The sequence below is a fragment of the Oncorhynchus clarkii genome, chromosome 12 (assembly GCF_045791955.1).
Source record: "Oncorhynchus clarkii lewisi isolate Uvic-CL-2024 chromosome 12, UVic_Ocla_1.0, whole genome shotgun sequence".
Taxonomy (NCBI): domain Eukaryota; kingdom Metazoa; phylum Chordata; class Actinopteri; order Salmoniformes; family Salmonidae; genus Oncorhynchus; species Oncorhynchus clarkii.
Window position 1 is genome coordinate 62,600,888 of NC_092158.1, and position 142,469 is coordinate 62,743,356.

Sequence of the window (142,469 nt, forward strand, 5' to 3'; positions counted from 1 at the left end):
TCAACAACAGGTTATGGTCAATAATAAAGGCTGCACTGAAATCAAACAGGACAACTCCCACAATCTTCTTCTTCTTAATTTATTTAACCAATCATCAGTCATTTGTGTCAGTGCAGTACATGTTGAGTGCCCTTCTCTATAAGCATTCTCTATAAGCATGCTGAAAGTCTTGTTAATTTGTTTACAGAGAAATAGCCATTAAAATAATTAGCAACATCAAATGGTTTTGTGATGAATAAGCCATCTGATTCGATGAAATGTGGAGTTGAATTTGTCTTTCTACTCATAATTTAATTTCAAGTACTCCAAAGTTTTTTTCCATCATTCTTTATATCATTAATCTTGGCTTCATAATACAGTTTCTTCTTCTTTTTGTTAAGTTTAGTCACATAATTTCTCAATTTGCAATAAGTAAGCCAGTCAGATGTGCAGCCAGATGTATTAGCCACTCCTTTTGCCCCATCGCTTTCAACCATACAGTTTTTCAATTCCTCATCAATCCATGGATCCTTAACAGTTCTAACAGTCAATATCTTAACAGATGCATATTTATCAATAATTGGAAGAAGCAATTTCATAAATTCATCAAGTGCACCGTCTGGATGCTCCTCATTAATCACATCAGACCATCAAATATTTTTAACATCATCCACAAAGGAGTCACAGCAAAATCTTTTGTTGCTCCCGAGTGGCGCAGTGGTCTAAGGCACTGCATCTCAGTGCAAGAGGTATCACTATAATCCCTGGTTTGAATTCAGGCTATATCTCATCCGGCTGTGATTGGGAGTATCATAGGGTGGTGCACAATTGGCCCAGAGTTAGCCGGGGTAGGCCAAACCCGGACGGACACTATTTTAGGCCCAGCTGTTGGAACTTTGGCCCTCCTGGATATAGCCACTCTATTGTGATCACTGCATCTAATGTGAACGGATATAGCTTTAGAATTTAAGTTCTGCAGTATTAGTAAAAATGTGATCGATACATGTGGATGTTCTTGTTCCTGTAGTGTTTGTAAACATCATGGTAGGTTGATTAATAACCTGGACCAGATTACAGGCACTGGTTACAGTAAGAAGCTTCCTCTTGAGCGGACAGCTTGATAAAAACCAGTCAATCACATCACATCACATACACTATCAAACATACACTATCAAAATGTGGGTATGAGAAAAGTAACATTCACTGGACAGTTACTTTAAAGCTGCAAATGTTCTCTGAGCCTCATGGCAAAATGTGTAGAGTCGCAGGAAATTTGCTTTAAAACTATTATTTCACAAAGATTATTTTACAATCAGTTTACCCTTCACACTGTGCCTCTTTTTCCAAGAAGGACCGTAGTGATTGTCTCAGATGTTATCACAGAATAAAGAGTTGATAAACTGTTGCTATTACGGTGGCTTCACCTGCTCTCCTCTCTCTGGTGGTTTAGCTGTCGATCAAAGTTTTGTTTACAATATTTCATGGTTTTGTGTAAAAAAATATATATATAAAAATGTGAATACTGAATCTGTTTTGATGAGAAGGAATACAAAGAAACAACCAACAGACGGAGAAACTTCTCAATACATATTATTTGCAATGTTCAGCAATGCAATATGGTATGAAACAACACATTTACGTCACTGTTTATTTTATCTTTTGTTGTGACGTGACGTGACTATCATTATTGTGATGACTGCTATTTATCGAATAATTACCTACTGTCTAATTATTACTCAATTAAATTAATCGTGTAACAATTAACTCATTAGAAATTTGGGGCACCATGGGAAAAGTTTGTTTAATGAGTTACCATCTCCCGAATTAACTCAATAATATATAGAGATCATACCAGTCACTAATGAATAATTTCCTCCTATGAGTCTCATTCTGAACGTCGTAGACTCTGCACACAAATTGATTTGATTATTTATTTACTAACAAGCTAAATGATGACATAAGATACACACGGTATAGGTTATTGATTAGAAACTTTGATGACAGCAGGTCCCTAGCGGACTAACACAATATGACACTGGTTACACAAGATGGAGAGTTAAAGAGAGAGTGAGAAAACGAGAGGGAGAGAGAAGCAACACTTGGATACATTTGGGAACTACACTCGCAATAACCCTAATACCTTGCCCCAAACTGCCTCTCTTATGGGTAAGCGGTGATGCATGTATTTACGTGTTGAAGGTCTTCGTCGGGTATCTTTGTTGGGCCTGGGCCTTCGTGTGCCGGGTTCCGCTTGGTGAGGAGGGTTTGATTGGGACTTCTTATTTCGGATGGGCTTCTCCTTTGTTCTCTGGTGTAAGTCTCTTGTCCACAAGATGTCACACTGTCCTTCTTAGTTGTCTGTTTACTTGCACTCGTTCTGGAAGAGGGGTCTCCTGAGGACGGCTAGTCAGCCGTGTTGATGATCCCAGAGTGGTGATGAAAGCAGTGTAGGACACGAAGATTTAAAGAGAATAACCAAATGGTCCAACTTAAATTAACCTTCTTAGATACAGAACAGCTACTCAACCATAGCATTGATTTTTAAGAGGTTCCTTTGTCTTCTTCAACCTTGTGTTGCGTTTCAGGGGCATGACTAATCGTAGACCTCAGCTGCAGATGGTGGCCCTTCTAGTCTGATATGTTAATTCTTAACTCAACACTTTTATACCCTTGGTATGTGCCCAATAATGTTTGTACCATGTTTTGTGCTGCTACCATGTTGTGTTGCTACCATGTTGTTGTCATGTTGTGTTTCTACCATGCTGTGCTGTCATGTGCTCCCACCCTCATCAGACTGTGAGGCTGCCTGAGAGACCGGCCCATTTAACATCGCCACCTGTCATCCTAGGCAGCTCTATGGTGAGAAACATCTCGGCTCCCAAGTCAAAAACCCTGTGCTACCCAGGTGCACGAGTACAGGACATCACAAGGCTGCTTCCGACTGTTCTACGACAAATGCCGTGAGTTGACATTGTCGTAGTCCATGTGGGGTCAAACGACATAAGGAGGGCTAGCTCGGAACATCTTAAAATGTATTTTAAAGAACTGATTTTTGCATTAAAAGACTCCAAAAAAACAGCCTATCATTTCAGGTTCAGTACCATTGCTGGACCACGAGTGTGAAAGATTCAGCAGGCTACTGGCATTACACATCTGGCTAAAATATTATTGTAGCTCTGCTGGAGTCACTTTTATATATAACTTTGACACCTTCTGGAAACAGAAGATACTCACCAGGAATGACGGAGTCCATCCAAATCACCTTGGCTCCTGTCCATGCATTTCAAGGCTGTGTTGAAACAATTACTTATCAATGACCCAAGAACAGCTCAGCTAATCCCTACCATTGTGACAATGAGTCGTCATAATACTGCATTAAATGTACATTATCCTCGGGGCGTTGTCAGACACAATGTAAGTAACTTAATTTATGTCCCCCTAATTGCCCTGAATACCTTTGTTAATCCTTCAGCTATTGGATGTAGTAATCATGAGCCTATGAACCAGAGTTACACTGTTAGCACTGAGGCGGTGTGCCCTAGTAGGAAGACCACGTTGTGCAGCTCACCCTACTTCTGATAAGATTCCCAGGAAAGGGTTAAAAACAATCAAGCAACCCAGAAAAGTGCTAAAAATAGCCCATATGTAGCCTGAGAAACAAGGTCCATGAAGTCAATAACTTGCTTGTAACAGATGACATTCATATTCTGACAATACCTGAAGCTCACTTAGATAATACCTTTGATGATACAGTGGTAGCAATACATGGTTATAACATTTACCGAAAATACATAAATGCCAACAGGGGCGGTGGTGTTGCGGTCTATATAAAGAACCACATTCCTGTAAAGCTTAGAGAAGATCTAATGTTAAATACTGTTGAAGTAATATGGCTACAGGTTAATCTGCCTCATCTAAAACCCATTCTTGTGGGAAGCTGCTATAGACCACCAAGTGCTAACAGTCAGTATCTGGATAATATGTGTGAAATGCTTGATAATGTATGTGATATCAACAGAGAAGTATATTTTCTGTGGGATTTAAATATTGACTGTCTTTCATCAATAAAATCACTCAATAAAAAGCTTCAAACTGTAACCAGTGCCTGCAACCTGGTTCAGGTTGTCAGTCAGCCTACCAGGGTATCTACAAACAGCACAGGAATGAAATCATCAGCATGTATTGATCACGTCTTTACTAATGCTGCTGAAATTTGCTTTAAAGCCGTATCCAAATCCATAAGACGTAGTGATCACAAAATAATAGCCATATCTAGGCAAACCAAAGTTACAAAGGCTGGGCCTAATATAGTGTATAAGAGGTCATACAATACGTTTTGTAGTGATTCATATGTTGATGTAAAGAATATTTGCTGGTCTGTAGTGTGTAATGAGGCGCAACCAGATGCTGGACTTGACATATTTATTCCAGTTTATTCCAGTTACTAATAAGCACGCACCCATTAATAAAATGACTGTAAAAACTGTTAAATCCCATTGGATTGATGAGGAATTGAAAAAATGTATGGTTGAGAGGAATTGAAAAAATGTATGGTTGAGAAGAATGAGGCAAAAGGTATGGCAAATAAGTCTGGCAGCCAAACTGATTGGCAAACGTACTGCAAATTAAGAAATCATTTGACTAACCTAAATAAAAAAACTATACTATGAAACAAATATATATATATAAAGAATGATAGTTAAAAGCTTTGGAGCACCTTAAATTACATTTTTGTGGAAAAAGCCAGCTCGGCTCCATCATTCATTGAATCAGATGGCTCATTTATCACAAAACCCACTGATATTACCCACTGATAACTACTTTAATGACTTTTTTATTGGAAAGATAAACTTAGGGAGGACATGCCATCAACAAACACTGGCACTACACATCCAAGTGTATCTGACATAATTATGAATGACAAGAATTGTACTTTGGAATTCCGTAAAGTCAGTGAGGAAGAGGTGAAAAAAGTATTGCTGTCTATCAACAATGACAAGCCACCGGGGTCTGACAATCTGGATGCAAAATTACTGAGGATAATAGTGGACGATATTGCCACATCTTCAATTTAAGTCTTCTAGAAAGTGTGTGCTCTCAGGCCTGGAAGGAAGCTAAAGTCGTTCCGCTACCCAAGAAAAGTAAAGCCCCCTTTACGGACTCAAATAGCCAACCAATCAGCCTGTTACTAAACCTTAGTAAATTCTGGAAAAAATGGGAAGGACACTCAACAAGGACGACACTTAGCCAATCATTAGTCATTTGTGTAAGAGAAATTGATGATAAAATTATTGTGTGGGCTGTCAGACATCAGGGCAGCTTTTGACATTATCAATCATAGTCTGCTGCTGGAAAACCTTGTCTTATGGCTTTACACCCCCTGTATATAATGTGGATAAAGAGTTACTTGTCTAACAGAACACAGAGGGTGTTCTTTAATGGAAGCCTCTCAAACTTAATCCAGGTAGAAGCAGGAATTCCCCAGGGTAGCTGTTTAGGCCCCTTGCTTTTTTCAATCTTTACTAATGGCATGCCACTGGTTTGAGTAAAGCCAGTGTGTTTATGTATGCAGATGACTCAACACTATACATGCCAGCTACTACAGCGACTGAAATGACTGCAATGCTTAACAAAAAGCTGCAGTTAGTTTCGGAGGGGTAGCTACTGCCTTGGCAGCAGCTAATGGTGATCCATAATAAATACAAATATATTAAGCACTTCCTAAATAGCACTGAGTCATAAAAGGTCATTACAATTTCAACCAGTTGAAATCAATATAAGTACAAAGTATTCCTTGAATAGCAAAACGTATGCAGTGATACTAATGCATTTTGAATAGTCCATTATACAAGTCCCTCACTTTAGTCAACTACTTTGATGGTTGGGCCTTGGGAGCTGGCACCAGAGCTGGACCGTGCCTGATCTCCACAGCTACCTTTGGGCATGCCTCCTTGCTGGTATAGCTTGGTAATGATAGGTTGGCACACTTTCTCCAGCTGATGCTCATACTCCTTTGTCTGCAAGCTGGTTGTTTTCCAACCAGGAATTGGCCTGGTCGCACGTGTCCACCACTTTCTTGTCCTCCTCGCTGATATTGCCTTTCATGTTGTCATCCTCCATGCTGCTCTTCATATTGAAGGTGTACAACTCCAGGGAGTTCTTGGCTGCCATCTTCTCCCTCTGTGCGCCGTCTTCAGCTTTGTATTTGTCTGCATCATCCTCTATGCTGAGCCGCACCTTATCGTTGGTGATCTTGTTCACTTTTCCCGTGCTCTTGTCCACCACTGATACATTCAGAATGCCATTGGCATCGATATCAAAAATCACCTCGATCTGAGGGACTCCTCGTGAGGCAGGGGGGATTCCAGAGAGCTCAAACTTCCAAAGGAGGTTGTTGACCTTGGTCATGGCTCTCTCTTCCTCGTAGACCTGGATCAGGACCCCGGGCTGGTTGTCAGAGTAAGTGGTGAAGGTCTGGGTCTGTTTGGATGGATGGGATGGTGATGTTGCGTTTGATCAGAGCGGTCATGACCCCTCCGGCGGTTTCGATGCCCAAGGACAGGGGAGCCACGTCTAGCAGCAGCAGGTCCTGGACGTTTTCACACTTATCGCCAGACAAAAAGACCGCCTGGACGGCAGCGTTGTAGGCCACCGCCTCGGCTGGGTTGATGCTCTTGTTCAGTTCTCTGCCGTTGAAGAAGTTCTGCAGTAGCTTCTGGACCTTGGGGATCCAGGTGGATCTGGGCCTTGTCCATCTTGGCGTCCCTGGGAGCTTTTACCACAGGTGCCAGTGTTCCAATGAAACATCTCAAAACGAGCCCTGGTGATGGAGGTGTAGAAGTCGATTCCCTCAAAGAGGGATCTCAATGCTGGCCTGGGAGCTGGAGGACAGGGTTCTCTTGGCCCTCTCGCAGGCCATCCTCAGCCTCCTCAGAGCCCGCTTGAACTCCTCCACGAAGTGGCTGACGAGGCGGTTGTTAAAGTCCTCCCTACCCAGGTGAGTGTCCCCAGCAGTGGCCTTCACCTCAAAGATCCCATCCTCGATGGTCAGGATGGACACGTCGAAGGTGCCCCCGCCCAGATCAAAGATGAGGACGTTGCGTTCCCTGGATTTGCCTTTGTCCATTCCATAGGCGATTGCCCCTATTGTGGGCTCATTGATGATCCTCAGCATGTTCAGCCCAGCGGTCACTCCAGCGTCCTTAGTGGCCTGTCTTTGTGAGTCGTTGAAGTAGGCGAGGACTGTGATGACTGTTGTACACCTCTCCCAGGTAGGCCCCAGCGATCTCCTTCATCTTTACCAGCACCATGAAGGCGCTTGGCATCGATAACGGTGTTGTTTGGGTTCATGGTCACCTGGTTCTTTGCTGCGTCACGGGATGAGTCTCTCGGTGTCTGTGAAGGCCACATAGCTGGGCGTGGTCCTGTTGCCCTGGTTGTTGGCGATGATCTCCACTTTGCCATGCTGGAACATCCCCACACAGGAGTAGGTAGTATCCAGGTCAATGCCGATAGACAGGCTTTTAGCTGATGACATCTTGATGGTTTGGAGTTAGTAGCCTACAAAAGATTGAAAGAAGGTTTTAGAAATTGATGTTATTCTACGAAAACCTAAAACCTATGAAAACCTAGGAGCAAGTAGTGTCAATCTCCACCAACAGAGGTCTTAGCCTAAATATACTTGAATAACAACCAAACCTGAGTTCAGTAATACATGCTTATTGAAGTATTTGTATTTTAAAGGCTTATTTTCTGTTTATTTTTGTATTTTCAAATAATAGGGCCGAAACAACCAATTCTATTTGAAATATTTGAAAGTATTTTCTAATAATTTCCTACAAATACTATTTGAAACTAGTTTATAAATACATTTCAAATACCCCTTGGACCAAACAGCCCTGGGTTCAAATGCCTGGAGTCTTTGAATATTTTTTATTTGAAAATACTCGTGTATTTCAGTAATTTCACATACATGCTAATACTTTCCAAATGCATTCCAATATACAACTAATTGTATTTTCAAAGAAAGAATGCACCTGTAATTGAAACACAATAAATAGTATTTGAATGCGTCTCAGAACACTGTTGTCAATGCATTTAATTGTGCTATATAGCTAAAGTTTACAACAGTCATGCATATAAAAATAGGCTACTGGAAGTTAGTTACTTACCTGTGATTGTAGAGGTCTCGTTGAAAGGAATAGGGCAGTAGCCTATAAAGTCGCTCTGGTCTTTTCTTGCTTTCTTCACCCACACAAATAATGAAACCAGAAGTTCAGTAGTGTAGCTTGCCTGTTTCCTGTATTCTCGTGTTGATTAAAAGGATAAAAAAAGTTAATAATTCAAATTTCACCACAAATGAAACAGCATGCGGTTCAACCTTAGTTGAAAGTTCAGTCAACACCCTGTAGTTCCTCAACAGTGCACGAGATGTCAGTCTATGCATTTCTTCTCACTAATTAATTATATACAGTTTAAGTCGTAAGTTTACATACACCTTAGCCAAATACATTTAAACTCTGTTTTTCACAATTCCTGACATTTAATCCTAGTAAAAATGCCCTGTCTTAGGTCAATTAGTATCACCACTTTATTTTAAGAATGTGAAATGTCAGAATAATAGTAGAGAGAATGATTTATTTCAGCTTTTACTTCTTTCATCACATTCCCAGTGGGTCAGAAGTTTACAAACACTCAATTAGTATTTGGTAGCATTGCCTTTAAATTGTTTAACTTCGGTCAAACGTTTTGGGTAGCCTTCCACAAGCTTCCCGCAATAAGTTGGGTAAATTTTGGCCCATTCCTCCTGACAAGAGCTGGTGTAACTAAGTCAGGTTTGTAGGCTTCCTTGCACACACACGCTTTTTCAGTTCTGCCCACAAATTTTCTATAGGATTTAGGTCAGGGCTTTGTGATGGCCACTCCAATACCTTGACTTTGTTATCCTTAAGCCATTTTGCCACAACTTTGGAAGTATGCCTGGGGGTGTTACGAATCCCTTTTGTCCCGACAGTCTGAGTCTGGGGGGGGGGGATGGTAACGAGACACGTAACATAACTCATGCAAATTATAATAGGACGAAATATAACCACAGACAACTAAATTACCGTCAAACACTCATGGGTTATTTGAAAACACACGGTAAGGGGGGGGGGGGGGGGGGCATAAGTATCCAAACACACCCCTAAGCTAGACTAGCCTACTTCACCAACAGCTAACTAACCAAAAATACAGTGGGTGGTCCACCCAGTTCTAACAAGTATTCCTACAGGTAATGTATGCCCATGGGCGACTTATCTTGGTACCCTCTTTTCCCACCGTCAAACAAACACCATAACAAAACCAATACTCACAGGTAGTGAGTGACATGTAGTTGCAAAAACCAAACAAGAGATCTACAGACCAATGGCATTGACAGAGAGATTGAGCTCTAGAGCAAACAGACACACAAGGTTTTTAAACCAAGGGAAAGGGAATGTGATAGGGTAATGGAAACAGGAGGTGTGTCTTCTGATTAGCGACTGATTGAGGAATGATGATTGCCACCTGACTGGGGGAGAGAAAATAAATACACACACAGGATACCTGTATCCGTAACAGGGGGTCATTGTCCATTTGGAAGACCCATTTGTGACCAAGCTTTAAAATCCTGACTGATGTCTTGAGAGCACCAGTCCCTCCTGCAGCAAAGCACCCCCCCCCCCCCCCCCAGTAATCACGGATCTATTCAACTAGTTTGAAATAAATGATTTACTAATCTCCATAAGGATATATTTTAATTACAAAAACATTTTAAATTATATGCAATTATATAGGCTTGTTGTAAAACATTCATGCATTTTTAAACAGAAAGTCTAGTAGTTCAGTATGAGACAAATGTTAATTTACGCCTCATACAATTCACAGACGGTGGTGATTGTTTTTCAAAATGTTTTTAGTGCCCCTCCATTTTCCCACCACCCAAGTACCCTGAATGCAAACGTAGTCCCTGCAACTCCTCCTGCTGCCACCCTCCTCGCTAGTCGACTTTCCCTTCCCATCCGCTCTCTCCCACTATATCGCGAGAGATAGGGAGCACAGAAATATTCACGTTAGCAACAACTGTTATAAATTTATATTTATATCGCGGATATATGAACGAATTGTATAAAAAGCTGGCGCGTATAAATTACAATTCTAATGTAAGCCAACGCAAGATTACTAAATTAGTTGTTTTATTAATAGCTGGCTAGCTAATAATAATATCTAGGTAGCTAGCTAGCGATTCGCCTGTTGTCTGTAGCAAGTATGGGAGGCTAGCTAACTGTAAGTGGACACTATTTTGAAGACAAGCGTGTACAAGTGGGTAAACATAACATTACTTCAATTAGCTAGCACCCCTTATTCAACGATAATAGCCATAGTCTAGGTAGATACTATAACACACGATATCTCGCTACTATTAGCTGACTAAACCGCTGTTATTTAATTAAAAACAGCTAGCTAGGCTTACATTTTAGCTACATTGTTGAATATTGGCTAGTTAGCTACTTAGCTAACTGCTTCAAGCTGGTGCTTTTTATTTAGCTAGCTAACATGGTTCTGTTAAGATGGATGGCGTTGCTAGCTAACTGTGATGGGTCGCTAGTTAGCTCAGTAACTAGATTGTTTATCACGCGATGTGCTGGCTCTGGTTGCTAGTTAACGTTAGTTAAGCTAACATGACCTCACTGTGTGTCATTTTACCATGTCCATGCACTATCATTACTCCGTAATATCAGCTATCTAGTTAACTGTCTCTCCTCCTCTCCTTTAGGTTATTTTAGCCATCAAGCATTGGCCTCGAGTATCTGACTAGGCCGACAATGGTTTGTGAATTCCAGCTAACTTCGTTAGCCAGTAACGTCAGTACTATCCAGGCTCTCTGGATTGTTTACATCCAGCGCAAGTTTGCAAACTAGCTGGGTAATGTTATTAGCTAGCTAACGGGTTTCATACGCAGCCAGTTGTTTAGCTACAATAATCTAGCCAACAAGGTATTTTATTTATTTTGTTGGCAGTAAGGTAGTTAGTTAGCTATGCCACACTATATTTGGCTTTGCTACAGTGTGTGAAAGTGATTAAGCCACTAGTTATCTGAACACTGACAAATCAGTTGGTGTCTCACAAGCAACCATTTGGTTCTTCACCATATCTAGCTACCACATCTAGTACCGTTATGTGAAGATATCTAGCTAGCTAATTGAATGGGTTGTCAGTAAAACGGGTTGCTTAACCATTTGTTTTTATGGATGTAAAGCATTGACTCAATAAAAAAAAAAAAAACTTGACACAACTGTTGTGACCACTAGTCCAACAGACAACAACTACAGGTGGCAACCGGTGCTAGGGGTATTTGTATTAGTGTCAGTTGATTAGATATTGTAGATCATATTAGAGTTGGTTATGTCTCTGGAGAATATATGTAACAGGTAATGTGATGTATCACCATTGATTGTGCTTGTATTGTTTTCACAGGCTGCAGTTGGGTTCTTGTGGATGTGTGGTGGACCGTAAGCAGGGCGGCCACTTGTGAACCTCACCTATTTACCTCACCTCTGTCTTATACCTCCTCCCTGACACCGATTTTACCCTGTCTTTTATCATAGATATTTTTAAATGTATGAAAGCATGTTGCACAGAGACAGACCCCCTATATTTCTACCTCGTCTCAGTCTGTGCTCATCAGTGTGTTACAGTAGTCTTTTAGCTGAAGGTTTTAAATGGGGGTGAATCTACTCTATGCCTGGCATAGTACGGTACTTGAATTCCCACCCGTTTGTAAATTAGCCCTGAGGAGCTGTGCAGGTTTCATTAATTAACCTTAAGTGAGAAACCAAATAGCAGCCAGCTAGTTGGCTAATCAGCCCCCCCCCCACCCCACACGCCCTCCTGGTAGAATGAACGGCTCTCTTTTAACCCCACCTAGCCCGCGGGCAGCCAACTCCTCGCCGCTGCCCCTTTCACCCTCCCCTTCTCCGTCCCCTCCATCCCCCTCCCTGTTGCCCATGTTCCCTCGGCCACCCCCCCTGCCCCCTCCCTTGGCCCAGCCTCACCCCTCCTCGCTGTCGGACACCCCCACACCCTCTCCCTGCCTGAGCTGGACGGAGTTCTGTGAGCTGCATGCCCGCATGGCGGCCGGGGACTTTGCCCGCCACTTCCGGGCGTTCCTCCTGGAGAACCCTCACTACACCCCCGACTCTGCTGCCGCCTTCTGTCGCCGCTTCACTGACCGCTTTGTCCGACATTTCCAGAGCGAACTGGAGGGGGTGGCCGGGGCGCTGGGTACAGCCCCTGGGACGGAGGCGGAGAGCTGGGCCCCCCAATCAGACGCCACCTCCCTGGAAGAGGAGGCGGTCTCTCCCCCTCCTGTCACCGAGGGAGCCTCCTACCACCCCTGTGCCCCAGCCAACCCGGTAAGAGCCCTGCCCAAGCCTGCCTCCACACGACTGGTGTTGGAAACTAGAAGTGGGGACCAATTTCAAGACTCCTATGCTGTCACAACGGTCCTCCCCCCATCCTCCTCCTCCTCCTGCTCCTCCTCAGTGGGAGGAGGAAACAACGGCAGGCGGGAAGAGAGGGGTGCCCCAGTTACTGTTAAACACTTCACTGGCGTTGGCCCAGGAAATGGAGAAACAACAGCCGAGGAGGAGGACAGCTGGGCGGGCGTAACGGTCATGGAGGAGGAGGTGGAGCCAGATGAGGGGGAGGAGGAGCTGGAAGTTTGCTTGGACAATGAAGACCCCTCCCATATGCCCCAAACGCCTGCCTCCCCTTGCTCCGACACAACTTCTCCCCGCTCCAAGGGTAATGGCACCCCGGCCTCGGCAGGAAGCCAGTCCAAAACCAAACTGAAGAAGCGCTTCTCTCTGCGGAGTGTTGGGCGCAGCGTGCGGGGCAGTGTCCGGGGCATCCTGCACTGGCGCAGCTCGTCCAGCGACTCCCCCCAGAGCTCCTCCCAGCTGCCCTCCAGCTACAGCTACACAATGGGGGTCCAGGACGCTTGCACCGGCTCTTCCTCCAAGAGGAACTATGGCACTCAGCCCCCTACACCCACCTCCTCCATGCCTGTCTCCCTCTCCCTGCCCCTCTCCCTCCCCCACTCCTCCTCCTCTTCCCTGCCCCCGTCTTCCTCCAGCAGTGCCACCTCCCTCTCGCTATCGGAGGCACGGGACCGCCGGCGGAGCAATGGCGAGGGGGGAGAGAAGGAGAAGTGGAGCCACCGGCTGGAGAAGCTGCGTCTGTCTCGCTCCCCGCCCCCCGTTCTCTCTTCGGCACCCACTTCGGCCGTGGTGTCACCTTCTTCCGGCCTGCCCCCCAGCAGCAGCAGCAGCGCCACCCCGAGGAAGACAGGCCGGCTGGTGAGGGAGGGCGGAGTCAGCGTCAGCTCCTCCATGCCAGATGAGTTTGCCGGGAGCCACGGTGGTTTCCCTGGCTTTTCCTTCGGCCTGCTGCACCACGGCACACAAGAACACAACAACGCTGGTACTGGCTTAAACAACACCTCATCCACCGCTAACGCCGCTCAGACAGCTGCAGTGCAGCCTCTCGTCCCTGGGGGCACTGTGGGCTGGAGGGGTGGTCGGTGGCACAAGTGCCGACTGGTCCTGAGGGAGAGGGACAAGGAGGGGGAGCGCGGCGAGGAGTACTATCTGGAGTTCTTCATCCCGCCTAAAGTGAGTGAGACACCTGTTCAGTGCAACTCGATATTAGGAAGATATTCTTAATGTTTGGAGTATATAGCTGCCCCAAAAAAATCATATTTGATAATGATACATTAATAAGTTTGCAATTTTATTTTCATGTGAACATAATTAATGATGAAATTTAAACGCAATACTCCAGTTTGCATTTTCAAGTTTCACAGGTTTTGTTTAATTTCCCACCAGATAACACTGCCATATTGAGAAATACAATTATTGGAAGATAAAGTTCACATTTGTAATTGTACTACATTATACTGATAGCATTATTTGTGACAAAAAAAATCTAATTTAATGTGCAATTTAGCAATGCTTATTCTTTACAAGGTACAACATTTTAATTCAAATCTTTATTGGGTTAAACTATGTTGTTCCTCCCATTTTTGATTTAATTTCCTCATAGTCATTTGTTATCCTGGCCACGTTAACTTATATCTGTCTATAATAAAACTATTTTGTAGGGAAAACTAATTCTGATTGGCTGGGCCTGGCTCTCCAGAGGGTGGGGGCCATCGGAGTAGATTGTGTATCTTTGATGTAACACTGAGACATGACAACCTATCAACATGCTCCTTTGGAATGCTTGGAGATGAATGATGTCATTGGCAGGCATTGTGAAAATTGCACAATTTCTCTGAGTGCACAGATGTGTCTTATTCAATGTTCTTCTCTGTCCCCCTGTCTCAGTCCTCCAAGCCCAGGCTGACTATCCCATGCTGCTCTATTGTGGATGTGAGGAGCACCACAGCCCTGGAGGTGCCTGACAAGGAGAACACCTTCCTCCTGCAGGTGATGCTCTGCTCTGTCCATCCTTTCATTTCCCCTTTCTTGTTCTCTCAGTAAATTCTGTTCAGGTAGCCAGTTCCTGTTCATCTTGCATCTGTAGACTGACTTGTATTTCGCTCTCTTTCTCACACCCTCTCTCTCTCGCCCCCCTCTTTCACCTGCCCTTTCTCTTCACTCTCTCGCTAACCCTATTTCTCTATGTCAGTTGGAGGGACAGGTGCAGTATGTGATTGAGACGCGAGATGCTGTGCAGATGAGAGCTTGGTTGAGTGACATCAGGAACGGTATATGTATCAGGTAAGCAAATTGTGTGTTAAGTTGAAAGAAAACTCTTAAGTCAGTGATTAGGGGGGGGGGGGGGGGGGGGCAGTCAGTCAGTCAGTGAGAGTTAAGAGGGACCATATATATGCTTGTCAAATATTGATGAGGTCAGTAGAAGTGACACCCCAGCTACTGTAGAGCAAGCTTTGTGTATCTTGACTCTACAGTGAACAGGAGGACATAGAAGCTGTGTGTGGGGGACCCATGGACATCAGTGGAATGCCAGAATTCAGTGACCGCCTCTCTCAAGGTGAGTGGGGCATCCCAAATCGACCCCTAGACACCTCACCAAGCTACTACTCTTAGACCAGTATACACCAACCAGTCAATCGCGGTTCTAGTCAACTAGGCATTCCTAGTCGATCGCCGAACATTTCTTTGCGCTCCTCTTTTTTAAAATGTATTTTTTTTGCCTTCAGCCATTGGTGGTAGATGGACTTGATTCGGCAGCCCTGTGCGCCGGGTAGGCAAAGTCTTCCCATTTTGAACCATTTCATTTGTCTGAAGGAACAAACTCTGCCTACCCGGCAGACCTGTAGTGCTAAATCAAGTGCGCCTACTGCGCTGGCCAATCGGATAGCTCAAATCACCGTGCCAGTAGCTTCCACTACCCCACAGCAAAGTTTGATACTGGCCTAAATGGGATTTTAATGACTTTTAAAACCCTGACCAGAGAGACTGTCAAAGAATACAGCAAACACATTTCAAAACATAGAAAACGTGTATCGATTAGGACCGGGGTTTTTATTATTATTATTAACGGCTCGTCGTGTCTATTTTAATGTCGACTAATAATTCACTTTCTCTGGTCATAGGAGCAACGTGAATTTGTGCATGAGGCAGAAATAATGCGGTGTGACTCGAGTTTGGTCATCAGACTGTCTCCCCCTCTCTCTGGTCAGTCTCACCGGAGGAAAAGGAGAGATCGGGGGACCGTGAGAGGCGGACCCTCTGCTGTTCTCGCTCTCCCCTCCATCCGCTGAGACTGACCATCAGATGCAGATACAACCAGACATGGAAACGGTTTGTGGGTTTATGAAATGCACATTCCTTTATTGAATATAATATGTGTATGATGCCTTGTCCTTTGGCGCTGTCGATGTAGCCTGTAGAGCGAAACGCAGGTTGCGAGTTCCCCCGGCGATTCATTTGGTTTTGGCAGCAGCAATTTGTTTGTTGCACTGCATGTAATGTTTCTTATCATGCCTTTTCTTATCAGTGTTACAATTGAAGTGCAGAGTTCGGTAATCATTATGTGGTGTAAAATAATTATTTAAAAAAACGTAGCCTACCTGTGAAATGTTTGTTCTTCTGTCATGCTCCTGCTGAGACGGGAGGTGGGGTCAAACGGAGCTTCTTCTTCTTTGGGATTTGGTTGTCAGATCGCATCCAACTTTTAGGTGCATACACCGCCACCTACTGTACCGGTGTAAGGCCATCCACGGCCTACCTACATTCAATTATTTGATACGGTAATATATAAAATTGAGACAAAGGGAAATTGCCCAGCCAACTATTAGCCCTCTCTACAAAACCCACCACCCCATTCCACTATTTAACCCTATCAAGTCCTACTTCAGACCAACGGTCTGAGAGGACAGAACACTACCACTCAACACCCCTGCAACTGTTCTGCAATAAAAGTATTTCTCTTCTTCCTCTATTTTCTGCAGTACAATTAACAACCAAGGCAATAAATGCTAAAAAGTCCACTGTACTGAAGCACATATTCTTCCCATCTCTCAGGATCCCTCACCCGGGTCCCCATCTTCCTCTACCACTCTTTTCACTGCTTCGGGATATGACACTTTCTGTACTACTCTAACCCTGGCTACCTCAAATGTCCCTTTCTCTCACCGGACACCTCCAAACTCCAGTTTCATGGGAACCCCCACAACTAACGTATTACTTTCTCCTCCGATACCACACATTCCTTCGTCTCATGCCCTCCTTTCTCACATCAAGGCAGCTCCCTCCGACACACGTAACATGCCCATAAACTTGACACCTAAAACACTATTTTATTTTTGGAACAAAAGCTATCACGGGGTAATTGACACTTCCTACCCATGAACTTATCTGGCAAAGACTGCATCAAAACTCAGCTTGACAGACGTTGTCTTCTCCGTTTCCCCACGCTCTCCACCAAATCTACAACTCACCAAACGGCGGGAATCTTCAATTTCAACTGCTCCTCCTCAACACTTAATGCCATCCCCGTTATCACTCCTTTCAACGGCACCCTGCTCTGCAAAGCAAGTCATCATTGTTGTCCCTAATCGCGTAATGCGGAGCACTCACTCCCTCTGGGGTGAATGTAACACAATAAATCATCACGAGTCCACACCGAGTTAACTTCACCAGCTCAACAGTCCCCAACCTGACACCACATATGGATCAGCCAAAATACAAGGTCCCATTCGCTCTACAAATCTCACTCCCACTGGGCCAGAATCATCCTCAGGGCAAGGCCCGAATTCGGCGGTCCTCACTTTCGCCAAGGTTCCATCATGGATGGACTTCACGCCGACCTTCCTCACTACACCACTTCTCTCTATATTCAACTTCTTCTCAGCAGTCAGCAATGCACCTGCCACCACAGTTAATTCATCCTCACTCTAATCACCTTCAATTGCCATGGGGCACACAACGTTCAGCAAACTGCTCGGCCACACGATGCCATACACGTTGTTTGCCATCTGCCCAGTACAATTGAAACTGGGATTCATCCGTGAAGAGCACACTTCTCCAGTGGCCATCGAAGGTGAGCATTTGCCCACTGAAGTCTGTTACGACACTGAACTGCAGTCGGGTCAAGACCTTGGTGAGGACAATGAACACGCAGATGAGCTTCCCTTAGACGGGTTCTGACAGTTTGTGCAGAAGTTCTTTGGTTGTACTGACCCTCAGTGGCTGGTGGCTGGTTTCAGATGATCCCACAGGTGAAGAAGCTGGATGTTGGAGGCGGCTTATGGTAGAGAAATGAACATTAAATTATCTGGCAACCGCTCTGGTGGACATTCCTGCGGTCAGCAATCCAATTGCACGCTCCCTCAACTTGAGACATCTGTGGCATTGTGTTGTGACAAAACTGCACATTTTAGGGTGGCCTTTTATTGCCCCCAGCACAAGGTTCACCTGTGTAATGATCATGCTGTTTAATCAGCTTTTTGATATGCCACACCTGTCAAGTGGATGGATTATCTTGGCAAAGGAGAAATGCTCACTAACAGGGTACTAATTTTTATTAATTTTTTTTATTTTACCTTTATTTAACTAGGCAAGTCAGTTAAGAACAAATTCTTATTTTCAATGACGGCCTAGGAACAGTGGGTTAACTGCCTGTTCAGGGGCAGAACGACAGATTTGTACCTTGTCAGCTCGGGGATTTGAACTTGCAACCTTCCGGTTACTAGTCCAACGCTCTAACCACTAGGCTACCCTGCCGCCCCAGGGTAGCCTAATTGTGCACAACATTTCGAGAAATAAGCTTTTTGTGCATATGGAACATTTCTGGGATCTTTTATTTCAGCTCAAGAAATGGGACCAACACTTTACATGTTGTGTTTTATATTTTTGTTCAGTGCATGTTTATTGTGCTGTTCAGGCCTTTATGTAAGGTAATTTTTACCATTGATTTATGATTAGTCTAAAATTGCACAGTCCAAGGTGAGGCCTGATGGGAATTGTACTTGAAAGCCTGTCATTTCATTGGTTGCCGTGCTGGCTGAACGCTATAATTTCAGTTATTGATTGAAGCTTGGTTTCTTTGGAGCTCAACCTTTTATTTGATTAATTCTCCAGTGTATGTTCTTGTCCAGTTATTGTTATGTTTGTGATTTTTGATTTACATAGTGTACAGTTTTCCAGCTGCTCCACCTCAGCGCTGTAAATAAACACCCTCCATTCTGAGTTTGCCCCGTATTGAAGTGTCTGCCTCCTCACTGAAACCTCCACTGCTAGGGTGGCCTCCGTTACAGGCCTACTGCAATAAACCTTATTCCTACAGAACTGTTCTTATTTGGTAAATGTTGCATAGGCTTACATTTAAAACAAAATATATGTTTAGAAACAGTTCTGAGCTGTAGATCTCGGCTTGCATTTTTAAAGTGAACTTGGCTCAGAAAAGTTTGGTGACCACTGCCTTAGACACTTAATCTGTAAGAATCTACAAACAGCAGACATGTAGCATAAGGTAAGGGGGAGCTACTACCATATTCCTTACCTATCCCATCTTTTCAAATATGTCTGCACAGGATAGGATCGAAGAGCCCATTTGGGATTGTTGTGTGACGATTTCCCTGTTTCAATTTTTTTTTGCAGCTTTACAAATATACAGTTGGATCACTTAACACCTGATACAGAAAGCGAGATGAAAAAAGTTGTTTTAACTCTTGAGTCCAATGTTTCGTTGCTGTTTGAAAGTAAAATCTGGTTAAATAAATAATAGGACTGATGTTTTTGCTCCTGTCCTGTTGCAGTGTGTTATGGAGGTGTGGGCGGCTCCTCCCCGCTGATGGACCCTCTCCCTCCAGAATTACCGCCCCGCGCCCCTCTGGACGAATCAGACGGACGCGTGGGTGGAGCCGGCCTGGGCACACCATTTGCGGAGACGCCAGATGCCACAGGTGAAGCCTTAGCACACACGCAAAAGCACTCACATACAAACACGCATGCACACCAGAATGTACAGGGCAAGTCTGGTGACATTTTTTTTTTTTTGTCTAATATTTTCATCAATCCCTCATCCATCCATCCCCTCATCCCTCCTCACCTCCCCAGGTTCCTTCCTGTTCTCAGATGTGGCGGAGGCGGTGGAGCACCCTCTGAGCGAGTGCCAGTGGTTCCACGGGACGTTGTCGCGCCTGAAGGCGGCCCAGCTTGTGCTGGCAGGGGGTACGGCCAGCCACGGCGTCTTCCTTGTGCGCCAAAGCGAGACACGCCGCGGGGAGTACGTCCTCACCTTCAACTTCCAAGGCAAGGCCAAGGTACAAGAGACGGAAGAGTGTGTGTCAAATCACATTTTATTTGTCACCTGGTGTAGACTTTAATGTAAAATGCTTGCTGACGAGCCCTTCCCAACAATGCAGAGTTTTAAAATTGAAATAGTAACAAGAGGAATACAATATAATACATAAGAATGGAGCTTACATACAAGGAGTACCAGTACCAGATCAATGTGGGGCTACATACAGGGAGTAACAGTACCAGATCAATGTGGGGCTACATACAAGGAGTACCAGTACCAGATCAATGTGGGGCTACATACAGGGAGTAACAGTACCAGATCAACGTGGGGCTACATACAGGGAGTAACAGTACCAGATCAATGTGGGGCTACATACAGGGAGTAACAGTACCAGATCAATGTGGGGCTACATACAAGGAGTAACAGTACCAGATCAATGTGGGGCTACATACAAGGAGTAACAGTACCAGATCAATGTGGGGCTACATACAAGGAGTACCAGTACCAGATCAATGTGGGGCTACATACAGGGAGTAACAGTACCAGATCAATGTGGGGCTACATACAAGGAGTACCAGTACCAGATCAATGTGGGGCTACATACAGGGAGTAACAGTACCAGATCAATGTGGGGCTACATACAGGGAGTAACAGTACCAGATCAATGTGGGGCTACATACAAGGAGTAACAGTACCAGATCAAGGTGGGGCTACATACAAGGAGTAACAGTACCAGATCAATGTGGGGCTACATACAAGGAGTACCAGTACCAGATCAATGTGGGGCTACATACAGGGAGTACCAGTACCAGATCAATGTGGGGCTACATACAAGGAGTAACAGTACCAGATCAATGTGGGGCTACATACAAGGAGTAACAGTACCAGATCAATGTGGGGCTACATACAAGGAGTAACAGTACCAGATCAATGTGGGGCTACATACAAGGAGTAACAGTACCAGATCAATGTGGGGCTACATACAAGGAGTAACAGTACCAGATCAATGTGGGGCTACATACAAGGAGTAACAGTACCAGATCAATGTGGGGCTACATACAAGGAGTAACAGTACCAGATCAATGTGGGGCTACATACAAGGAGTAACAGTACCAGATCAATGTGGGGCTACATACAAGGAGTAACAGTACCAGATCAATGTGGGGCTACATACAAGGAGTACCAGTACCAGATCAATGTGCAGCTACATACAGGGAGTAACAGTACCAGATCAATGTGGGGCTACATACAAGGAGTAACAGTACCAGATCAATGTGGGGCTACATACAAGGAGTAACAGTACCAGATCAATGTGGGGCTACATACAAGGAGTAACAGTACCAGATCAATGTGGGGCTACATACAAGGAGTAACAGTACCAGATCAATGTGGGGCTACATACAAGGAGTAACAGTACCAGATCAATGTGGGGCTGCATACAGGGAGTAACAGTACCAGATCAATGTGGGGCTACATACAAGGAGTAACAGTACCAGATCAATGTGGGGCTACATACAAGGAGTAACAGTACCAGATCAATGTGGGGCTACATACAAGGAGTACCAGTACCAGATCAATGTGGGGCTACATACAAGGAGTACCAGTACCAGATCAATGTGGAGCTAAATACAGGGAGTACCAGTACCAGATCAATGTGCAGCTACATACAGGGAGTACCAGTACCAGATCAATGTGCAGCTACATACAGGGAGTACCAGTACCAGATCAATGTGGAGCTAAATACAGGGAGTACCAGTACCAGATCAATGTTGAGCTAAATACAGGGAGTACCAGTACCAGATCAATGTGGAACTAAATACAGGGAGTACCAGTACCAGATCAATGTGGAACTAAATACAGGGAGTACCAGTACCAGATCAATGTGGAGCTACATACAGGGAGTACCAGTACCAGATCAAAGTGCAGAGGTACGAGTTGCTTGAGGTAGATATATACATGAAGGCAGTGTAAAGTGACTAGGCATCAGGATAGATAATAAGAGTAAAATAAAGAACAGAGCAGCAGCAGCAAATTATGTTTGTGTTGTCAGTCTGCGTGTAGGTGTTCTGTGTGTGTAGGTTTTGGTTGTGTGTGTGTGTGTGTGTGTATACATGCAAAAAACAAACGGCTCTTTTTCAGGACCTTTCAAAGATAATTTGTAAAATCCAAATAACTTCACAGATCTTCATTGTAAAGTGTTTATACACTGTTTCCCATGCTTGTTCGTTGAACCATAAACAATTAATGAACATGCACCTGTGGAACGGTCGTTAAGACACTAACAGCTTACAGACGGTAGGCAATTAAGGTCACAGTTATGAAAACTTAGGACACTAAAGAGGCCTTTCTACTGACTCTGGAAAACTGCAAAAGAATGATGCCCAAGGGTCCCTGCTCATCTGCGTGAATGTGCCTTAGGCATGCTGCAACAAGGCATGAGGACTGCAGATCTGGCCAGGGCAATAAATTGCAATGTCCATACTGAGACGCCTAAGACAGCGCTACAGGGAGACCATACGGACAGCTGATCGTCCTCGCTGTGGCAGACCACTTGTAACAACGCCTGCACAGAATCGGTACATCTGAACATCACACCTGCGGGACAGGTACAGGATGGCAACAACAACAGCCCGAGTTACACCAGGAACCCACAATCCCTCCATCAGTGCTCAGACTGTTCGCAATAGGCTGAGAGAGGCTGGATTGAGGGCTTGTAGGCCTGTTGTAAGGCAGGTCCTCACCAGACATCACCGGCAACGACATCGCCTACGGGCACAAACCCACCGTCGCTGGACCAGACAGGACTGGCAAAAAGCACTCTTCACTGACGAGTTACGGTTTTGTCTCATCAAATCAAAGTTTATTTGTCACGTGCGCTGAATACAACAGGTAGACCTTAGAGTGAAATGCTTACTTACAGGCGCTAACCAATAGTGCAAAAAAGGTATTAGGTAAACAATAAAGTAAAGTAAAGAAATAAAACATCAGTAAAAAGACGGGCTATATACAGTAGCGAGGCTATGAAAGTAGTGAGGCTACATACAGGGGTGATGGTCGGATTCGTGTTTATCGTCGAAGGAATTTAGCGTTACACCGAGGCCTGTTCATTTGAAGCGGGGATCGATTTGGAGGTGGTGGGTCTGTTATGGTCTGGGGCGGTGTGTCACAGCATCGTCGGACAGAGCTTGTTGTCATTGCAGGCAATCTCAATGCTGTGCGTTACAGGGAATACATCCTTCTCCCTCATGTACCCTTCCTGCAGGCTCATCCTGACATGACCCTCCAGCATGACAATGTCACCAGCCATACTGCAAGACAGGAATGTCAGTGTTCTGCCATGGCCAGCGACGAGCCCGTAGCTCAATCCCATTGAGCACGTCTGGGACCTGTTGGAACGGCGGGTGAGGGCTAGAGCCACTCCCCCCAGAAATGTCTGAGAACTTGCAGGTGCCTTGGTGGAAGAGTGGGGTAACATATCTCACAGCAGGAACTGGCAAATCTGGTGCAGTCCATGAGGAGGAGATGCACTGCAGTACTTAGTATCTAGTGTGGCCACCCGCTGCATTGACTGTTACTTTTGATTTTGACCCCCCCCCTTTGTTCAGGGACACATTATTCAATTTCTGTTAGTCACATGTCTGTGGAACTTGTTCAGTTTATGTCTCAGTTGTTGAATCTTATGTTCATTTCTAATATTAATGTTAATTTAGCTGAAAATAAACACAGTTTACAGTGAGGACGTTTCTTTTTTTGCAGAGTTTACATACACATGTGGGTCAGTGCAAGATACAGGTATTGCAGTTAGTATGGGTACCATTATTTGACTATTTAGCAGTCTGGCTATTTAGCAGTCTTATGGCTTGGGGGAAGAAGCTGTTTCTGAGCCTGTTCCTCTGAGAGCCAATGCTCTGGTACTGTTTGCTGGGCGGTAGCAGAGTAAACAGTCCATGACTTGGGTGGCTGGAGTCTTTAGCAATTTCTCTGGCCTTTCTCGGGCACTGCCTGGTGTAGAGGTCCTGGATGGCAGGCAGCTTGGCTCCAGTGATGTACTGGGCTGTCCGCACCACCCTCTGTAGCGCATTGCGCATTTGCCATACCAAGTGGTGATGCATCCAGTCAAAGTACTCTCGATGTTACAAAGGAACTTGAAACTCTCGACCCACTCCACAACAGCCCTTTGAATGGGGGGGCGTGCTCACTCCTCTTTCTCCTATAGTCCACAATCAGCTCCAAGGTCTTACTGACGTCGAGGGAGAGTTGTTGTCCTGCAGGTGTCTTTCACGCAAGGCACAGTGTTATATTCCTCAAAGCGAGCATAAAAGGCATTTAGCTCGTTTAGCTCGAGTTCTGCATCGCTGGGCAACTCATGGCTGGGTTTCCCTTTGTAAATCCGCTATCGTCTGCAAGCCTTGCCACTTACGACGAGCGTCGGAGATGGTGGAATATTATTACACTTTCCTCCTATATTGTCCTTGTGTGAAAGAGAGAGTAAGACAGTATTGATGTTTACATGTGTGTTGGAAAGTACCAGTGTGTTTGTATGTGAAATGATAGGGGAAGCATCTGTACCATGTTAGGAGGTATACCTGCTAAGTAGCACCCAAAGCTAACCCATACCCCCCTCTCTTCTCCCTTCTTTTGTTTCTGCTCTCTCTCTCTCTCTCCCTCTCCCTCTCTCCCTCTCCGCTGCAGCACCTGCGTTTGTCTCTGAACGAGGACGGCCAGTGCCGGGTGCAGCACCTGTGGTTCCAGTCCATATTCGACATGCTGGAGCACTTCCGCGTGCACCCAATCCCCCTGGAGTCTGGGGGTGCCTCGGACGTCACTCTCATCAGCTTTGTGGGCGCCACCGCCGTCCGGCAGCCAGGTAACCGGTCAGGGGTGAAAGGTCACAGGATATTCCACTAGGATGAAACGACACTGGTTTTACACTGGCCTCTAAAGGCACGTCTTGGGTGTTGTATGTCCGGTGTATGTGTTTTATGCATTATGATTGGGTTACACTATGCTGTTACGTCAGTGAATCAATATAGTGTGCGTGTGTATCATCCCATTGAAGATATGTGTACAGGCCATAAGTAATGTTGTGTGTGCTAAAACATGGCCACTACATGATGTTTCTGTCAATGTCGTTATAACATAAGACTGGCCGCTTTGCATCCTCATCCTGTGTCCACTACAGCATGCATGCTTACGTACACACACTGGAGTGGCTCCGCATGGCTTGGTCCCATCAATTTGCACTGATGCTCCCACCCATACACCCCTGCCTCTTAAACCCCCCCCCCCCCCCCACACACACACACAATTCCAAATCAACCCCTAGACCATACTACCCTCTATGTCCCTAGGCCCTAGCACTCTACCTCCTTTCCTTCTACACCCTTCTTTCCAACCCCCCACCCCCGTGCCTTCCAGAGCTCTGATTGGCTGTCTCTTATTGTGTTTTCGTTGGGTCATTCTTCGCAGGCCGGGACAGGGCAGGCAGCCGGCCCACAGTCTGTGATGTCATCACCACGCGCCACCCTGACTCTCCATCAACCCCCATCTCTGACTGTGTGTAAGTGAGACCAGACTCCACAGAGAGAGAGACACCGAGAGAGGGAGGGAGACGTAGTGGGAGAGAGACGGCAAGAGGGAGAGAGAGGTGGCGAGAGGGGGAGAGACCTACAGAGAAAGACGGCGAGAGAGAGACAGACCGAGGGCGCGAGAGAGAGACAGACCGAGGGCGCGAGAGAGAGACAGACCGAGGGCGCGAGAGAGAGACAGACCGAGGGCGCGAGAGAGAGACAGACCGAGGGCGCGAGAGAGACAGACCGAGACCTCGAGCGACCTCAAGCGAGGGCAACGGCGAGAGAGAGATCCAGAGTGAGAGAGAGAGATCCAGAGTGAGAGAGAGAGACCTAGAGTGAGAGAGAGAGACCCAGAGCGAGAGAGAGAGACCCAGAGCGAGAGAGAGAGACCCAGAGCGAGAGAGAGAGACCCAGAGCGAGAGAGAGAGACCCAGAGCGAGAGAGAGACCCAGAGCGAGAGAGAGAAAGACGGCAAAAGAGACAGAGAGATATCTAGAGTGAGAGAGACAGCGATCTAGTGAGAGACCTAGAGAGAAAGACAGTGAGAAAGAGGCAGCATGAGAAAGAGACAGACCGAGACAGAGAGGGAGAGAAAGAGCTAGAGACCCAGAGCGAGAGAGGGACCCAGAGCGGGACCGAGAGACACCCCCAGAGCGAGGGACAGCAAGAAAGAGACGGCAAGAAAGAGACCTAGAGAGAGGAGAATGCTCGACTGGGAGAGACCTAGTGAGGGAAAGATGGCGAGAGCGAGAGAGATCTAGAGTGAGAGAGACAGTGACCTAGAGAGAATGATGGCGGAGAGAGGCAGCATGAGAGAGACAGAGAGAAGGAGAAACCGAGAGAAAGACCTAGAGCGAGAGAGACCTAGAGCTAGCCAGCGAGAGAGACCTAGAGCTAGCCAGCGAGAGAGACCTAGAGCTAGCCAGCGAGAAGGACCTAGAGAGAGAGACGCCGGCGAGAGAGAGAAACCGATGGAACGCACTATAGCGCGAGTGTAGAGCTAGCTAGTGGCCATTCACCTCAGTGTACTGCTCAGTCTTCCAGTGAAGTTAGTCTGTACTAACCTTATCTAGAACTGGACCTACCATAGAGTATTTTTGAGAACACAGATCACCCCTAGAGCAATGACTTGAGAGACCACCTCTGCTATAGAATGTTGTATCTGCTAAAAAGTTTAGGGCCATGTAGAATCTTCATAGAACATTTTCAGACGATGCGTTGTTTTGTGTTTTACATTAAATGCATTCAATAGACGGGAACAAGGTGTGTATGTGAGCGCACAGTGTGTTTGTGTGTGTCTCGACTGATTCCATGACATGGACCTGTCACACAGACGTCGCGGCCATGACACTCACTCTGTCTCTCCCCCTCTTCCTCCTCCTCTTCTCCCTTCTCACCACTCGCTCTCTGGAAATGTCACCTTTTTATCTTGTCCCCCGCCCGCCCCTCCTTTATTTACACCTTTTACCACTCTTTCTTTCTCTGCTTTTCTCTCTCGGCTGTTCTTTCCTCCCACCAGACTTGACCAGCAGACCCCGTAGCCCCCCCCAGCCTCCTCCTCCACCCCTGCCCCCCGGCCGGCCGCCACCCCCATCCCCACCCCAGGAACAAGGGAACGAGACCGAGCTGGGAGGAGGTGGGGGAGGCACTGCAGCAACTGCAGGAGGAGGTGAAGGAGCGGAGGACTGGGAGGAGAGGGAAGCTCCTCTTCGCCAACTGGAGGGGGTGGAGGGCGAAGAGCGGGAAGGAGGGAGGGCAAGAGCCATTGACAACCAGTACTCCTTCTTCTGAGGAGGGAGGGGGGTGTTTGTGCGAAAGGTAGAGTGGAGGAGGCGGGAGTCATAGCCATTCATAACCAGTATTTGTATTTTGTTACGAGACTGTGAGGGGAAGGGGTTAGAAGGATGTACTAACACTATTAAAACACAAGCATTCTGGGAGATTCAGCCAGATGGAGAGAAAGAGAAAACGGGTGAAAGAGAAGAGAGAGGGATGGGAGCACCTTACAACACTAAGTAAAGGTACACTAATGTTTAGCGAGATAAGCTTTTTGCCGGTACACCTCTTGGTACGCTTTTTGTAGACTTTTGAATCCATTTATGGATGTAGGTAGTGAGCGATATCCTCTGAACCCAGCAGTACCATACCTCAATATCCTGCAGACATTCTACTGGCCAGCAGTACACTTTCAGAGGTAGAGATGGAGGACAACCATATACTTACTAGGTGGCAAAGAGACTAGGCTAGAACCGGCAGGCAGGATACATATACCTCAATCACTCTTTCAACCTCACTCTTTCTCTCCGTCTCTCTTTTTCTCTCCACTCATTTTCTGGTTTTCTTTAATGGTAGAGAAGTGGCCAGAGGTAGAGAGAGCGATTATATCTATCCTTCACATAAAAAAAAAATGCTTTGTTATTGATGATAATAATAATAATGATATGATTAACAATAATGATAAAGGAAATAATGATGATGGTCGGAAATAATAGTATTAATTTTATTTTTAAAATGCCTTTTATTGTATGTTGTTTACTCTGTAATGCGTAACACTTGTTCCTGCCCCCATTCGGTTATTTCAGTTGAAGTTTGTTTGCCTTTTAAAAATATTCCTAAGCCTCATACTCAGTCTTTCCCTCGCACTCATACAGTCCTCTCCTCCTGGACCTCATCCAAATTGAATTTTAATGTGCAGAAATAGAAAATAAGAAAAATATAAAGGGGGGGGGGGAGAGAGACATTTTTCTACTTGTGCCTTTCTTTGTTATCACCTCTGTCGTACTCCTTCAACCTGTGCCTGGGTTGTGTGGCCATGTCCGTCTTTCTGCCATTCAGTTCAGTGCCTCTTTCTTTCTCTTTGTATCCCCCTCCTTCCTCTGTTTATACCTTCACTTCTTCTGTTTGTCCTCTACTCTGAGCTTTGTCATCTTTTACACATCTTACCCCCATCCCCCTGTTCATCCTTTTCAAATGTTGATCTCTATTTGTGCCTTTCTGTCTCTGTCGCTCTCTCTTTTGCTGGGACCTTGTGTTGACGGTGGGCAGGGTTTTGTCCAACCTGTGTGGTTAGTTTCAGGTACAACATTGAATTAAATGATATGATATAATATAATTATACTGAAACATTTTGGCCTCGTGTGTTGTTGCTTTGGTTCACTGTAATTGTTTCTTACTGAATAAAGGGGAAGGATGTAAAGGAATGTTACAGTAATTCTTGTAGTTTTGGGTTGCCACAAAGTCAAATAGCTATATCATGAAAACAAAAATTATTTTTTGGGTCATAATTTATGGTTAGGCATACGGTTAGCAATGGGGTTACGGTTCGGGTTATGTTTAAAATCCGATTTTAAGAAGATACATTTTAGATCTAGGCGGGGTTTGGTTGGAAACTAGTGATGACCGCAGTTTTGGGGTCTAAACTGTTTAGCGCGTGCACGTTCTTAATTTGTGAATGCGCACGTACACGCCCCCATCAACCCAGTCAGCCACGCGCAGACTACAGCATCTTTGTGGTGCCAAACCGGCGAATTTGTTTTCCCCGACTTTTAGAATTTGTTCAAGTTACAAATGACATGCAATCGGAGTAAGCCACACGCAAGAGTATATCTACGGAGAGGAAACGAAAACGACGTGCGCAGTTTTAGCTACAGAAGGGACATTACTGCTTGCTCTTCTAGCTAGCTATAGCGTGCAGGGCTGTACTACAGTAGTCAGATAAACTATCGATTGAGTTCCGAAGAGGCAATGTCTTTTCGTCGACAGAACGTGAGTTGTAGTTGTGTCAAGTTGCTAATGGTCACTTGCTTCTACTTGTATTGGTTTCTGTGTGTATGCATTCTAGCTAGCTGGTTCGATATTTGTTAGCAGCTAGCTAAAAGTTGGCTAGCAAACGTGATCTTTATCGATGGTGTCCTCATTGACTTAATTGTACACTAGCGAGGTAGCCAGTCTGGTAATGTCAAATACTATTTAGTAGACTAAAGACACATTTAATCCGTACAACTGTTACTTGAGGTGTAATTATTGGCACGTGTCACACCAGCAACAACCCGGTTCATGCGGACGAAAAACCTCCAATGGAACGGCAGGGCCAGCCGGTTTACCCCCTCATATCAGCGGGAGTAATACCAACAGAGCTGTGCCTGGAAGGTAAGCACATGTTCGGCCACTGTCGTCAAGCAAGTCCGGGGATCTGCCACATATCCGTAAAGGTTTACCGGTCAATACGAGGATTACAGTGGGCGTGCCCATGTCCAATGGAGGCTTTAAATCGTCGTTTTATGCCAATTGGAACCAAGTAAATATAATTGATGTGGGTTGCGGGCCAATGGGCACAGAGGTTATGCTAAATCGACATTGCTATGATTGACCGTTGTCCAAACCAATGAAATAGACGATACATTTTGATTGACGCCAATATGCCCATTCACTTTCTGTGGGGAGGGGATTATCCGTGTTTTTGTTGTGTTTTTAAGCATTTGCTTTAGATTTTGTTTGGCCTGTCAAGTCGTGTGATTTTTCACAGAATCAACAAGACTGCGGAGTAACAGGGATGCACATGACTAAAAAGTATTAATACGTTTTCATGATTTATTGTATTCAACGTCTCTCTCGATATCTATAAATTCGTACATTATTTACCAGTTTGCAGTTGGTTTCCTCCTTACTAGCTGTCTTGTATAGCTTGCTAGCTAACGTTAACTAGACAATCATCAGCTAGCTATTGTATTGCACCTAAACAAGCTAATGTTTAGATTTTTGATCTTTTGACCATCTTGCCAGTTACTCAATTGTTAGCCAGTTACCAGATTACTTTAAGCTAAAATAGTTGCACGTTAGCTGGCTACCGCTAGGTAACGTGAGCTACACTGTTAGCCACATCGCTTTAACGTTGCCTTCAGTTTTTAGCTAACCCTAGTTAGTCAGCTTCTGTCAACACAATTGTTTTGGTTAAGCCTCGCAAACAATGTCGTACGGCACTGTAATGGAGAACAGAACACGGTCCGCTTCGGGGCTAGCTTGTTTCCCCCTCCCCCCACCAAATGTCGGGGCTAGCTAACGTAGATCACCGGCGTCCGCACGGATTCGTGACCGTGATAAGTCTTGCCCTACGGCTGCATATACGGGTCTTCTAGATCACCTAGCTAGCTTCATGCAGTCCTATGACAGATCGAGGACCACCAGTCTAAAAAGTCCACATTTGATCAACGCAAAATTATTCCGTGTCCATAATGCCTCGCAAGTTTGCATGTTAGTTAGCTACATTGAAAGTGGTGCAGCTGCCGGCCCGTTTCTTGCGTTGCCGCATTTTGCCCCGGAGCCAGCTACACCCATTTGTCTTGTCTGTTGCTAATGTTCTCTCTTCACATTCAGGACAAGAAATACAATGAAGCCGCCATCTCAGTCCTCTCCCGTAAGTCATATACCATGAAATGTAGGCTATCCAGCATGTACTACAGAAGTGCATAGCCTAGTACCCTTTTGATGACATAATGTAGGTTGTCTTTCTCTTTGTTTGCTTCCATACTAGTGCACTATTGTAAACTCTAAAATGTTTAAAGGAAATTGGGTTTAGTGTAAAGTCACATTTTTTTGGAGCTTTGAAATAGAGGTCCATGCCATACTGAAGTCAGATATGCGTGTTTACAACAGGTATTTGAAGGTGTCTACAACAACACCAGGATGCTTCACTATCTCACAGCTGTAGTGGTGAGTGTTCATTTGGTCAATTAGGCCTGGTCCACCATGGTGCCTTACTTTGATGCAGCACATACACTATGCCCTAATGTGCACTATTTAAGTTGTCGACAACTGTCTACTAATGTATATCGTAATGAAATGACCAATAACCATTTTTTATTATTATTATCCATCAAGGGCTCCACCTGTGACGTCCGAGTGAAGAGTGGAAATGTGTATGAAGGCATCTTCAAGACCCTCAGCTCAAGGGTAATTGTCTACTACCTTGTATTAGACCATACAGGAGTGTAATGCATACCGACACGTTATAGACCGCTCCTAGAAACATGGTTGTGGTCAGATGTTCACCTTGATCTCTGGTGGATTCGTTAGTTGGATTCGTTACAAAACCTAGTCAGTTGCACATCTGAATGCATTCAACTGAAATGTCTGCCGCATTTAACCCAACTCCTCTGAATCAGCCGTGCGGGAATGACGCCATTCACGGGGCAAGAGGGGGACGGCCCGTAGGCGCACAGTCAGTTCGCCGAGGCAATAGATCATCTTTGTGAGAGAGACTGAAATAAGAGAATGGATAATGTTTTTTGTGGCAATCAACTTTCAAACCAGCATATTTTGCGTTATGGTTTGCGCTATAGTTCAAAGTACTAGGGTAGTGAATTGATGTTAGCTTTACCTGTCAGCTAGCAAGGAAAATTGGCCTATAATAGCTGGAAGCTACTGGTATCATCTTGCATTGTAAAATGTTCTAGCCTATATTGACATTGTTTAACGAACAGTAAGCAACAGTTTCAACATTTCTACATGCCGCCTTGTCGCATTATTAAAGTGTGTTAACTTGTGTGCAGCATGAGTGAGGAGCTAACATGATACAGCCCAGACTCCCAGTGCAGGCTAGCAATGAGTAAGTGGAGCAGGCACATTGCACACTATAATAAGAGGTTGGCTGTGCTGATAGACACGCTTGATCCGTGAGACACATTTGACAGAAGTATCGAAGGTAACAAAAAAATCTAGTACAGTTTTTCGTGTTCTAGTATTGAAAACTACTGAAGGTTCGGTATACCATGCAACACCAGGAGGGACCTACTTGAAATTGTCCGACAGAAACTTGTTTTCGTTGCAAAACGTCTTATGTTTTGCAACCGACAGCATTTTGCAGCGTAAGGAATACACCCACAGGTCACATTGACCACTGCCTGCAGCCGCTCTTCACTTAACCTCTGTGGTTCATCTGTGGTCCTAATGTGTTTTTCTCCAGTGTGAGCTGGTGGTCGACGCAGTCCACAAGAGGAGTGAGGGAGGAGAGGCGGATGGAGACGGAGGGGGAGGCTTGCCACCCTCTCTGCCCAGGATCGAGGAGATCACAGACACCATGATCTTCAGCCCCGGCGACCTGGTCACAATGACTTGCCGAGATGTGGACCTCAACTACGCCATCAGAGGTAAGTGTGTGTGAGAGAGTGTGTTGACAGTGTGACTGAAACAAGATAAGGATGTGTGTTTTAAGTAAGCAGTGGAACTGAATGAGACCGATTGGAGGGTGAACCAAGTGTGTGTGTATCATTATGTACCACTAGTAGATGCCCCATTATACCTTCAAGTTGGGGCTTTGTAGATGCTTTCACAGATACAGCAATCAGCTCATCGCGGGTGAACGGGGAACACCGGGAGAAGGTGCTGCAGCGGTGGGACGGAGGCGACAGCAATGGAGAAGGCTTCGACCTGGAGACTGACACGGTGAGGCGCGCTCACACACGCAGAGAAATGCATAGACACAGTAGCTAGGTTTCCATCCAATTTGTTAACAGATTCTAAAATCTGCAGAATAACAAAAAATCCAACCTCATTTGAGTTTCTATCAAACAGACTTGTTGCTGATAAAAAAAAATAATAATAAAACAACTGCGTGATGACCTAGTGCACATAAACACCTGCGCTTAATTTACCATGTAACAAATGATAAACAGAAGTTCAATGGGTTTCCATCACGTGTTTTACTCCACCGATGGTTTTGTCACACGATCTGTTGTGCAAACTTTCCCAATCTGGTTTTAGTGCATGCTCTCGACAAGTTTGCTGATATGGGAAAGAGCAAGATCATTTTTATTTGATAATGGCAGCCAATCATCATGTCACCAGCATTCAAATAACACCCTCAATATTTATTGGACATTTTCATGAATCTCACCGTGCACTTGCCCACAACAGGAAGTTCACAACTTATTTCATCTGCCTGTAAAGTCTTCATGGTTTCACACGCCGTGATGGTAGTAGGTTACAAGAACCTAACATCATTGCGTGACTCCCAAGTTTATTTCGACATGATGGTTATTATTTCAATAGTTGCACATCGCAGCGTTTCCATCGCAATTATGGAATCTATTTCACCGACCAAACAATGGTGTTGTCAACAATGGGACAAATTAGCTATCAGGCCTTTTGAATTTTTTTATTTACATTTTTTTTGTCAAGTAATGAATCTGCATGAAATGGTTGGATGGAAACTTGGTTACTGCTGCGCTCACACACACATACTTGGTTAGACATAGGCACACACTTACCGTACGGTTCTTCTGTCTCCGTCAGTCTAATGGCTGGGATGCCAGCGAAATGTTCAAGTTTAACGAGGAGACATATGGCGTCACGTCCACCTACGATTCCAGCCTCTCCATGTACACGTGAGTGTTCTCCCCTCAGCTCCTTATTCTGATTGTGGAATATGATCAGGTCACTGTCTATATAGCTCAGTATCATTCTGTGTTGTTTTTTTTCCCAGTGATTGGTCTTTATCACATCTTTTTCAGAGCTGATTGGTCAAAAGACCAATTAGTGAAAAAATTATCAGAATTGGGCTTCCTGTGTGAACACAGCCTCATTCACTCATCTCTTCCAGGGGAACACACTCATCTCCCTTTTTCATCTCCCTTTTTCATTTTTGAATGACCTTGGAAGTCTTATCTCTGTCTTTCTCCCCATTCAGTGTTCCCCTGGAACGGGGCAGCTCGGATGGCTTCCGGCAGCGAGAGGCACGTGCGGCCCGCCTAGCGAATGAGATCGAGGGAAGCCCCCAGTACCGTCACCGCACCAACCTGGAGAACGACGATAAGAGCGAGGAGGACAAGTACAGCGCCGTGGTCCGAGAGAGAGATGAGGGGAGGGAGAGGGGCAGCCCTGGATTCCAGAGTAGTGCCGGGAGCAGGTAAGGGAATCGCAGACATACACTACCGTTCAAAAGTTTGGGGTCACTTAGAAATGTCCTAGTTTTTGAAAGAAAATCACTTTTTTTGTCCATTTAAAATATCAGATTGATCAGAAATACATTGTAGACATTAATGTTGTAAAGGACTATTGTAGCTGGAAACGGCTGGTTTTTAATGGAATATCTACATAGGCCCATTTTTCAGCAACCATCACTCCTGTGTTCCAATGGCACGTGTCAGACACCTCCAGTCCTCAACTGGCAGCTTCATTAAATAGTACCTGCAAAACACCAGTCTCAACGTCAACAGTGACGAGGCGACTCCTGGATGCTGGCCTTCTAGGCCAAGTTGCTAAGAAGAGGCCGTATCTCAGACTGGCCAATAAAAATAAAAGATTAAGATGGGCAAAAGAACACAGACACTGGACAGAGGATCTCTGCCTAGAAGGCTAGCATCCCGGAGTCGCCTCGTCACTGTTGACATTGAGACTGGTATTTTGCGGGTACTATTTAATGAAGCTGCCAGTTGAGAACTTGTGAGGTGTCTATTTCTCAAACTAGACACTCTAATATACTTGTCCTCTTGCTCAGTTGTGCACCGGGGCCTCCCATTCCTCTTTCTATTCTGGTTAGAGCCAGATTGCCCTGTTCTGTGAAGGGAGTAGTACACAGCATTGTATGAGATCTAGAGTTTCTTGGCAATTTCTCACATGGAATGGCCTTCATTTCTCAGAACAAGAATAGGATGACGAGTTTCAGAAGAAAGTTATTTGTTTCTGTCCATTTTGAGCCTGTAATCGATCCCACAAATGCTGAGGCTCCAGATACTCAACTAGTCTAAAGAAGGCCAGTTTTATTGCTTCTTTAATAAGCACAACAGTTTTCAGCTGTGCTAACATAATTTCAAAGGGGTTTTCTAATGATCAATAGTCTTTTAAAATGATAAACTTGGATTAGCTAACACAACGTGCCATTGGAACACGAGTGATGGTTGCTGATAATGGGCCTCTGTACACCTATGTAGATATTCCATTCAAAATCAGCTGTTTCCAGCAACAATAGTAATTTACAACATTACTAATGTCTACACTGTATTTCTGATCAATTTGATGTTATTTTAATGGACAAAAAATTTGCTTTTTCCTTCAAAATCAAGGACATTTCTAAGTGACCCCAAACTTTTGGGTGCGTGCAGGGTGCATGCAATTGGCATGCTTGACTGCAGGGATGTCCACCAGAGTTGTTGGCCTGTAACACGCTGGAGAAGTGTGCTCTTCACGGATGAATCCAGGTTTCAACTAAACTGGGCAGAAAGCATGTATGGCTTTGTGTGGGCGAGCGGTCTGCTGATGTCAACATTGTGAACAGAGTGCCCTGTGGTGGTGGGGTTATGGTATTGGCAGGTATAAGCTACGGACAATGAACACACATGCATTTTATTGATTGCAATTTGAATGCACAGAGATTACTGTGATGAGATCCTGGGGCCCATTCTTACTCCACCATCACCTCATATTTCAGTATGATAATGCAAGGCTCCATGTCGCAAGTATCTGTACACAATTCTTGGAAGTTGAAATGTCCCAGTTCAGGAGGCCCCCCGAGTGACGCAAGGCACTGCATCACAGTGCTAGCTGTGCCACTAGAGATCCTGGTTCGAGTCCAGGCTCCATCGCAGCCGACCGCGACTGGGAGACCCATGTGGGCGGCACACAATTGGCCCAGCTTTGTCTGTGTTAGGGGAGGGTTTGGCTGGCCGGGATGTCCTTGTCCCATCGCGCTCTAGCGACTCCTGTGGCGGGCTGGGCGCATGCACGCTGACACGGTCGCATAGGTGTACACTGTTCCCTCCGACACATTGGTGCGTCTAGCTTCCGGGTTAAGCGGGCATTATGTCAAGAAGCAGTGCGGCTTGGCTGGGTCGTGTTTTGGAGGATGCATGGCACTCGACCATCGCCCCTCCCGAGTCCGTACGGGAGTTGCAGCGATGAGACAAGACTGTAACTACCAATTGAATACCATGCAATTGGGGAGAAAAGGGGGTAAAAAAATGTCCCGGGTTCTTTCTCGGCCTGCACACTCACCAGACATGTCACCCATTGAGCATGTTTGGGATGCTCTGGATCAACGTGTATGACAGTGTGTTCCAGTTGCTGCCAATATCCAGCAACTTCGCACAGTCATTGAAGAGGAGTAGGACACCATTCCACAGGCCACATTCAACAGCCTGATCAACTCTATGCGAAGGTGATGAGGCAAATGGTGGTCACACCAGATACTGTGTTTTTTGATCCACGCCTCTACCTTTTCTATTTTTTATTTTATTTGTGACCAACAGATGCATATCTCTATTCCCAGTCATGTGAAATCCATAGATTAGGGCCTAATTTTTCAATTGACTGTTACTCAGTAAAATCTTTGAAATTGTTGCGTTTTATACTTCTCTCTCTCTAGGGAGGGTAAATACATTCCTCTTCCCCAGAGGGCCAGGGAGATGGGTGTGTCCCCCAGCAGCCTGAGGGGCGGAGCCTCTGGTCCAATACCCAGTCGAACAGGAGTCCCCGGCTCTTCTAGGCCCTCCCAGGGTTCTGATAGGAGCAGCCCGTTGTCCGTCAGGAGCGCCTACTCTCCCCACCAGTCCCAAGCCAGCCCCCCGGCCCAGCCCAGTAGCCCTACCCCCTCTTCCTCCTCTCATCCGATCCCTCACTCCATCTCTCACCCACAAGCTCTAGCTGATGCCTCACGCTCTTCTGTCAACGGAGGTAAGGCCTCTGTCTGTTTGGGTATTTTGAGGGAGTGTGAGTTTTTGGGTATATTGAGTTTTAAGTGTGCTCTTCCTGTGCATCAGTGTCATCCAGAACTTCTCCCAAAGCCCAGAGATCCGTACAGACCAATAGAACTCTGCGCAACCCAAGTTCCCAGTCCTCACCTGCAGGTACACGCACACCTCCTCTGAAAGTGCACACAAACACATTTCCACCACTCATATTCTAGATTATTCACATCCCTCACTTTTCCCTTCTTTCTCTCTCCCCGCAGTCTCTCGCTCTCCAAAACTAGATGACCCCGTTCTGGCTGGCCCTGCCTACCTGGACACTTCCTCCTCGATCGCCTCGGCAACACCCAAGTCCTCTGGCCCCACCCCTCTGTTCACTGTGGATGGTGAGGAGGAGGATTTACTACAGTATTATTATTATATATTGTTCTATTGAAGTTACTTTTGTGAATAATCTTTTATGATTTCCGTTCCCTTTTCTACCTCTATTTCTCCATCTGTCTCTTGCTATCTTTTTCTCTCGCTCTCAGTGAATGAGATCTTGAGCTCAGCGGCTAAGGAGAGGACAGAAGGCCCAGCCAGCCCTCAGGACGGCAAGAGCGGCAAAGGTTAGCTCTCTCACTTCCTCTCCATTTGACTGGTCCCTGTCCTTCCCCTCATCTCAGGTCTTTTGAAAAGTAGATTTTTCTCTCTGTGATTTTCTCTCTCCCTCTCAGTTCCCTCAGTCCTGCAGAGAACACAGCTGGAGGAGCTCCGGAAATTTGGCAAAGAGTTCAGGGTAAGTGTGTGTGTCTCGTGTCCATGTGTGCCTATGTGTGACCCCATGTGTCTTATCTGATTCTGACACTCTCGCACTCTTCCACAGCTCCAGCCCAGCTCCTCCCCTTCTGCTGGCCCCACTTCCTCAGAGCCCGCCCAACCCTCCCCATCAGACTCCACCACCACAGCCGAGTCTATACCCGCCCCTGGCCACACCCTCTCCCAGGACCCCCAGACTGGAGAGGGGTCCTCCTTCACCCCGAACCCCACCACCCCTACCCCCTCTCCAGCCCCCAACACCACCTGTCAGTCATCAGGTCCAGACAGACAGGCTGCAGGGACACCCCAGCCAGCCAGGACCCCTGGCAGCGAGGAGGGCGGCGAGCGAGTGGAGGGCGTGGCTGAGTAAGTGTGACCGAAGAACAGTGCAATTACAGTACATTATTCCACAGTGTAGTACAATAGTCTACTTCTAAGTCAACCTAATACCTACAGTTACCTACAATACCTATGTAGTAGTGTTGATTAGGGGGTTTAACGGTTCACCAAATCCATGGTTCGGTACGTATTACGGTTGTCGAGTCACAGGAAAAAATGTAATGTCATTCACAATGTTCCTGGTATTGTCTGTTTTGACTGGATTGTTATGTTGGGCCTCAAGTTTTTACTCCGATGCTTCGTTTGTAACCAGGTGGGAAGTTACCAGCTATCGTGCTTGTAAACAAATGGTTTAAACACATTAATAGATAGCTTTTTACAAACAATGTTTTGTTGCATTTATCTGCCGAAAATGCTGTTAGAGACCATTTCCTTAATAAGTGATGTCAGAGGTCAACATGTGGGAGAAATGGGTGCTCAGGATGATAGACGAGTTTCCCCACTAGTAATTACCAGCTTGAGGACCGTTCAAGTGGGTTTTTCCCAGTCATATGTGGTAAATTCCCCTTTCCCTCTTGGTTACGAACGCACGAAGAAGGGTACAGGTTCACAATGCAGACCGAACAGAGGTCCCTGTACACCCCAATAGTACCCGTACAACCCTAGTGTTGATAAGATGTGTTGACACACCCATCTGTAGGTATTATGCAGGATCAGAGTGATATATCATGAATACCGGTATGGATTTTTACAATACCGTATATAACTGTTGATACAGTGCTAAGTTAAGTCAAAAGTGAGCCCCATGCTCAGGTGGGCAAGGTAGTCGCTGTGTTGAGGATGGATGTATGGAAAAGGGATTTGAAAAATGATTTGGAGTAGTCATCTCGCTCTCCTTGTGTGTTTTTTAGCCAGGTGAAGAAGTCTACGCTGAACCCCAATGCCAAAGAGTTCGTCTTCAAGGCACCCATGACCCTGGTCTGTCTCTCTCTCACACACACACACACACACACGGAAGTAGTTGAGAACAAATTCTCTCTCACAACAACCTGTTTGGCCAGGAGTTCAACTATGTTCACGCCAACTCACACACCAAATGTAATTGTGTGGGTGATTTGTTAAACTAAACACACACTCACATTATCTCACAAACCAACCTAAACCGTGCACCCTCTCTCCTCCACAGGTGAAGCCGTCCCCAGCCCCCACCCCCCCGCGGCCCACTCCTCTCAGCCCCTCCGTGGTGCTCCAGCCCCCCCCGGGACAACAGGCAATCTACAGCACCCCCTACCTGTCCTACCTCTCCCCTGTACAGATACAGGGACACTCTGTACAGGTAGGACTGAGCCTGTGTTTGACTTTGGTCTCTGTGAAAAATAAGCATTAGTGTGTCTGGGGTGTAAACAAAAACAAATGGTGTGTGTGTACACACTTGATGTTGGGGTCTAACCGTCCCTTTGTTTCCCAGCCTCCCCAGATGTATCAGTACACCATGTCCACAGTCCAGCAGGGGAAGTATCCCAGAGCTAAAGGTACACACTCACACCATTGTGTTGCCTAAACAATAGGTTGGTCGCAACACTGTCCTAACTTTTCACTTTTTAATTTAGCAACTGGGGAACATTTTTTAAATCAACAAGTAGAGAATTAAAGTTATGATGAGTATGTTAATTCCCCCCCCAGGCCAGGTGGTAGGCCCTCGTCCGGACCACCACGGCTCTTCTCAGCCCCAGATGCTCCAGGCTGCAGCGTCTGCAGCAGGCCCTCCCCTGGTGGCCTCCCCCTACCCCCAGGCCTACCTGCAGTACAGTCAGGTCATCCAGGGCATGCCCCACTACCCCGGACAGGTAACTATTGTGCTAGTGGTGCTGGCACTAATACTTATCCACGCTTATAACAGCATAGCTCCGGAGACCCAGAATGTGTTGTGGATGGAGGTTTTGTTTCAATAGAAGACTGACCTGCATAGGATTTTTTTTAAATAATGTTTTGTTCATATCATTATCTCACTCTTTTGTCCTTCTTTCATTCTTTATCCTCTGCCTCTCGCTTGCTCTCTAGCCGGTGTACTCCATGCTGCAGGGTGGGGCCAGGATGTTGACTCAGGCAGGCCACCCCCAGGCTCTGGGCCCCCCAGGCCCTCAGTACCCTGGACAGACAGAGGGGCCCCCGGGACCACAACAGACCATGTATGGTAAGATAACGCACTGTCTCTGTTTAAAAGTCCACTCAGCAAGACTTCATCATTTTAGTCGTGTACAGGACAACGTCCTGCTTACATGCAGTCGCATCAATACAATTAATTTATTCTAAGACTGTCATTGTTCAAGGCTCTTTGGTTTGTAAATTGTTTGATTCCAAAAACTTTAGGTTCAAGTTAGTCTTTCATCTGTCTTAGCTCCCCAGCAGTTCTCCCACCATTCTAGCTCCATGCACCCTCCGCAGCCCTCCAGCACACCTACTGGGAGCCAGCCCCCTCCCCAGCACACTGCCCCCAGCCCTGGGCACGGACAGGTAAACCAACAGGCCCAGCTGTGTGTTTGTTTTGTCACATACACCGGATAGGTGCAGTAAAATGTGTTATTTTACTGAGTCAGCCATGGTAGTACGGCGCCCCTGAAGCAGGGGCACATCGACAGATTTCACTTTGTCGGCTCGTGTATTCAAACCAGCTATCTTTCGCTTACTGGCCCAACGCTTTAACCGCTAGGCTGTGTGTGTGTGGGGGGGAGAGCGATTCACGTAATGGTGTAGGACAGATTCTGTCTTGTCGGTATCTTTGCATGTTTCCTGTGAGAAACCTGTAATTAAAGTGGCGCTCCAGCAGTGTTGGGCTTCATGTAAATTTACTTTTTACATAATCAGATTATTTTAATGATTAGTCTTTTTACACGTTACTTCCAGAATCGGAAACGTGTTTCCATGATCCGATCTAGACCTGTTCCCTCATTTTAGTTAGCAAGTGGAGAAAGGCTGTTTTTAGAGAAATATCATGACTGCTGCTGTCCACAGAAATGTATGCGCCCCTCTGATCTTTGCTATTGATCGCTTCTGTGATAGCAAAGCCCATAGAGGGTTTTTTCCATCTGCGGTCTATAACCAGAACTGGTGGCTTGAGAGAGATTTTGATTGAAGAGAGAATCTGTTCAGATGTTCGGCTTAGTCAGGGCTGGTGTTGTGGGCCTGGCCCATCCTACCCTGTACCACCTCGCCCATCCAAATTATATAGTGATATTTTATTTCACAGAGACGCACGCTGACAGAGACATCAATCACAGATATAGCATCCAAGCAAGCGAAACGGCACCCCTCTCTCAGTATGTTGTCAACTGCATAAAGCCCCACAGTGTCATAATACCCATAAAATCTAGCGGTCAAACAGGGAAATGGTTCCAATCGCTTTTGTTTTGCTTAACCTGCCATGACTTTTCTCTCATACAAGGTGACTTATCAATATATTCGGTTCTCTTTACTCTGATTGGAAAACGCTAATTAGCATTAAAGTAGACATCATGCAAGACTACAAATCCCCGCAATCTCCTGCACGTCACCTCTAGCTGACACCTGACACACAGGTATTGTGTCAATGTGAAACTTGCACAAGACGGTTCACAGAATTGTCAATTTAAAGAAATGTAGCCAATTTATTCATTACTACATTTAGCTAACATTAGATTGTCTCTTTTTAGATTCAGCAGTCTCGTCTCGTCCAGATCATGGCATTTGTAGTTCTTTATGATAGCCACATTAGCATTTCATTTTGGCGGGGGTAAATACAGGCGAATATATTGGTGGTAAGTCACCTTGTCCTAGAGAGATTTTCAGTTATCAAAACGTCAATGTTAAGTATTTCTAAATGGCATTATGGGAAAAATGAATGGTGGAAAAACAATTGGAACCATTTTGACTCATGCAGGGGCTCCCGAGTGGCGCAGCGTTCTAAGGCACTGCATCTCAGTGCTAGAGGCGTCACTACCGGCCGTGATTGGGAGTCCCATAGGGCGGCGGACAATTGGCCCAGCATCGTCTGGGTTAGGCCGTCATTGTAAATAACAATTTGTTCTTAACTGACATTTAAGGGTCAATAAAAATACAGTGCTTCTCTATTAGGGCGGAGACGTGCATCATTAAATACACATTTCTGGTTCCAGCCAATTGGAAAGGAAAGTTTGTGGGTGCACTGTACCCCTAAATTGATGTTGCCAAAATTATATAGTTACTCCATTCTAAATACTTCACCAGAGAGCATGACTTAGCCAGAGTATCGGTTAGCTTCTTTTTTTAAAAAGTGCTGTGTAGGGCTATGGCTATTTGGGCTGCAAGCTGGTAGAACTAGATGATTATTAAGTTGCGGCTGTCAGTGAATAGCTAAAATATGTGTAAAGATAATGTGTCTAGAGTATAATGTAAAATGTTGAGACAAGGAAAGGGCTGTGTGGTGACGATATGGGCGTCTCTCCGGAATGCATGCGCTCAGCTGTCTCCCGCCAATTCTTGCACATTGTGTGAATTGTTGGCCATTTGTTTATTTTGATCAATTCCCCGTTACATATGTAACCAGTGAGCCTAGTAAATGTACCGTTAATCCCCGTCATTTGGTTACATACATTTTTGTTAACGCATGTATGTCATTTATTTTTCACAACCTGCTACACTTGTGAAAGTTTAGTAAACATTTTGTCTTTTTGTTTGGAGTGCTCCATGTGAGCAATGAGCATGTCTGGTTTTTCTGTCCTGATGATGGGGGAGTACGCGCCTGAGCACATAGAAGTAGGCCTACCCGGCCTGCTACCCACAAATGTAGCCAAGTGCTCAATTGGGGATGTCTGATTGTCTTAACTCACCACTTACACCGCTAATAAGCTGCGCTTCTGTAAATCTGCTTATCATGATCTGATATATCCAGTGGAAACATTCAAAAAAGTCCGTCTGTCACGAGCTCTGGAAACTGAGGGCCCGGAATAGGCTAGTTGATACATTGTTAAACTTCACTAGTGATGGCTCAAATCAAGACCGATAGAAAGGCGGAGTAGAGAGATTAATGCGATTGAAAGAACCTGCATTTTCATCAGGATGTCTTACTGTTTTTGTCGGCTTTAGGACTATGTATTTTACTTAGTTGACGATGAAAGTTATAGCCTACAGGCCAATGCAGCAGTAGACCTATCTGAATTCCATGCACTAATTTATTTACCTGTCAATGGATCACGGTATATATGACAGGGGCTAATGCCCTTACATTAGCTAAATTGTAACTTTTAGATTATAATTTTAATTCCGATTTTGGATTAACCACGTGATTTATTTAGTAAGCAGCATCTTTTTGGTAGAGCGCGCATGGCTCGCCTTGTTCCCTCCAACAGTCAAACAAATGCTGAGATTTATATTTGTTTTCATGAACGTAAAGTAGTATCGGTGAACATTCCGGAATCGGACAATATTAGCTAAAAATGCCAACATCGGTATCTGCCGGTGTCGAGTTTAACGCGATGTGCAAAACCGATATAACGTAAGTGCATGTGACGCCACGTAACATTATGCACTACTTGCAACACAGCATTCCTAAACTAGCCCACCATGTCTGCTGTGTGGATCGATCAGTCGAGCAGTCATTTGAAAGAGTACCAACATTTCAGCGAGAATAGAGTAATGGTGTCACTGTTATTAGCTCCACGACATACATGCTATGGAACGCCGTTTGGGTCTTTACGTGTCCAAAAAGTTACAGTAGCACTGTCAAAGCTGTACAAAAGTCTGCAAACACCGGCCACGAACGATGTGTTTACAACACCGCGTTGGTAATAAAGCATAATTTGTTCAAACGCAACTTCTGGGGTAGCTAGCTTTAGCTTGGTAACGTTACCTAGCTAGCACCAATACAACTAGCCTGAAAACAATGACCAGTAGAAACTGCAGTCATTTTCATTATTCTTAGCAATGATTTAGGAATCCTTGTGAGTAAGTAGCTTGGTTGCCACTTGTTGTTCGCCTATTGAAATTGAACTTCAGTACATGAAATTAAAAGCTAGCCAACTACTTAACCCTGTTGCCCAAAGCTAATGTTATAAGCAGCCAGCTAGTGAGGCTCGACCTGACCCTGTTGTGTGTTGTGAAGCTAGCCATAATAAGGATTAGGCACAATAGTGGAATTTGCGTGTTGCCTTCAAAATAAAAGTATGCCATTGACAGTGGTGCAAATGAATAAAAATAATAGTATTGTCATACTTTTATTTTGAAGGCGAACTGCAAAATCCACTATTGTGCCTAATCTTTTCACCTCTCAACAGGAGCAGCAGGTAAATTGTAATTACTTTGCTACTATGGCCTATTTATTGCCTTACCACCTCACGCCATTTGCACACACTGTATATAGACTTTTCTGTGTTGACTGTACGTTTGTTCCATGTGTAACTCTGTTGTTTGTGTCGCTTTGCTTTATCTTGACCAGGTCACAGTTGTAAATGAGAACTTGTTCTCAACTGGCCTACCTGTTTAAATGAAGGTGAAATACATTTTTTACAAAGGTAGCTTAGTGGTTAGAACGTTGAGCCAGTAACCGAAAGGTTACTAGATCGAATCCCCGAGCTGACATGGTAAATATCTGTCGTTCTGCCCCATTTAACCCACTGTTCCTAGGCCGTCATTATAAATAAGAATGTGTTCTTAACTGACTTGCCTAGTTAAATAAAAAAACATCTGATTTACTTAACAAAAGGCACATCTCAATAGGTGGTCCAGCTTTCCTCATGACATGGCACAAGTGGCAGGGTGGGCTTTCGTCTTTTTGTTCTCTATTGCTCCACAAGCAAGGGGGAGGCCGATGACATTACAAATTCCTATCAGACCGACTCATTCAATGCCCTACTCAACATATATATCTACCCTTTAGTAGTGGGTACTTTACTGTATTTATACTTGGAATATTTATTTAACAGGAAAAGTTCAAAAATCACTGGAAGACATTTTACCAGCCTTTAAGGCCCCTGTTCAGTGTTTCCATTAGCACCGGCCGTTAGCTAATCAGCCGGTTAGACACATTTTCAACAGTCTACTTTTTCCTCTTCATTAACAAGGCTACTTGTCATTTAAAACTTTCAATTCACTAGTCCGTCAAGACCTGTCCCGCTAGAATGAACAATATGGATCTTCTAGCGATCTATTGATAGGATAGGCGCCTGTGAGTCAAAGCGAGCGATGAAGTTCTTGCCATTACAATTTGTGTGCGCTGTGGTTGGTTGCATTCAAATGTCTTTACACGGAGAAGGCATGATGTTCGTGGATTTACATGTCCCATGTAATGTAAGTGGTCATGATGAGTTGAATCCACTGTGTAATTGTTTTCTTGCATATTAATTTATTTTTGTTCACGTAGCCAGCCACGCAGCGTCATGGCGCATAGGCTATTTAGCCTAGTATGCTTTGGTTGACAGTTTATAATAGTTTATAAAAGATGTCAAACAGACTGACTGAATAAAGTCGATCTATATCCCTTTGCCATTCATAAATCATGCAAAGTGGTTATATGTACATGGTATTGCATCAGGACAAGTAAAGCTAAATATTTCCTAGGTTTCCTTTTGTAGGATGTCAGGGCTTGCCAGACTGAGGGACTGTTGTCAGTAGGTGTATACTATCAAATTGCATCAGTTCATTTGGCTCCCTAATTTGCATAGGCTACTGGTAGGCCAATGCTTTTTGTTGATTAATTGCAGAAACTGTAAATGATAACATCAGATGAAGATGGTGAATCATCACTGCAGCAATAGGTAGTGGGGAGGAGCCTCATTCTGGTCAAAATATGATAATTAAGACCCTCATGGAATCCAACAATATTCAGAAATGTATTGACTCAAATCATCAAAGATGATTGTCTACTGCTATGGCAAAAACAAAATGCTCACCCCTTTGGGTCCCCAGGACCAGGATTATAAAACACTGAGTTTACGTTCATGTGGGGTATTTACTTCATTTCTGTTTTTTTATAAAATTTCATTTAAATTAAGGTTGGTGTGGCAATTTATATCTTGCAGTAAAACCGTTAATAACTTTAATCTCAAGATGCTGAATGTTCTCCTAGAAAATAGTCCTGATCATTTAGATAAACTAACAAACTGAATTCATACATTTTCTGTCATTTTAAAGTCTTTCTACACAAACACATTTTTCCAATCTGGGAGGTAAACTTGATAGTTTAATTTGACATGGAATCAAGGCATTAGAATCCGTGTTTCCAGAGGCTACCAAACTGGAGCTCCTTAGAGGCACCTGGCTGGCTAAAACACTGCCTATCGGAGAAGGCATGATGCTCGTGGATTTACATGCCCCATGTAATGTAAGTGGTAATGATGAAGTCACGTTTTGACTTCGTAGCCTGACCAGCCTGTTTTTAGTCTATGTTTGTGTGTGTGAGAGAGAGCATATAGTGTTTGTCTCATTGTTGTGTATCACAAGTATGTGATTTCCTAACACATTTGTCTTCCCCTCTTCAGTCGGGCCAGGGAGGCCCCCAACCCCAGTCCATGTACCACTCTGGGCCCCTGCCAGCACCCACACCCCCTAACATGCCCCCTGGCCACAGCTCTCCCCAGGCCTCTTACCCCATGCAGGGCTACAGCCTGCCCACCCACCAGCCCATGGCCCAACACTACCCCGGCCTGGGACAGCTCACACAGGTAAAACACCAGACTACTCTGGACCCACAGCCCACATACATTCAACTCGCCAGAGGAGAGAGTAACAGATCTAAGCAAACAATGATACAACAACAGATGTAGCACAAGTCAAAGTATTTTTGTTTCAATTACGTAAGGCTGATACAAGCTTCACACCGTTTGTGGGTGGAGTCAGATTTTTGGGGGAGCAGTGGACAACAGTTAGTAATGGGATTTCCTCACCAGTCCGTGTTTCCTAGACTCCCATTCGCGGTGCAGTTACGTTAGTCTTCCCTTGATAGTATATTATAGTTGTTATACTTGCCAGTGTAACCTACATCTCAATTTGATATGCTGCTTTAAAGTTCAAGACTAGTGAGACTTGTTCCCATATCAGCAAAAAATTGTGGTATATCAGGAAAGGCACATGGCTACTAGCGGTTTTTAGTGTTTCAAAATAGTCTGGAATCAGTTATTACTTCAACAAAATACCTTTGTGTGGATTCTAATAAGGCAACGTTTTTTTTAAACAGTCACTGAGATTGTTGGTTATCAATGCAAAATGCTACTTTGCGTAGCCTATGTAGATCAGACCAAGCAACGGCTTCATTGCCTGCATAACTTTAAGCCAGAGCCCAATCCATGCCTGCGACGTTCAGGCCCTACCTAGGCCCGATTGCTTCTGCCAAATTTAAGGCCCCGGCCCTGCCCGAAATAACCTCCTCCATTAGTAAATCCATTAGCTGCTCCTGTCACTCGCTCCCTGCGCACAGCGGCTCTAAATCTGGGTATCAATAACTATGGCTCAGCTGGGGCTGCTCTGCTCAATGACGAGACAGGAGAGCACTGTTAGCTACTTTTGGTCACTCTAAACTGACAGTGAGGAACATTTTATATTCTGTGAAATAATCACTCCTGTCTTATATTTGATGTTGAAGCACTTCTGACACCACGTCATGATTAGTCAAGCCTGTCGGGTTCGGTTAGCAGAGCTTTTAACACTGCCCCCACATGGTCAGATTTGGCGCTCCAAAAAGTCGCCAGCAACGAAGGTAGGACGGCGTTCTACAAGGAACCACCCATTTTGGCGGAAAACATTCACGTACTGCGTTGCGCTCTGAATCTTTCAAGCGCCGTAGTCTGGAATGTAAATATGGTTTTTAAGAAAGGGATGACACCATCTCGCTCCCTCTTTCTCCAGGCCCATGTTGCCCAAGGTATGTCTGGCCCCCACCACCAAGGAGGCCACGGCCCGCCCCAGATGATGCTGCACTACGCCCCGCCCCCACAGCAAGGCCCAGGCTCCGCCCAGCAGCACGGCCCTCCCCCCCAGCAGGGGGCGCACCAACACTACTACATCCAACACCCACAGGGTAAGTAACTTCAAGTCATGGAGCTGGTCTCCAATAGAAATTAGCTTCACATTTACAGATTGCCAGTGACTGCTGTTCTGTGTTCTAGCTGTACAGGTGCAGGCTCACCCCACCCAGCAGCTCTCCTTCCACCCCCCTGGAAACTGACACCCCTACCTACACCTTGAGGACCACAGAAGAAGCAGGACACAAGAGGGGAGGGGAAGCTGAGGCCCCCGGTCTTTGACTGACCCAATCAAGTTGTTCTCTGATCGGCTAAACTGGTCTGAGAACTGAAGCCCCCTTCTGGAACCACCGCCGCCACTCTCCTCAAAATAAGCAACTTGTTTTTTACCCAGAGTCCTTTTAGTTAGAGAGCCCATCAAAGGCTCCCTTTCTGCTACTCTGTTTGGGACGGAGAAAAAAATGGACTTATTGTTTTTATGAAAGACAGTCGTCCTCGCTAGCTGGATCCATTTAAGTTGAGAGGATTGACATGGTGAAAGCATCGTCTCATAGTAGACTGAAGAGACTCTGCAGAGAATTATAGGAGTTATCACAATGAGACTTTCTCCCTTTTAACCTGACCTACTTCCTCCCCATCTCCTCCTTTTACAGGTAACCATTAATAAATAATGAAACTATTAAAATACAAAAAAATTGAAAAATCATACAAAAATAAAGTTTTAAACTCAACCTCATGCTGCCAGAACTCTTATTTTCTGTGCAAGAGCGAAGGTGAAATGATTGAAAAATAATCTTGTTCATTTAGATTTATTTAAAGGTATGACAAGCATGTGAATTTCACCATAAACTGAGGCGCATCACCCAATAACACACAAATGGTTTATAAGCCCTATTTGCACAGAATTAGTATAAAAAGTCTGCTATAACTTACAGCATGTCAGTTTTTCCAGAGGACGACTCTTACCTCATTCAAAATTGAGCATTATGACTGGAGGCTTTTCTAGGTATGAAGATATTTCACATCTTGGAACAGCCTAATATTGACCTAATGGCCTTCAGTTCTGAGAAAGTCAAAATAATGAACTAACCTATGCAAACTTTTAATTACCGGACGTGTATGGCACTAGGAAAGTTGTGACAAAACAGAATTTAACATTAGGCTACATGCATAGCACTGTTTTAAGCATCAATTTGTTCCCAAACCAGGTGCAGCACCTGAAACTAATATCACTCAACACAGGGATGACGATTCAGAGGACCCAACCTTAGGGATGGGATTGAAATGAGATGTGCATGAGCACAAATCACATTACACTGAGTTTATCCTGTCTGAATACGGCTATAGATTGGCAGAGCATTTCTTATATAGTGACAAAAAGAACTTCAACTATAAAAACATTTGAATGTAGTTAACATGACGCCACAGTAAAACAAAATATATAAATACATTTAAGAGAAAATGGGTAAACTAGAACGAACATTCTCAGGAGTCGTCAGCAAATCCATACATTGAAAAGGGTAATGCCGCAGCCGTCGGCATGTCAACATGGGTTCAAATCCGGCCTACTGCCCTTCAACACCACCTTTCTTTCCCCACTGTCATCCTCTCTTTAATAGTCAGGAAAGAGCTTGAAAATTTTTTTTTATGGTTATAGCTGGTAGCTCACACAAGCAGCTGGGGCACCAAGAGGTGTTTTTCGAAGGCATTTGTCCTACACCACACAAGCCATACAATACATTTTACAACATGTCCTCCCTTATTACCACAGTTTGGAGAGAGACGCCTGGTGGATGATATTAAGGTCTTTTGAAAAGTTTCAGCAGCCACAGCAGTGAGTTGCACAGTGCTCTTGTCCATATTGCAGAAGCCCTATGTAGATGTTAGTTACGCTGTGTAGTCTTCCCTTTGACTGATACTTGGTTGCACTCAAATCCAGCAGTCAAGCGACTTATCAATTCCCTCCCCTTCGGAATCAGCTACATGATGGGAAGGCTTCACATATCTAAGAGAAGAAAAAAAGTTAGTACCAACTTTATTTGTTATGTAAAGCTGAGTTTCAGAAATGGTATCACCCACCTGCTTGGTTATTAGATGGTATGTTTTGGCAACATGAAATCTTATTCAAATACACCACCAGGAATGAGACTTTGTTGTACATTTTCTGACAATAGAGCACGGTCTTTCATAGTAAGGCATTTGAAAATTGAATAGCAATATAGTGGGATAGCGGCCTTGCGTTTAACAATTAAGTCACTGCAGTAAATAAAACATCTGTCCTGTCCAGGACCAGTCTATGCGGACCGTGCACCACAGCCAATCAGAAGGCCTATATGCAAATCAGTTTTCCACACTGGCTTGCCATCATTCACTTTAAACTGGACTGTGATTACAGGCGGTAGCAAGTGTGCCTTTAGATCATTAGAACGCATTTCCCAAAAGCCACCTGACTGGATTTCTGCAAATGTGTAAATACCACGGGAGTCCTACATTTGCGAACTTCATAGCCCTATTGATGAAACCATGAAAAGGTAGGCTCGCTCGCATTGAAATGTCCACTTATAGGATGCATATAGCATTAACAGATGATAAATATGTGTCCAGCCTTTGCTGCTAAGCATAATACGCTGCGACCCTAATGAAAAGGTTTTTAACTCCAAATATGGTTTTGTTTGCCACTGCATGGATCACCGTTTGGATGCAGCATTGCTGTATGGTGCACTCAATGTATTGTCGTTGAGTATACTCGATTTTCTTACACATTTGTTAATTTGACTGATAATCAAACAAGACTGTCCACTTCCTCGTTTTCGCACAGCGGTCTCATGTTTGTGCTTTGTGCAGCGCCATTCAAATTTTAGTGGTCGCATACACATATTTAGCAGATGTTATTGCGGGTGTGGCGAAATGCTTGTATCATTGCAAATAGGGCATTATTTGGTCGAATTCTTATTAAACTAAATCTGAAAGGGTTTTATGGAGAATTTTTTTTTAATGTAATTTTATGAACCCAACCCATCTGTTGCTTTACCTCCACAGACGTCACGAAGCACTTCCCGGCTGCAACAAAGGGACAAGTGGGAACGGCTTAAAAACAGTAAAATGGCTGAATTGAGAAGCGATGAAAGAAAATGAATAGGATTAAATGTAGTTTTGTGTTTGTTCAATTTTATTACCATGACTACAAGTAGCACTGAAATTATGCTCCCGTAACATGTATTGTGACTAAAGGATGAAAATGCTGTGGGCCATGAAAATGTAATAAAATACAATAACATGTGAATACTGTGTGTCACACATGAGCATAAGGTAACATTACGTATGACATGTAGTAAACATGTGAATACTACATGTATCACATATAGGAGCATAAGTATTATACATACTGTATAAGATCAAATGTCACGTGAAAATTGTATTTTTCAACATACAAGTGACGTGTGGATGCATTTATTGCAGGTTTTGTTTTTGGTTAATCATTAAGCTTTCAATACCGAAGCCAGACTGCAGCATTTTATTAGCCTACACTTTCCATCCACTGCGCGCTGTAAACGGGACACACGAAAGCAGCGCAATTGAAGTTGAATTCACTAATGCGAGCACATCACGCTGTAATTTCATTAAGTAAATGACTCAATTGTTGATTCATTTATACATGCCTGTGAGACCTTTTCGGCCCGCGGGCCTTGTGTGCTAGCCGATTAGTCACATTATGGCTGACGTGATCATTGCCCTTGCTAGTTTGATTGTATTAACGTTACAGTCGTCCGTTTTCATTCCAAATATTTAGTAATTGAAGATGAAACAGTGCACCCCAAATGGGTGGAGGCAGCAAACAATGTATCAGGCCAGCTGTGATTTTACAACCTGACAGCAATATGTTTTGGACTACCAAGAAATGGATTGGTGAATTATATTAATCATGTATTTATTATAAATCCCCATTAGCTACTCTTCCTGGGGAACAGCAACATTAAGGCAGTATTACCTTTTTGTAAACATTAATACAGATTCCACAACATATTGTGTGCCCTCAGGCCCCTACTCTTAACACATATCTATACCACAAAATCCATGTGTATAGTGTGTATGTTATCGTGTGTTTGTATGCATGTGTCTGTGCCTATGTTTGTGTTGCTTCACAGTCCCCGCTGTTCCATAAGGTATATTTTTAAATCAAATTTTACTGCTTGCATGAGTTACTTGATGTGGAATAGAGTTCCATGTTGTCATGGCTCTATGCAGTACTGTACGCCTCCCATAGTCTGTTCTGGACTTGGGGACTGTGAAGGGACCTCTGGTGGCATGTCTTGTAGGGTATGCATGGGTGTCCGAGCTGTGTGGCAGTAGTTCAAACCGACAGCTCGGTGTGTTCAACATGTCAATACCTCTCACAAATAAAAGTAGTGATGAAGTCGATCTCTCCTCCACTTTGAGCCAGGAGAGATTGACATACATATAATTAATGTTAGCTCTCTGTACACATCCAAGGGCCAGCCGTGCTGCCCTGTTCTGAGCCAATTGTAATTTTCCTCAGGCCCTCTGTAGTACCTGACCACATGACTGAACAGTAGTCCAGGTGCGACAAAACTAGGGCCTGAAGGACCTGCCTCGTTTGATAGTTCTGTTAAGAATGCAGAGCAACGCTTTATTATGGACGGAGTTCTCCCCATCCTAGCTACTGTTGTATCAATATGTTTTGACCATGACAGTTTACAATCCAGGGCTACAAGATTACCACAGTCATTACAAGGTTTAGTGAATGATTTGTCCCAAATACAATACTTTTAGTTTTTGAAATATTTAGGACTAACTTCTCCTTGCCACCATTCTGAAACTAACTGCAGCTCTTTGTTAAGTGTTGCAGTCATTTCAGTCGCTGTGGTAGCTGACGTGTTGAGTCAACCGCATACATATACACACTGACTTTAATCAAAGTGGCATGCTGTTAGTAAAGATTGAAAAAGGGGCCTAGACAGCTGCCCTGGGGAATTCCTGATTCTACTTGGATTTTGTTGGAGAGGCTTCCATTAAATTAAAGAGCACCCTCTGTGTTCTGTTAGACAGGTAACTCTTTATCCACAATATAGCTGGGTGTGTAAAGCCATAACACATGTTTTTCCAGAAACAGACTGATCGATAAATGTCAAAAGCCACACTGAAGTCCAACAAAACAGCCCCCCAATCTTTTTATCATCAATTTCTCTCAGCTAATCAATGCTGTGCTTGTTGAATGTCCTTCCCGATAAGTGTGCTGAAAGTCTGGTGTCAATTTGTTTACTGTGAAAAAGCATTGTATCTGGTCAAACACCATTTTTCCCAAAAGTTTACAAAAGGGTTGGTAACAAGCTGATTGGTCGTCTATTTGAGCCAGTAAAGGGGGCTTTACTATCCTTAGGTAAGGGGAAAAACGTTTGCTTCCCTCCAGGCCTGAGGGCACACACTTTCTAGCAGGCTTAAATTGAAAATATGGCAAATAGGAGTGGCAATAACATCCGCTATTATCCTCAGCAATTTTCCATCCAAGTTGTCAGATCCCAGTGGCTTGTCATTGTTGATAGACAACAATAAGAATAGATGGATGCATTGAACTGCATCCATCTATTCTGCCAATAACACCTTACTGTATGTCATGGAATTTTGAGTTAAATATAACCTATTTTTAAAACCTCTTTTCAAAAGTTTGTTTTGAAGCGCACACTGGGAATCTGATATTTTTTACTGATATGATTGTCTGCTTTTTTCATATCTGCAAAGTAGTTAAAAACGTTGTCAGTTCCACTTTAATAATATCAGGGATGTGATCAGGACAACATACAGTAATGGCTATGGGAGGATAGGTCAGTTTCTATCAAATATAAGTAGAGAATAAGGTTGTGTCCCAAACGGCATCCTAATTCCTTTATAGTGAACTACTTTTAACCAGGGTCCATAGGGCTCTCATCAAAAGTAGTGCACTATATTAGGGAATAAGGTGTCATTGGAACATAACACTTAGGAGTATGTGACGCCACACAGGTGTGGAAGAGGGGCGTTACTACTTCATAGGAGAAGAGGCATTGGAAAGAATATGGTGTAATTGCAGACCACAACTCGGGGTGTTTCTTGATGTGGGTGTTCCCTGATATCAGGAAATGCCAATTGATAACTGCCCGTGGTCAGTTCCGGTGTTATGAAACTGATGGTTTCTGGACACAGATTTGTTTACATAGCAGGTTCGGATAATTAATGTGACAAGTTAGGAGGCTGAGGTTAAGGTTAGGGAAAGGGTTAGATTTAGCTACGGGGGGGGGTTCGCCTTTGCACCAGATGAAAGTTGATTGCATTTGTTTTGGAACCGGGCTGCCTCCCGGCATGAGCCAGGTGCCCCGTTCAAGTCCCAAAGCGTAGTTGGCTCAAAACAAATTGACGTAGGAGCATTTGAAGTAATGAGTAGGATTCTGTGTTTTCACATGCAAAAGCGATTGCTTTTGAGCTTTATCAGGAAAGTACGGGAATGCAGATGCTTTGAGCAGTCTTCCGCTGTGATACACACCCACCATAACAGCTCAAGAGGACAGAGTGCTGATGTGCGTGGACACGGCACTCGTGACCGCAGAGCAACGGAGATCCTGGACAAGTAAAGACACAGTACTGTCTAGAGATAGAGAATATGTAGTAAGGGGATGGCCACAACAAACAGAAGGGACTGAATTCACACCATACAGTGTCAGGGAAACAGTGTTGAGTGTACAGGATGGTTGTGTTATGTGGGGAGCACTAGTGATTATTCCACAGCCAGCACGCCAGGCTAACCTACAGCAGGGGGTCTCGCATATCAAGCCTTGGCTAGGAGTTATTTATGGTGGCCAAAACTAGACCAGGAGATAGACAATCTAGTCAAGACATGTAACACGTGTCAGGAACACAGAAAGGCACCAGCAGCTCCACTCCACCCATGGAAGTTTCCAGAGAAACCTTGGAGAAGATTGCACATAAAGTATACAGGGCCATTCATGGGGGCAATGTTCATGATAATCAAAAGGGATGGATGTGTATCAGGTTAGTTCTGTTTCATCCACCACTACTATAGATGGCCTACGACAGAAAAAGAACCATGACAAACATACCAAGGGCTTAAATTTGAGGGGAACCCTGTCTATCAGAAATTTCAGTTGTGGGAAATTGGATTCCTGGATTCATAGACTCAGCTACTTGTCCTGTTTCCGACAAGGTAAGGTGGTTTGCAGACATGTCGATCAGATTCTTGCCAGACGGGATGGAACAACAAGTGAGTTACCAGTTGTGACGGCAGAGGACAGGCTGTTCTCTAGCTATCCAAGTGCTTCTGTGGTGCACATTCCACAGACAGAGACCGTAACAGAGGAAACAGTTCACCAAGAGGAGAATCTCGTTTCAGAGTCAAATACTGAACACTACCCCTAGTATACGTCATCCACAGAGGCACGCAAAGCTTCCAAGCTGCTTAAAAGACTGAACTCTGAACAAGAAAAGAAAAAAATAGCTGCGATAAATTGTTTTTAAAAGACTCACAGTAAAAGAGACTCAAGAGTTAAATACTTAGTTACCCAAGCATGTGAAAATAAAAGTAAACTTGTGAAATTTCATGTTTAAAATGACTGACTTGTTTAGACCAGTAGAGTACATAAGATTAAAATAATTGTTTCAGTTAAAATAACCATTTCAGATTAGGTTTATTTGTGGAGACGTAATATTAAAATCTTAAGAGGGAAGGAATGTGGTATTAACATCATTACACATAACCAGACGGTGTAGCACTTGGGTACCTATTGGTATCATTATTAGAGTATTGGAATGATCCACAATACACACATTGAGTGCAGCTGCGACTACCTGCCTGTTACACCATTCTCCGGGTTGGTAATAAAGTAATCCCTTCATAAAGGGCTACTAGCTTACTCCTCTCCCAAGGCATAAAGAGTTGGGAGAGGGGTTGTCAAAAAAAAAGCAGGGATTCCTGATTAACCAGGAAAGATCACATCCCTGAAAAGTTATATTCTATTCAATGTACCAATGCGGGCCATACCTTTAGTATTGACATAGTCGTTGCCTTCTTCATCACTGTCATCACTCTTTTCCACGTTGATATTCATGTTGCCCTCGTCGTCACTGTTTCCTGTGAACACAAACACAGGATTGAGGTATATGCACAGTGCATTCGGAAAGTATCCAGGGCCCTTCCCTTGTTTCACATTTTGTTACCTTACAGCCTTATTCCAAAAATGGATTAAATAAATACATTCCTCAATCTAAACACAATACCCCATAATGAAAAAGCGAAAACAGGTTTGTAGAAATGTTTGCAAATTTATAAAACAATAAACAGAAATACCTTATTTACGTAAGTAAAGACCCTTTGCTAATAAACTTGAAATTGAGTTCAGGTGCATCCTGTTTCCATTGACCATCCTTGAGATGTTTCTACAACTTGATTGGAGTCCACTGGTGGTAAATTCAATTGATTGGCCATGATTTGGAAAGGCACAGATCTGTCTATATAAAGGTCCCACAGTTGACAGTGCATGTCAGAGCAAAAACTAAGCTATGAGGTTGAAGGAATTGTCAGTAGAGCTCCGAGACAGGATTGTGTCGAGGCACAGATCTAGGGAAGGGTACCAAAAAAATTCTGCAGCATTGAAGGTCCCCAAGAACACAGTGACCTCCACCATTCTTAAATGGAAGAAGTTTAGAACCACCAAGACTCTTCCTAGAGCTGGCTGCCCGGCCAAACTGAGCAATTGGGGAGAAGGATCTTGGTCACCCAAATACAGGTGTGCCAAGCTTGTAGCATCATATCCAAGAAGACTCGAGGCTGTAATCGCTGCCAAAGGCGCTTCAACAAAGTACTGAGTAAAGGGATTTTACAAAAGTATTAGTTTTTTATAATTTAGCAAAAAATCCTAAAACCTGTTTTTGCTTTGTCATTATGGGGTAGTGTGTGTAGATTGATGAGGGGAAAAACACAATTTAATACATTTTAGAATTCTGTAACGTAACAAAATGTGGAAAAAGTCAAGGGGTATAAATACTTTCCGAAGGCACTGTATTGTCATGCATTTCACTTATCACTTCAACTGAATCATTTTTTTATTTTTATATATTGTAATATCCATGTGTTTAAGTGTTATTTGGATATCAATAAAAAATGTAAAAAAGCATTCAACCACAAGATGTCACAAAAGCCCTATTCGCAAGGGACTAGTATTACTGGTTATTATTGGTTATGTAATTATTTCCCCAGAATTTCAGTGTTTCCATTGGACAATTCGGACTGGATTAGTTTTACCAAACTGCCCCTGTAATTCTCCCCCCCCCATTCAAAATTGACCATTATAACGGTAGTCTGAAGGCTCTGCTAGACGTGAAGATATTTCACATCTAGGGATAGTTTAATACGGACCTAATGGCCTTCAGTTTGGAGAAAGTCTAAATATTAATGCATATCAATAAGAACCATGAACTGTAACCTATGCAGACATTACCTGACATAGTTGCCAATTTATCAATTCATTGGCACAATACTGTCCACGTTATCTTTTAAAAAGAGAAGTATGGCACTAGGAAGGTTGATATGTGACAAAACAGATCCTTCACCTGTGGGCTACGTGCATAGCACTTTGTTGTAAGCAGGAACTTGTTCCCATGTTCTTACCCAAACTAGGTGCAGCACCTGTTAAAACGCTAATGTCGCTCAAAACACAGGGATGACGATCCAGGTTAGTAGTAAAGTAATCCGTTTATAAAGAGCTCACTCCTTCCAAGGCATAAAGAGTTCCATGGGTTATTAAAACTGTAAAAAAAAAAAGCAGGGATTCTTGATTTAAATCAGGAACATCCCTAAAAAGTTGGATTCTATTCAATGTGCCTATGTGGGCCATACCTTTAGTATTGACATAGTCGTTGCTGCCTTCATCACTGTCGTCACTCTTTCCCAGGTCGACATTCATATTGCCCTCCTCGTCACTGTTTTCTGTGAGAACACAAACAGGATTGAGGTATAGAGTGCATTCGAAATTGTATTCAGACCTTCACTTTTTCCACATTTTGTTACGTTACAGCCTTATTCTAACATGGATGAAATAGTCCCCCCCTCATCAATCGACACACAATATCCCATAATGACAGAGCAGAAACTGGTTATTAGAACATTTTGCAAATGTATTAAAAACAAAACATTTAAATATCACATTGACGTAAGTATTCAGACCCAGTACTTTGTTGAAGCACCTTTGGCAGCGATTACTCCTCTCAAGCTCTGTCAGGTTGGATGGGGAGCGTCGCTGCACAGCTAGTTTCAGGTCTCTCTCCAGAGATGTTTGATGGGGTTCAGGTCCAGGCTCTGGCTTGGCCACTCAAGGACATTGAGACTTGTCCCGAAGCCACTCCTGCGTTGTCTTGGCTGTGTGTTTTGGGTCGTTGTCCTATTGGAAGGTGAACCTTCGCCCCAGTCTGAGGTCCTGAGTGCTCTGGAGCAGGTTTTCATCAAGGATCTCTCTGTACTTTGCTCCGTTCATCTTTGCCTCAATCCTGACTAGTCTCCCAGTCCCTGCCACTGAAAAACATCCCCACAGCATGATGCTGCCACCACCATGCTTCACCGTAGGGATGGTATTGCTCAAGTGATGAGCGCTGCCTGGTTTCCTCCAGACGTGACCCTTGGCATTCAGGCTAAAGAATTCAATCTTGGTTTTATCAGACCAGAGTAAATTGTTTCTCATGGTCTGAGAGTCCTTTACGTGCTTTTGGCAAACTCCAAGCTGCCTGTCAAGTGCCTTTTACTGAGGAGAGGCTTCCGTCTTGACACTCCACCATAAAAGCCTGATTGGTGGAGTGCTGCAGAGATGGTTGTCCTTCTGGAAGGTTCTCCCATCTCCACAGAGTTCTGTCAGTGTGACCATCAGGTTCTTGGTCACCTCCTTGACCAAGCCCCTTTTCTCCCGATTGCTCAGTTTGGTTGGACGGCCAGCTCTAGGAAGAGTCTTGGGGGTTCTAAATTCCTTCCATTTAAGAATGATGGAAGCCACTGTGTTCTTGGGGACCTTCAATGCTACAGAATTTCTCTGGTACCCTTCCCCAGATCTGTGCCTCGACACAATCCTGTCTCGGAGCTCTACGTACAATTCCTTCGACCTCATGGCTTGGTTTTTACTCTGACAAGCACTATCAACTGTGGGACCTTATATAGACAGGTGTGTGCCTTTCCAAACAATCAATGGAATTTACCACAGGTGGACTCCAATGAAGTTGAAGAAACATCTCAAGGATGATCAATGCAAACATGATCCACCTGAGCTTAATTTCAAGTCTCATAGCAAGGGTATAAATACTTATGTAAATAAGGTATGTTTAATTATTTGTAATAATTTTGCAAAAATTTCTAAAAACCTGGGTTCGCTTTAAGCATCAATTTGAACACACCCAAACTGGGTGCAGCACCTGTTAAACTCTCTCTTATCGCTTGAAAACACAGGGATGACAATCCGGGTTAGTAATCAGTTTTAAAGAGCTCACTCCTTCCAAGGCATAAAGAGTTCCATGGGTTATCACAACTGTCAAAAAAGCAGGGATTCCCGATTTAAATCAGGAACATCCCTGAAAAGTTAGCTCCTATTCAATGTGCCAATGTGGGCCATACCTTTAGTATTGACATAGTCGTTGCTGCCGTCATCACTGTCATCACTCTTTCCCACGTCGACATTCATATTGATTTTCATAACCTCGCCACTGTTTCCTGTGAACACACAAAAACACACAGGATTGAGGTATATACTGTATATGTACACTCCAGTCTAAAACCATCGTGATGTTTATACTGATTAACCTAGAAGACAGATTTCTATTGCATCACTCACCCTGCTCTTTGTCCTCGTCTGCTTCCACATTGACATATCATATGAACGCGATGTGAATACTCCAGACAGCATTTTAGTAGTAATATTTCGTGGCCCATCAAGATGCCTTTTCTTGATTTCTAAACCTCTGTATAAATGGTCTGCACATGTGCTTCACAAAAACTGGAATGAGGAAATAAATATGCTGCTGCTCGCAACATATCCATTCAAAGGAGTGCTCTATTCAAGCTGCGTCGCTGAAGCGTTCCAGATTAGGCACTAGAAATGTTAAGGTCATTTGAAGCGTTCACCTTGAATGCAGTTTCCGGAAACATAGCCTTTACATTTCAATCACGCTGTAAAGCTGAACTTCTGCCATAAGGTTTGATTACAGCCCTAAATCAACAAAAACTCAGTCTCCTAATCTACATACTGTCATGAATTGGACTTGTGATTTCAACTGAAATGTTTTATTGTGTATGTATTTTGTAATATCCATGTGTTCAAGTGTCTTTAAAGTCCTATTCGCACAGGACTAGTATTACTATAGAATGTCATTTATGTGGAAAAAGTATACATTGTCATACTTCAGTGAAAGTAAATAGAAAATTGCTCAAGTAAGTGTCACCCAGTAAAATAGTACTTGAGTAAAAGTCTAAAATTATTTGATTTGAACTATACTTAAGTATCAAAAGTAAATGTAATTGCTAAAATATACTTACATGTAAAAGTAGGAATTCTTCCAAATTCTTTATAATAAGCAAACCAGGCAGCACCAATTTATTTTTTACTTTTGCATAGCATGGGCCACACTCCAACATCATTTACAAATGAAGCACGTGTGTTTAGTGAGTCCGCCAGATCAGCGGCAGTTGGGATGTTCTCTTGATAAGTGTGTAAATTGGACAATTTTCCTGAATGTTAGGTATTCAAAATGTAACGAGTACTGTTGGGTGTCAGGGAAAATGTATGGAGTAAAAAGTGCATCATTTTATTTTGGAATGAAGTAAAAGTTGTCAAAAATATAAAATAGTAAAGTACAGATACCCCCCCCAAAAAACTTAAGTGGTACTTTAAAGTAATTTTACTTAAGTACTTTACACCACTGGTTATGTAACCATTACCCCAGCATGTCCGTTTTTTCCAGTGGACATTTCGGACGTTACCAAACTGCCCCTGTAATTATTCTCCCCCCCACCCATTCAAAATGGACCATTATGACGGTAGTCTGAAGGCTCTGCTAGACGTGAAGATATTTCACATCTAGGGATAGTTTAATACGGACCTAATGGCCTTCAGTTTGGATAAAGTCTAAATATTAATGCATATCAATAAGGACCATGAACTGTAACCTATGCAGACATTTAATTACCGGACATATTTGGCAAATGATTAATCCATTGACAATATCGTCCACTCCATCTTTTAAAAAGAGAAGTATGGCACTAGGAAAGTTGATATGTGACAAAACAGATCCTTCACCTGTGGGCTACGTGCATAGCACTTTGTTAAGCATGAACTTGTTCCTGTGTTCTTACCCAAACTAGTTGCAGCACCTGTTAAAAACTCTGTAATATCCCTCAAAACACAGAGATGACCTGTGAGTCTGCCAAAAAACAGGACATTTTTAGGGCTGGGACAATAAACTTCCTGCCAGGTAAAAATGACTGACATGGCAGATTCGGATGGGACTAAAATTACAGATTATTCGCACGGGACTAGTATTACTATAGAACGTCAGCTATGTAATCATTACCACAGAATGTCCGTTTTTCCAGTGGACTATTTGGACGGGATTAGTTTTACCAAATTATGGATGTGGTGATTTGTGCTCGTAATTATGTGCACATTACCTGAGCTCCCCCATTAAAATGTATCCCGTCCGAATAGGGCTATAGTAATGAGTCATTTTCAGTCATCTCTCCATCCTACGTTAACCTACCTGTGCTTTGGGAGCTTAGACATTGGTTGAAATGACGCAGAGACCCAGTCCCAGGAAGAACTGATGGTAACACCATTCTATAAAGGAGCGAGAGAGAGGTTACACAAAACCCAAGAGACTCCAGTACTCTATAGCCACAGACGACAGTCTACACAGTAACAATTGCCACTTTTTTCCCAGGAAGTCCTGGAAATGCAAAGTGTAACATTCACAGTGAGGCACTGACATACAGTATACACAGAGTATAAAATAAACATTAAGAGCACCTGTTCCTTCCATGACACAGACTGACCAGGTGAATCCAGGAGAATTCCATGATTCCTTATTGATGTCACTTGTTAAATCCAATTCAAATCAGTGTAGATGAAGGGGAGAGACAGGTTAAAGAAGGATTTTTGAGCCAACTGAGACATGGATTGTGTATGAGTGCCATTCTGAGGGTGAATGGGAAAGACAAAAGATTTAAGTGCCATTTCGAATAGGGTATGGTAGTAGGTGCCAGGCACACCTGTTTCTGTCAAGAACTGCAATGCTGCTGGGTTTTTCACACTCAACAGTTGTGTGATTCAAGAATGATCACCCACCCAAAGAACATCCAGACAACTTGACACAATCTGTGGGAAGCATTGGAGTCAACATGGGCCAGTATCCTTGTGGAACACTTTCAACACCTTGTAGAGTACATGCCCCAATGAATTAAGGCTCTTCTGAAGGAAAAGGGGGGGGGGGTGCAACTCAATATATGGAAGGTCTTCCTAATGTTTGGTATACTCAGTGTCATTTATTTAAATTAAATTAACACTCACAGGTAGCCTGATCCTTGTTCATAGCTGTCCTCGTTGACATACTCTATAGAACACAGATAGGAGAAACACACACACATGGCTGTCAATCAATCATGTCAGAGAATAAAGTGCCTTTGGAAAGTATTCAGACCCCTTGACTTTTTCCACATTTTGTGACATTACAGCCTTATTCTAAAATTGATTAAATAGAAAAATATGCTCAGCAATCTACACACAGTACCCCATAAAGACAAAGGGAAAAAACAGGTTTATAGAAATTTTTGCAAATGTATTAAAAAAACAGAAATACCTTATTTGCATAAGTATTTAGTCCCTTTGCTATAAGACTCAAAATTGAGCTCAGGTGCATCCTGTTTCCATTGATGTTTCTACATCTTGGAGTCCACCTGTGATAAATTCAATTGATTGAACATGATTTGGAAAGGCTCACACTTGTCTATATAAGGTCCCACAGTTCACAGTGCATGTCAGAGCAAAAACCAAGCCATGAGGTCAAAGGAATTGTCCGTAGAGCTCCGAGACAGGATTGTGTCGAGGCACAGATCTGGGGAAGGGTACCAAAACATTTCTGTAGCATTGAAGGTCCCCAAGAACACAGTGGCTTCAATCATTCTTAAATGGAAGAAGTTTGGAACCACCAAAAGGCTTCCTAGAGCTGGCCGCCCGGCCAAACTGAGCAATCAGGGGAAAAAGGTATTGATCAGGGAGGTGACCAAGAACCCGATGGTCAATGACAGAGCTCTAGAGTTCCTCTGTGGAGATAGGAGAACCTTCCAGAATGACAACCATCTCTGCAGCATTCCACCAATCAGGCCACTCCTCAGTAAAAGGCACATGACAGGCCACTTGGAGTTTGCCAAAAGGACTATCAAACCACGAAAAAAAATTCCCTGGTCTGATGAAACCAAGATTGAACTCTTTGGCCTGAATGTTAAACGTCACGTCTGGAGAAAACCTGGCATCATTCCCTACGGTGAAGCATGGTGGTGGCAGCACCATTCTGTGGGGATGTTTTTCAGCAGCAGGGACTGGGAGACTAGCAGGATCTAGGCAAAGGTGAATGGAGCAAAGTACAGAGATCTTCGATGAAAACCTGCTCCAGAGCGCTCAGGACCTCAGACTGGGGGGCGAAGGTTCACCTTCCAACAGGACAACGACCCTAAGCACACAGCCAAGACAACGCAGGAGTGGCTTCGGGACAAGTATCAATGTCCTTGAGTGGCCCAGCCAGAACCCGGATTTCAACCCAATCTAACATCTCTGAAGAGACCTGCAAATAGCTGTGCAGCAACACTCCCATCCAACCGGTCACAGCTTTAGAGGATCTGCAGAGAAGAATGGGAGAAACTCCCAAAATACAGGTGTGCCAAGCTTGTAGTGTCATACCCAAGAAGACTCGAGGCTGTAATCGCTGCAAAAGGTGCTTCAACAAAGTGCTGAGTAAAGGGTCGGAATACTTATTTAAATGCTTTTTCATTATGGGGTATTGTATGTAGATTGATGGGGGAAAAAACTATTTAATCAATTTTAGAATAAGACTGAAAACTTAAAATGTGGAAAAAGTCAAGGGGTCTGAATACTTTCCGAAGGCACTGTATGAATGGTTTAATATCCAAATATCTGAATGAATGAGAGTAGGTGCACATGTAGGCAGGTACAGTAGCCTAGCAGTTAGAGCATTGGGCCCGTAACCAAAAGGTTGCTGGTTCAAACACCCAAGCCAACAAGGTGAAAAATTTGTTGATATGCCCTTGAGCAAGACACTTAACCCTGGTTCCATATGGCTGACCATGTAAAACAATACATTTCACTGCACCTATTTTTGGTGTGTGTGACAATAAAAACACATTTTCACCTAAGGAGCAATGTGCCATTTTTCAAAAACTTTTTCAGCAGTTACTCTACACACAAGTTTGAGGCGATCAGTGTTATTGAACATGGTAGGATATTTAACATTCACATTACCATCTCTTGGACTCTCATAGCCGTCATTACTCTCTGCCAGAAAAAAAGCAAACTATTAAGAAGGAACTGAACTGTGACGTTAGAGAGAGCGGCGGAAGGAGGAAGAAAACAAGTGGAGAAAATAGACATCTGATGTAGAGGAAGAGCGAGACTTCTCACCATTTTCAGTCGGTGTGACAGAGTTCGGTCTCAGAACCATCTGTGGTGAACTGTGGGATAGAAAGGCAGGTACATTTCACTTGACGGGTAATATGAGTCATTGTGTGTGTGTGTGTGGGTAGTAGCTCACATGTGTGAAAGAAGGCTGGAAGGGGGAGCACCCCAGCTTGTGGCAGCAGAGGGGTTGTCTGAGGACGAAGATTCATCATCATCATCCATTTTTCTGAAGACGTTTCATGAAAAGATTTGGGTAGAACTTTAGTCATCACACACATACTCACATGGTGGGTGGGCCAAGCCAAATCCTAGGGTGCTGAGTGGGGAAGAAATCAGAGCGTTGGTAGAGGTTTGTACATGCACGGATATCAATTGGAGATTTGTGCAAACATTCAGGCGCACTTCTGGTTATCTCATCTGGTACACTTACACAGTGCACCGGACATATATTACAAGTGCCACACAAACTTTTTAATATTTGGTTTCATTTTTATTAATAGGCACTGAATCGTTGTTTAATGAAAAAGTGCTTACTGCTGAGTGTAATCCTCACTGTAATGCTGCTGAATGGACGCTGAGGAGAAAGAAAATGAATTTCGTTAAATTAGTTTTTTAAATTTCTAATTGACATTTAACCCTTTTTTTTACCAGTTAAGCTGACTGAGAAGAACACTTTCATTTACAGTGACAACATTTACTACATAGAGCCCAATTTAATTCAATAAAACTTTATTGATTCCCTCAAAAAAGGTACAGTAACGAAGCCTTGGTATTACTAGGCAGGTTGTGTCTTCTGCAGCTGAGACATAGGCCAGTCAACAGGATGAGTGACAAGGCGACCGCTCCACTCAGCAGCAACGCATACAGCTGCACAGACACCTCCATCACTGTCTGCAGGAATAACACACAAACTCATCCAGTTAGATGACACTTTTGACATGACACTATTAAAGCATTATTATGCTGTCTTCTCTGACCTAGTTTAAGACTAGTCTTGGAATAAGAAGCAAGTTAAATGGAGATTCTCAATTTAAAGTGTTTTTTTTTGTTGTGTGTGCAAGACAAAATAATGGCCCCTAACGTTAAAACATTTTTGAAAAATATCACCTCTGAATAGGAATGTGGTTGTCATTGTTAAATCATCATGTCATTTTCCTTCCTTGTGGTTTTTCATTCTCCATTTCACACACGCCGTCTCTAACTTTCTTGCTAACCATCACTATCAGCGGTTCAGTTCAGCTTCCTAACGCCAGGAAATGGATTTCCTGCATTTTTAAACAGTTAGACAATACCAGCACACTTAACACACTGTATGTGTAAATCACACACCTTTCTGTATGTCACATAATATCTACAGTACCGTGGCACATAAAACTCCATGCAAAACTGACACATAAAATAAGACTACCTCAAGAGCAGACACGACTACAATGACACTACGGTGTGGTACCATAGGGCTGGCATTTACTCATTTGCAGAACCTTGCTCCCTCCAAACCTTTTAATAGGTAGTGAGTTGAACTCAAAAGGGCCCATCAGTGACAAATGGTGTCTATTTTGTGTCACGACACTCCTCCTGGAGAGAGCCATGAGGAGGGTGATTTTTCTGCCAAATTCAGACTGGTCTAGATTTGAGAGAGAGGGGGGGGGGAGCAAGGGACAGCTTATCTGAAGGGCTAGCTCAGACCCAGTTAGGTGGTAAAGTACAGAGCTGCTGAACCTGAGGAGTTCAGAAAACCTGGGCCCTGTGCAGGTGGCCATGACGTTGAAGAACATTCAGATTCAGTCATAAAGTAATTTATATCTATAACATGTCTCCATTCTGAATTCATAGTGGGTTAATCAACATTGTTGAGTACCAGGGATGGGGTCAATTCCAGTACACTGAAACTCCAATACTTTTCAATGCTTTTCACTGGGGAAAATTTGGAATTGGGTTTACTTTCTGGTTCACCCCAACTCAGGTGAATACATCAACAAGTTACTTCTTCACTTCTAGCTTATTCTCTACTAACCTAGAGGTTAAGAAACTAGGCATAAAGTAGGAGTCAATCAGTGGAGGGAGTTCTTACCAGCACGTGTTGTGTAGATTTCCAACAGAGCGTTAGGTCGTAGGTTGCTGATGATCTGCCAGGTGGTCAATGAAACTGGTTCTAAACCGGAGGTCGTGTTCCGGGCCGAGTTGACCCCAATCCAATCCCCAGACCAGCTCAGTCGTCAGCTACACTGAGATGCGCCATTTTGGATGCATCTGATCTTCTGTCTGTTGCTCAAATCCCTATCCTACCACATGCAACTCTTCCTATCTGTTCTTTTTGTTCACTCTTGAGTTTTCCCTCCCTTTCAGTTAACTGTAAGGAACCTTGACTGTAGCAGCTTGACTTCGGTGCCTTCCTTGATGCACCTTTTGGTCTGCATGACCTGTTCAGTCGCCTCCTCCTTCCCTTCCTCCCTCACTCTTCTCATCAACTCTCCTACCCTGCTGTCATCTCAGCCTCCCCCAATGTGTCTTTTTTCTAGCATTCTCACAATGTTGTTTCAGATCACCTCTGATCTTATCACCTCCTTCTCGCTACCTTTCTTGGAGACCTGAAAGGCACATTAAAATACAGGGACTGACAAATGTTCAGTTCATGGTTCAAAAGATGTACCATCCTATAGATCTAAATCAAAATCCTACGACGGGGTACCCCAAGGGTCTGTATTTGGACCAATGTTTATGCTGTAAGAGGGAACAGTGAGAACAGTATAAGAAGTGGCCAATATTCAGACGCTTGGCTATTATTTGGTCCATGCGAGTCAATAATCAGTTACAGTCAACTAATACTTGAGCTGTCAGTAATAATGCATTATTTTTGAGTCAGGGATGTAGAATCTGAAAGTCAACTCAAATGTCAGTTAGATAAAGTGTATGACAAACATGGAATGGCAAACCATGACAGGTGCCTCCTATAGCACTGTGTGTTTCCATCTTCATCAGTGTAGTCAATATTATTCATTTTAGGGGAAATGTTTCCACCACTATAGATGCTCCTCTAGCAGACCGCCATCAGAAAAGCTGGTTGGCATGGCACCCACACTTATAAAATGGCTGCCGGGTACCTCTGTGGTAGCGTTTAGTGTTACCATCCTGGTTTAACTGCCAGAGCCTCTGAGAAGACGCTAGTTCTCAGAAGAACTCAGAAATGTCAAACTGCTCTGGACACACAGTTTCACAGCAGCGTTACGATTGAATAGTGTGAACGTTGCACAAGCGACTTGCTTTACCTCGCTCCCCCTCCCCCCAGGAAACCACACCAACAGAAGGAAGCCGTGAGCTCCTCTCTCACTCTCCAGCAAAGAGAGAGACTGTAGAGAACTGAAAAAAAACAAGGGAGGAGGAATTCCTGAATAAGTGAGAGAGAGGTCAGAGGAGACAAGAGAGGGAAAGGTGTAGAAAGGCTGAATGAGAGGTTACAGCTGCACTTGGTGTATTTGTGCAGCAGAGTATACAACCCTTCATTAAAGTGTGGCTATGGGCTTACAGGATCCAAGCTTCAAAGACACACATTTATCACCTCTGCAAAGCACTAAGTGACATCTGCGCAGATACATAGCGAAATCATTCCAGGAGTCATCTCATCAACGGTTCATTCTCATCGTTTAATGTTTCAACGAAAGGTTACATCAAATTAAATTCAGGTTAAAAACTAGCAACTTTAACTAATTATTTTAAGGATTCACTTTCCAAAATACCCCTTATTTTTTCCTTTTTTTTAAAGAACGTAACAATCGCCTTCATTAAAAAAGGGATATTCATTTTCCTCAGACAACTAAGAAATGTACACTCTGTAATAGACCTGATTTGATCTCCTGGTCGTTGTGACATCAGTGCCTCTATAGGAGGTCACAAACCCAAAGTGCACCTGACCTCCCAAGATCATTCCATAAAAACACCAGTAATTACTAATAAAAAATTAAATAATAATACCATTTTTAAAAAAAGGTATTAAACCATAGATTACCTTCTGGACCTGTCTGAAACATACATTTGTCCCTCCACCACGTTCTAGGTCGCTGAGGGACAAATCTAGTGTTATTATTATAATTATAATATACCAAACAGGTTTAAAAACAGAACAAGCATGATTAGGCTTAATCTGTTAAAAATGCAACAACTGATCGGTGGGTTTGAAGTCCAATGCGGGTGGGTACCACTGGCCTGTGCCTGCAAACTCCCTTTTCTCAGTCTGATACTGTATGTAGTATGTGGTTACACTGAACGGACAAGCATCATATTTACAGTCTTAGTTTGTTGACGGGAGGATGACAGCACTGGTTGGAATGGCTTTGAAATGGGCCGGGCGTAGTTATTCCGTGGCCAATCAGAGCTCTGTGTTTCAGACCCAAGCAATAAGCACAGCAGCAGTAGTAGGGATGTAGTGGTTACCACTCAGAGCGCTGGGTGAAAAATCTCCTGGCGGTTTTCCAGAGGTCTCTACCGTCGAGATATAGTCCCTGTGGAGTAAAGGATGAGTGTCTGTCTAAGAGTGACACCCCTATCTGTGACCCTGTGACACATTGGCTTCAACAGGACATATAACGGGGGTGCACGCATCAGAACGCAAAAAAGGCTTTTCTGCTTCCTTCTTTCCCTCAGGTAAAGAAGTTGCTTCACCTCTAAAGCTCCCTCTTTCTTCTATCTGGTCACCTCTTCCAGCCACAGAGGTTAGCCTTCCATTGATGTGGCTCTTTGACTTCCTGTTTACTAGTCTGCATACATCTCTCATAAGTCACTATGTCTCATATTGTCATGCCAATATGTGACGCCAATCAGAAGTGGAATATCTTGTTGGTGACTACAAAAAACACCAGGAAATTATGAGCGGAAGGTTTGGCAGCTCTGACTGCCATGTTCCTCAGCAGATAAAGGTATTAAAAACCATATCACATCAAATGTTACAAATAATAAATAAAAGTCTCTGCATAGGGCATTGTCCAATCAAAGACCCTAGTCGTAAAACCACTGCTGCACGATTGGTCACAAATAGGGACCAATCAGGGTGCAGCATCTTCCACAGGAGCCTCCAAAGCCCCTTTTATCTCCTCAAATCAAAACACTGGACACTGGCACCCTCGTGGACCTGCCGCTCTTGGGTACAACAATTGGTTCATCATCTGTCAAGGAAAGAACATGCAGTACATTTAAAGCATTGTATATTGATTATCAAGATGAGCAGAATGTGCCCTGGCAGTTTCTTGTAACTGTTGCTAGCCTCTCTCTGCTAACATCACATGTGGTCTGTAGACTCATCACGACCGGTCTCATCTTTGGTTGCTATCAACTATTGTTAGTCTCTCAATGCTCACTCTCACATATCTGTAGTTAGCAGGAGCAACAGTGTTGGGCCAGCAGCATTAGTACCCTGCATCCCACTGCAGGCTTGCCTCTGAAGCTAAGCGGGGTTAGCCCTGGTCGGCCCTGTTATGGGAGACCAGATGCTGCTGGGAGTGGTGTTGGCAGGCCAGTAGGAGGCACACTTTCCTCTGGTCTAAAAAATATATATAATGCCCTAGGGCAGTGATTGGGGACATTGCCCTACATAGGGTGTCATCTTTCAGATGGGACACTAAATGGGTGTCCTGACTCCCTGTGGTCAGTAAAGATCCCATGGTACTTACTGTAGGGGTAGGGTTGTAAACCCTGGTGTCCTAGCTAAATTCCCAATCTGGACCTCATACAATCAGGGCCACCAAATCATTCCCAGCTTTCAATTGGCTTATTCATCCCCTATAACTATTCCTCAGGTCATTGCTGTAAATGAAAAGGTGTTCTCAGTCAACTTACCTGGTAAAATAAGAGATTTTTGGTTTTTTTGAAAGGCCCCTCATTGAATTTTACTACTTTGCATGCATTCATGGCTTCACCAGAGGCTCATGCGCAAAAACGTAGCTCCAAGTTTAGCCTCTCACCTGTGGGTGCGTAGTTTGTGGCACGTTGGCGGTCCTTCTCGATGAAGAGGGCGGTAGCCAGGAAGAAAGCCCCGCCCCCAACTGCCACAAAAGAGCAGGTGAGGAGGGAGAGCTGCAGGGAGCGGAACTGCCATAGGTACGAGTCAGTCTGCTTCAGAGAGTCTGACACCTGATGGATGGATGGATGGAGGGAGGAAGAGATGTTACACAGTAAATGAGGATCGTACTCAAGTGTATGTGTATCAAATGTGTGGGTATGCACGTGTGTGTGTGTGTGTGTGTGTGTATATATATATATTCATATATATTCAAAAGTTTGGGGTCACTTAGAAATGTCCTTGTTTTTGAAAGAAAAGCTAATTGTTTGTCAATTAAAATAACATCAAATTGATCAGAAATACAGTGTAGACATTGTTAATGTTGTAAATGACAATTGTAGCTGGAAACGGCAGATTTTTTATGGAATATCTACATAGGCGTACAGAGGCCCATTATCAGCAACCATCACTCCTGTGTTCCAATGGCACGTTGTGTTAGCTAATCCAAGTTTATCATTTTAAAAAGGCTAATTGATCATTAGAAAACCCATTTGCAATTATGTTAGCATAGCTGAAAACTGTTGTTCTGATTAAAGAAGCAATAAAACTGGCCTTCTTTAGACTAGTTGAGTATCTGGAGCATCAGCATTTGTGGGTTCGATTACAGGCTCAAAACTGCCAGAAACAAAGAACTTTCTTCTGAAACTCGTCAGTCTATTCTTGTTCTGAGAAATGAAGGCTATTCAATGCGAGAAATTGACAAGAAACTGAAGATCTGGTACAACGCTGTGTACTCCCCAGCTTTTGAACGGTAGTATGTGTGTGTGATAACAATCACGACACATACCACGCCTATGAGATAAGGACTCCCAGCATCTCCAAGCAGGTGAGAGAGAACGATCTGGAAGGCCTCAGCCGTGGAGCGACGCGTGGGGACCACCACGTACTGAGAAAGATGGAGGAAGAGTGGGGGGGAGATAGAGGGGAGGTAGAAGATAATTAGCAAACGTTTTTTCATACCTTATAAAATCGGCACAATACAAAAGTAACCTTGAGGTTGGAAGGTCAAACACGTGCACTAAAAGAGTTACACTGTCTTGGCATGATCTAAATTCCTCAACAGAAACCGATTCCATATTATCCAGCTAGGACACATTTTTGTTGTAGCCCCGGACAAGCACACCAGGTGAGTTTTGTCTGGGGCTTCAACAAAAATGTGTACTGTTGGGGGTACTCGAGGACTGGAGTTGAGAAACACGGCTCTATACTGATCACACTAATTTGACGAGAAACATCTGTAAATGGACATTGATTGAATAGGGCACAACCGCCTTGCGTTTAGATAGGGGATTGTTATGCATCTGAACTCACCAGCAGGATGTCCGCTACGATGGCCCAGTTCATAGACAGGAAGGTCTCTCCCAGGAAGATAAACACCTGATCACACACAAAAAACTGGTTAGACCACCATTACTATTACCATACACTGGGGATACAACGGCAACAGAGAGGAAAGCATGTGCACGTGTGTGTGTGTGTGTGTGTGTGTGTGAGAGAGAAAGACAGGGGCTGTGTCCAAAATCTGTCTTACTAAAACTGCATACTGTGTACTAATCATACTACATTCTATTTACGTCCTGTTCAGTAAAATCGAATGCCGATAGCAACACATGCTCCCAAGTGGCGCTGTGGTCTGAGGCACTGCATCTCAGTGCTAGAGGCATAACTACAGACCCTGGTTCGATCCCGGGCTGTATCACAACCGGCCGTGATCGGGAGTCCCATAGGGCGGTGCACAATTGGACCAGCGTTGTCCGGGTCAGGGGAGGGTTTGGCGGGGGTAGGCCGTCATTGTAAATAAGAATTGTAAACCGCCATTTGTTTATTTTGGCACTATATCTGAGTATCAGCTGTTGTCAAACACTAGCGATTCTCTCCCTCAATATTGTGTCGCAAATTCTACTAGACGAAAAGCCGAAATGAGTATAACACCCCTGACGTTTAAACCAAACTAGATTTTTCTAAATTTCACCTACTATTAAAACATTCTATCTAAGCACATGGTCATTTCCAGGCAAAAGGACCAACGAGAAGTTCCTAGGAGCATATCAGATTAGGTGTCCAAATGAAAGCTAATTGTCTGAGAAAGTAAAGCATGTATACTGAACAGAAATATAAACACAACATTTAAAATGTGCTTGTCCCATGTTTCATCAGCTGAAATAAAAGATCCCAGAAATGTTCCCGACGTGCAAAAAGCGTATCTCTCTCAAATTTGGTGCACAAATGTGTTTACATAGCTGTTAATGAGCATTTCTCCTTTGCCTAGATAATCCACCCACCTGACTTGTGTGGCATATGAATAAGCTGAATAAACAGCATGTTCATTACACCTTGTACTGGGGACAATAAAAGGCAACTCAAATCTAAGTGGAATTGTCCATACCCAAAATGGCTACTATTGAGAACGCAAGTATTCAGACACGGCCACACAGAGAGAGCGATGGGTGTTGACTTACGTATGTGGCGATGGGGCTGGCCTGAGCGAAGACGATGGCGAGGTAGAGGAAGGGAGCTGAGAGGAGGAGTCCTAGAGCACACACCAGGGGGTCAGCCCTTGGCGTCCTCAACCTCAGTCTCCTACTGACCTCTGCACCACTGGCCACGCCCAGGATCCCCGACACGACTGTGATGATGCCAAAGTACAGGCTGGGAAGGGAGAGAAGGTTCATAGATGCTGACTCATCTGTGTGTTTTTTTTGTGAGGTTTTGACAATTTCCTGATACACTGGATTCCTTTTAAGGCAAAAGTTTGATGTCTATTCACTGACTCCTACGGTCATCTCAAGCCGTTGCAGTTATCAGGAGTCGAGTGCAATAGTGGCAACGATGTTGTGATGATTCAATCTTATCCTGTGATTACAGAGGAGTCTGATGATACCTTAACATGATTAACTGATTATAAAGTGTCATTGTTCAGCGCCTACTTCCTGTGTGTCACCTGTTGGATGTCGGTGTGTGTGTTACCTATCAGATGTCTGTGTGTTACCTGTCGGAGGTGTCGCATGGCCCCTTAACGCAGGGGGGCCTCCCTTCGGTGAAGACCGCAGCTCTGAAGAGGAACGCCGGGGCCCAGAGTGCCAAGGAGCCAGTCACAAAGGCCACTGCCGTGAAGCCAAACGTAGACAGCACAAAACTGGGGCTGCACACAGACACACACAAAGATATTGGTTTGATAACTATTCTATAGGACCAAAGATGCATTAGAATTGTGAAATGAATACAGAGCTATAGAGATATGGTCAAAACATAGTGGACTGTTATAGGGAACATGGATGTCATTTCAGACTCAACTCCAGTCAAAAGTAGCACACAATATAAAAAAATAGGATGTGATATGATACTCAGCTCTGGTCAAAAGTAGTGCTCTACAGAGGGATATCATTTGACACTGGGCTTGTGATGGCGGACATACTTCCTGCAAAGAGCCTTCATGTCACCCAGCCAGCTGGTCCTTTGGAGTGTGTGCTCCGGTCGGGCCTCGATAGCACCCCTCTTTGGCTCTTTCACCACGAACAGCAGCAACACCACCGCTACCAGTCCTAATGCAGGAGTCACCTGGGGGGGGGGGGGGGGGGACGACGACGACACCATTTTAAATGGCATAATTGATGTAACTAAAACATGGACACATTGAATTTAAGAGTCAGATGAAAGGTACCACCATGCTTTTATGCATGTTTGTATTACAGTGTATTATTCCCTTTATGGTTGAGTGTGCATGTATTTAGAGTAACTTTTGTGTTGAGAGGTATAATATCCAAAAGCTGAGGGATTAGTTAACTCACCCGCAGGGCCCAATGCCAGTCCCCTGCCAAGTCATCAACCTTTGACCCCACGATGTAGCCCAGACCACTGAGGAAGGACGGACAATGGAACAAACATTCACCACACATTTCACTCCTCCTATCACATAAGCCAAGACAGATAACAAAGACGGACACAGATGTATTTATTACTATGTTCTATGACCTCACCTGCCCACTGGAATGGCGAAATAGAAGACAGAGAGCATCTGCGTCCTCCTCTCCTTGATGTACAGGTCAGCGATGATGGTTGGGGCAATAGTGGAGTAACTGGCCTCCCCAACTCCCACCAGGCCACGCGTCAACAAAAGGAGCCAGAAATACTGACAGGAGGAATGTGGGAGAGGAGGAAGGAGAGAGGGGAGGAGAGAGGGGGAAGAAAAGAACATGCCTTCAGGTTAAGATTTAACTTTAATTTAAAATTAGGGGAGCCTATTGAGACCAGGGTCTCATTTTCAGTGGTGCCCTGAGGACAACACATTCAACACAAACATTAAAAAATAAATGCAGGTACATTTTTTAACACCACAATACATATTTTTTTAACCCCCTTTCTCTCCCCAATTTCTTGATATCCAATTGCGATCTTGTCTTATCGCTGCAACTCCCCAAAGGGCTCGGGAGAGGCGAAGGTCGGAGTCCTCTGAAACCTGACTCGCCAAACCACGCTTCTTAACACCCACCCACTTAACCCGGAGGCCAGCAATACCAATGTGTCGGACGAAACACCATTCAACTGGACTGAAAGTCTAAGTCAGCCTGCAGGCGCCCAGCCCACCAGAAGGAGTCGCTAGAGCGCGATGAGCAAAGTAAAGACCCCCAGGCCAAACTCTCCCCTAGCCCAGATGACGCTGGGCCAATTGTGGGCGAACTATGGGACTCACGGTCATGGCCGGTTCTGACACAGCCTGGGATCGAACCCGGGTCTGTAGTGATGCCTTAAACATTGTGTTGCAGTGCCTTAGACCACTGCTCCATTTTTTACATTTAAAAATGGCATTCTTATTTAACATTAAACTCAAACTGCCACCAGGGAATCAAGATGCAGGTTATTAAAAAAAATGGGCAGCATTAAAACTGAAGACGAATTTACATAATTCGGTGGAGACGGGAGCTTTAAAATGTACTCAAGCTTTACTCTAGCTCACATCTCTTCACACAAGGAGACAGACAGACAGGCAGACAGAGAGAGCTTAGGAATTGCCACACACACACACACACGGATAGTTTGATGCCAATTCATATACACTGTATGAGAACCAGGGCTTTGGAACTAGAGGTCTTCACATGTCCAAAAAGTTGGATTAGTCCCGAAATGGATCCGTGGCTTTCCCACCCGACCAAATAAGCATACTTTTTTTTTTACAAAAACGGAGACCCCTTCCGAATGGACCAAAGGTCAATCGGAGCCATTCTGAAAAGTCCTGAGGAAAACAGACCCATGCTGGTTCGGATCCGAGAGAAAGAAATCTCCAACTGGGCGCTGCCAGCACCATCAATAAACAAGCAATATTGGCCAAACCATCCACAGTTACATGTCCTTAAACTGCCTAAAACAAATTACAAACAATGTTGTGTTTCGACATATTCCAAACTTTATAGTCCATAATTTTTTACTTTCCTAAAACAATAGTTGTCTACCTCACGGGTCGGAGATTTGAGCAATAGATGCATCTGGCCATTGCATGCATATAGACCTAGGTGTTCACAGTACTATATATTTAAAAAATATGAATATATATTATTTAAAGGACCCAAGCTTAGGCTTAGCCCTAGAGAGACCGGGAGAAAGAGAGATTTGCCAGTACTTGTCAAATGGCTACAACTCCCTATACAGATATAGGCGTACAGGAGACTAATTAGTTCATGTTCGATCCAAATCTATTTTATAGAATTATTACATTATTCAATTATAGGAGTAACTCTGGAAGACCTAAAACATTCCTCATCTCAAGGTCAACTGTCAGTCAGAGTGTCTGTGCGCACTGCCTTCATAGGCCTGCTGTAGCTAAGCCTAATAATAGAGATACCACACCTTCACAAAAGGTGCTTAACTTTATTAGGGTAATATCAAAAGTAAGTTAAGTCACTGTTTATAGGGAAAATACGAACAGGTTATTATTTTGTGGCATTCAATGAATTACCAACAAAAGGCGATCGCCTATGGTAGGTCTACCTCTCTGGCTCTCCCTTTCTCTCAGCAGCAGGCACACGTGCGCGCAAGGAGTAGGCGTGAATTCATCTGTAGGCTATGAAAGACATCCCGGCCAGCTACAATGTTATTTATTGCTATTTCAACCACAACAAATACAAAATAAACAATTAAATCGGAAACCCTGGTGTGTATAGCCAACCTGCCCCTCGGAAGCATAGTCTAACTGACGTTACAAGGGTAATCAGGAAATTAGGGAGAGATCTAAAAAAAAAAAAAAAAAATGTAAGGATTTTTTTTTTTTAAAGAAGAGATTCTTAATAAGAGAATAATGGAGTAACGTTAACCTTTTCAATGCTAGTTAAGGATACTATAGGTCACATTTCACATTGGATTTATTAACTACAAAAAGGTAAGACGTGTTTTTATTTCTAATTTCTGGTGCTGCTCTGCAAAAAAAAAAAAAGCTACGGAAAGGAATGATATAAACCGGAACGTTTTTAGGGTTCAACCCGGTTTTATTTTGCTGGTCGGAAGAGCGGATGGGAACCCAAAATATAATGATTCTGTTCAGAACTAAACGATTGGGAAATCATTTTGGCTCCAACCCTAGCTGAAAATGATAGTTAGGAAGTGTCCCTCACTTCTTTGGGCGTGTAGGAGCTGGCGAGTGTCACGATGGACCAGAAGCCTATGCCCACACTCATGATCATCTTCCTGTTGTACCGGTCACCCAGGTAACCAAAGACAGGAGCCAGGAACATGTAGCTGCAGATGAAGACTGTTTGGAGCAGCCCTGACTTCCCATCATTGATCCCAAAGTACTGCTCAATGTCAGGCAGAACACCTAAACAAGACAGAGACAAAGCTGTGTTTTACGGCATATGAGAAATGACTTATCCAAATAATATCTTGTGGTTATGACAACATGCTTTTTAGGAGTGGCATATGCTTCCGTAGCAAACAGATTCATGATTGTTCTTTGTGTGAAATTATCATAATATACACACAACCGTTCAAATGTTTGGGGTCACTTGGCACATTTTTTGTCCATTAAAATAACATCAAATTGATCAGAAATATAGTGTAGACATTGTTAATGTTGTAAATGGCTATTGTAGCTGGAAACGGCTGGTTTTTAATGGAATATCTACATAGGCGTACAGAGGCCCATTATCAGCAACCATCACTCCTGTGTTCCAGTGGCACGTTGTGTTAGCTAATCCAAGTTTATCATTTTAAAAGGCTAATTGATCCTTAGAAAACCCTTTTGCAATTATGTTAGCACAGCTCAAAATTGTTGTTCTAATTAGAAGCATAAAACTGGCCTTCTTTAGACTAGTTGAGTATCTGGAGCATCAGCATTTGTGGGTTCAATTACAAGCTTAAAATGGCTAGAAACAAAGAACTTTATTCTGAAACTCGTCAGTCTATTCTTGTTCTGAGAATTTAAGGCTATTCCACGTGAGACATTGTCAAGAAACTGAAGATCTGATACAACTGTGTACTAGTCCCTTCACAGAACAGCGCAAACTGGCTCTAACCAGAATAGAAAGAGGAGTGGGAGGCCCTGGTGCAAAACCGAGCAAGAGGACAAGTATATTAAAGTGTCTAGTTTGAGAAACAGACGCCTCACAAGTCCTTTACTGTTAGCTTCATTAAATAGTACCCTTCAAAACACTAGTCTCAACGTCAACAGTGAAGAGGCGACTCCGGGATGCTGGCCTTCTAGGCAGAGTTCCTCTGTCCAGTGTCTGTGTTCTTTTGCCCATCTTAATCTTTTATTTTTATTGGCCAGTCTGATATGTATTTTTCTTTGCAACTCTGCCTAAACCTCACCCTGTAAAGTTTCAACTGAAATTGTCCAAGATGAATTAGCTAGCTAGCTTTATAAACAGTGCAGACAATTCCATTCGGGCTAGCTAGATGAATTATATAGCCAACATTTATATTGATGCTATTTACAATAACCAAAGTGAAACCATGACGTATGACAGGATTGGATGTTGTATGCAATTTCAATGTTGTTTGAGTTGCTTTGTGTGTCAGCAAATTTGTTTGAGATAATCTCACTGCAACACTGCTTGACATAGGCGTTTTCAAAAGAACCGCCAGTCAAGGTGAGCTCCCCCGCCTACAGCCTACTAGCTCCCCGCCCACTCAGTCTCTATCAGACTTCCTTGTAGTTTGACATGAGAGAAAAACTACTTTAAAAAAAATAATAATAATCAAATCTGGGAAAAAATATTATGACTGATGTTTAAGTCACACATAAGGCTATTTTACATGGGAATCAAATTGACTGTTTGGGGGCTTTAAGGTGAGGATCTATTTCTAAACACTTATGATATGTAGCTCCCCTTTAAAGAAATGTTAGGTGAGCATTGGGTTAGGTAAATGTTGGTGTAACGTTAGATTGTCAATACCAGCCACAGTGAACCTGTCCATGTAGTTGAGCAGGTTGATGAAACACAGGACAATAACGGTGAACACCGCTCTCAAGCTGGACACTCCGCTGGCTGGCTCTTCTTCTTCCCGGCGCTGGCTAGGCCCCGCACCAGGCTCTTCTGAACCCTCTGCCTCGCTGTCATCAGAGAAGAAGGGCGTGGTGTCCGAGGTGGGGTCGGCTAGAGACATCACAGCTGCTGGAGAGATCAAGGAAGGAAACAGAATGACGAGGAGGTCATTTTGGGTCAACAAAGTAGGCACCTTGAGTTAAATTGAAGTCATGTGCAAAGAGTTCTGGCAAAAACAAAGGAGAGGGAAAATAAGAGGAAAAAAACCTAAATGAATGGCAGACACACAAATTGCATTTCAAAAGTGTGTCATTGTAAAACCAAAGCTAATGTGAGTGGTGTGGTTGTGTTATTTGGCTAAAGGGAAAGTAATGTCATTTAGAGCCAGGGGAACAAGACAGTCAGAGATAATGTGGGAGAAGGGGGGAGTATAGCGATGTAGTCTTGTGATGTACGTCAACGAAACTAGCTTACTGTCATGTGAACATGGACAGCACGTGTCTGAATGTGTGTGTGAGCATTTGTATCAGCATTTGTTTCAGGAAGAATGGACTCTTTTTTTAGAACGAGTACATGAGGAAACCCAGGTAATGAAAGATACCATAGATAGAACCATGAGTTACGACTTGAGTCTGGTTTCTGTATGGTTTTCCCCATTTCCTCAAGTGTTTTTTAACGTCAGACAAAGACGAACTCCAACTGGTCACCAGACTGTCGGGTCAAGTTGTGCTGACAGGCAGGCTAATACACTAACATCCTCTTCAAAACAACAAGCTAAACTGTGCATAATTAACCACAAAACTATGTCTAGAGTAGAGGGTTAAAATGCATCGTCTGTTTACAGATGGCTAAATAAAATACTTAGCAAGTTAAGCTAGATAATATCACAGACTGTTTACACGCACGCGCACACACACAGTGATTGCAAGAAATCATGGATGTTCTTTCAACTATGGTTGACTATATTAATTTGATCTAGTTTGAGCAGGGTTCCATTGTCTTTGTAAGGTTGCAGAAGTAGACATTATGTAGTTAACGTTAGTTAAGTTAGCTGGCTATCGTTACGTGATTGCTGGACAGCAAATTATGTAGCTAGCTATTCCGACCCTATAGTCACGGGACGTTGATTGGTTAGCTTGTTGTTAGCAACCAGTGGCACCGTAAACAATTACCAATCGCCTTGTTAGCTGGCCAGCTAGCTACAAAACTAAAGCTACCTAACATATTTGGTCAATCATCAATGTCAGTACGTTAGCAAGCTAGTTAATAATATGTAACAACTGTATTCCCTAACTAGCAGCACAGTAGTGTATTCATACTGACTCTCGTATACTTCGTAACATATGCCCATAATAGCTTTGTGGCTGTGAGAGTCAAAGCTACTTTTTGTCATTGTTTACCTGGTCAACGCAGTGATGCGAATTTATATCTGTCTCGGGTCCTGTGTTGATGTCAGATCTGCTCTGGGGATTTATGGCATTAGCTAAAAACACACCAGCGTCAACACTTCTGAAAAACTGGTCGGACGAAGGTAAACCGCTGTTTTTGTGAGGCGCAACTAGGCACTCTTAATCATCGCGGCGCAGCCATGTTGAAATTGTGTCCAACTTCCGCCCCTTACTCACATGACTTATTACAACACCACCTCCCTTGGAAATCGACCAACAATGAAACTGATACCAGACTGAACACTAAATAGATAGCAAAACCAAAATACCTTTCATTGGCAAATAGTAAAAGTAAATAGTTGAATAATACATCCACAAAGAAAGAACCAGTGGAGGCAGCAACAGGAAGGTAGAGGGGGGCCAGGGGAGATTGGGCCAGGTATGTCCAGGTGTCAGGCCAGGGTGTCATCAGTCACGGCCCAACGCTTCGATCACACCGACAGTCTCAGGTCCTCCGGAAAGGGAGAAAGAGTAAAGATGCGGGTTAGTGAGAACATGGCTAAGACCATAGTACACCACATGCACTGGGGTTAGAGAATAATCAATAGTGTTGATCTGGACACTGGATCATCTGACCAACAAACACAAACAACCTGTTCAACCTCGCTGTGATACTGTAGGCCTACTTATGTTACTTCAATGAGTAAATTCAGGTAGCATTCAATGTATTGCATTTGTGTTAACCATGGCAACCAGAATTGTAAATAAAGAGATGTGCAGAAAGATAATCAGCCTCGTGTCTGTGGATCCTTTCCCCTTAATGTACGTTCATGTCAGCCAGGCCCAGCTTTTTAAAGATACAGCATTTATTTAAAGCTCTCGTTGAGTCTATTGCTTCAGTCCTGGATTCGTTTTCACTTATTATTGCCTGGTAAATAAGCAACCATGCTGGGTAACCACAAGGAGAATAAGGCTAGGAAAAAGTCCATGTCAGCCAAGCCCATCTTTTTAAAGAAACACAATTTATTTCCATCTTTATTTGAGCAAATTAAGTTTTGTTGTGATCACAAGAAAATCTTAACAATTCAGGTAAAGAGCGGCAGTCAGGCAGACAAATCTGAATGTTCGATCACAAAGTGAGAACAATTAGTTTCCCTTGCTGTTATATGGCTGCTACTTATAAATACTATAACAGTAAATTAATAGATGACATTCACTGCTATAAACCTGTCTCCAATATAATCGCATAGTTTACACAGACCCAGCGCGGACCTTTGACAAATACATCTGTGAAAAGGCGTCCCATGGTGTTTTTTTTAAATCAACAAACTCAATCTATTCCAAACACTGGTGGTAACCATATAATCCCAATAATGTAGGTAGCCTAACTACTACGATGCCCCCCTCTGGTATGTTCTATTGTGAAATGTCTGGGACTGGTTGTTGTTTCACTGTTAATAGGTAAAATATTTTTGAGTGGTTAAGTCAAAGATTAAATTAACTGCAATACACTGGTCTGAAATATTTTAGCATAACTAGGCTACATACTAGGCATAACCACAAGAGGCATTTCTCCATACTAAAACATGTCACAGTGAAACATGCCTAGCTCAGCTCACTGGGGAATGATTACGGAACGCTCTTTGAAATAAGCGCTCGTGTTGTCATATACCAACGGATTGAGTTCTCACCACACCAGTGTACAGGTCCATTTAAAATCAATTCAGACCACATTACAGTGCATTCATTCGAACAGAGACATTTTTATTTCAAAATCGGTTCAAAACACATCTTGTAAATAAACAATCATAAATCGACAGTGGCAATATTGAAGAGTCTTATTTGGACCAAGTGCAGTAAATGCATCTTAAAAGAACATAGCACTGGGACATCTTTCTATCCTTTTTTTGTTTGTTGTGTCCATCGCATATACAACTAAATCATCTATGACAGGGGTTCTCAAACAGTTCCTTGGGGACCTCCAGCCGTTTCATGTATTTTAACTATATCAGCTAACACACCCGATTCAAATGGTTAACTAATCAAGTCCTTGACTAGGTGAATCAGGTGAGTTAGTATAGGGCTACGACACAATTTTGAAACGTCTGGGGATCCCAGAGGAGAGGTTTGAAAACCACAGCTCTATGAAAATACCACAGGTGTTTACACCCACACCTCAATGACATCACCGTCCTCCATGTCCAACTGGGAGGGCGTCTGGCTGTGGACGACCTTTGACCCGTCAAACTGGAAGCGCACCTTGCGTCTGGCATCCACGGACATACTGGACACATACTGGGAGAGAATGGAGCCCAGGGGGGCATCCTGAGGAAGAGAGTGAGGGAGGGAGCGAGAGAAGAATGAGAGATGCGAGAGAAGTGAGAGTAAACGAGAAAATGAGAGTGAGGGAATTAGGATGAACTGTGTTCCTTCTATTCTTTATGAACAGTTGAGAAGAAAATGTGAGTTTAAGGCTGTACTCCAAACAGCTTTGTTCCCTCTGCCCTTGAACCTTACCCTTACACATTTGTGCTCAACCCCAAATTCTTAATTGTGAGAAACGTTGGATAATGCTCACTTTGTGTAGGGAATATTCCTGTGCTGAGCCTTTCTCCTTGGCCTGCAGTCGCACAGTGAGCATGTCACCACTTTGCTCAGACTCGTGTTTATCATCTGCTGCTATGACAACACAGTCTGACAGAAGGGAGGGCAAGGTTAAAACAACAGCACAGAAAAGAGGGTTTGTGATCAAACATTGAGAGTGGAGTTGCTGCCTTAAATTATGAAGCATTACATTAGAACACCGTTTCTCAACTTGTGGCTGTAAAAATGAAATAAAATTATACTCCAGTCTGAACTTAAACGACTTAAATCAGCTAGAAAGTATGTAGAAATGATAATGAATTTAAATATATATAAATATATATAAATATATATATATAATTCAATCTGATTATAATTTTTTTTCAATATAGAGCTATTAGCAGCACTATTTTGGTAGATTTTTGAGTCTCAAACCAGTTTATTAGCATTCTTCATCAAGAATATGGTCAACATTTTATAATTGACAATGAAACAGGTGGAAATGTTGTTCCCTTGTCATATAATTGCTACATTTACATACAATATAGCATAAAAATAGTTTTCCAGATTTGGTGACTAGCATTTCATTGTTTAGTGTAGAAAGCAATCTAGCACAAAAGCACTCTTTTTACGCAATGCTAATATTGGGTTGTGACTCAGACAACCTGGTTCAATTTGTTTCCCGAGGCAACACCAGTTGTGAACCACTGCATTAGAAGGTGAGGTTCGACACTTTCCCCATTGTAACGACTGTGTGAGACATCCAAGTGTGCATCCCACTAATGTACGCCACTATGAGTCATCTCACCTATGATGTCAGCAATGCCCAGGCCCAGCTCATTGGCTGTGGAGTGGACAGGAAGCTCTATGTCTCTCCTCAGTAACAGGATGCGGGAGGGCGGTACTTTAAGCTTGACTGACAGCTGCTCCACCGCTTTGCTCAGAGGCACCGTCTGGGAATGAAGAGCCTCAAGTTAGGAACTAGAAGAAACTTCCAGTGTACTTGTGTAGTAGCGGTGGCTCACTTAGCTAAGCTAACGTGATGATGAGTAACCTTGCCTGACACCAGAAAACTTGTGTTAGCGCCCCCTGAGTTAATAACACCAAAGGCTTTAGCTTGGTAGGCTTTGAGTCTTGTGGAGCACAGGATTCAAAAGCAGTCACACTCATCACAATGCATCACATCCGGCTGTGACTGATCTCAGTTCTGGCACACTCAGAAGTCTCCTGATTCTTGCAATAAAAATTACACTGTCGCCAAGGTAACAGTTTTCCTAATTGAATTTCATAACTATACTGAACAAAAATATAAACACAACATGCAACAATTTTACTGAGTTACAGTTCACTTAAGGACATTAGTCAATTTAAATAAATTAACTAAGCCCTAAACTATGGATTTCCCGACTGGGTAGGGGTGCAGCCATGGGTTGGCCTGGAAGGGCATAGGCACACCCACTGTCGAACCATGTCCAGTCAATCAGAATGAGTGTTTCCCCACAAAAGGCCTTTATTACAGACAGAAATTCTCCTCAGTTTCATCAGCTGTCCGGGTGGCTGATCTCAGACAATCCCACAGGTGAAGAAGCCAGATGTGAAGGTCCTGGGCTGGCATGTTTACACATGGTCTGTGGTTGGGAGGTTTGTTTGACATACTGCCAAATTCGCTAAAACAAAGTTGGAGGCAGCTTATGGTAGAGAAATTAACATTATCTGGCAAAAGCTCTGGTGGACATTCCTGCAGTCAGCATGCCAATTGCACACTCCCTCAAAGCTTGAGACATCTGTGGCATTGTGTTGTATGACAAAATTGCACATTGGCTTTTTATTGCCCCCAGCACAAAGTGCATCTGTGTAATGATCATGCTGTTTAATCAGCTTCTTGATATGCCACACCTGTCAGGTGGATGGATTCTCTTGGCAAAGGAGAAACGTTCACTAACAGGGATGTAAACAAATGTGTACAACATTTGAGAGAAATAAGCTTTTTGTGCGTATGAAACAATTCTGGGATCTTTTGGGACGAACACTTTACATGTTGCATTTATATTTTTGTTCAGCATACATTCAGCCTGAATTGAACACAAAAGCCCTCTTTGATCCTCTAGATGAAGTCTCTGTTAAAGGAGATTTTTAGTCCAGGAATAGATTTACTCTGAATCTGGAAAACTGGCCCCTAGAAGTTAATGTCAAAAACCGACCCTGGACCACCAGTTAATGACAACTTACATCTTTAACCTGAATCACGACACACTCACTTGAGCATCACTATGACACAACAGGAAGTGGTGCTCTTCCTGATTCTTACAGTTAACACAGGGATCTTGTAGAGGTCTGTCCGGCTGCGGAACTTGAGGGCGATCTCTCTGGATGTCAGGGGGCTGTGGTCTCGGGAGGGGGCGAGGGGCTGGCTCCTGGGCCGGGAGTTTGGGGACATGAGGATGATGTCATCATCGTCGTACTCAGTGAGAGGAGGGGAGTGGCAGCCGCGGCGTCCAGACCGCTCCTTGGCCTCGGGAGAGAGGAGAGAGCCCACAGCCTTTAGCTTTCTGTTGATCTCTCTGAGAATGAGAGTGAGAGAAAGAAAGAGAGAAAGAGAGAGCCACCGGGGACAGGCGTAGAGAGACCGATAAAGTGACTGGTGATGATATTGTAATTGCATTACTGAAAGGGCATTGTATTTCTGTCTCGGACATAGACAAAACATCAACTCACAGAATCTTTCGATTGGCCCGATTGGATACTTTGACAAAAGGGCTGCCTGGAGGTGGGGGTGGAGAGGGGGAACGGATGTCTACCCTGAGAGAGAGAGAGCATTTTAGGGGGGGGGGGGGAGAGGTTACTACACTAAGAAATGTGAGCCGCTCTGGCTCGCACAAGCCAAAGTTCATGCAAGGCTACTTACTTAAACTAAGAATTTGTTAAAGATGCACTACGCAGAAATCGCCCACTATTTCCTGGTTGCTAAAATTCTAATTAGTTTGTCTAATTTCAGTTTGTGTGACAAAATAAGCAAGTATAGTGTAGAGAATCATTGTACCATCTAAACCGCTGTGAAATATCTTTTCCATAACCAAAAATATTGTATTTTCAGCGGTTTGAAGTTGGTGTGCAAAACTGAAAGTAAAAAACGCAAAAACAAAACTTAAGAACAGGGAGCATAGAAATAGCACACATAGAACAGATTTAGTGCTTCTTAGACTTGCTTTCCATGAAAATGACAGCTCTATAACACACATTTACATGTGAATTTGGTCAAGTCCCCCAAAAAGTTAAATATTGCAGCTTTAAAACCATACTTTAAATATTGTACATAAATACAAATTAAATACACTACTGCCACCTTCTGGTTGCCTGGGGTAGTACAAAAACATGCTACATATACAGTAAACACAGTAAATGAAAGCAGGGCAGAGTACACCTTTAGCAGCAAGTAACTCACGGATCTTTGTCCTCTGGCTCAGACTCATCCTCTGAGTCATTCAAGGTAATGATGATTGGCTTCTTTTTCTTTGAGGGCGGAGACTTGGCCCACAAACTGACCTCCTCTGCATTGTCACCTAGGTAGAGAAATCAAATTTGGGTGGGCATAATTTGTGGAACGTTCCAACAGGAATCTGTTCCAAAAACTTCGTAAATAACAAGGTTGTCAAACAATAACGCATAGAAAGTTGTATAGCGGCCGAATAAGATACCGGGTAGGGAGTGGGCTATTTCATAAAGTTTTTACTCACCACATTTTTCTGAAAAATGTCTATGGACAAACATTAAGAATAAGCTACGTGGTGAGTTGATGCCTATTCGGCAGCTCGTTAGCGAGGTGAATTGATCGTGCTACTTGGTTGGCAACCTTGCAACCTTTGTAACAGAATCTTGTTGGAACGTTCCAGAAATTACACCCACCCATCAAACTCCATGTTCAGTTCAACAGACAGGAATTGAACAGGAATTAACTAGTAGCAGAACAGACCTCTGTCAGTCCGTCTGTAGTTCATACCTGCGTTAACGTCACAGGCGAAGAGAGTTGGATTCAGCTGTAAGCTGCTGTTCACCTACAAACATAAATACAAAATGACCCGTATTTGGTAATGAAATAGATTTGACAAATAGCCCAGTCCCGTTGCATTGGCAAGGCAAAACATCTGTGTGGGAGTTTTGCAATTGTTCATCTGCAGCAGTTGATGTACACATCCAAATATGTGTGTGAATGGATCCATCTACTTTGATACACTCAGGCAACACACTGATACAGAGAATCACAGACACATAGACTTTGCCAGTCAATAAAATCAATTAAAGCAAATTTAAATATAATTGACTATGCCAGTAGCAGAGTAGTAAATAACTTCACACCATAGAATTTGAATAATTAAATAGGAACAGGAATATGACTCATTTAATAGGATCTCTATGGGCCACACCTTGTTCGAGTAGATCGGCACGGTGGTAATAGACGAGGGGTCGATGATACGACGCCGTTTGGGTTGAGGCTTCACGGGGGCGGTCGACTCAAGGTCGCTGTCACTGTCAGAATTCTGAACGAACGGGGGAGATCACACACACGCAGTAAGCTTTGATCAATGCCTTACATGCTGAATTAACGTTACTGTAAGTTGGATAAACTTGTAAACATTTGACAAACTAGCAAACTTTCATCGATGACACCATACACACTTCAAATTAAAATATGGACCTCGAAGCCAGTTATCTTGCTTTTTTTTTCCATTCTTCCCATCTAATCAGCGACTGATATGGGTGCAATTCATTATCAGGTAGAACAGAAAACAAAGCAGTAGTCCGGACCTCGTGAGGTAAGATTTGAATACCCCTGCCATACACCAACCATCTCACTCAGCATGTCTAGTTTGATCGGCCCAAAAACAGCCGGTTGGGGGCGGCTGGCTTGGTTAGAACTTAGCATAAACATAGCATATTATGCACGCAAATGATGAAAATAAACATTGACGCTAGCAGCACAAGTAAACCTAGCTATCTTATGCTAGCACAGATCGCGCTATTGTTTTAGCTAGCTGTCTACTCGAGTAAAGACTCGCTTGCATACTTTTGTGCTAGATTGCTTTCTACACTAAACGAGCTTATCGGTGCTAACTTTTCTTTTGGACGTCCTGGAAAATATTTACCACTTCAGCCATTGTTTCCCTCCAATGTGATTATTTCACCAACCAATCGCAGTGTTTTCTGGGGGGAGGTTGTGACCTCATTCTGGACCAATCATCTCTGGGAAGAAGACGTGGTCGTAGCTTTTCTAAACCCAGGGACGCGTCATCGCATGTCACAGAGTTTCTAAACCCATAGGCGCAATATTGCAGGGCTTCTGGGAACGCTTACGAAACAGACCAAACAGACTAGGCAGGGGTTTGGGGTATGAGAAGTCCATAAGATAGGTGAAAAGTTATTCCTTAGTTGTTCGTTTTCTGAAAATCTAAAGGCACAATCTAAATTCGAGCCAATGTCCTAGGTAGTTGAACATGTTATCAGCGGTGGAAAAATTACCCAATTGGCATACTTGATAGGAAATTACTCAAAAGTGAAAGTCACCCAGTAAATACTACTTGAGAAAAAGTAAAAAAGTATTTGGTTTTAAATAAACTTAAGTATCAGAAGTAAATGTAATTGAAAAAAATGTACTTAAGTATCAAAAGTAATAAGTATACATAATTTCCCGAGTGCCGCAGCGGTCTTTTTTATTTTTTATTATTTAACCTTTATTTAACAAGGCAAGTCAGTTTAAGAACAAATTCTTATTTACAATGACGGCCTACCCTGGCCAAACCCGGCAAAAGGCCTCCTGCGGATAAAACATTAAAAATTAATCAAATATAAATATAGGACAAAACACACACACGACGAGAGAGACAACACAACACTACATTAAAGAGAGACCTAAGACAAAAACATAGCAAGGCAGCAACATATGACAACACAGCATGGTAGCAACATAACAACAACATGGTAGCAACACAACATGGTAGTAGCACAAAACATGGTACAAATAGTATTGGGCACAGACAACAGCACAAAGGGCAAGAAGGTAGAGACAATAATACATCACACAAAGCAGCCACAAATGTCAGTAAGAGTGTCCATGATTGAGTCTTTGAATGAAGAGATTGAGATAAAACTGCTCAGTTTGAGTGTTTGTTGCAGCTCCTTCCAGTCGCTAGCTGAAGCGACCTAGGGATGTGTGTGCTTTGGGGACCTTTAAACAGAACATGACTGGCAGAACGGGTGTTGTATGTGGAGGATGAGGGCTGCAGTAGATCTCTCAGACAGGGAGGAGTGAGGCCTAAGAGGGTTTTATAAATAAGCATCAACCAGTGGAGTGGGTTTTGCGACGGGTATACAGAGGTGACCAGTTTACAGAGGAGTATAGAGTGCAGTGATGTGTCCATTAAGGAGGTGGCAAATCTGATGGCCGAATGGTAAAGAACATCTAGCCGCTCAAGAGCACCTTTACCTGCCGATCTATAAATTATGTCTCTGTAATCTAGCATGGGAAGGATGGTCATCTGAATCAGGGTTAGTTTGGCAGCTGGGGTGAAAAAGGAGCCATTACGATAGAGGAAACCAAGTCTAGATGTAACTTTAGCCTGCAGCTTTATATGTGCTGAGAGAAGGACAGTGTACCATCTAGCCATTCTTCCAAGTATTTGTATGAGGTGACTACCTCAAGCTCTAAACCCTCAGAGGTAGTAATCACACCGGTGGGGAGAGGGGCATTCTTCTTACCAAACCCCAGACTGTATCAGACTGTATCATATGCATATAAATTGATGAGAGAGCTTCCTACTGCCTGAGCTATGTTGTTGATGTAAACTAAGAAGAGCGTGGAGCCTAGGATCAAGCCTTGGGGTACTCCCTTGGTGATAGGTAGTGGCTGAGACAGTAGATTTTCTGACTTTATACACTGCATTCTTTGAGAGAGGTAGTTAGCAAACCAGGCCAATGACCCCTCAGAGACACCAAACTCCTTAGCCGGCCCACAAGAATGGAATGGTCTACCGATTCAAAAAGCGTTGGCCAAGTCAATAAAATTAGCAGCACAACATTGCTTAGAATCAAGTGCAATGGTGACATCATTGAGGACCTTTAAGTTTGCAGTGACACATCCATTACCTGAGCGGAAACCAGATTGCAGGTCTAAGGCACTGCATCTCCGTGCTAGAGGCGTCACTACAGACCCTGGTTCGATTCCAGGCTGTATCACAACCGGCCATGATTGGGAGTCCCAAAGGGCGGCGCACATTTGGCCCAGAGTCGTCCTGGTTACCGTTTGGCCGGGGAAGGCCGTCATTGTAAATAAGAATTGGTTCTTAATTGACTTGCCTAGTTAAATAAAGGTTTAATAAAAATAAAATAAATACATTTCAAATTCCTTATATTAAGCAAACCAGATGGCACAATTGTTCGTGTTTTTAAAATTTACGGATAGCCAGGGGCACACTCCAACACTCAGACATTATTCAGAAACAAAGCATTTGTGTTTAGTGAGTCGCCAAATCAGAGGCAGTATAGATGACCAGGGATGTTCTCTTGATAAGCGTGTGAATTGGTCCATTTCTGCTAAGCATTCAAAATATAACGAGTACTTTTGGGTGTCAGGGAAAATGTATGGAGTAAGAAGTACATTGTTTTCTTTAGGAATGTAAGTGAAGTAAAAGTTGTCAAAAAATATAAATAGTAAAGTACAGATACCCCAAAAACTACTTAAGTAGTACCCCCCCCACATTCCGAAATTGCATTTTTGTCCCTCCTAGTTTTGTCATTGGAATGTGATACAAAACGAGGCAATGGTGTGGTTTAGGACCATGCGGACGCCTCTGAGTGGTCGGGTAGGCTGTTTGGAGTAATAATTATGTAATAACTATGTCCCCCCTACTTTTAAAACCAAAGTTGCTTTAAAGTATTTTTTACATAAAGTACTTTACACCACCGCATGTTATTACTCCAACCTCGTGAAATGTGCAAACTGACATTTTTGTCAAAAACAACTTTATATAGAAGGAGTGCCATTGATTTGAAGGCCTGCACATGCTCAGTTTGGCACGAGACGATCGCTAGACCCGGTGACGTGTTTCTATGCATGAGCTTTGCTAGCCAACGTCGCTATGACATTGCCTACAAATGTGCTTCTTTATGCTGTACTGTCTTTTGTTCTGTTCTGGGCCTGGTTTCCGAAAAACATCTTAAGGCTAAGTTAATCGTTAGAACTATCCTATGGTTCTAATTAGCCTAATTAAGATGCTTCATCTTAGAACCAAATGATGTGCTTGCTTTCAGGGGCAAAGGAAAAACACTACTATATTTCATCTTCAATCATTTAAGAAAAATGATTGATTTCATTAAAGAGATTGAACAGTCTACTCTATATTCTAACAATATGGTTGTACAAGATTTGTGTAAGATTCCCAGCCACTCACCACTCGTTAGTAAATCCAACAAAATGTTAAAAACACTTTTCATGTGTACCCAAATAGTGCTCAGTATTTATGCTGCAATAGTTTACGTGTCGTGGGGCTAGGGTCAGTCTGTTATATCTGGAGTATTTCTCCTGTCTTATCTGGTGTCTTGTGTGAATTTAAGTACGCTCCCTCTAATTCTCTCTCTCTCCTTTTCTCTCTTTCTCCTTCTCTCACTTCTCTTGGAGGACCTGAGCCTTAGGACCATGACTCAGGACTACCTGGCCTGATGACTCCTTGCTGTCCCCAGTCCACCTGGTCATGCTGCTCCAGTTTCAACTGTTCTGCCTGCAGCTATGGAACCCTGACCTGTTCACTGGACGTGCTACCTTGTCCCGGACCTGCTGTTTTGGACTCTCTCTCTACCGCACCTGCTGTCTCTAACTCTGAATGATCGGCTATGAAAAGCCAACTGACATTTACCCGAGGTGCTGACCTGTTGCACCCTCTACAACCACTGTGATTATTATTATCTGACCCTGCTGGTCATCTATGAACGTTTGAACATCTTGGCCATGTTCTGTTATAATCTCCACCCAGCACAGCCAGAAGAGAACTGGCCACCCCTCAGAGCCTGGTTCCTCTCTAAGTTTCTTCTTAGGTTACAGCCTTTCTAGGGAGTTTTTCCTAGCCACCGTACTTCTACATCTGCATTGCTTGCTGTTTGGGGTTTTAGGCTGGGTCTCTGTACAGCACTTTGTGACATTGGCTGATGTAAAAAAGGGATTTATAAATACATTTGATTGATTGATATACACGACTGTTCAAAAGTTTGAAAAACAATTTCATTGTTTTTGAAAGAAAATTTAAAAAAAATCAATTTAAAATAACATCAAATTGATCATAAATACAGTACATTACTATAGTAGCTGGAAACGACTGATTTTTAATGGAATATCTATATAGGCGTACAGAGGCCCATTATCAGAATACATCACTCCTATGTTCCAATGGCACGTTGTATTAGCTAATCCAAGATGATCATTTTAAAAGGCCAATTGATCATTTGAAAACCCTTTTGCAATTATGTTAGCACAGCTGAAAAATGTTGTTCTGATTATAGAAGCAATAAAAATGGCCTTCTTCAGACTAGTTGAGTATCTGGAGCATCAGCATTTGTAGGTTTGATTACAGGCTCAAAATGGCCAGAAACAAAGAAATGTCTTCTGAAACTCGTCAGTCTATTATTGTTCTGAGAAATGAAGGCTATTTCATGTAAGAAATTGCCAAGAAACGGAATATCCCGTACAACGCTGTCACTACTCCCTTCACAGAACAGCGCGAACTGGCTCTAACCAGAATAGAAAGAGGAGTGGGAGGCCCCGGAGCACAACTGAGCAAGAGGACAATAATATTAGTGTCTAGTTTGAGAAACAGACGCCTCACAAGTCCTCGACTGGCAGCTTCATTAAATAGTACCTGCAAAACACCAGTCTCAACGCCAACAGTGAAGAGGCGACTCCGGAAAATGTCTAAGTGACCCCAAACTTTTGAACGGTAGTGTGTGTGTGTGTGTGTGTGTGTGTATTTATATACAGTTGAAGTCTGAAGTTTACATACACTTAGGTTGGAGTCATTAAAACTTGTTTTTCAACTACTACACAAATTTCTTGTTAACAAACTATAGTTTTGACAAGTCGGTTAGGACATCTACTTTGTGCATGACACAAGTAATTTTCCAACAATTGTTTACAGACAGATGATTTTACTTATAATTCCCTGAATCACAATTCCAGTGGGTCAGAAGTTTACATACACTAAGTTGACTGTGCCTTTAAACAGCTTGGAAAATTCCAGAAAATTATGTCATGGCTTTAGAAGCTTCTGATAGGCTAATTGACATAATTTGAGTCAATTGGAGGTGTACCTGTGGATGTATTTCAAGGCCGACCTTCAAACTCAGTGCCCCTTTGCTTGACATCATGGGAAAATCAAAAGAAATCAGCCAAGACCTCAGAAAAAAATGGTAGACCTCCACAAGTCTGGTTCATCCTTGGGAGCAATTTCCAAATGCCTGAAGGTACCACGTTCATCTGTACAAACAAAACAAACGCAGCTCTCATACTGCTCAGGAAGGAGACGCGTTCTGTCTAACTAGAGATGAGCGTACTTTGGTGCGAAAAATGCAAATCAATCCCAGAACAACAGGAAAGGACCTTGTGAAGATGCTGGAGGAAACAGTTACGAAAGTATCTATATCCACAGTAAAACAAGTCTTATATTGACATAACCTGAAAGGCCGCTCAGCAAGGAAGAAGCCACTGCTCCAAAACCGCCATAAAAAAGCCAGACTACGGTTTGCAACTGCACATGGGGACAAAGATCGTACTTTTTGGAGAAATGTGGCCAAACAGAAACTATTTTGCCATAATGACCATCGTTATGTTTGGAGGAAAAGGGGGGAGGGAGGGCTTGCAAGCCAAAGAATATTATCCCAACCGTGAAGCACGGGGGTGGCAGAATCATGTTGTGTGGGTGCTTTGCTGCAGGAGGGACTGGTGCTCTTCACAAAATAGGTGGCATCATGAGGCAGGAAAATTATGTGGATATATTGAAGCAATCTCAAGACATCAGTCAGGAAGTTAAAGCTTGGTCACAAATGGGCCTTCCAAATGGTCAATGACCATACTTCCAAAGTTGTGGCAAAATGGCTTAAGGACAAAAAAGTCAAGGTATTGGAGTGGCCATCACAAAGCCCTGACCTCAATCCTATAGAAAATGTGTGGGCAGAAGGGGAAAAGCGTGTGCGAGCAAGGAGGCTTACAAACCTGACTCAGTTACAACAGCTCTGTCAGGAGGAATGGGCCAAAATTCACCCAACTTATTATGGGAAGCTTGTGGAAGGCTACCCAAAACGTTTGACCCAAGTTAAACAATTTAAAGGCAATGCTACCAAATACTAATTGAGTGCATGTAAACTTCTGGCCCACTGGGAATGTGATGAAAGAAGTAAAAGCTGAAATAAATCATTATCTCTACTATTATTCTGACATTTCACATTCTTAAAATAAACTGGTTATCCTAACTGACCTAAGACAGGGAATTTTTATTAGGATTAAATGTCAGGAATTGTGAAATACTGAGTTTAAATGTATTTGGCTAAGGTGTATGTAAAACCTCCGACTTCAACTGTATGTAAACTCAGCAAAAAATAAACATCCCTTTTTCAGGACCCTGTCTTTCAAAGATAATTCGTAAAAATAACTTCACAGATCTTCGTTGTAAAAGGTTTAAACACTGTTTCCCATGCTTGTTCAATGAACCATAAACAATTAATGAACATGCACCTGTGGAATGGTCGTTAAGACACTAACAGCTTACAGACGGTAGGAAATTAAGGTCACAGTTATGAAAACTTAGGACACTAAAGAGGCATTTCTACTGACTCTGGAAAAAATTTTAAAAAAATGCCCAGGGTCCCTGCTCATCTGCGTGAACATGCCTTAGGCATGCTGCAAGAAGGCATGAGGACTGCAGATGTGGCCAGGGCAATAAATTGCAATGTCTGTACTGTGAGACGCCTAAGACAGCACTACAGGGAGACCAGACGGGCAGCTGATTGTCCTCGTAATGGCAGACCACGTGTAACAACACCTTCACAGGATCAGTACATCTGAACAGCACACTTGCGGGACAGGTACAGGGTGGCAACAACTGCCCAAGTTACACCAGGAACGCACAATCCCTCCATCAGTCCTCAGACTGTCCACAATAGGCTGAGAGAGGCTGGACTGAGAGCTTGTAGGCCTGTTGTAAGGCTGGTCCTCACCAGACATCACCGGCAACAACATCACCTATGGGCACAAACCCACCGTCGCTGGACCAGACAGGACTGACTAAACAAATCGCTGTTTTGTCTCACCAGGGGTGATGGCCGGACTCGGTTTATCGTCGAAGGAATAAGCGTTATACCGAGGCCAGTACTCTGGAGCGAGATCGATTTGATGGTGGAGGGTCCGTCATGGTCTGGGGCGGTGTGTCACAGCATCATCAGACTGAGCTTGTTGTCATTGCAGGCAATCTCAACGCTGGGTGTTACAGGGAAGACATCCTCCTCCCTCATGTAGTACCCTTCCTGCAGGCTCATCCTGACATGACCCTCCAGCATGACAATGCCACCAGCCATACTGCTTGTTCTGTGCGTGATTTCCTGCAAGACAGGAATGTCAGTGTTCTGCCATGGCCAGCGAAGAGCCCGGATCTCAATCCCACTGAGCAAGTCTGGGACCTGTTGGATCGTAGGGTGAGGGCTAGGGCCATTCTCCCCAGAAATGTCCGGGAACTTGCAGGTGCCTTGGTGGAAGAGTGGCGTAACATCTCACAGCAAGAACTGGCAAATCTGGTGCAGTCCATAAGGAGATGCACTGCAGTACTTAATGCAGCTGGTGGCCACACCAGATACTGACTGTTACTTTTGATTTTGACCCCCCTTTGTTCAGGGACACATTATGTTATTACAAATATTTACACATGTTAAGTTTGCTGAAAATTTATGCAGTTGACAGTGAGAGGACAATATTTTTTTTGCTGAGTTTATGTATGTGTACAGTACCAGTCAAAAGTTTGGACACCTTTGCCTTGATGACAGCTTTGCACACTCTTGGTATTCTCTCAACCAGCTTCACCTGGAATACTTTTCCAGCAGTCTAGAAGGAGTTCCCACATATGCTGAGCACTTGTTGGCTGCTTTTCCTTCACTCTGCGGTCCAACTCATCCCAAACCATTTCAATTGGGTTGAGGTCGGGTGATTGTGGAGGCCAGATCATCTGATGCAGCACTCCATCACTCTCCTTCTTGGTCAAATAGCCCTTACACAGCCTGGAGGTGTGTTGGGTCATTGTCCTGTTGAAAAACAAATGATAGTCCCACTAAGCGCAAATCAGATGGGATGGTGTATCGCTGCAGAATGCTGTGGTAGCCATGCTGGTTAAGTGTGCCTTGAATTCTAAATAAATCACAGACAGTTTTATCAGCAAAGCATCGCCACACCACCTCCTCCATGCTTCACGGTGGGAACCACATATGCGGAGATCATCCGTTCACCTACTCTGCGTCTCACAAAGACATGGAGGTTGGAACCAAAAATCAAAAATTTGGACTCAGTCTAATGTCCATTGCTCATGTTTCTTGGCCTAAGGAAGTCTCGTCTTCTTATTGGTATCCTTTTAGTAGTGGTTTCTTTTCATAAATTAGACCATGAAGGCCTTATTCACGCATTCTCCTCTGAACAGTTGATGTTGAGATGCGTCCGTTACTTGAACTACATGAAGCATTTATTTGGGCTGCAATTCCTGAGGCTGGTAACTTAATGAACTTATCCTCTGCAGCAGAGGTAACTCTGGGTCTTCCTTTCCTGTGGAAGTAATGATGGACTGTCGTTTCTCTTTGCTTATTTGAGCTGTTCTTGCCATAATATGGACTTGGTCTTTTACCAAATAGAGCTATCTTCTGTATACCACCCCTACCTTGATTGGCTGAAATGCATTAAGGAGACATTTCACAAATTAACTTTTACCAAGGCACACCTGTTAATTGACATGCATTACAGGTGGCTGGCTACCTCATGAAGCTGGCTGAGAGAATGCCAAGAGTGTGCAAAGCTGTCATCAAGGCAAGGGGTGGCTACTTTGAAGAATCTCAAATGTGTAATATATTTTCATTTGTTTAACAATATTTTGGTTACATACAAAATAATCTCTTCGTGTGTTATTTCATTATTCTACAATGTAGAAAATAGTACAAATAAAGAAAAAACCCTTGAATGAGTAGCTGTGTCTAAAAATTTGACTGGTACTGTATATATAAAAAAAACATTTATTCTTACTCAGTGTCCATAGTCAACATACAAATTTAAACAACAAAAAAATATGTTTACATTTTTTTTTTTACATCACACATGCAGCATAGCCCGTTCCACAAGAAGCATAGTCATGTCACCACCAGGCCAATACAGACAGAACAGAGCACAGAACATCCTGCACGTCTCACGATGATCAAACAGATGAGCCATGATAACACACCGTTGGATATCAATACAACTCCCTAGATTGACTGAGCCTCACAGATAGCTGCCCAAACCTGCCCTCAGTGTGTCCATACGTTGTGGCTTGGGTAAGGAGCCCATTGTTTTTCTGAGGAGAGGGGTGGTTGGAAACACTTGTCTACACAGCATCTTCAGTCCCCTTGATTTCGACTGACTCCCTCTTCTCTTCTTTACTTCTTTTTGTTCTCTTTGCAGGCCACCACGTATCTCTGAGCTACGTTGAGGGGCGGGGAGTAGCCGTCTGCATACGACGTGTCCTCAAACAGCACTGAGTAGTCGTCCTGGGGCTGAGAGGGCAGAGAGAGCATGGTGGTTAGTGGAGAGAACAGGGTTCACTGATTTGGGGTCAGTTTAGCATTTGCACCGCTAATGATTAAGGTTAGAATTGATGGAGGGGAAGCTGCCAAGCGAGGGGCCTGCCTGGATGCAGGGTTTGGTGTACAGTAACATTATCTCCAACTGAACGAGCTTCATGTAGTTTCGTCATCAAATAAAATGTATTCAAATGACATCAATCAGTCCCCCCCCCCCCCCCTTTCCTTGTCTCACCCGGTGTGGGTGTGTGTGGATGAGGGCTCTGTAGAAGCAGGTGGTCTGGGGGTAGAGGGCCAGCACCAGCTGGTCTTTACTGAACAGGGCCTCCGGGTCCGTCTCTGGGTTGGCCTTCCACTGGGGCAGGGGGATGATACGCCGCCTGCTCAGGGTGTGTCTCCTGGAGGAGGAGGACGGGCGATTGGGGGGGGGGAGTAGATAATTGTCATATCCGAGGTAAGATTTTCAGGGCATAAAATATCATGTACTACAAGACAAAATAGTAGGAAGAGAAATATAGAAAATGAAGACAATGACTTACTCTTTTCCTTCCTCATCAATGTCATCCACTTCGTACCTGAAGGACAGAGCAGAAGAATACAACTCAAAACAGTCTGTGTTGAAGCTGATTGGCTAAAAGTGTTAAAGGCTGTAGCTGATTGGTAACAGTGGGATATGGCTGTACTTGATTGGCTAGCAGTGGCTGGAGCTGATTTGCTGATAGTTACTTGTTGGCGGAGTGGCTGTAGCTGACCACCTCGGCCAGGATCCACTGTTCGTCTCCGTCCACGGCCTTGACCCGCGCTGCCACCTTGTCCCCCTGCTTGGCCACGTAGTCACTGCTGGCTGGCATCGCCCCACACAGGGGAGGAGGACTGGAGAGGAGGAGAGGGGGATACAGGGAAGGGGGGAGGGTTTTAGGGGTGGGGGGAGTAATATAGTAATGGAGGACAGAAAAAAAGGGGCAGGTGGAAGAAAAGTGGGGGAGGTACTGAACTTGAACTGTGCACAATAAGAACACAGATTTTCATTTACCGTTGTAAAACATTTTGCTATGTTGTGCAGTACTGAACAGGGCTCAGGAGAGAGACTGAATCATCAGACCCTACCTGTCTCCTGGCTTGCCGATCCACAGCGGGAGCGTCATGGCTGACTGTTGGAGCAGTGTCATCAGCACCCCCCTCCGCATGGTCTTCCTGGGGGGGTCATTGTCGCTGTTCACCCCTGCCATCTTAGCCGCTGGGGGAGAGGAGAGAGGAGGAGATAGTGAAGCATGGGCTGCATCTCAATAGTACACAGTGGCTTCTTCTCCTCTCCTTCCTAAATAGGATGTAGGCTATTATGAGAATTCAGAAACAGCCATACTCGCCTTACCTATTCGCCTCTCCTCCAATAAGGATTTGATCTCTGCAATTTTGTCGAGGGCATGACGAAGAATACTGTGGGAGAGAGAGTGGTGCCTGAGTTATTACTTTGGAATTGAGCTGTACTTATTTACCCCACATGGTGGCGATGATTTCTGAACGCAAGACAAAAACACATCTAATCACTGAACTACCACAGTTGCATAGGTGAAAGGAAACATTACATTAAATGGCTTACACCAAACCTATTATGTCAGATCAGCAGACACCCCAAGGGGCATAGTGGAAGGGGCATAGGGATGTCAGTGTAGGCTACCCTGATGAAGACAGCTTGTCTGTCAAAACGTTGGTTATTAAATGATTGCATCTGAGCTCCTTTTCAAGTGTAGGCTACTGACCTGCACTCTGCCTCAGCGTCTGCTCTGGCTGTGGTGTAGAGTCCCCTCAGCTTAGTCCGGTAATAAGGGGAGGCTGGGGGAGATGGGGACAAGAATAACACCTTATTACACTCTGTGTGTGTGTGTGTGTGTGTATATATTGTGTGTGTGTATATATTGTGTGTGTGTGTGTGGGGGGGGGGGGGGGGGGGGGTTGTTGTCTATCCTTGTGGGGATCTAAAATCCCCAAAAGTCCGCACAAGGATAGTAAAATAAAGAACATTCTCCCATGTCCCCATGAGAACAAAGGCTATTTTAATCTTAGGGTTTAGGGTTAGGGTTACAATTAGGGTTAGGATAAGAGGTTAGTGGTAAGGTTTAGGGTTACAAGTAAGGGTTAGGTTTAGGGGTCAGGGAAAACAGGATTTTGAATGGAAATTCATTTTAGGTCCCCACGAGGTTGGAAGAACATACCGTGTGTGTGTGGGGTAAAGAGTTAGCCAGACGACACATGAATAGAAACGGTGTGTAACTGTAATATGAAGAGTTCTAAAATAGTGTTGCAGTGTTGATGGACAAAGGGGAATGTGGGGAGGCGAGGTAGAGGCTCACTCTTGTTCTCAGTCTGCATCCTCTCATGTGTTTTCTGGATGTTGAGCAGGTTGTGTTCACTGCGCGACCGCTCCTCCTGAAAAAGAGAAGGAAAGGGATTAATATTACAATATGGTTGTTGCATAGGTGCAACATGACACAGCATATCAGCAAGAATAACATGTCATGTGCACACAAAATATCAGTGTATTACACTGACTTATGTTTTGGCAATGAGATTTAATTTGATCTCTGCATATCATTCCTATTCTGCATTGCTTAGGTATCTTTTTTTTAAGAAATAAAATATTTTATGGGGTAGATCAGCTTTAATATTGCAGATAGATTGTAGCTTCCATCAATGTAATTGTCTGCATCACTTCCAATCGCCCATATATTTCTTTGCAAATAAATATATAAATATACACACACACTTGAAGTCGGAAATGTACATACACCTTAGCCAAATACATCTAAACTCAGTTTTTCACAATTCCTGACATTTAATCCTAGTAAAAATTCCATCTTAGGTCAGTTAGGATCACCACTTTATTTGAAGAATGTGAAAAGTCAGAATAATAGTAGAGAATGATTTATTTCAGCTCTTATTTCTTTCATCACATTCCCAGTGGGTCAGAAGTGTACATACACTCAATTAGTATTTGGTAGCATTGCCTTTAAATTGGTTAACTTGGGTCAAACGTTTTGAGTAGCCTTCTACAAGCTTCCCACAATACGTTGGGTGAATTTTTGCCCATTTCTCCTGACAGAGCTGGTGTAACTGAGTCAGGTTTGTAGGCCTCCTTGCTCACACACGCTTTTTCAGTTCTGCCCACAAATTTTCTATAGGATTGAGGTCAGGGCTTTGTGATGGCCACTCCAATACCTTGGTCTTGGCTGATTTATTTTGCTTGTCCCATAATGCTTGTCCCATAATGTCAAGCAAAGAGGCACTGAGTTTGAAGGTAGGCCTTGAAATACATCCACAGGTACACCTCCAATTGACTCAAATGATGCCAATTAGTCTATCAGAAGCTTCTATAGCCATGACATCATTTTCTGGAATTTTCCAAGCTGTTTAAAGGCACAGTCAACTTAGTGTATGTAAACTTCTGACCCACTTGAATTGTGATACAGTGAATTATAAGTAAAATAATCTGTCTGTAAACAATTGTTGGAAAAATTACTTGTGTCATGCACAAAGTCGATGTACTAACCGACTTGACAAAACTATTGTTTGTTAACAAGAAATTTGTGGAGTGGTTGAAAAACAAATTTGAGTGACTCCAACCTAACTGTGTGTAAACCTCCGACTTCAACTGTACACACGTGTGTGTGTATGTATATATATATATATATATATATATATATATATATATATATATATATACACACACACACATACATACACACACACACATCTTTAAAAATATATATATTTCCTTTATTACCCTCCTACCCTACCACCCCTCCCCCAATTGGAGCAAACGAGTGAACAACAACACATATGGGTGGGTTAATCCTAGATTAATTTAAACCATGTTGGTGCAATGTTGGTGCCTTAGGCCTGTCTTTCCAGCTTATACATACTATATATATTTCATGGACACAGTCTATTTTATACATTTTATTTTGTTTTTAACTTGTCATTCCTCTACCCTCAACCTCTCCCATATATTTCTGATGTCCATCCGGTTTGATATTTATTTGTCATATCTTTCAAACTGTGCTCTTTCAAAAAAGTTCTTAAAAGTTCTTATACGTTTTACGGGCACAGTATATTTTATATTAGTTATCTTGTGGTTATTAGTCCCAAAACAAGCGACATATGGACAGTACCAAAACAAATGATCTAAAGATTTTGCCTCTTCGCAGCAAAATCTGCAGAGCTGGGAAGGTTGTATCCCCCATACAAATAACATTATGTTCATTGCAAGAATTAAGTAAAATAATTTAAATGGAAGAATCCGGCGTTGTTTTGCACATCAGTTCATAAACCATGTGCCATGGAATCGGTACATCAAAAATCCCTTTTTCAATCTATATGGCACAGCTGTACATTCTTTTGTCCTTAAATGAAACTGATATACTTTTTATTCATCACAATTTTCTTTAACCAATTATGGTCTTTAATGCAGGTCCAACAGACAAGTTCCTTATTTTTTCCCCCTTCCACTTTCCTATTCCATTTTTGCTGTGTTTTGGTTAGCTGTATGTATGACATAACTTCAACAGTCGTATTTATGATATAATTTACGAAGATTATACCTTTTATTTAAAAAAAATTCTAAAAAGTATGTTTTTTTTAATCAATTAGTATATTTGAGTTTAACAACAATATTTGTAGTATTATTTGTTCTCTTTTCTGGTGGATTAAATTTAAATTTCAACCAACTTTCTATGGCTTGTTTTAAAAATAGCAATATCTGGGAGATGATTTCCTTTTCGAATAACTGAAAGTGAGAGGTTGTAATCTGAATAATGGCAAAATGGCCTTTCTTGAATATAAGGTGAGACATTCTTACTAATTTGCTAGAGAACCAGTTCGGATTTAAGTATAACTTTTGTATGACTGCAGCCTTTATTGAGAGGTCTAATGCTTTAATATTTAATCACTTCTGCCCTCCAAATTCGTATTCATTATATAAATAGGCCCGTTTAATTTTGTCTGGCTTGCCATTCCAAATAAAATTGAATATTTTTTTCTCATTTAATTTAAAAACTGTTCGCTAGGTGTAGGCAAGACTATAAGCAAATAGGTAAACTGGGATATGACTAAAGCGTTTTCAGGGCAATTTTTTTTAGCTATTACATTACTCCCAAATGTGACTTTAATCCCTATGATGGTATGATGTAAAAATATGAGCCATAGGAGTCACGTGTGAATATTACTAGCTAGGTTGCTATTTATCATATAACCGTCCTCCACTGTGGTCCTTGAGTCACTGGTCAGTGCTCCTGATGACAACATCACTTGGGCGTAGCAATCATTGTTTGAGACTTACCTGCGTCTGCTTGATGAGTTGATGGAGCTCTGTTAAAAGCTCTGCGATTTTGGTGTCTGCCGACATGATTTTGCCTGTGGTAACGAAATGTCCAAAATGCATTCATCAAATTAGTTTCACTTGAGTTTAAGCAGCAACATGATAGACATGCCTTGCAGACATGATAGCTAGCCAGCAGATTCCAACCCTACTGTTACGCTTGTTTACACTGAGTTGCACTGGGGTCGGAACATCATCATGGTTAGATTAAGATTAAGATAAAAATTGTGTTGTACTCCGAATTACCCCATTATCCCAACTGTTACACCGGGAAGATTGAACAACTGCTTTTTTCCCCCGGAAAGCTGCCCTTTTCGTCCTCATGCTATCCAGCAGTAGCCATTATGGAATGACATGTTGCATTAGACAACAAAGGAGCTGATTGGCTGACACTGCCATTCCAAAATGGTGGCGGTGGCTACTGCTAGCTATCATGAGGACAAAAAGGGCAGTTTTGCTGGAAAGCTAGCAGTATTTCAATCTTCTCAATGAATCACTTTGGTCTAATGCTTCCGTTTTCTCTAAATATCAAATAACTTCTGGGTAACAATTAAGTACCTTATTGTGACTGTTTTCAATTAAAATGGTCAACAAGAAACAAAAATAGCTTATTAGCAAATAGCAATTTCTTTAGCCAGATTTGTTAGGACTGTCTGGGAGTGGTCTATGTGGGGCAGGAAAAATGGAAAACTATCTGTTATTGGCAGAGAGGTTTGAAACTCACTCGCTTACTGAGGGGACTCGATTTATCTGGCCTGGGCGCCAGGATAGGCGTGTTTTGCAACGGGCGAAAGTTTATTGGATTTGTTTTGGAACCAGACTTTTGTTAGGACTGTCTGAGAGTGGTCTATGTGGGGCGGGGAAAACGGAAAACTAGCTGTTATTGGCAGGGAGGTTTGGAACGCACTCGCTTACTGAGGGAATTCGATTTATCTGGCCTGGGTGCCCGGATAGGTGTTATTCAACGGCTGAATGTTGATTGCATTTGTTTTTGAACCGAGCTGCCTGAGCCATGTTCCCCGTTCAAAGCCCACGGCGAAGTTGGCTCAAAACAAAAGTGACGTATTTTAAGCACGTGGAGTAATGAGTAGGATTCTGTGTTTTCACATTCAAAAGTGATTGCTTTTGATAAAAACACATTATCTGCCTTTCCAATAAAAACTAGTTTGAAAATTCAAACATAGATTTTATGGAAAAGAGATGTATGTTACTGGATGATGTACCATGCTGCCTTTTTGACAACATGACCGGCATAGATCACTACTCAATTTTAGAAGGGTGCTCCCCCCTAACCGCTTTCCCCATTCATGTCACGGGCCATAGATCCGTGCCCGGCAGCTCAGCATAACCTAATACCGCCCATTGGTCTATTAACTAATTTACCACCTAGTAATGTCACCAGGCAGGCAAAAACTCCATCCCACCAAAACAGGCTGAAATTTCAGGAGGTCTTTTGAAAGAGCTCTTACACTAAAGCCATTATCATAATTGTCACAATATTATTCCAACTACATCGTGTGGGAATATCTATATATATACACACAACTCAGAAAATCACATTTTTGACTGCAATGGGCCTTTAATCTAACCGTGATTGCGTTCTGACCCCAGTGCAGCTCAATGTAAACAAGTGTAACGGTAGGGTTGGAATCTTCTGGCTAACATAGCTAGCTAGCTAACAGTAAGGTTACATTACTAGGTAGTTTTATTGTTCGCAACGTACGTCACATTTACTTTGTACTTGCAAGTTGTCTGCAAAAGTTAGCTAACGTGGTCAGAACAAACATATTGCAGGAAGCTAGCCAGCTAAATTGTAAAAATCTAGCAAGCTAGCTTCGCTGGCTAAATAGCTAGCTAGCTAGCTTCTAAGATGACTTAAACGTGATCTTTCCTTTTTATCAACCACCAAACGCAGTTTATTTTGTGGAGTAACGTTACATTTTGGTAAATTGTTATACAACATGTTTAGAACTATACATTACCTACCTTTACCTTTGGTAGTTAGGTAGCTTGTTAGCTTTCATTCGTTTCAAGGCCTACTACGGACTGGCAACGAGGACAAACCGTACTACCCCAAACGTTTGTCCTACGTGTCTTTCAATATTGCATCTCGGCCATAGACTGTATACAAATAAAGCCTCTCTCTACCATATGGGTGTTCTAATGTAAAAATAATATATATATATATATATATATATATATATATATATATATATATATATATATATAATAATCACACGTAAATATAATTGTTTGAATTCGTTTAGTAAATGTTTACAACCCATGTAATTTACTTCACCACTTTCATTCCATCTTCCAAACATCTCTCCTCAATGTTTACATATTGAAACATACAGACAGTTCTTTTGAGGCGTTCTCTTGTAAACACATTCAATCGGGCTGTAATGTTCTGTTCTTTTTCTGAAGCTTGTGTAAAATGTTCCGTCAGCAGAATTCTGCGAGGGAGTGGAGGGAGGTTTGGCCTCTGGAAACAAACACCAGCTATAAACACAATGGTGAAGAAAACAGCTACACAAACAGCAAAACAATCACTAAAAACAAAACTCAATAGACAACTAATATGAATGTAAAGCTAGGTAGACAGTGCCCTAATGTAAAGCAATATATTGTATCTATTTGATATTACTAGTTGGGTGTGTGTGGAAGGGGGGCAAAGGGTGGTGAGGTGGAGATACTGAAAAGTTAATATTCAACGCTGTCATAGAAAAAATGAGGTCGTAAAATGGACCATAGACAGACGCAGATAAGTGTTGGCTTATCTGCCATGTGTCAAAACTGTCTGGGACGCTCTGTGCTGTTTATAATAATGTGTGTGTGTGTGTGTGAGTATTTGTGTGTTCAGTGTGTTTGTTGAGTGTAGGCTTAGTCACAGCTCATATGGGTAAGCTCATATTTCAGCAAATATTTATTGAACAGAGCGCCCACATGACTGAGAAATGCCAAGAAAGTGTGGAAGGAGGAGTCACAGAAAGAGTAAGGGGAGAAGGAGAAAACAGTGAAATAAAAAACAGGAATGTTGTTAGACAGCTGAGAGATAGCCGTTGAAAGGAAACAAGCACAAATGTAAGAAATATGAATAGTGGGAGTGAAAGAGAGACTGGGAGAAAGAGAGAGTGAAGCCTAAACATGTCACCCAGTACAGTACTGTTTATGACTGTTTATGGAGGCAGCGAGGGAAGTAAAACATGCCAAGAACTCTCTCCCTGCTTCAGTACGCCTGCGTCAAACCGTCCTTGCTCAAAAACAATTAGGTCATATCCAAAAGGACTGGTTTGTGGAATATTCAAGCCAGGCTTTAGGAGAAGAGGCTACTTTGAGAAGTTTTACTCATAGCTCCTGGTTCAAGGCCTGTAATTTATTCGACAGCGTCGGAACATGAGTATATTTATGTGAGGGAAGGGCCTTTCCTCATCGTTTTCACAGATACAGACAGTCATATGTTTATTTGTCATGACTACAGTCTGAATCATTCTATCTAGGACACACACATATATATATATATATATATATATATCCTTTATGTAGGCCTACAGTACAACATACATTTACTTTCCCCTCTATTAACATGCACAGGTGAGAACACACACACACAATGGGATTTCATGGGTGCTATAGAACTGCGATCAAAATGGGTTCAATGCCTACTGAACAATCAAAATCTGTCGAACAACTTAGCATTGTCACCAAAAGTTGGTTCACCCTGCTCACATTCACACACCTCACCTTCAAAGCACCCTTTGGATTGGCCTTGACAGACAAATGGAGGTCATACAAAGAAAGGGGGGGGGGGGCTGTTAGAAAACGTGAGAAGTGTGAGCTTTGAACCACAGGTGTTGATAAGACTGAAGGAAAACATTGTTAATCTAATCTTTGTCTCCGAGGAGGGAGGAGTTGATAGGGCAGAGAAACCATGTCGGCGAAGGAAACTAGGTGCATTTAGAATTAAGAAAAGAGTTAATTAATTGCCCGTGTAAAATAAATTACCATTGGAAGATTACCAATAGAAAGAAAGGATAAAGCATAATTGTGCAATGGAATAGATTACACAAATACAAACAGGCTACTAATAAAGAGAAAGACAACGAGATGTAGAGCAAATTAAATCAATAAAGGGCACCTGGTGAAAATAAACAAACATGGGTGACCTTAAACTACAGTGACATATTTTATTGAGAGTTGGCGTCAAACATTTACCAAAAACTCATGCAACGTTCACTGACTCAGGCAAGGGCCAATGACTCATAACAAAACTGGGAGACATGGAGAAAGGGAGGAGCGACCATGCTTTATAAAGCACACGGGCAAGCGCATAAACCACTAATTTCGAGAGTTGACAAAAAAAGAAACACCCGTGGAAAATAACTGCTTTCTAAAGTTGTTTTTGTTGCTGTCCGGCGAAAAGTTAGTGTTCATTTACTGTTTATCTGTTCAATAGAAGAGTCGCTATGTCAAGCTTCGTAGACGTGAAGAATGTTGAGCCAACTTACTTTGAAGAACAACACTATGACGAATATGAATACTATAACCTTTCAGAAAAATACACATGTAAGTATCAGTAATTCTTATACTTGTTTGTGCAATGGATTATCAAGTTACGACCACCAAATAATGGTCACCGCAAAGAATTGAAAAATACATTTCAAACTCCTCAACGTGTGGCACATGTTGACTGCTATGACGTTGCATTGGGGGCAAGTGGGTGTGTTTTTATTGTTTTCAAAGTCTCTCAATCTGAACTGTGAACTCGCACACTGTTTTCAGGTGGCGCTAGCCGCAAGGGGCGGTCAAAGAAGGAAGCCAGCGACAATACCAACCGCCCCAACCCCGGAGGACACGAGCGCAAGCTCGTAGAGAAACTTCAGAACACTGAAAAGAAAGCCAAGGCGTGAGTAAATGGAGGTAAGCCCCCCCCCCCCCCCCCCACACACAATCTTTGGATACACTTCACATTTTTAAACATTAATTATTTCATCTGGGGCTCAGGTGTGGGACTAAATACAAAGTTTGAGAAAGTGAATATTCAACATTTGATCTACAGTGAATTATTTTTTTTGTATGCTTATTGGCCTACTAAATACTATTTTTAAGGCATTGTTTTGATCCTATATCAGTAGTCTGTTCCTACCACCCTCATGTAGCAAACGGTCAAGTAGGCAGAACGTAACCAAAGTGCATTTGTCTTTCCGTTCAGGACAAATCGGACGGCTAACCCTGGCAACCGACCATGGCCGCTTTGGCGACTAAACCAAATGGGCAGGCAGACGGTGAACTCTGACGTAGAGGGAGGTGAATATGAGGACTGGTCACATGCTGCCAATGAGTTTGACTGTAGCTTCAGTGAAGGGAGATTTCAGTCCTCTCCTTCATAGAACTGATGGCACGGTCGGTGGGAGTGGCCCCCATATTGGTTGTTCACCTCATTCATGGGTAGATCTCTGCTGAAGGTGATGTAGACCACTTGTGCAAGCGGCTTCTGAACGACCTTCCCACGCAAGTGGAGAGTAATGGGGGTGTTGGCAGGCTGCATCGCTTTTCAGTATCAATGTGGTATTGTTTTTAAGTCTTAATTGACAATGCTTGTCACTTAATGTTTTTATAAACCAAAGAGGTTCTGAAAATTGATTTTAAAAAAGTGTATTGAAAATAAATGCTTTCATAAAATATATTAAAAGCCTTGGTGTAAAGTGGTACTCCAGTCTCCTTTTCATGTCCATTTAACTCAATTTACTTAACAAAAGGCACATCTCAATAGGTGGTCCAGGTAAGTCACGACATAGCAGGGGGGAGGCTGACATCACAACTTTCCATCCAACCAACTCTTTGAATGCCCTATTCCTTGAAGTTTGCAGGCTAAACACTATTTTTCTTAACCTTTTTTTTTAACCTTCTGGTGTGTGTAGTTTACTGTCTTTATACTTGGGATATTACTTTTCCAACATCACTGGAGGACGTCTGGATGGTGTCATGGGCTGCAGTCTTCAAACAAGTCACTAGGTGGCAGTAACAGATGTGTCAAGTTAGTCCTCTCTTTGGGAATGCTCTATTTTAGAACATTTGTGCCAAAGAATTAAGGGATTACTGTCAAGAAATTGACAATTTGAAGAGCCCTTGACAAATAACAAAAAATGCAAAAGAAAAGCCATTTGTATGACTGCTCATTCAACTGTTTAAACTAAATGGATAATGAGAATAACTTAAGTGGTGCTTTGCATCTCATCTGAAAATGAAGGATACCCTTGCACTGAAATGTGTTGATATTGGACAGGGTTTTTATATTCGGTTAGTATCACGTGTCTTTCAAGGCAGCATAGCCTACATGGCAGTTTGTCTTGTTTTGAAAGTAATTCCCTATTTCTAAATTGAAGAGAAACTTGCTGTAAAATGCACTCAAGTGTGACAAATAAAATTAGCTTTTTGATTTGATACAGTGCTGTTGAGGTTACTGTAGACCTTCAATACAAAAGTGTTTTAATCAATTATTTGGTGACGTGAATATTTAATAGTTTTATCTGTCAATGTTTCACTATTTTTATTAAATACACTGAGGATGGTCCTCTCCTTCCTCCTGAGAAGCCTCCACTACTTGATACCTAAATCGATACTGTCATTGTGGTTCTTCAAAAATAATGCATAATACTTCTGGATGTGCATTTGGTGTCCATCTGTTGATTTACAGCAGGGTCTCATTAGATTTAACAGAAAAAGCATCAAGGTCATTTTTTTTCATGTTTTTGTGCCTTGGATTGGACACGAGTCTACTGGGGGTGAATATCGGATAAACTATTGTGCAACACCCAACGCTTTTCCTACGAATTATTCTGGATATAATGACAAATTACATAGCCTAGTGGGTTTATTCACAATATGATCTGGTACTGAAAGAACATGTCAAATACATTTTGTTTTCCATGTTACACCTGCAATTTTAAACAATACAAGGGCTTGAAGTAGCCTACTTGAATTTGGAGCTCAGAAATGCAAGCACTGGAATAGGCCTACCTTTTAAAATCAGACATTTCCTCAATTCGGTACTTGGAAAAGTCATTGTAATTATTGTTGCCAATTTAAAAGTTCTCCTTATAGTTATCCGTGATTTCGTTTTTGAGTGTTATGGCCACTTTCGTTTGTTTCCCGCGGCTTCAATTGAAGGATCTTGTGCTCCTCTGTTGCGGTAAAACCACATTCTGTTATGTGGATGACAACATCTAATGCTGGCTTCAACTTGGCTTTCCATACAAATTCTTCCATTAAAATAGGAACCTGTTTAATTAATTTTTTATACTTTTTGCATGCTTTTTGGGGGAGGTGAGGTTCTATATTAGGTCCTATATGTACAATTATATAAATTATACAATTGTATAACATTGAGGTCCTTGAAATGTACAATTAAGTGCTTGAAAAAGTCCCTTAATGTCCTTGAATTTGACTTGACAATGTATGAACTTGCTTAAAGAATGTGTAGTCCTAGGTCTATGTTGTTTTGGTAGAGTTATGGGCCAATTTGCATATATTCATTTTAATTCCTGTATATAACACATGTCTAACTGCATGACAATATGTTTTATTTTTGTTTCAAATCATATTAAATGTTGGTCCCAGTGTCACACATTGGCCCCATTTATATTTATAAAAATAACCATTAGCAGAAATGAAAACATGATCATGTAATGAAAACGTATACATGAAACACAGGGGAATATACATTCATATACACACACTGTAGCCTTTTACTGCATGCACATACACAGTTGTCAAATTCCCCCTGCTGTCTTCGGGGAGTGTACCTCAGCGTAATACTAACTAATCGGATTATATAAATCACCCCATCATGGCCTCTTGAAAATATATACACACACACACACACACACACACACACACACACACACACACACGCACACACACACACACACACACACACTTGCATGATCAAACAAACAGAGATATTGTCAACAAACAGACAGATGTTAGCTCATTTCATGTTCGTACTTAACAGCGGATAAAAACAGAAGACAAGGCTGCATTTACACAGGCAGCCCAATTCTGTTATTTTTTTCACTAATTGGTCAGATCAGCTGTTTTGCCATTGGGCAAAATATCAGAATTTGACTGCCTGTGTAAACGCAACCATAGTCTGGACCAAGTGATTGGTTTGTTGATGAATTATAGATGTTTCTGGCATTATACATACATAAATAAGTTACAGCTAACAGAAGATAAGCATCCAATGGTCTGGATGCTATGGTCTGTTTCTGCTTCAGCCAACTTGTCATTGTCATGCCAGATCCAGATGCCATTAGAGTTGTTCAATGCATAGCCTATGCATTGACTTGTCAGTTATTCAGGCTCGCAGGAGAAATCACGAATTCACTACTCCCCTCCACTCACTCATGACATAGGTGCCAATAGGATTTAGGCTTATATAAAATCAGGGGTTAAAAATATGCATAGAAAGGCAGACATATAAACAATTTGTCAGATTGTTGCATGACTTGTGCATCATCACATCAACTGGTTTAGAGGAATGGGAAAGAAGAGAACACTCACCCAAACGGTGTGCCCCCCCCCATCTGCAGTGGAGTTACCGGTGAATTTAGAAGTTGCCCTGGTTGCCTAGCAACTAGCCATTGGAAATTCCTGAAAGAGACCACTGAGACCATGGTGAGTGCATGTTGTAGTGTGTTAGAGAGATCATGTGTGTATGTCTGTGCACATGTTGCTGTTGTATTATACACTATACAGTGCATTCGGAAAGTATTCAGACCTCTTTCCCTCTTCCACATTTTGTTACTTTACAGATTTATTCTAAAATGGATTAAATAAAACATTTTCCTTACCAATCTACACGCAAAAGAAAATTCTCGTCTGTTATCGTTACAGCTGTATATATAACCCCTCAAGCAGATACCACGACGGCCCTCAAGGAACTTCACTGGACTCTATGTAAACTGGAAACCATACATCCTGAGACTGCATTTATTGTAGCTGAGGATTTTAACAAAGGAAATTTGAGAACAAGGCTACCTAAAATCTGTCAGCATATTGATTGCAGCACCCGCACGGGCAATATACTGGACCATTGTTACTCTAACTTCCACGATGCATACAAGACCCTCCCCCGCTCTCCCTTCGGGAAATCTGACCACGACTCCATCTTGCTTCTATAGGCAGAAACTCAAACAGGATGTACCCGTGACTAGAACCATTCAACGCTGGTCTGACCAATCGGAATCCACGCTTCAAGATTGTTTTGATCACGCGGACTGGGAAATGTTCTGGGCAGCCTCAGAGAATGACATAAATCTATACGCTGACTCAGTGAATGAGTTTATAAGGAAGTGCATTGGAGATGTTGTGCCCACTGTGACTATCAAAACCTACCCTAACCAAAAACCATGGATGGATGCGGCATTTGCGCAAAACTGAAAGCGCAAACCACTGCATTTAACCATGGAAAGAGGACTGGGAATATGGCAGAATATAAACAGTGGAGTTATTCCCTCCGCAAGGCAGTCAAACAACCGAAATGTTGGTATAGGGACAAAGTGGAGTCACAATTCAACGGCTCAGCCACGAGACGTATGTGGCAGGGTCTACAGACAATTACGGACTACAAAAACAAAACCAGCCAAGTCACGGACACCGACGTATTGCTTCCAGACAAATTAAACACCTTCTTTGCCCTCTATGAGGATAGTAAATAAATACAGTGCCACCGACTCTGCCCGCTAACTAGGACTGCTGGACCCTATTCTTCTTCTCCTTGGCCGACGTGAGTAAGACATTTAAACGTGTTAACCCTCGCAAGGCTGCTGGCCCAGACGGCATCCCTAGCCGCGTTCTCAGAACATGCGCAGACCAGAGTTGCACATAGAGTAAAACAAACATACAGTCAATAATACAGTAGAAAAATACGTTTATATACAATGTGAGCAAATTAGGTGAGATAAGGGAGGTAAAGGCAATAATAAATAGGCCATGGTGGCAAAGTAAATACAATATAGCAATTAAAACACTGGAATGGTAGATTTGACAGTAGATGAGTGTGCAAAGTAGAAATACTGGGGTGCAAAGGAGCAAAATAAATAAATAAATACAGTAGGGGAAGAGGTAGTTGTTTGGGCTATTTATAGATGGGCTATGTACAGGTGCAGTGATCTGTGAACTGCTCTGACAGCTGGTGCTTAAAGCTAGTGAGGGAGATAAGTGTTTTCAGTTTCAGAGAGTTTTGTAGTTTGTTCCAGTCGTTGGCAGCAGAGAACTGGAAGGAGAGGCGGCCAAAGGAGGAATTGGCTTTGGGGGTGACAAGTGAGATATACCTGCTGGAACGCGTGCTATGGGTGGGTGCAGCTATGGTGACCAGAGAGCAGAGATAAGGTGGGACTTTACCTAGCAGGGTCTTGTAGATGACCTGGAGCCATTGGGTTTGGCGACGAGTATGAAGCGAGGGCCAGCCAACGAGAGCGTACTAGTCGCAGTGGTGGGTAGTATATGGGGCTTTGGTGACAAAACGGATGGCACTGTGATAGACTGCAACCAATTTGTTGAGTAGGGTGTTGGAAGCTATTTTGTAAATGACATCGCCAAAGTTGAGGATCGGTAAGATGGTCAGTTTTACGAGGGTATGTTTGGCAGCATGAGTGAAGGATGCTTTGTTGTGAAATAGGAAGCCAATTCTAGATTTAACTTTGGATTGGAGATGTTTTATGTGAGTCTGGAAGGAGAGTTTACAGTCTAACCAGACACCTAGGTATTTGTAGTTGTCCACATATTCTAAGTCAGAACCGTCCAGAGTAGTGATGCTGAACGGGCAGGCAGGTCAAGGTAGCGATCGGTTGAAGAGCATGCATTTAGTTTTACTTGTATTTAAGAGCAGGTGGAGGCCACAGTAGGAGAGTTGTAAAGGCATTGAAGCTCGTCTGGAGGGTTGTTAACACAGTGTCCAAAGAAGGACCAGAAGTATACAGAATGGTGTCGTCTGCGTAGAGGTGGATCAGAGACTCACCAGCAGCAAGAGCGACATCATTGATATATACAGAGAAGAGAGTCGGCCCAAGAATTGAACCCTGTGGCACCCCCATAGAGACTGCCAGAGGCCCGGACAACAGGTCCTCAGATTTGACACACTGAACTCTGTCGGAGAAGTAGTTGGTGAACCAGGCGAGGCAATCATTTGAGAAACCAAGGCTGTTGAGTCTGCTGATGAGGATGTGGTGATTGACAGAGTCGAAAGCCTTGGCCAGGTCAATGAATATGGCTACACAGTATTGTTTCTTATCGATGGCGGTTAAGATATCATTTAGAACCTTGAGCGTGGCTGAGGTGCACCCATGACCTTCTCCGAAACCAGATTGCATAACGGAGAAGGTACGGTGGGATTCGAAATGGTCGGTGATCTGTTTGTTAACTTGGAAGACCTTGAAAGGCAGGATAGGATAGATATAGGTCTGTAGCAGTTTGGGTAAAGAGTGTCCCCCCCCTTTGAAGAGGGGGATGACCGTAGTTGCTTTCCAATCTTTGGGAATCTCAAAGAGATGTTGAACAGGCTAGTAATAGGGGTTGCAACAATTTCGACAGATAATTTTAGAAAGGAAGGGTCCAGATTGTCTAGCCCGGCTGATTTGTTGGGGTCCAGATTTTGCAGCTCTTTCAAAACATCAGCTGACTGGATTTGGGAGAAGGAGAAATGGGGAAGGCTTGGGCGAGTTGCTGTGGGGAGTGCAGTGCTGTTGACCGGGTTAGGGGTGGCCAGGTGGAAAGCATGGCCAGCCGTGGAAAAATGCTTATTAAAATTCTCAATTATAGTAGATTTATCAGTGGTGACAGAGTTTCCTATCTTCAGTGCAGAGGGCAGCTGGGAGGAGGTGCTCTTATTCTCCATGGACTTTACAATGTCCCAGAACTTTTTTGAGTTTGTGTTGCAGGAAGCAAATTTCTGCTTGAAAAAGCTAGCCTTGGCATTTCTAACTGCCTGTGTATATTGGTTTCTAACTTCCCTAACAAGTTGCATTTCACGCGGGCTGTTTGATGCTAATGCAGAACGCCACAGAATGTTTTTGTGTTGGTTAAGGGCAGTCAGGTCTGGAGAGAACCAAGGGCTATATCTGTTCCTGGTTCTAAATGGGGCATGCTTATTTAAGATGGTGAGGAAGGCATTTAAAAAAAATAACCAGGTATCCTCTACTGACGGGATGAGGTCGATATCCTTCCAGGATACCCAGGCCAGGTCGATTAGAAAGGCCTGCTCGCTGAAGTGTTTCAGGGAGTGTTTGATAGTGATGAGTGGAGGTCGTTTCACCGCTGACCCATTACGGATGCAGGCAATGAGGCAGTGATTGCTGAGATCTTGGTTGAAAACAGCAGAGGTGTATTTAGAGGTATATTTAAATACAGAGGTATATTTATTTTATTTTGTATTTGTCTCAAGGCAATCAGACTGCTTAACAGCAATCACTAATTCAGAGAGGCTGCTGCCTACATAGAGACTCAATAGTCACTACAATGCAACTTTAATAACGTTTACATATCTTACATCACTCATCTCATATGTATATACTGCATCTTATACCATCTATTGCATCTTGCCTATGACGCTCGGCCATCGGTCATCCATATATCAATATGTACATATTCTTATTCCACCCTTTTAGATTTGTGTGTATTAGGTAGTTGTTGGGGAATTATTAGATTACTTGTTAGATATTACTGCACTTTTGGAACTAGAAGCACAAGCATTTTGCTACCCTCGCATTAACATTTGCTAACCATTTGTATGTGACCAATAAAATTTGATTTGATTTGAAACCTGTTGTATAACAAATCTGCTAGGTTCTGGCTTATCAGCCCAATATTCGTTACTAAAAACATTTACTTGGAGATCTACTTACATTTTGGACACAGTTCCACGTGATGGAAACTATTATTGTTTTAGATGACATTACCTTCTTACTTAAATCACTAGTGTTACCCAAACTATTGAGTAATGGAAATGGTCAAAAAAAGTATCTTATTCAATTATTGATACCTCTGTCCCAAATGTCCCACTATGTCCTTTACTGTTTGAGTTCAGTGAGTACCACTTATTTTATTCTTCTTTATGATCTTTTTGTCCAGAGGAAGCGTTTCTCTAACCCAAACACCAGATGGCAGCCTCTAATATAATGTCCCAAGACTCAAGCCCCCTGTTCGTCATGTGACCTTGTATTGAAACATTTACTTACTCAAATTACTAAGATATTGCATTATTAGAGTCCTATCTGAAAGACACTAATATTACCATTAACTTTGTTACTTTGACTAGTCTCCATATCTGTTTCTTTCAACTAGGACGTCCCAATAGCAAGACCCTCACAATCACTACTGCTAATACACACGGATCACTCTCAAACAATGTTCTGCTTTTACCCCTACTGTAAGCTTTAAAAACAAAACAAACACGATAACTTTCTTCATATTAGAAGGCATTTTAGTCTACCGTAGCAATGTTACTCTATAAATGTATTACCAATTTCTGTTGAATATTCACTTTCTGCTTCACACTTGTTAAATGTATACTATTTTAAAATTAACATGTAATGTCCTGAATTTATAAAATACATTGGCCAATTCAGAAGGGAAGAGATCAACTTTCTGAGATCAACATGTATTAGAACAAGACTGGCACTGTTTATCAGTCCACTGAGCTGTCCATAATAAGTCTGGCACCTGATGTCACACCCTGATCTGTTTTACATGTCTTGTGCTTGTCTCCACCCCCCACCAGGTGTCTCCCATTTGTCCCCATTATCCCCTGTGTATTTATACTAGTCTTTTCTGTTTTTCTGTTGCCAGTTCGTCTTCTCCCGTCTTACCAGCGTGCTTTCCCGTTTTCGAGGCTGTCTAGTTACTGTTTTCTAGTCTTCCCGGTTCTGAGCATTCTGCCTGTCCTAACCCTGCCTGCCGTTCTGTACCTCATTGACTCTGCCCTGGTTTACTGATCTCTGCCTGCCCTCAACCTGCCCTGGCCTGTCTCCTTATATAATAAATATTATGAGAACTGTACTACCGCCTCCTGTGTCTGCATCTGGGTCATATCCTGAGTCGTGATAGTACGAACTGGCCATGACTGACCCAGCAGACTCAGACTAGCTCTGCAACACTGTCTCCTCTTAAGGAGCCACCATTAGAAGACACAATGAGTTGCTACGGAACCTTAAGGAAGGATTCCACACTGTGGCAGAACACCATGACCAAACCTTCCACACCTTACTAGAGCCATTCTGCGGCCCATCTAATAGGCAGCAAGCCACAACGGTACCCGCCCAGACTGTCAGTAACCCCGCTACTAGCGGTGCTTCTCCCCTTCCTACCCCGGGTCTCCGAGAACCCCACTTACCACCTCCGGAGTGCTACGCTGGGGATCCTGAAACATGCTGGGCATTTCTCTCCCAGTGCTCCCTCATCTTCGAGCTGCAGCGCTCTTTGTTTCCTTCAGATCGCTTGAAGATAGCGTATCTTCTAATGTTCTTATAACGCTCTTATAATGCTAATGTCTGGGGGGGAGCTGGCCTACGGTGGTGTGGGAGTAACAAACCGAAGTGTGCCATAATCTGGAGGCGTTCGTGGCGGAGGTAAGGAAGGTGTTCTATTCTCCGGTGTCTGGGAGAGAGGCGGCTCGGAAGCTAAAGCAACTGCGTCAGGATTCCCGTAGTGTGGCTGACTACGCGGTAGACTTTCACATGTTGGCCGCCGAGAGTGCCTGGAATCCGGAGTCCCTATTCAACACCTTCCTTCATGGATTATTGGAGAGGGTTAAAGATGAGCTTGGGAGCGCAGGAGGGAGAGGAAGTCTGTTCCCGAACACCCTCGTTTGGCCTCGGTTTTTCCCTCGCCTCCGAAGAATCGCGAAAGTCCCTGACACCTACACTCCCAAGAGAATCCAAAGTTACCTGAGTTCCCTCGGAATCATCGAGGACTGTCGCCTTGTCTCCTCCGGCGCCCATGCAACTGGGCAAGGCTAGATTATCCCCTGAAGAATGTTCATGCAGACTGAGCTCTTAAAGCTGTCTATATTGTGGAACTTCGGGACATTACATATCCACCTGTCCAATAAAAAGCCCAGGCCCATCAGTAGTTACGAGTACGCTGGTGAGCCATACAGGGAGTCTCCCATCTATCTTGACTCACACTCCTCTGTGAGGTGACCGGTCTAAATCTCTCCAGGTGCTTCTGGACTCTGGGGCCAATGAGAGCTTTATGGACACTGCCCTGGTGTCGGAGCTGGGGATCTCCACACAACCCCTCTCCGTTCCCATGGATGCCAAAGCATTGAACCGGCGCACTATTGGCAGGATCAATCGCATGAAGATCAATTGCCTATCAACCTGAGAGTGTCAAGGAATCACAGTCCATGTAGTCCGTATTCATTGAATCTCTTCATGCACCCATTGTTTTGGGATTGTTTTGGCTCCAGAGGCACAACCCCCCGTTTGACTGGGCTACGGGTTCTATCCTGGGGTAGAGCCAGTTCTGCCATGCACATTGCCTCAAGGCGGCGCAGCCTGCCCCTGGACATCCTCCCGTGGGCTTGGGTAAAGCCTTGGATCGCTCCACCATCCCCGCAGAGTATCAGGACCCCCGGAAGGTTTTCAACAAGGCCGTGTGGCATCTCTTCCTCCGCATCGACCCTATGATTGCACAATTGACATCCTCCCTGGTACTACATTTGTGATAATTTGTCCTTTGTCCTCCCCTTCCAGCGCAGGGTTTTCCTTTGTGGAGAAAGACAAAACCCTGTGCCCGTGTATCGACTACCGGGGCTCAATGACATCATGGTAAAGAACCGTTATCCGCTACCACTCTTCTCCTCTGCGTTCGAGCCTCTTCAGGGGGCGACTGTATTTTTGAATTTGGACATTCGGAATGCCTACCATCTGGTTCGGATATGGGAAAGAGACAAATGGAAAACAGCCTTTAACACAGCTAGTGGGCACTACGAGTATCTGGTGACGCCATTCAGATTGACCAACACTCCAACAGTGTTCCAGGCTCTGGTCAATGATGTGCCATGTGACATGTCCTTTCTGGGATACGTCATCACAGGGGGAACATTCAAATTGATTCTGACAAGGTGAGAGCAGTGGTTGATTGGCCTCAACCCACATCCAGAGTTCAGCTGCAATGTTTTCTGGGATTTTCACATTTCTACCGACGCTTCATTCGGGACTACAGCACCCTGGCTTCCCCCCTCTCTGCTCTCACCTCTCCCAAGGTTCCGTTCACGTGGTCCCCAGCTGCTGACCGGTCGTTTCTCGAATCTGAAGCATCGGTTCACCACAGCCCCCACCCTCGTCCATCCGGACCCGTTCCGTTAGTTTGTGGTAGAGGTCAGCACTTCTGACGTTGGAGTGGGGGCCGTCCTGTCTCAGCATTCTGCCTGGGACTAAAAGCTGCATCCCTGTGCCTTCCTGTCCCATTGTCTCAATCCCGTTGTAAGGAACTATAGGAAATCGGAAACTTCTGGCAGTCGATATGGCTTTGGAGGAGTCGAGGCATTGGAGTCGAGGCATTGAAGGGGCACAACATCCATTGTTGGTGTGGACCGACCATAAGAATTTAGAATATCTCCGCACCACAAAGTGCCTCAACTCAAGGCAGGCAATCTCCTACGACCCAGGGTCCAAGAATGTGAACCCTGATGCTCTCTCTCACCTGTACAGTTCTGCTGCCACATCATCTGACTTGGAGACCATCCTCACTATCTCCTGTCTAGCAGTTACACTAGTCTGGGGTGTTGAGAGCCTGGTCTGCAAGGTGCAACATTCCCAGCCACATCCGGTTAGCAGGGGCCAGGCTAACCGAAAGTTTGTCCCAGATTTGGCTCTGTCCCTGGTCCTGGAGTGGGCTCATTCATCTAAGCTAACCTGCCATCTCTGCTTCGGCCGAAACCTGGCCTTCCTCCAACAATGCTTTTGGTGGCTTAATATGGTTTCTGACGTCTACACATTTGTTGTGCATGCATGGCGTGTGCTCAGAATAAGACTCCACGGCAAACTCTGGCTGGCCTCCTTCAACCACTCCTTGTTCCTCATTGCCCCTGGTTCCATATATCCATGGACTTTGACACTGGTCTCCCTCAATCTAATGGCAACACCACCATCCTTACAGTGGTAGATAGGTTTTCTGAAGCCTCGTCTTATCGATGGCCATCCGGCGTACACTGTGAGGCGCCTCCTGAGTGTTCGACCTCTGGGCAAGGGTTTCCGGTTTCCACTTTTAAAATTGTATAAGCTGCTTTAATTTTGCTGGACCCCAGGAAGAGTACCTGGTTGACTGGTAGGGTTATTGCCCAGAGGAGAGGTGTTGGGTCCCCACTTGGAACATCCTGGACCCAGCCCTTATTGCTGAGTTCCGCCGATGGCACCCGTTCAACCAGGTATGTGCCCGGGTAGGACATCAGGTGGCGTCCCTAGGGGGGGTTCTGTCACACACTGATCTTTCACCTTTCTTGTGCTTATCTCCACCCCCACCATTATCTCCCATTATCCCCTTGTATTTATACCAGTCTTTTCTGTTTGTCTGTTGCCAGTTCGTATTGTCAAGTCTTACCAGCGTGTTTTCCGTGGCTGGGTCTTTCAGCATGACAATGATCCCAAACACACCGCATGGGCAACGAAGGAGTGGCTTCGTAAGAAGCATTTCAAGGTCCTGGAGTGGCCTAGCCAGTCTCCAGATCTCAACCCCAGAGAAAATCTTTGGAGGGAGTTGAAAGTCCATGTTGCCTAGCAACAGCCCCAAAACATCAATGCTCTAGAGCAGGGGTGTCAAAGTCAAATGGACGGAGGGCCAAATAAAAAAATCAGCTACAAGACGAGGGCCGGACTGTTCGAATGTTCATTGAAAAATTTTTAAATGACGCATATAGTCTAGTGAACCTAATTGAACCTACTGAAAACCTAACAAATATATTACAATATGATCAGATAAATAAAGCAATATTTTCTTATGGCTCTGTCAGTAATCTTTAATTTTCAACAGACACAAAAGACAAATTTCCTTTATATAAATATCCCCATAACATGAACATTAAATGAAAGAAACCGGTATTCAAGGCACCATCAGTAGACTATATTTTCTATTTTAGCAAAAGTGGGCTAAATTTACTTCAAAGAAAAAACAATAATAGCAATTTTCTATCATCCACTCAACTGAAATATTTTTAAAATATAATTGGATTGAAATACAAAAAAATAAAGTGCAAAAATCTATTAATCAAAAACAACACTTTGTTTAAGGAGAAGTAACATGCAGTGAAAACAAATATTAAATTTTAACTTTTAAACTTGAACTGAGTAAAAACTCTAAATATGTGATTGCACAGTAATGTTCACTTGTTTGAGGTTGAGGGTGATACTTGGTGGTGTCCCATCTTTTCCACAAGTTCATCAATGTTCGGGGTAAGGCTCTGAGCTGAAGAAATCCTCAGAATTGAGTGGAGGTGTTCAGCAGTAAGTCGACTTCTGTGTGATGTTTTGTTCAGGTTCATCAAAGAAAACAGTTGTTCACACAGGTATGTGCTGCCAAACATAGACAACGTTTGAGCAGCCTGGATGCGCAGCTGGGGCATTGTGCCGGGGAGGAAACGGGCGAACTCCGCAGCACCCACTGCTGCATATTTTGCCCTCAGTGCATCATTGCATTGGAGGTCAATCAACTCCATTTGGAGGTTTGGTGGTGAGCTTTCCACGTCAACAGCAAATGGGTTACCGAGCAGTTCCAACCTGCTTTTTTGTGCTTCAAAGTCAGCAAATCGGCGTCGAAAGTCAGCGGCAAGCATACCTATTTTATCAGCCAACTGTGTGCTCGGGAACGCACTGGTAGAGAGCTTCTCTTTCATGGTCTGGCAGCTGGGAAAGTGGCTCAAATTTTCTTTCCGCATCTGCGTCTCCCACAGAGTCAGTTTGGTTTTAAATGCCTTCACTGTACTGTACATATCAGAGATGACACGATCCCGACCCTGCAGCTGCAAGTTTATTGCATTCAGATGACTCGTAATGTCACACAGAAAAGCCATTTCACACAGAAACATTTCGTCTCGGAGTTGTGTTGTGTCTTTCCCTTTGCTGTCCAAGAACAGACAAATCTCCTCACGAAGCTCGAAACATCTTTGAAGCACCTTTCCCTGGCTTAGCCATCGCACCTCTGTGTGATAAGGCAAATCACCATGCTCCGTTTCTAACTCCGTCAGAAATGCCTTGAACTGGCGGTGATTCAAACCTTTGGCTCTGATAAAGTTAACTGTGCGCGTGATGATGCTCATTACATGCTCCATTTTCAAGGCTTTACCGCACAACGCTTCCTGGTGTATGATACAATGATAAGCTGTCAGCTCACCTGTCGCGTTTTCCTCTTGCATCTTTTCCCGTATCTTCGCCACCAGTCCGCTCCTGTGTCCACACATCGCAGGTGCTCCGTCGGTTGTCAAACCCACGAGTTTTTCCCAAGGCAGCTCCATCTCATTTACACATCTTGACACCTCTTCATACAAATCATGCCCCGTAGTTGTGCCATGCATAGGACGTAAAGCCAAAAACTCCTCTGTCACGCTTAGGTTGGAGTCCACTCCGCGGATGAAAATTGACAACTGGGCAATGTCAGAAATGTCGGTGCTCTCATCCACAGCCAAGGAATATGCAATAAAATCTTTTCCCTTTTTCACAAGCTGCTCTTTTAGATTGATGGACAACTGGTCTACTCTCTCGGCAATGGTGTTTCTGCTCAGACTCACATTTAAAAAGAGTTGCCTTTTTTCTGGGCAAACTTCGTCACAAACTTTAATCATGCAGTTTTTGATGAAATCCCCCTCCGTAAATGGCCGGGCTGATTTAGCGATCTCTTCTGCCAAAATAAAACTGGCCTTGACAGCAGCCTGGCCTTGTGATTTGGCTTTTTTGAACAGAGCCTGTCGAGATTTGAGGCCTCGTTTTAATTCCTCTGCCTTTTGTAGCCTTTGTTCCATGTCCATATTCTTGTTTTTGTCCGCGTGTTTCGTTTCATAATGTCGTCTCAGATTATACTCTTTCAGTACCGCCACACTTTCTCCACACAGAAGACACACAGGTTTTCCAGCTACCTTCGTGAACATATACTCCGACTCCCACCTTGTTTGAAACCCCCGGTTCTCAGTATCCACCTTCCGTTTTGCCATTTTTGATGGGTATCTGAAAGTTAATTTTACTGTGATGCTGACGACTGCTGTGCCAATAAATATTGAAATGAAGCAGCCTACTGCTCGGTGCGTCACCTTTGCATTGTGGGAAATGTAGTATTGGTGCGTGTAAAAGATCTGCGGGCTGCCGGCTTGCTGCGGGCCGGTTCTAATAATAAATCAAGATCATCCCAGGGGCCGTAAAAAACCTTCTTGCGGGCCGGATGTGGCCCGCGGGCCTTGACTCTGACATATGTGCTCTAGAGGATATCTGCATGGAGGAATGGGCCAAAATACCAGCAGCAGTGTGTGAAAACCTTGTGAAGACCTCTGTCATTGCCTACAAAGTGTATATAACAAAGTATTGAGAAAAACTTTTGTTATTGACCAAATACTTATTTTCCACCATAATTTGCAAATACATTCATTAAAAATCCTACATTGTGATTTCCAGGAATTTTTATTCTCATTTTGTCTGTCATAGTTGAAGTGTACCTATGATGACAATTACAGGCCTCTCTCATCTTTTTAAGTGGGAGAACTTGCACAATTGGTGGCTGACTAAACACTTTTTTGCCCCACTGTAGGTTGGAGTCATTAAAACGTATTTTTCAACCGCACCACAAATTTCTTGTTAACAAACTATAGTTTTGGCAAGTCGGTTAAGATATCTACTTTGTGCATGACACAAGTAATTTTCCAACAATTGTTTACAGACAGATTATTTTACTTATAATTCCCTGAATCACAATTCCAGTGGGTCAGAACTTTACATACACTAAGTTGACTGTGCCTTTAAACAGCTTGAAAAATTCCAGAAAATTATGTCATGGCTTTAGAAGCTTCTGATAGGCTAATTGACATAATTTGAGTCAATTGGAGGTGTACCTGTGGATGTATTTCAAGGCCTACCTTCAAACTCAGTGCCTCTTTGCTTGACATTATAAGAAAATCTAAAGAAATCAGCCAAGACCTCAGAAAAGAATGGTAGATCTCCACAAGTCTGGTTCATCATTGGGAGCAATTTCCAAACGCCTGAAGCTACCACGTTCATCTGTACAAACAATAGTACGCAAGTATAAACACCATGGGACCATGCAGCCGTTATACCGCTCAGGAAGGAGACACGTTTTGTCTCCTAGAGATGAATGTACTTAGGTGTGAAAAGTGCAAATCAATCCCAGAACAACAGCAAAGGATATTGTGAAGGTGCTGGAGGAAACTGGTACAAAAGTATCTATATCCATAGTAAAACGAGTCCTATATTGACATAGCCTGAAAGGCAGCTCAGCAAGAAAGAGGCCACTGCTCCAAAACCACCATAAACAAAGCCTGACTATGGTTTGCAACTGCATATGGGGACAAATATCATACTTTTTGGAGAAATGTCCTCTGTTCTGATGAAACAAAAATAGAACTGTTTGGCCATGATGACTATCGTTATGTTTGGGTGAAAAAGGGGGAGACTTGCAAGCCGAAGAACACCATCCTAATCTTGAAGCATGGGGTGGCGGCTTTGCTGCAGGAGGGAGGGAAATAATCTGGATATATTGATGTTCTCAAGCTCTCAAGACATCAGTGGGTCTTCCAAATGGGTCTTCCAAATGGACAATGACCCCAAGCATACTTCCAAAGTTGTGGCAAAATGGCTTAAGGACAACAAAATCAAGGTATTGGAGTGGCCATCACAAAGCCCTGACCTCAATGCAACAGAAGATTTGTGGGCAGAACTGAAAAAGCGTGTGCGAGCAAGGCCTACAAACCTGACTCAGTTACACCAGCTCTGTCAGGAGGAATGGGCCCAAATTTACCCAACTTATTGTGGGAAGCTTGTGGAAGGCTACCCGAAACATTTGACCCAAGTTAAACAATTTAAAGGCAATGCTACCAAATACTAATTGAGTGTATGCACAATTCTGACCCACTGGGAATGTGATGAAAGAAGTAAAAGCTGAAATAAATCATTCTCTCTACTATTATTCTGACATTTCACATTCTTCAAATAAAGTTGTGATCCTAACTGACCTAAGACAAGGAATTTTTACTAGGATTAGATGTCAGGAACTGTGAAAAACCGAGTTTAAATGTATTTGGCTTAGGTGTATGTAACCTTCTGACCTCAACTTTACATTTTAAAATAAATTACAAATATATCATGTTTTTATTGTCCTATTAGGATGGAATGGGGCCCAACCCTATATCCTAGATGCCCATCTGAGCGACCTACCTACTAAGAAGTCCTTAGTAGGTAAGAATTCCTTAGGGGCCCCACCCTATTTCCTTCTTTATGTGTTTGAGCCAATCTGTTGTGTTGTGACAAGGTAGGGGTGTTATACAGACGTTAGCCCTAAGTCCATATTATGGCAAGAACAGCTCAAATAAGCAAAGAAGACAGTTGTAAATCCTGCAGCGCCTTTTGTCACGATCTCAGATTTTAGAGAAACAACAAATGTCGGTACGTATAAATGTCTTATATCGGCTGAAAGCTTAAATTCTTGTTAATATAACTGCACTGTCCAATTTACAGTAGCTGTTACTGTGAAAAATGGCATGCTATTGTTTGAGGAGAGCTCCTAACAACAAAACTGATTTTTCACCGTTATAGGTTTGATAAATTCACCTGTGTACTTATATTCTGAAATCTTGCTATGATTCATCATCCAAAGAGATAACATGAAGTGACGTTTTGTTAGATAAAATCATTTTTAATATCCTACAAAGGTCCATATAGCATGCACAATCAATTTTGTATTTCGATTTTGTATTTCCTCGTTCAATTTGCAAAGAAATTAATCTGTGAAAATCTAACCATAAACGTTGTTTCAACCAGTCGAATCACGTTCATATGTATTCCTCAGAGATCCTAGAACATAACCAGACTTCACTATATCATTAGGGGTGTAGTATATCCTATAACAAATTTGGTCATAGACACCAAATTTGTTCATAGAGCGACACCTTCATGGCACGCCGATGACGTGGGCAGTTTTCACTTGATCAACTCTAACTTTGTCAAATAAACACCAATCGGAGTCAAACAAAGCTAGCTAGATAGCCAATGAGCTGGCTTTACGCAAACCCCGTATCTGTCACAAAATTTAGCTGCTAACCCTATGCGACAGCATGCCTTTTCCTTTTGGACAAAAATGATAAGAATATTCAGAGTTATGAAGTTATGAAAACTGGTTGTTTTGCAAATGTTGAACTTATAATATGGCTACGAATACTGGAAATGCTAAATCAAAGTCCAAGTACAGTGCCTTGCGAAAGTATTCGGCCCCCTTGAACTTTGCGACCTTTTGCCACATTTCAGGCTTCAAACATAAAGATATAAAACTGTATTTTTTTGTGAAGAATCAACAACAAGTGGGACACAATCATGAAGTGGAATGACATTTATTGGATATTTCAAACTTTTTTAACAAATCAAAAACTGAAAAATTGGGCGTGCAAAATTATTCAGCCCCTTTACTTTCAGTGCAGCAAACTCTCTCCAGAAGTTCAGTGAGGATCTCTGAATGATCGAATGTTGACCTAAATGACTAATGATGATAAATACAATCCACCTGTGTGTAATCAAGTCTCCGTATAAATGCACCTGCACTGTGATAGTCTCAGAGGTCCGTTAAAAGCGCAGAGAGCATCATGAAGAACAAGGAACACACCAGGCAGGTCCGAGATACTGTTGTGAAGAAGTTTAAAGCCGGATTTGGATACAAAAAGATTTCCCAAGCTTTAAACATCCCAAGGAGCACTGTGCAAGCGATAATATTGAAATGGAAGGAGTATCAGACCACTGCAAATCTACCAAGACCTGGCCGTCCCTCTAAACTTTCAGCTCATACAAGGAGAAGACTGATCAGAGATGCAGCCAAGAGGCCCATGATCACTCTGGATGAACTGCAGAGATCCACAGCTGAGGTGGGAGACTCTGTCCATAGGACAACAATCAGTCGTATATTGCACAAATCTGGCCTTTATGGAGGGGTGGCAAGAAGAAAGCCATTTCTTAAAGATATCCATAAAAAGTGTTGTTTAAAGTTAGCCACAAGCCACCTGGGAGACACACCAAACATGTGGAAGAAGGTGCTCTGGTCAGATGAAACCAAAATTGAACTTTTTGGCAACAATGCAAAACGTTATGTTTGGCGTAAAAGCAACACAGCTCATCACCCTGAATACACCATCCCCACTGTCAAACATGGTGGTGGCAGCATCATGGTTTGGGCCTGCTTTTCTTCAGCAGGGACAGGGAAGATGGTTAAAATTGATGGGAAGATGGATGGAGCCAAATACAGGACCATTCTGGAAGAAAACCTGATGGAGTCTGCAAAAGACCTGAGACTGGGACGGAGATTTGTCTTCCAACAAGACAATGATCCAAAACATAAAGCAAAATCTACAATGGAATGGTTCAAAAATAAACATATCCAGGTGTTAGAATGGCCAAGTCAAAGTCCAGACCTGAATCCAATCGAGAATCTGTGGAAAGAACTGAAAACTGCTGTTCACAAATGCTCTCCATCCAACCTCACTGAGCTCGAGCTGTTTTGCAAGGAGGAATGGGAAAAAAATTCAGTCTCTCGATGTGCAAAACTGATAGAGACAAAACCCATGCGACTTACAGCTGTAATCGCAGCAAAAGGTGGCACTACAAAGTATTAACTTAACAGGGGCTGAATAATTTTGCACGCCCAATTTTTCAGTTTTTGATTTGTTAAAAAAGTTTGAAATATCCAATAAATGTCGTTCCACTTCATGATTGTGTCCCACTTGTTGTTGATTCTTCACAAAAAAATACAGTTTTATATCTTTATGTTTGAAGCCTGAAATGTGGCAAAAGGTCGCAAAATTCAAGAGGGCCGAATACTATCGCAAGGCACTGTATACAGATTTGATGATATTCTTGCAGAACATTTTTATATGAATGCAAATGTCTTCTTCACGATTTGCCCAAATGTACCTGGTGACTTCACACTAAATGTCATGTAGTTCCCTCATACTTCAAGTTATCCGTCTTTGCACATACACTGCTTCCATCTTGTGGACACCATCGGAATTACAACCAGAGTGATGGCTAGAAGTGGGACCTTTCTGTTTCATTTCAACAATAGTGGTAGAAAATAAGCAGTTGTTTTTTTTCTTTGTATTTTCTTCTACTAGATCCATTGTGTTATATTCTCCTACATTCAATTCACATTTCCACAAACTTCAAAGTGTTTCCTTTGAAATGGTACCAAGAATATGCATATCCTTGATTCAGGGCCTGAGCTACAGGCAGTTAGATTTGGGTATTTCATTTTAGGTGAAAATGAGAAAAAAAGGGGGCTATCCCTAAGAAGTTGTTAAGGTCAGTCAATCAGGAAAATTTCAAGAACTTTGAAAGTTTATTCAGGTGCAGTCGCAAAACCCATTAAGCGCTATGACAAAACTGGCTCTCATGAGGACCTGTTCAGAGGAGACTGCGTGAATCAGGCCTCCATGGTCTAATTGCTGCAAAGAAACCACTACTAAAAGACACCAATAAGAAGACAAGACTTGCTTGGGCCAAGAAACACGAGCAATGGACATTAGATAGGTGGAAATCTGTCCTTTGGTCTGATGAGTCCAAATTTGAGATTTTTGGTTCCAACCGGCGTGTCTTTGTGAGACGCAGAGTAGGTGAATGGATTACAACCGCATGTGTGGTTACAACCGTGAAGCATGGAGGAGGAAGTGTGATGGTGTGGGTTGCTTTGCTGGTGACATTTGCTGGTGACATTGTCAGGGATTTATTTAGAATTCAAGGTACACTTAACCAGCATGGCTACAACAGCATTTGTTCAGCGATATGTCGTCCCATATGGTTTGCGCGTAGTGGTACTATCATTTGTTTTTCAACAGGACAATGACCCAAAACACACCTCCAGGCTGTGTAAGGGCTATTTGACCAGGAAGGAGAGTGATGGAGTGCTGCATAAGATGATCTGGCCTCCACAATCACCCGATCTCAACGCAATTGAGATGGTTATGGATGAGTTGGACCGCAGGGTGAAGGAAAAGCAGCCAACAAGTGCTCAGCATATGTGGGAACTTCAAGACTGTTGAAAAAGCATTCCTCATGAAGCTGGTTGAGAGAATGCCAAGAGTGTGCAAAGCTGTCATCAAGGTAAACGGTGGCCACTTTGAAGAATCTAAAATGTTAAATATATTTTGATTTGTTTGACACTTTCTATGTTACTACATGATGCCATTTATGTTATTTCATAGTTTTGATGTCTTCACTATTATTCTACAATGTAGAAAATGGTAAAAATAAAGAAAAACCCTTGAATGATTAGGTGTGTCCAAACTTTTGTCTGATACTGTATATATTTTTTGTAAGTTACTTTATGAAGACACAGACTACTTCTGTACATTTATACTGTTTAATATAAAGTAATAAAAGCCTTGTATTGAACACACATGCTGGCTAACATGCTGACCACACCGCTCGCGTTACGTGAGGTAGCGTTGCAAAATAAATGTACACATACATGTTAATCAATCATTTTATCCAAACTGCTCGTGTGCGTCAATGAGAGTCTGCGTAGCCAGGCACTAAAATATAACTTGGTTCTATTTTTGACGCGTGACGTGCTGCAAGTCCCGCCTTTCCCATCTCCTCATTGGTTTTTAGCAGCATATACCCACGTGGATGATTTAAATATGAACTGAGGTCCACACTCCAGTCCAGTTGGTGGTGTTAATGCACCTTAAAGTTGGTTGCCAACCGCTATATAAAGTCCAAAGAAGAAGAAGACTGAATGAGGAGAGATTACTATAAACTAACATATACCCTTTTATCTTTGCATTAATTGTCAGAGTAGAGAGGACCTTGTGCATTTCAGATAAAATAACGACCCAATGTTCAAATACCAGGACAAATTAGCTAGCAACAGTAAGCTAGCTAGCTCAATTGCCATGAATGTTTCATGCGTTTCGACCTGTCCCCAAATGAATATAGTTGGTTCAGAGTCTGTTTTTATATTTAAACCTTCGTGTCTTGATGGTGTGTGGTGTGACTGGACAAAATTAATTTACGCGCAATGGCGCATGCGGACACACGCTCGCACGGTCTTGTCAGCATGTAAAGGATCCTTAGGCTTCCGCCTTCTTCCCGTGACATTCCACCCCCCCCCCCCCCCCCCCCCCATACGCCACTGCTCAACATTAACATTACACCACATCCCCCTTTCTGAAGAACAAAGGGTGGTAGTACCTTTGTCTCAGCAGGTCATAAGGGGTTATTCTGCCCTTGTAAAACAGACCTGTTCCTAAAGCTCAGTATATCACGTGAACATTTCACTGTTATTTTATTTAACAAATATTTATGTTGAACCGTTCTCACTACATTACACTTTTATACATGTTACTTTCATTCAGGCAAAGATTAAATCTCTGGTTTTATCACTTCTCTGCCTGATCTTGTTCTCACAAAGGCAGGTGTGACCTGACAGTTTATGTCAGTATGTCTTCCTCAGGTAGCTGCAACTGTTGGCTGTCTTCACAGTTGTTCTTTGTAGCTGGCATAGGCACCAAATGATGGCGGTGTGCCAGTGTACTTTGTGGCTCGCTGATAAGGTAAGAGCAGGGATTGTGATGTGGAGTTGCCACTGTGCCCTGTGCTTTTGCTTTGTTGCCTCCTGGTGACAGTCTGGAAAGGTCTCTCACCCAATGTCTCTTAAAGTAGCCTTTTGCTTCCATCCACCTCTTCTTTCTTTCCTTGAGTTGAACTTTCCTGAAGTCTGGAAGTACTGGCTCTAATGTGGCTGGTAAGGTAATGCGACTAGTTCTGCTAGTTCTGCTGACTGAATCCATTGCTCAGACCTGTAAGATCTCTAGGCAAGCAATTCCAGATATGGATCCGCAGCCTTCTTCAGCAGGTTTTCGACCGTCTGAATGGCTTGTTTTCGGCCTCCCCGTTGCTCTGGGGAAACCGAAGGCTGCTCGTCACATGCTCAAACCATAGTCTGTTGCGAAGGCTTTGCAGGTCTCTCCCAGAAAACTGTGGCCCATTATCTGTGACTAATGTCTCTGCTATCCCGTGGCGGGCAAACAAAGATTTCAAATGTACAAGGACATCTTTGGACCTCGAAAGACTGAGCTCAGCTATGTCTACATACAGTATCTTGAGAAATACTTGACCACCAGTAAGTAGTTAGTGCCGCTCAATGTGAATAGGTCTGCACCTAGTTTCTGCCATGGTCGGTCTGGTAGTTCGGTTGGCATGAGTGGCTCTCTGACGTTTGTCCACTCCTTGACTCACACCCTGCAGTGCAAGACTAACTCACTTAACTGACTGCAAAGGCCTGGCAACCATACTTGATTGTCTAGCACGTTCTCTGCATTAGACTACTGCCTGGTGTCCCTCATGTGTTTTCTCAAGCACACTGTTTCTCGTTGTAGATGGCATCACTAACCTAGTGCCCTGTAAACAGAAGACCCTCATGCACAATCAACAGAGCTCTCTCAGTCCAGTAGTGCTTTAGTGCCCCGTCCAGTGTGCCGGGGTCCGGCCATCCTTCTATGCAGTGTCTCATCACTTCTGAACCCGGCAGACAAGTGATCACTCGTGGGTAAGTTCTCTATTATTGTGTCGATATCGATGTTTGTATCCTCCAGCAGTTCACCATCGGCACTACTCCCACTGTTCAACACAGTTGCGCTTGAGAGCGTATCGGCTGTTTTAAGGCTCTTCCCTGGAACATGAGTGAAGAAGTAAGAATACTTAACGAGCCTCATTCAGAATCTCTCGTCCTATGATAAAGTCACTGGAACACTTTCAGCTGCTCACATCCCCAGTACCGCTGGTTTTTCTTTGACAACATCTGTGGAGATGATATGACTGAGGAACTTTACCTCTCTTTTCCCAAACTTGCACTTTTGTGACGCCCACTTTTTGGGCTTTTTTCCAGGACTGTGTGTACTCTCGCGTCGTACTCAGCTTAATCTCTCTCCCTGACTAGCACATCATCCATGTGGCACACCACTCCATTGAGACCCTCCATCACCTCCGTCCCCATCTAGTTCTGGAAGTGTTCTGGAGCGGAGGCTATCCCAAATGGAAGACGGTTGAAAAAGTACCTTCAGAATGGAATGATAAATGTAGTGTAGTGTGCCGACTCCTTTGTTAGTGGTATTTGCCAAAATCCCATGTTAACATCAAGCTTGGTAAATATCTGTACTCCTGCCAACATTCCCAGTGTTTGCTCCAGTGTTAGATCCACGCAGATGCGAACCGTGCCATCTTTCTCAGGAACAACAACCATCCCTGAGCACCAGACAGTAGGCTCCTCTATCTTGGTGGTTACGTCCCACTGTTCCATTCGCTTCAATTCCTACACCTTTTCCATCAACGGTAGGGGAACAACAGCAGGGGAACTCTCCATGGCACCTTGAGTGAGAACTATTTGGCATTTGGCTTGAGTTTAATTGTGTAAGGCTGCTGCACTAAACCTAAACCACCACAGAGCTTGGGGTAAGTTCCTTTAACTGTGTCCATGTCTATGCTATCTAGCCTATCCACTAACTTCAGCTTAGTTAAAGCTGTGTGTAGGTTTTTCACTACATAAATGTATTTGTTTGCTACCCCAACTACACTAAGTCAAGCTCCCCCTGGCCCAGACAGTGGTTTGTTGACAGAGGTTAGATTGTCTACATTGTCCTCTTTAGTGATCTCTTTGTACACCTCCTCTGGTATAACAGTCAGGTCAGCTCCTGTATCGATCTTAAACCTGACATTGGTATTTCTGATTTGTATCCGTACGGACCATGGGTCTTCTCCTGCATTCACTGTGCCAAGGAAAAGTCTACTATTGTCTTCTGAGACGGCATTTACTGCGATACCTGACGTACACACTTTTCCATAATGTCCTCTCTTACCACAGTTGTGGCACTGAATGAGGCGTTTTCCCACAATTGGAGCATATTTTCTGTCCTTGCTCGCTAAGTGCATCCTGTTTACTTTTTCCCTGTGTGTGTGCTTTTCCCTTTTTCTTGAACTTACTTTGTTTGAAGCGTTTCTCAGCATGCACTGCATCCACGGCAATTGCTTTTCTAGCACTACTATCTCTACCCTCAAGTCAGTTTGTTGCCCTTTTATTACCTCAGATTGTGTCGCCATATTAGTGTATTTTGTTAGAGTCAAGTCTTTGTGTAACTGCATTCCCTCTGACAATGTTGTTTTCAGATCTACAACTAGTCTGTCCCTCATGAGCATTTTCATATAATGGCCTGTAAGTTGCAGTTTTCAGCCAGTGTATACAGTGATGTGATAAACGAGTCTACAGTCTCATTTGCCTGTTGCATCCTCTGACTAAAACTAGCTCGTTCGTAAAGAAAAAAACATTTGTCACAAAAAAACGTTTCAAAGCTTTCTTTCACGCTGGTGTACACCAGTCTGTCTTCTTCTGTGAGATTGAGTCATCTTAGCACATCATCTGCCTCTTCACCCATGCAATAAACTAGTGTGTTTACCTGGTTTTCCCGTGATAAGGTGTGCAAATTGTTAGCCAGTCTAAAACGTTCAAACCTTCTGATCCTTCTGATCCATTTCTCCAACACTCCTGTGGTTTTGAGAAGTAAAAAGATTCCAGGGGTTGTATGGTGAACGCCGCACTCGGTGGTGCTCTCCCTTGTTGCCCCGCCGCTGCAGGAGCTTGCTGCTGCTGGCAATCCATAATGCTGCCTCGCTGCTAGAGCCACTCTCCTCCCTCCGCCGCGGTCAGTCCTCTGAACTCTTTTCAAAGTATGTCAGTGGCCACTTCTGACACCACGTCGTGTAGGTTACTTTACGAAGACACAGACTACTTCTGTACGCTTAAACTGTTTAATATAAAGTACTAAAAGCCTTTTATTGAATACACATGCTGGCTAAAGAATCCCTAGGCTTCCGAATTCTTCCAGTGACATTCCAGCCCCTACTACAATCCATAACATTTGATTTGATTTTGATTTGATTAGAAATAACTTTCAGTCCCTTACAAAACTCAGTTTTGGATGAGACTGACTTTATGACCAAAGTTATACTATTTACCCTTTTTAATCAATTTTGACACTAGAATGAACTCATACCGATGCCACATTGGCTGTTTAGAACCAACTTCTTTGGTTTTAAACGGCCTAATGGGCAGTTGACCTTTAACACATGTCAGTGATCAGACACTCACTGCTCTCACTCCTCTGTCTCTCTCTTCTCACTTTCTTTTTTCTTTATTTCTTTCTTTCTTTCTCTCTCTCTCTCTCTACCTCTCCCCCTTTCTCTCCACTCTCTATCCTCTCCTCCTTTCTCCTTTCATTATCTTCTCTTCATATTTTCTTCTCTTTCTCTTCCTCTCTCCTCTATCTCCTCTGGCCAGGGGGTGTCTCCTCAGTTTGTTCCTAATTCACTGGGTAATAATGAACAAATCATTTAGCTATTAGCATTAGATTAAATAGGCAGGTTGTCTCAGGAAATCGAAAATGTTCCACTTGTGTTCTGGATGACTCAGAAATACTCCAGAATGTTTTATGACCAACTTGTTTCCATGGCGATGGCTTGTCTGGAGTAAGTGGACGTCTGGTCAGTCTGGGTCACTCACTCACTCATCTCCATCGCACCGGCTGGCGCATAGGGCAGCAACAGAGGCACTCAATTTCTCTCTGTCTCTGGCCATCTCCACCGTCCCCCAACTCTGCTGATGCTGTTGAAGCTCGGACTCGATTGTTCTCCGCCAAGTTGTCTTGGGCCTCCGCTTCTTACGTCTGCCCTCTGGAGTCCAATGGACAGCTATTCTTGGGACAGAGTCTGTACTCTTTCTCAGGACCTGTCCAATCCAGCTCCAGCGTTGTTTCTTAAGTATGGCATCCATGGCTTCCTGCTTCTTTTGTCTAAGGAGGTTGGTGTTTGATATTGTGTTTGGCCAGAAGATGTGCATGATTCTCCGGAGACGAGTTGTGTGGAAGGTAGATCATTTTTTCAGGTCTGCTTCTGTCATTTTCCAGCATTCTGAACCATAAAGGAGAGTTGCCAGTACACAGCTCTGGTAGATTTCAAGTTTTGTATTGGGCTATATTGTCCGGATTTCAAGACTTTATTCATAAAGATTGCTCTTGCTTTATTGATTATGGTACAGATGTCTGGTGCCTCCATCATGGCATATGGTTCTCCCAAGGTAAGTAGAATTGCTGGGTTAACTCCAGGTCATGTTTGTTGATTTGTACTGCTTTTGCTGTGTTGATGCTGATGGGCATGACCTTTTCCTTGCTGCAGTTGATAAACAGGCTGACTAGCAGGTCAGTTTTATCTTGTAGATGTTGGTGTGTGTGATAAAAGAGCAAGGTTATCCGCAATGCCGCGCAGAATAAATGCTATTCTGTGCAGAGATGCAAGAGATTGAACTACACTGAGTTGGCCCATTAGTTTTCACTATATAGATCAATGTTTTTTCTGTGTTCAAATCAACATTATATCAGCCACTTTTTTTCATTCCCGTTTCTAGCTTGATCCATTCCTTGCGTGGCCTTCTTCTGTGTGCTATTTGGTATTTTATTAGGATCCCCATTAACTGTTGCAAAAGCAGCAGCTACTCTTCCTGGGGTCCACACAAAACATGAAACATAATACAGAATGACAGAATACAGAACAGCATTAGACAAGAACAGCTCAAGGACAGAACTACATACATTTTTAAAAAGGCACACGCAGCCTACATACCAAGGCATACACACAAACTATCTAGGTCAAATAGGGGAGAGGCGTTGTGCCGCGAGATTTTGCTTTATCTGTTTTTGAAACCAGGTTTGCTGTTTATTTGCGCAATATGAGATGGAAGGAAGTTCCATGCAATAAGGGCTCTATATAATACTATATAATCGTTTTCTTTTCGGGGACAATGTAAAGACCCCTGGTGGCATGCCTGGTGGGATAAGTGTGTGTGTCAGAGCTGTGTGTAAGTTGACTATGCAAACCATTTGGGATTTTCAACACATTAATGTTTCTTATAAAAAGAAGTGATGCAGTCAGTCTCTCCTCGACTCTTAGCCAAGAGAGACTGTCATGCATAGTATTTATAGGAGTGGCTATAGAGCCTGATTACAATTAAGAACAAAACCACTCTGTTCTTGGCCAGCTGCTGCTTAACTAGATATTTTCTTGCAGCACTGGACCACATGACTGGACAATAATCAAGATTAGACAAAACTAGTGCCTGCAGAACTTGCTTTTTGGAGTGTGGTGTCAAAAAAGCAGAGCATCTCTTTATTATGGCCAGACCTCTACCCATCTTTGCAGCCATTGAATCTATTTGTTTTGACCATGACAGTTTACAATCTAAGGTAACGCCAAATAATTTAGTCTCCTCAACTTGTTCAACAGCCACACCATTCATTACCAGATTCAGCTGAGGTCTAGCACTTAAGGAATGATTTCTACCAAATTCAATGCTCTTCGTTTTAGAGATGTTTCGGACCAGTGTATTACTGGCCACACATTCCAAAACAGACTACAACTCTTTGTTAAGGGTTTCAGTGACTTCATTAGCTGTGGTTACTGATGCGTATATGGTTGAATCATCAGCATACACGGACACACATGCTTTGTTTAAAGCCAATGGCAGGTCATTGGTAAAAATAGAAAAGAGTAGAGGGCCTTGAGAGCTGCCCTGCAGTACACCACACTTTACATGTTTGACATTAGAGACGCTTCCATTAAAGAAAACCTTTTGAGTTCTATTAGATAGATAGCTCTGAATCCATGATATGGTAGAGGCTGAAAAGCCATAACACAAGTTTTTTCAACAACAGGTTATGGTCAATAATAAAGGCTGCACTGAAATCTAACAGTACAACTCCCACAATCTTCTTCTTATCAATTTCTTTCAACCAATCATCAGTCATTTGTGTCAGTGCAGTACATGTTGAGTGCCCTTCTCTGTAAGCATGCTGAAAGTCTTTTGCTAATTTGTTTACAGAGAAATAGTATTGTATTTGGCCAAACACAATTTTTTCCAACAGTTTGCTAAGAGCTGGCAGCACGCTTATAGGTCTGCTGTTAGAACCAGTAAAAGCCGATTTACCACTCTTGGGTAGCGGAAATATTTTGGCTTCCCTCCAGGCCTGAGGACAAAGACTTTCCTCTAGGCTCACATAAAAAATATGACAGATAGGAGTGGCTATAGAGGCAGCTATCATCCTCAGTAGCTTTACATCTAAGTTGTCAATGCCAGGAGATTTGTCATTATTGGTCGTTAACAGTAATTTTTCCACCTCTTCCACACTAACTTTCCAAAATTCAAACTTGCACTGCTTTTCTTTCATTATTAGTTTTTTTTATGCATGATTATAATTGCTCTCTGTTTGTCGGGGGTATTTCCTGCCTAAGTTTGCCCACTTTGCCAATGAAATAATCATTAAAACAATTGGCTACATCAAATGATCTTGTGATTGAATAAGACATTTGATTCGATGAAAGATGGAGTTGAATTTGTCTTTCTGCCAATAATTTCATGTAAAGGACTCCAAAGTTTTTTTTCCATCATTCTTTATATCATTGATCTCGGCTTCATATTAAAGTTTCTTCTTCTTTTTGTTGAGTTTAGTCACATCATTTCTCAATTTTCAATAACTAAGCAAGTCAGACTTATTAGCCACTCCTTTTGCCCCATCTCTTTCAACCATACAGTTTTTCAATTCCTCATCAACCGATGGAGCCTTAACAGTTCTAACAGTCTGTTTCTTAACAGGTGCATGTTTATCAATAATGGGAAGAAGCAATTTCATAAATTCATCAAGTGCAGCGTGAGACCAACAAATATTTCTAACATCATCCACATAAGAGTCACAGCAAAATATTTCGTATGATCTCTTATATACTATTTTAGGCCCAGCTGTTGGAACTTTGGCTTTCCTGGATATAGCCACTATATTGTTATCACTGCATCCAATGTGTACAGATATAGCTTTAGAACAAAGTTCTACAGCATTAGTTTGACAGCTTGATGAAAACCAGTCAATATTCAGGTCGCCAAGAAAGTAGACCTCTCTGTTTACACCACACACTATCAAGCATTTCACACATATTATTTAGATACTGACTGTTAGCACTTTGTGGCCTATAGCAACACCCCCAAATAAAATGTTTTAGATGTCCCAAGTGAACTTGCAACCACAATACTTCAATAACACTTGACATAAGATCTTCTCTAAGCATTACAGGGATATGGCTCTGAATATATACAGCAACTCCTCCCCCATAAGCATTTCTGTCTCTTCTATAAATGTTATATCCTTTAATTGCTACTGATGTATCATCAAATGAATTATCTAAGAGAGTCTCAGAAATGGCTAATATATGAACATTATCTGATGATCTAAGGCTACATATGTTAATATGGGCTATTTTCAGCCCTTTCCTGGGTAGCTTATCAGAGATAGACATAATATTGAAAAGAGCAGACAAAGCAAGATAAAAAAATATACGTTCAGCAGTCCATTAATCAATTGGTGTGTGTGTGTGATGCGGTGTTGAGGCTACGAACCCATAGGCTTGGCTCTCTCATCCCTTCCAGGCTTCTGGGAGGGACGGTGGACAATGAGCCTGTCGTAGCGGATGTACGCAATGTCCCCACGTGCTCTGGCAGCTTTCATGGCTGGGATCAGTTCTTTCCTCTTCTGGCGCACAGCTTCAGGATAGTCCTTGTTGAGGAAGATGTACATTCCTCTCAAGTTCTTGGCTCTTTCCGGAACAGCTACCTTGTCCTTGAACCTCAGGAACTTGACCACTATCGCCCTGGGCCTATCACCTTGTCCGGTGGTGGGTTTTCCAGTGCTGTGGGCGCGCTCCACCTCAATCTTCCTGTGGCCCGTCTTCAATTTCTCAGAGATCATTTCGCTCACTTTGTCCTCAGACTCCATCCAGGTCTCTTGTGGAGATTCTGCAATTCTGTCCACAACCATGTTGTTTCGCCTTGATTGTCCCTCGAGATAGTCTGATTTATCTGTCATTGTTATCATGGATTCACACACAGAACTGATGTCCTCTCTCTATGATTTACAGATCGCTGTCATCTTGCCGTTCTCCTGTTTCAACTCGTCGAGCTGACCCTGGGAGAACTGCAAACTGTTCTTCAGGTCCTGGACCTCTCTGGTCAGGTCGTCCATTCTTTTATTAGTAGAATCCACGAGTATTTCGAACAAAACACTTGAAACTATTTTCTTGTTGTTGTAACAGCTACTTATAGGTCTCTTTTTGTTTGTTCAAAAGATCCTTCACGTGTGATAGAGAGACACCACTGGCACTGTCCTCAACGCTACTCACGCCGGCTTTGGTCTTTGTCATGGTAGTTAGCAACGTATGTTAGGCTGTTACTTCTCGCAGGTCACGGGGGAAATTTAAAACAACAAACAGCAGGGATCTAGACAGCCACAAACCCGGGACAATCTGCAGTCCCAGCCACAATGGCTAACCGCGTCGCGGGCTGCGTTCAAGAACACCTCGCTAGCTTGATGTTCAGCTAGCTAGCAGCTAGGCTAGCTGCGACTCCAAATAGCTCCTCAGACCCGTCCTTGGTTGGCAGGATCACTGGAAAGATACAAGCAGTCCCAGCAATTGATTCAAACTGTGTCGCGGGATCCAACATAAGAAGCTAGGTAGTGTCGTGTCTTTGGCTATGCCGGATTAAGTGATATGACATGCTATTCTATAAAATCCTTTCTCCGTAATTAATATTACCTGATTGAGCTAATCATGTAAATGTAATTAACTAGAGAGTCAGGGCACCATTAAATAATATTTATAGAGCTGTTATCTTCCGAATAAACTCTTAAAGACATAGTAATATTTTACATCAATAGCAGTCAAAAAAAGGAAAATCCAATAAATATTTACTCTGAGCTGCGCTTCGGTAGGTTGGTGGTAGATGGAAGGCCGTGTTGCCCAACCGAGTGAAGGTGGTAAATGACCTTTTAATGGCATCAGACCGAGGCTCTGCATCTGTCCTCGTGCTCCTAGACTTTAGTGCTGCTTTTGATATCATCGATCACCACATTCTTTTGGAGAGATTGGAAACCCAAATTGGTCTACACGGACAAGTTCTGGCCTGGTTTAGATCTTATCTGTCGGAAAGATATCAGTTTGTCTCTGTGAATGGTTTGTCCTCTGACAAATCAACTGTAAATTTCGGTGTTCCTCAAGGTTCCGTTTTAGGACCACTATTGTTTTCACTATATATTTTACCTCTTGGGGATGTCATTCGAAAACATAATGTTAACTTTCACTGCTATGCGGATGACACACAGCTGTACATTTCAATGAAACATGGTGAAGCCCCAAAATTGCCCTCGCTAGAAGCATGTGTTTCAAACATAAGGAAGTGGATGGCTGCAAACTTTCTACTTTTAAACTCGGACAAAACAGAGATGCTTGTTCTAGGTCCCAAGAAACAAAGAGATCTGTTGAATCTGACAATTAATCTTAATGGTTGTACAGTCGTCTCAAATAAAACTGTGAAGGACCTCGGCGTTACTCTGGACCCTGATCTCTCTTTTGAAGAACATATCAAGACCATTTCAAGGACAGCTTTTTTCCATATACGTAACATTGCAAAAATCAGAAACTTTCTGTCCAAAAATGATGCAGAAAAATGAATCCATGCTTTTGTCACTTCTAGGTTAGACTACTGCAATGCTCTACTTTCCGGCTACCCGGATAAAGCACTAAATAAACTTCAGTTAGTGCTAAATACGGCTGCTAGAATCCTGACTAGAACCAAAAAATGTGATCATATTACTCCAGTGCTAGCCTCCCTACACTGGCTTCCTGTCAAGGCAAGGGCTGATTTCAAGGTTTTACTGCTAACCTACAAAGCATTACATGGGCTTGCTCCTACCTATCTCTCTGATTTGGTCCTGCCGTACATACCTACACGTACGCTACGGTCACAAGACGCAGGCCTCCTAATTGTCCCCAGAATTTCTAAGCAAACAGCTGGAGGCAGGGTTTTCTCCTATAGAGCTCCATTCTTATGGAATGGTCTGCCTACCCATGTAAGAGACGCAAACTCGTAGTGAATAAGAGTTCAAAGTTCATACCATTCGCAACCAAAGCTCACGCTGAGGTTGACTTAGTTCTGTAGTTAACATGTTAGTCCTTTTAACGCAGAGACTGCAGACCTCACGTGCTTGGAACAGGAGGTTACATTTTCATCAAGGCTTTATATAGTGGAGCGAGAAGGGTGTGTTTGAAAAGTTTTATAACCTATGTCTCTTCACAGGGGCGGGACACTGATTGAGCAGAGCCCTAACCTTATGAAAACCCAAATCTCTCATTTGGAAGCTAAAATTACATTTAATCTCTTCACCAATAATTTTATATTCAAACATTTAAATTGAACAACAATTCCATGTGAATCCGATAACTACAATGTGCAGACTTTCCACTGTAGAGTTTATGTCATCCTATCATTGATGAGAATGTCTCAGATGACAACCGAACTGACATCATCTATCTATCTATCTATATATCTGTCTGTCTGTCTGTCTCTCAATCTAATTTATTTCCCTCTATATTTCCATATCTTGATCTTTCAAACAATGTAACATCTTCAACTTTCAGTTTTTTATTTAATTTGGTATTTATAATTTGAAGGGGTGTCCACATACTTTGTATTTACAGTGCCTTCGGAAAGTATTAAGACCCCTTGACGTTTTCC

General features: G+C 43.2%; 7 protein-coding genes and 1 pseudogene across 15 annotated transcripts; 3 read left to right on the forward strand and 5 right to left on the reverse strand.

Moving 5' to 3' along the window:
* Positions 1-5,840: 5,840 nt before the first annotated feature.
* Positions 5,841-8,278, reverse strand: LOC139420958 (heat shock 70 kDa protein-like; annotated as a pseudogene).
* A 1,739-nt stretch (positions 8,279-10,017) lies between these two features.
* Positions 10,018-28,545, forward strand: LOC139420954 (SH2B adaptor protein 1). Of its 2 annotated transcripts, XM_071171389.1 has the most exons (11): positions 10,018-10,320; positions 10,775-10,826; positions 11,476-13,673; positions 14,388-14,489; positions 14,692-14,783; positions 14,975-15,057; positions 19,289-19,435; positions 19,590-19,795; positions 24,469-24,643; positions 25,246-25,336; positions 26,869-28,545. In XM_071171389.1, the coding sequence occupies exons 3-11, from the start codon at positions 11,898-11,900 to the stop codon at positions 26,888-26,890; spliced, it is 2,694 nt and encodes an 897-aa protein (XP_071027490.1). In that variant the 5' UTR covers positions 10,018-10,320; positions 10,775-10,826; positions 11,476-11,897; the 3' UTR covers positions 26,891-28,545. The 2 variants fall into 2 exon arrangements, with proteins under 2 accessions (XP_071027490.1, XP_071027491.1); XM_071171390.1 differs by lacking the exon at positions 10,775-10,826 and having other exon boundaries at positions 10,046-10,320.
* Positions 28,546-28,828: 283 nt separating this feature from the next.
* On the forward strand, positions 28,829-48,827 carry LOC139420952 (ataxin 2-like). Of its 3 annotated transcripts, XM_071171386.1 has the most exons (24): positions 28,841-29,114; positions 29,392-29,498; positions 30,723-30,762; positions 31,002-31,058; positions 31,227-31,298; positions 32,311-32,494; positions 32,668-32,789; positions 33,639-33,730; positions 34,033-34,251; positions 36,706-37,013; positions 37,100-37,186; positions 37,291-37,413; positions 37,558-37,635; positions 37,744-37,805; positions 37,893-38,191; positions 39,076-39,142; positions 39,351-39,500; positions 39,633-39,696; positions 39,848-40,011; positions 40,226-40,358; positions 40,563-40,678; positions 46,654-46,836; positions 48,017-48,188; positions 48,277-48,827. In XM_071171386.1, the coding sequence occupies exons 1-24, from the start codon at positions 29,094-29,096 to the stop codon at positions 48,333-48,335; spliced, it is 2,979 nt and encodes a 992-aa protein (XP_071027487.1). In that variant the 5' UTR covers positions 28,841-29,093; the 3' UTR covers positions 48,336-48,827. The 3 variants fall into 3 exon arrangements, with proteins under 3 accessions (XP_071027489.1, XP_071027487.1, XP_071027488.1); XM_071171388.1 differs by lacking the exon at positions 29,392-29,498 and having other exon boundaries at positions 28,829-29,114; XM_071171387.1 differs by lacking the exons at positions 28,841-29,114; positions 29,392-29,498 and adding an exon at positions 29,785-29,918.
* A 98-nt stretch (positions 48,828-48,925) lies between these two features.
* Positions 48,926-67,132, reverse strand: LOC139420993 (cGMP-specific 3',5'-cGMP phosphodiesterase 3-like). The gene is made up of 13 exons (XM_071171450.1): positions 66,925-67,132; positions 65,630-65,744; positions 65,388-65,427; positions 65,138-65,169; positions 64,987-65,044; positions 64,857-64,906; positions 64,698-64,730; positions 62,733-62,775; positions 61,927-62,003; positions 59,789-59,884; positions 58,034-58,123; positions 56,180-56,269; positions 48,926-50,137 (listed from the first exon to the last, which is right to left on the reverse strand). The coding sequence occupies exons 2-13, from the start codon at positions 65,736-65,738 to the stop codon at positions 50,130-50,132; spliced, it is 726 nt and encodes a 241-aa protein (XP_071027551.1). The 5' UTR covers positions 65,739-65,744; positions 66,925-67,132; the 3' UTR covers positions 48,926-50,129.
* Positions 67,133-68,475: 1,343 nt separating this feature from the next.
* On the reverse strand, positions 68,476-81,342 carry LOC139420962 (protein spinster homolog 1-like). 2 transcript variants are annotated; one of them, XM_071171401.1, is made up of 13 exons: positions 81,094-81,342; positions 80,777-80,834; positions 79,287-79,505; positions 77,505-77,707; positions 74,880-75,031; positions 74,691-74,757; positions 74,318-74,460; positions 73,892-74,044; positions 73,362-73,551; positions 72,214-72,279; positions 71,690-71,788; positions 70,805-70,973; positions 68,476-70,009 (listed from the first exon to the last, which is right to left on the reverse strand). In XM_071171401.1, exons 3-13 carry the CDS (start codon positions 79,495-79,497, stop codon positions 69,939-69,941), a joined length of 1,524 nt encoding a protein of 507 aa, XP_071027502.1. In that variant the 5' UTR covers positions 79,498-79,505; positions 80,777-80,834; positions 81,094-81,342; the 3' UTR covers positions 68,476-69,938. The 2 variants fall into 2 exon arrangements, with proteins under 2 accessions (XP_071027502.1, XP_071027501.1); XM_071171400.1 differs by lacking the exon at positions 81,094-81,342 and having other exon boundaries at positions 79,287-79,502; positions 80,777-80,981.
* A 430-nt stretch (positions 81,343-81,772) lies between these two features.
* Positions 81,773-88,632, reverse strand: LOC139420978 (nuclear factor of activated T cells 2 interacting protein). 2 transcript variants are annotated; one of them, XM_071171424.1, is made up of 9 exons: positions 88,489-88,632; positions 87,769-87,882; positions 87,345-87,399; positions 86,790-86,907; positions 86,063-86,146; positions 85,656-85,908; positions 84,156-84,300; positions 83,343-83,458; positions 81,773-83,089 (listed from the first exon to the last, which is right to left on the reverse strand). In XM_071171424.1, the coding sequence occupies exons 1-9, from the start codon at positions 88,498-88,500 to the stop codon at positions 82,928-82,930; spliced, it is 1,059 nt and encodes a 352-aa protein (XP_071027525.1). In that variant the 5' UTR covers positions 88,501-88,632; the 3' UTR covers positions 81,773-82,927. The 2 variants fall into 2 exon arrangements, with proteins under 2 accessions (XP_071027525.1, XP_071027526.1); XM_071171425.1 differs by lacking the exon at positions 88,489-88,632 and adding an exon at positions 88,191-88,451 and having other exon boundaries at positions 81,775-83,089.
* An 8,990-nt stretch (positions 88,633-97,622) lies between these two features.
* Positions 97,623-105,906, reverse strand: LOC139420988 (SAGA-associated factor 29). Of its 4 annotated transcripts, none has more exons than XM_071171442.1 (10): positions 105,552-105,613; positions 103,521-103,594; positions 100,537-100,612; positions 99,946-100,018; positions 99,558-99,622; positions 99,293-99,422; positions 98,912-99,058; positions 98,725-98,760; positions 98,421-98,583; positions 97,623-98,158 (listed from the first exon to the last, which is right to left on the reverse strand). In XM_071171442.1, the coding sequence occupies exons 2-10, from the start codon at positions 103,584-103,586 to the stop codon at positions 98,042-98,044; spliced, it is 873 nt and encodes a 290-aa protein (XP_071027543.1). In that variant the 5' UTR covers positions 103,587-103,594; positions 105,552-105,613; the 3' UTR covers positions 97,623-98,041. The 4 variants fall into 4 exon arrangements, with proteins under 4 accessions (XP_071027543.1, XP_071027545.1, XP_071027542.1 ...); XM_071171444.1 differs by lacking the exon at positions 105,552-105,613 and adding an exon at positions 105,854-105,906 and having other exon boundaries at positions 97,627-98,158; XM_071171441.1 differs by having other exon boundaries at positions 97,627-98,158; positions 105,546-105,613.
* Positions 105,907-107,850: 1,944 nt separating this feature from the next.
* LOC139421003 (nuclear protein 1b) lies at positions 107,851-109,264 on the forward strand. Its single transcript, XM_071171467.1, has 3 exons — positions 107,851-108,125; positions 108,342-108,479; positions 108,772-109,264. Exons 1-2 carry the CDS (start codon positions 108,026-108,028, stop codon positions 108,467-108,469), a joined length of 228 nt encoding a protein of 75 aa, XP_071027568.1. The 5' UTR covers positions 107,851-108,025; the 3' UTR covers positions 108,470-108,479; positions 108,772-109,264.
* The last annotated feature ends 33,205 nt before the right edge of the window (positions 109,265-142,469 follow it).

Excerpts from the sequence above, each read along its gene's own strand:
- LOC139420954 (XM_071171389.1), top strand. The coding sequence starts at position 11,898 with ATGAACGGCTCTCTTTTAACCCCACCTAGCCCGCGGGCAGCCAACTCC. Across the intron at positions 15,058-19,288 it reads CAGTGACCGCCTCTCTCAAG|TGTGTTATGGAGGTGTGGGC; the intron begins GTGAGTGGGGCA and ends GTCCTGTTGCAG. Across the intron at positions 19,436-19,589 it reads GGAGACGCCAGATGCCACAG|GTTCCTTCCTGTTCTCAGAT; the intron begins GTGAAGCCTTAG and ends TCACCTCCCCAG.
- LOC139420952 (XM_071171386.1), top strand. The coding sequence starts at position 29,094 with ATGTCTTTTCGTCGACAGAAC. Across the intron at positions 31,059-31,226 it reads ACTATCTCACAGCTGTAGTG|GGCTCCACCTGTGACGTCCG; the intron begins GTGAGTGTTCAT and ends TTATCCATCAAG. Across the intron at positions 37,806-37,892 it reads AATTTGGCAAAGAGTTCAGG|CTCCAGCCCAGCTCCTCCCC; the intron begins GTAAGTGTGTGT and ends ACTCTTCCACAG.
- LOC139420993 (XM_071171450.1), bottom strand. The coding sequence starts at position 65,738 with ATGGAGGTGTCTGTGCAGCTGTATGCGTTGCTGCTGAGTGGAGCGGTC. Across the intron at positions 64,731-64,856 it reads TGTCACACCGACTGAAAATG|AGAGTAATGACGGCTATGAG; the intron begins GTGAGAAGTCTC and ends TTTTTCTGGCAG. Across the intron at positions 58,124-59,788 it reads CGACTATGTCAATACTAAAG|AAAACAGTGACGAGGAGGGC; the intron begins GTATGGCCCACA and ends GTGTTCTCACAG.
- LOC139420962 (XM_071171401.1), bottom strand. The coding sequence starts at position 79,497 with ATGTCTCTAGCCGACCCCACCTCGGACACCACGCCCTTCTTCTCTGAT. Across the intron at positions 75,032-77,504 it reads GCTCCTACACGCCCAAAGAA|TATTTCTGGCTCCTTTTGTT; the intron begins GTGAGGGACACT and ends TCCTCCTGTCAG. Across the intron at positions 74,461-74,690 it reads ACTGGCATTGGGCCCTGCGG|GTGACTCCTGCATTAGGACT; the intron begins GTGAGTTAACTA and ends CCCCCCCCCCAG.
- LOC139420978 (XM_071171425.1), bottom strand. The coding sequence starts at position 88,274 with ATGTTTATGCTAAGTTCTAACCAAGCCAGCCGCCCCCAACCGGCTGTT. Across the intron at positions 87,400-87,768 it reads TGCCGATCTACTCGAACAAG|GTGAACAGCAGCTTACAGCT; the intron begins GTGTGGCCCATA and ends TTATGTTTGTAG. Across the intron at positions 83,090-83,342 it reads AGGAATATTCCCTACACAAA|GATGCCCCCCTGGGCTCCAT; the intron begins GTGAGCATTATC and ends TCTCTTCCTCAG.
- LOC139420988 (XM_071171442.1), bottom strand. The coding sequence starts at position 103,586 with ATGTCGGCAGACACCAAAATCGCAGAGCTTTTAACAGAGCTCCATCAA. Across the intron at positions 100,613-103,520 it reads AACTCATCAAGCAGACGCAG|GAGGAGCGGTCGCGCAGTGA; the intron begins GTAAGTCTCAAA and ends TCTCTTTTTCAG. Across the intron at positions 98,761-98,911 it reads TACAGCCACTCCGCCAACAA|GTACGAAGTGGATGACATTG; the intron begins GTAACTATCAGC and ends TCTGTCCTTCAG.
- LOC139421003 (XM_071171467.1), top strand. The coding sequence starts at position 108,026 with ATGTCAAGCTTCGTAGACGTGAAGAATGTTGAGCCAACTTACTTTGAA. Across the intron at positions 108,126-108,341 it reads CCTTTCAGAAAAATACACAT|GTGGCGCTAGCCGCAAGGGG; the intron begins GTAAGTATCAGT and ends CACTGTTTTCAG.